General features: G+C 42.3%; 1 protein-coding gene across 1 annotated transcript; it reads left to right on the top strand.

Annotated features, from left to right (window-relative positions):
* Positions 1 to 88112: 88112 nt before the first annotated feature.
* LOC308165098 (F-box only protein 47-like) lies at positions 88113 to 91776 on the top strand (the record flags this gene model as incomplete). The annotated part of the gene is made up of 10 exons (XM_080539196.1): positions 88113 to 88287; positions 88491 to 88643; positions 88902 to 88978; positions 89144 to 89221; positions 89307 to 89415; positions 89584 to 89757; positions 89955 to 90095; positions 91036 to 91178; positions 91332 to 91491; positions 91670 to 91776. 10 exons carry the CDS (start codon positions 88113 to 88115, stop codon positions 91774 to 91776), a joined length of 1317 nt encoding a protein of 438 aa, XP_080395322.1.
* Positions 91777 to 144179: the final 52403 nt, after the last annotated feature.

Here is a 144179-nt window from a genome sequence, read left to right as displayed (position 1 = left end):
CGTGTTTCTTTAACGGTGAGGGGATTGCAGTTATGCAATCGTGGGTTACATTGAAAGTAGCTCTCGGCACAGTCATGGGTTTCTAGACCACTATTTTATTATCCTCTCTTTCCTGTAGTCTGCATTTCCTCGAGATAGCATGGCCTGGATTTGCTTTTTAGTGCATCTCTGTTTTGAAATTTGTTTTAGAGAAAAAGTCTAATCTTATTCTTCTTTAATCTGCAGCTAAGCAAATCTGCACAGCAGGTGGAGCGATAGAGAGCACGAAAAGGCTGACAGGAAGGATTGAGGTACTGTATTAATAACACAAGGTATTGAGGCAAGGGGGATAACAAAAAAAAAGTGTTTCATTGTTTAGCATGAAATGTTTTCAAATTGGCAAAACGCCCTTGGTAGGACCTGGATTAAGAAACATATGCAGGGTGCCTGCCTGGAAATTTGCCATACATCCCTTTGCAAACATCTCAGATACGCTCTGGACTAATCGGGTTACCCCTGGTAAAAATAAATATTCTCTCAGGGTAGGACATGGTTCGCTGAACATGCGCACAACGTCAGAATTAGCTGGTATATGCACATTGTATTCCCATCCTTGCATTCTCCTTCATTCACGAGTTCCCTTCATTCACTTTAATCCCGTTGACTCCTCTTTTCACATCAGGAGAGGCCTTGGAAAAAGATGAAAATGCAAAACACCCCTATTTACAATGGAGCACTGCCTTGAATGAAGGCAAGCACACTCATTCCCATTTGACTGAGATGGTCTTACCTAAGGAGGACAAGGTAATGGCTGACCCAACCTTCTACCCATCAACTGAGAAATGATAGATGTGTGCACCCTATGGTAAGACTAGGACTAAAATGTCCTCCCAAACAATCCCAGCTTCAGGAGCTAGTTATAGAGACTAGCTAGCATTTCCTCTCTTCGTTTTCATGCGGTGAGCTTTAGAGTTATCCCAAGCTTTTCTACTATTGGCTGCCATCCTGGATATTAAGTTGACGACACGGCAATGTTGACCTGGGGTATAGTTTAGCAGTTAATGCTGAGGGATCTTGCAGATACTTCAGTTGTATCTGTGGCTTAATATGTACAGCCTCAATTGCTATAGTCAAACGTTGCCCAAACATATATTGTTTAAAAGACATATCTCATGATGGTTACGAGTATCAGTATAGCTATAATTAGAAGGGTAATGATACAGTATTACTTTACTCTTCATCTTTTTTACCAACTTTGGAATCAACGTGTCATCACTGAGTCCTATATTGATATTGCTATCTGTTATTCAGATGTGTCACTCATCCTGGGAACTGACCAGAAAGAGAGCAAATATTTGTGGGCACAGGCTGCTCTGCGTGCTTGGGTGGTCAGATGAGTGGTGTGAGCCAGGAGAGCTGAGCTTGGAGGCCGCTGCTACACTACGGCTGGTACAGGTGCCTGCCTGTGTCTGCAGCCATCGTGCCCCACTGAAAAGCTGCAGGCACAAGCTGTTCTCAAGGCTGGCGAGCAGCAGGGAGGCCTATCTGTGTCACGCAGTGTTAGTGGTGTAGGGGACACACAGGGGACGCACTCTGAAACACCCTTGCCTATCCTAACGTTTCAGCAAAGTAAATGAGCCAGAACCAGAGGGGGGAAACATCATGAAAAGGACGACACTCTAATAAACAGAAAGAATCACTCGAATAGAAATTATGACAGTTAATTATGTATCCTGTTCTACCACGGGAGCCTTTGGTTGTGTTTAACCCTCTACGCCCCATAGCGTCCTTCCGCGCCTTGCAGATGGCCTTGATTTTCTAACCGTATTAAATGTATCAAGAACTGAAAACTAGCTAACAATAGTACATTGGACACACAAGGTTGTCACTGTACAATTGGAACCAGAAAATGTTCCTGTTGTCATTAGACCTTTTGTAGTTTGTCCTCAGTTGTACCAGTGTAGTACTGAAATGTCTGTGCCGAAGCATCCTGGTCTGGTTCAGCTTGGAGGAGGCAGCCAGACTGAGAGTGAGACTGATTCTGCCTCTTTCCCCATGGAAAGTGATGATGACATTGTGCGTGAATGTGGATGGATAGGCAGCCTAAGCCTCAGTTTGATCTCTTAGCAACCCTGAGGGGGTCTTTCCCTATCTAGCAGGACCGGTCTCTTCATCATACCTGAAGAGGGATAACTGTTATGGGGGGGGGGGACGTTTCAGCGATTTCTCATCATATAGTTTTGACAAGGAAGTTACCTCAACTTGTCTTGGTGACTGTGTGACTTGAAATGTTTTGGGATGGACGACTTTCAAATTTCGCTATCAATAGCAAGACCTGTCTCTTCATCATACCTGAAGAGGGATAACTTTTATGGGGGAGGCAAAGATCACCAAGCACCTTAGTGGTCATATGAAAGTTATAAGCTCTCAAGTTGCAACGATTTCTCATCATATAGTTTTGACAAGGAAGTTACCTCAACTTGTCTTTGTGACTGTGTGACTTGAAATGTTTTGGGATGGACGACTTTCAAACGACTTTTCGCTATCAATAGCAAGACTTGTCTCGTCATCATAGCCGGAAAGAGAGCACTGCTTTTGGGGACGGGGAGCACAGCAGTCAGGCTCGCATATGAGGGCCATAGTCTCGAGAAATTACTTTATTTTTTTAAAATAACTTTTTATTACTATTTATTTAGGAAAAACAACCTCGCTAAAAGAGAGAGAGCTCAACCTTTGTGCTGAGATTATGTACGTGTCACTCAACGACTCCTCCCCTCTGTGTCACTTACCATAACCATGTCATATGTCTACTCATTATTTATGTCTGATGCATTCAATCTGTAAACATTCACATTTCAAGTGTGTGATTGAGTTAATGGATATAAATAATAGTACTAAGACACACACACACACACACACACACACACACACACACACATATACACTATCGGTCAACGGTTTTTAGAACGCCTCCATTTTTAAATGTTATTTAGCTAAATGCAAGAATGTAATCAACAATTCACTCAATAACTTTAATTGAGTCCATCTTAATGCAAGGATAATAGTTTATGTAATTCTGGAATAAATATTGTTGTTTTTATAGTGTCTCTGATTTGCAAAGGAATCAATTACACACTGTGTGGATCAGGTTGTCATTACAAATTGAGCAAATGGAGAGGAGCAAAACCCCTCAGGAGAGCGACCCTGAAGCCTGGGGAGACTTATAAACATCTACAAAGTTGAATGGCGGAGAGGAAAAAAGCACAGTCGATGGGGCAACATCTCAGTCATTCTCCAAAATTGGTCTATAACGAAGTGGGCAAAGATAATCCCTTTTCTGCACCCAGTCGCTGCACCATGTGTGAAGAATAGTGGTAGCTGCATCAAGTTATGGGTATATTTGTCACTTGTTGGTGTTGGTAGTGACATCCTAATCTACATAGTGTGTAATTGGTTCCTATGCATATCAGAGACCCTATAAAAACAAATATATTAATTCCAAAATGACATAAACTATTATCCTTGCATTAAGATGGACTCAATTCAATGTCAGTCTTGACCACCAGGAGTGGCATAAGGTCATACAGCTCTAGATTTTTTTTTTTTTTTAAAGAGACCATAACTATTTCATGCATGGTAGCCATTCCCTTCCAGTGTCTGTTGAATTCCGACACAGGACACCTCATTCTACTTAGTGAGGTACTGATTAGGTGATCGCCTAAACCGAATCTTATTTAACAAGGAAAAGTATCAAAACAACTGCTGTGGTCATCACCATCCTCTTGCAATAGGCAAAAACAGTGCTAGTAGTACTTCAAAAATAATTGGAATTAAAAAAATATATATATTGACAATGCCTTTAAGAGTTGAAAAGAAAATGTTTGAGTGAGGAAAAGAAGGGTTAAATCCTGGCATACAGTGAGCGTCAGGTTGCTTTCGTCCTTAACATTTCAAAGACGTCGGTTCGTAAGAACAAGATCAAGCAGCAGACATCGGGGACAACAAAGCTACAGACCGGCCGAGGGCGAAAACGCCTCTCCACTGACCGGGATGACCGCCAACTCATTCAAATGTCACTCAACAACCATAGGATGACATCAAGTGACCTACAAAAATAACGACCAAACTGCAGCGGGGGTGAAGTGCACAGCGAGGAACGGTTTGAAACAGGCTCCTTTCGGGCAGGGCTGAAGTCGTGCAAAGCTCGAAAAAAAAGCCCTTCGTCAATGAAGAGCAAAGAAGAGCCAGGCTGAGTTTTGCAAAAGACCATGAGGATTGGAGCGTAGAGGACTGGAGTAAGGTCACCTTCTCTTATGAGTCCAATGTTCAGCTTTGCCCAACACCTGGTACTCTGGTAATGTTTGACAGAGACCTGGAGAGGCCTACAAGCCACAATGTCTCGCACCCACTGAAATTTGGTGGAGGATCGGTGATAATCTGGAGGTGCTTCAGTAAGGCTGGAATCGTACTGATTTGTCTTTGTGAAGGACGCATGAATCGTCAAGACCTCCGACTTCCACCTCCACCAAAATTAGACACTGCCTCTCCCCCGCTGCTGAATCCCTCATCCACGCCTTCATCTCTTCCCGCCTTGACTACTGCAACTCCCTACTCACCGGCATCACCTCACGCTAACCTCCATAGACTTCAGATGGTTCAAAACTCCAACTTGCGTGGATTTCATCACGATTACTCATCATGAGCCAGTAGCGTGTATGGCCCCCACGTGCCTGTGTACACTCCCGACAACATCTGGGTATGCTCCTGATGAGACGGCGGATGGTGTCCTGGGGGATCTCCTCCGCGTCAGTGAGCTCCTGGACAGTCTGTGGTGCTATTTGGTGGCGCCGGGTGCAACATTACATAACATCCCAGAGGTGCTCAATTAGATTCAGGTCTGGGGAACGTGAGGGCCAGTCAATGGCATCAATGGCAGCAATGCCTTCGTCATCTAGGAACTGGCTCAAACTCTGGCCACATAAGGCCGGGCATTGTCCTGCTGCACCAGGAAGAACCCAGGGTCCACTGCACCAGTGTAAGGTCTGACAATGGGTATGAGGATTTCATACCGGCACCTAACAGCAGTGAGGGTACTGTTGGCTAGCACGTGGAGGTTTGTGCGACCCTTAAAAGGATATGCCTCCCCCCAGACCATCACTGACTCACCGCCAAACCGGTCATGCTGGATGATGTTGCAGGCAGCATAACGTTCGCAACAGCGTCTCCAGACTCGTTCACATCTGTCACACGTGCTCAGTGTGACCCCTGCTCTCATCTGTGAAGAGAATGTCGTGTCATTGCTAGCCGTTAGCTGTTAGCAGCGATTGTTGCTGTGGTTTCATTAGTCACTTTTCTCCCATTTTGTGTTTGAGGTGTACCAACATTCAAATACGCGTATTGTCTTCAATCTTTATTCCAATTTCAATGTATGCTACATCATTTGAAATCTTACATTCTGTAGTTTCAGAATATATACAGTAGGCCTATATATATATATATATATTATTATTATTTTATTTTTTTATTTTTATTACTTAAACAAACTAAAACTAAACAAACTTTAATCGTACATCTTTCTTTGTTTTATAGCTACACACCTATTTGTTTCGAATATTCTAAGACCAACCCGTTTAGCAATTTTTACTGGAAATTCGCAGTGGTCTACAGCAGCATTCTAGAATTATATTGAGGGCTTAGAAGGTTAAAAGCATAACAGACTATGACAAGAGCAAGCATTTTAGAGCTTCTTCTCACCTCCGGCCCAGGAGTGTGAGAGAGAGCCATGTCCTCTTCTCTCCTCCCCTGATCCTTTTTTTTGGCTTGACTTCAGGTCTTCTCATATACATCTCTCATCAGCCTGGCAAATAAGTGAAGTGGCGTGAGATGCCAAAGGAAAAACCCTGCGCTCCATCTCCAAGAACTATGGAGACTGCTGGGAACGTGTGTTAGAAGCAGAGACGCCTCTTCCCTCTCATTGATCAGACTCTCATGCCAGACAGAGGAAGACATGGTGGCAATGGATGCCACAGAGTTTAAGCCTGTGTGATCATCCCCACATAAACACTTCTGAGGGGGCTGAAACCCTGAGGGCCTCTTCGAAGTCCACCACGACTACCCCACCAAGCAGAGACCTCAAAGCAGTCAATGACAAACAGTGTTAATTTTAAAAAATGTGATCAAGTCAACATGTGTTTTCTTTATCTGTGCTGTGGGTCCCGCTTGTCAATTTTCATCAGCATAAGATTCAGTGTGTGCATGTCTTTTTTGTTTGTTTGTTTGTTCCCTTCCTTCCTTCCCTCCTTTCGTCGTGTGTGTGTGTGTGTGTGTGTGTGTGCGTGTGTGTGTGTGTGTGTGTGTGTGTCTACACTATCTGAGCAGGGGGAAGTGAAGCGAGGTGACAGGTCACAACTGGGACTAAACCATAGCACTTCTCCTCTTCCTGCCATGTGTGACAGTGGAAATAGAGCTGCTTTTGCCAACATGGTAACACAGCCAAACTGACGTACAATAGTAGCCAAATTACACAAGAGAGATGCACTGCTGTGTATACAGTATGGAACAATGGATTAGCTTTGCATAGTCTCTCTTCCATCCATCTTGGTGTATGTACTTTTATTCTGTATTCATTATTTGAAAGTACAATTATTTATAATAATTTAGGGGGGCAAGCAATAAGAGTTGCCAGAAACAAAGGGTTTGTTTAGCTTTTAAAGTGGTGCCACTTACTTTCTTTTTGTTCCAAAAAAACATTTGTGACATAAAATCACATAGAAATACATATATTTACTAACCCAAATTTACTAAGATTTTGCACCAGGTGGAATGTTTGACCCTTTTATTTTTCATAGAAGATACAACTAAAAACAAAAGTGAGCATAAAAAAACATTGGCAAATTAATGTGGGTCTTTTTCTCACTTAAGTACTAATGAAATGGTAAAAAAAAAAAGTAAATCAATAATGGAACAAAGTATTTAAGATAATCCAATTCTAGGCAACACAATGAGCCAACGACTTCTTTGAGAGGCAGATAAGCCTGCAACAAAAGGAGAGATGCCTTAATGCCACACGGTGGAGTTCTAGAACTGACCTTTTAGCCTCAGGGGATATTTTTACATTAGATGCGTTGGCAGGATGCTATTGAAATTGTGGAACAAAGAAAACTTCTACCCAACAGTTATATGTACCGGTACATAATACAGGCTTTCGAAACACATTTTAAAACCTTTAGACGACAAACAAAATAGACAATGTAGAATGATGGCAGTCACTGTATGGTCACTGACATGTTAATTGCTCAAGAGACACAGTAACCCATTGTAACGATAAGATCTCTTAGGGGATTCATTTAAAAAAAAAAAAAAAATCGTAATTCCACTGGCAATTTTCCACTGTTTCGAAATCACCACAATATTGTGAGTTACATTGTTCTTCACAATGTAACAAGGTAATGCCCACCTTCGGCAGTATTTAAAAAGACACTCAAATAATCTGTCTGTAATTCAAGAGAGAGTTGGAGTCTGCCTGTTGGCGGCAGGTGTGATCATTTTAGGCGAAGGATTTTCATGAGACATATGGCCCAGAATTCAACTGACACCTGATGGGAAATTTAAATGTTGTCAGAGGACACTCGGTGACACTTGAGGCAATACATAGAGACATGGGAGTATGGAGAATGTAGCGCTCCTCTCCTTCCCCTGACCCTGTGGCTAAGTGCCCGTGTTGTCCTGTTGTACGCTTAAAAGTCAAGCCGACCTGGGCCTCATTGACCCAGATGTCCCTCACTCGTTCGTCATCCCTCACTGTCTGGGACCCAAAGGTTAACATTTAGACTAATTTGTCCTCTTTTCTATTTCCGAGACTGTTCAAGTTCTTTAATATTTTCAGTAGCTGAGATCAGTGCCATTTCTCAATGCCACCCCTGCTATTTCAGCAGAGCTTTTGGCCTCTGTCTTCCTTCGGGAGGCTGTCAAGTTCACAGTGTCTAACAGCCACTCACCGGCTGTGTTAGAGTGCACGTTATTCCATAATGAACCTACAATCTAATTTAGGGAAGTGCTAAATTATTTAGTTACAGAGGTCCTATTTTTTGCAGATCTTTAATTATAACATATCTTGTGGTTTTGTGGTAAGGATGGTCCATTCTGTTTATTTTTTTGTTTTCATAACTTTTGTTTTCATAACTCATAACCTCTTTATATTACCATAATGCTCTTACAATTCTGGGCTAAAAGTGCTTTATAAATGCACATATTTGTTTCTGAGGAAGTGAACCAGCTCTGCATACATGAATAACAGAATAAAGGCCACAGGTCAGGGCCTGGTGATGGCGCTTTGACTGGGGCTTTCGGAGGAGAAAAGAGGGGAGAAAAAGGACGCTGAACTCTAATTGTGATGGGTCGTGGTTTACTTGACCTTTGCTTGACCTGATACCCCCATCCTCTGGTCAGATCTGAGCCTCGTTGAGTCCTCAAAACCCCAACCATTAGGCCTCAATATTCTCTAAATAAACGAGTGTAAGTTATCCTCCATGGCCTTTATTAGCTTAGGACAAACAGCCCATATGAAAGGCAGATATGTCTTTGGTGGTGGATGAGGAGGAGAGATGAAAGTGTTGAATGAAAGGAGCTATGCTGCTCTATGCTTGACACTGGACTGAAAGGGAATGACAATTTCAAGTCACACTCTTCTCTAGGTTTCAATGACACTGAAATCATACGTTTAACAGCAAGGAAAGTGAATGAAAAGCAATACGGTAAGAATGATGTAAAGATGTAAATATGCATCACATATACCTCTGTGAGCAAACTTACACCTATAAGGGAGACCGGGGGCAAATGTAATGTAATGTAATGTCAGTTGTTACAGCCTACTTTTCTCTAATCAGAAACAAGTTGGTTTTCTCCCTGCATGAAAATGTATATTTAAATTAATGTTTATATTTATATCTCACCATCTGCACTTTTTATTGCAAAGTAGTTTTTGAGCAGTACATTTAACTTTTTTCACTGATCTATGTTTTTTGTTGTTGACAGCTTTTGTTGTTAACTCATATGGTCTGAGTCTACCATCAGTTACAGTTTTGACCTAGAGACCATTAAAGAGCTGAACAACGCCTCTACACTCTTGACTGGAAACACGTAAACACGCTAAATGAGCTTATTTGGTGTATTATGTCGGTGTTACAATTGACCCTATCCAATGTTACAAGTGCCCCCAAGCACAGGGCCTAGATGTTTTCATTACAGTCAATACAGTGATCAAACCGTCATCTATAGAGACCTATAAATGGTATGAATCATTTGTACTGAAGGATGTTTCTTATAAAATAAAATACCAGCCTTAGTCGAGTAGTAGTAGTCTCTGAGTAAATACAGTTAATTCCAAACATTGGTACAACTGGCCCTATTGTAATGATGTAGTGCATTGTGCTTCACACCACATTTATCGACGTCTCCATTGAAGGCTGAAAGGCTGTTAACATTCACTATTCCTATTATCAATGACATAGACAGGCAGCCATTAGAGCTAGGTAGTGGCCCTACGTGAGGTCCATGGCTCCGTTAATTACCATCCGGCAAAGCTGTGTTTGTTTAAGATTAACTTAAACCCAGACACCATCTGAGCGTCTCCATCAAGCAAAGCCTGGGTACAGATGAATTCTCCCTGAAGCCTCATTTGTAAATGGACGCCCCCCCCCCCCCCCCCACACACACACACACACCCTCAGTTTTCATCTGTGAAACAGGTTGTTCACCACGTTTGATCGTATCGGATTACAGGGTTGGCATAAGCCCTCCTTGCTGCGCAAAGGCCTTGCTACCGGACCGCCGACAGTGGCGGCGCCCTTCTACACAGTGGCGTTCCAGCCAGGGGGAGCCTGTGAGACGCCACGGTGGCACCCAATCCAACACAGCTAACTGGGGGCGTCGCAACATGGGTATGAGCAACCTGTTGCGCACAGCTGAGTGGAGCACTGTGTTAATCAAGACAGCAACCATGATGGGAATTCCTACCAGCTTATCATGACATCAAGATACACAGACATGTTCGTTCAATACATCCACAAATACATTGAATAGCAGTATGTCAAAAGTCCCCAGATCTTGCTTCTTCCATGCACAGTTAATTGAATGGTTGAGAAATGCAGAGCAACTTCAAAAACATTTCGAACTCCCACTACAGTTCCTGCTGTATCTGGCTTTTGTGTTTAAGCGCCATTTAAACAGGGTATCCGCGGTGTCTTGAAAAGTATTAAAAGTTGATAAATCAATTTTGGGAAAATCAAGACCCTTAATAAGTATTAAAAAGTCTTATCACGATTTTATGAGGTCTTGAATTTTTTGGGTATTTTTCTGAATTAGACTGTCCAAAGAGTTTGAGTCCTAAAAACTTTTAGTAAAAGTTTGTGAATTTATTAGTTTTATTTAAAAAACAAAGATGAACCAGCAATTCTGTTGTATGATAGTGGTCTAGTCTATTGCAAACTAAAACTGTTAAGTTAAAGGTGTCACTGTTGTAAACGGTTACAGCTCGAAGTGGCGGTGAGGTCTGTAAAAATATTGACAAGGTCTTTAAAAAGTCTTAGAAAGGTATTGAAATGAACCTCAAGATTCCTGTATATACCCTGTTAAAGGCAAAGCATAATGGGCGAGTGTCAGTTTCTTGTTAAGCAACGTGATGCCGCGCTGCTTAGCTCTGAGGGCTTTAAATCTGATTGACATTTCCCATGCACCTAAGGTATCAGTGCCATGCATACCTTACCAGTCTTATCGTGTGACATACTATACATTTCTCAGTAATCCTCAAGGCTCATGTAACCACCTCTGCTGCCTGATGAATGCACATGATCTAATCATTCAGTGCTTCAATTCAACGCTCGACTATGTGAGTTGAACTACAGTGTGTAGCTGCATATCTCACATTCGGCAATTCACATGTGAATAAGGTCGAAAGAAAATTGCTTGATGAATGGTGTGCAATGGTCTGAGCTGTGTCTGAATTAAGTCTGTCAAACAAGTCTGTTGAAATTGAAACATTTGTATGCATTGTCTGGCCAGTTTCTCCCCCCCCCCCCCCCCCCACAGGGCACATCTACCCATCAACCGTGTGCCTTTCTTAATATATTTATTCAGCATTTAGAGAGAGAGAGAGAAGAAGAAAAAAAATTCCCTTTGAAAAACTATTTAAGAAATATGTATATTTAATTAAGGGTGAGATTGAACCCATTTTCCCCAGTGTGAGTTTGCCTGGCTGGGCACGGCAGGTCAGTATGAGCTCTCCACAGGGCGTGTTTACCAACCTCCTATTCTGCCTGACAGCTCTGCCCAGCCCCCCCGAGCCTTCCATTCAAGACTTCAGCAAGTAGTTCAATTGCCCATCTGTTTAATGTCTGCTAAAGTAAATCCTCCCTCTCCCTTCCCTATATTCGTTGTTAAACAATCCTCCTTGCTCTTCAATCACATTTATTTTTTGCTGTTAGTTTTACAGATCAGTCAAGGCTGGATAGCTGACGACTGTGTCTATGACCGGGCCAACTGGTGGGCAGGTCCCAAGCATTAACCTCCAAGCCCTGGGGTCATGTGTATGATGTGACATCTGTAAACTACACAAGATAGTAAAAGTCACAGTCAGATGAACACTCAAGAGGAACGAAAGGGTATTTGTTCCTCATTTGGGTATCCAGAGTCAATGGAGTGCCTATTATTCCACACTTTTTTTACATTTGTATTAAGTTATTTTTTTCTGGGTAGGGCAGTCCCACTCATATTTTTCATTTTATAGGACAGATATAGTGAAGACAGACAGGAAAGTAAGGAGAAGAAGGGAGAGAGGGCATGTCAGCAGGGCATGGGCCAGATTCGAACACATGCCGACATGGGCATAATGTGTGCACTTTAAACCGCGATGCTAGACCACTGGACCACACCAGGCCACCACACTTCATTTCTACTGAGCTCAAATAACAGACCAATAGGTGTGCTCAAATCACAGGTAAACAGTTTATTGAAGAAAGTTGGAGACTGAAGCTTCACAATAAATCTAATGCAGTCATCCAAACGAAGACTCTTGAAGTAAGAATTTGCCATCTGTTATATAATAAAAAATATTATAATTATAATAATGATGATGATGATTATTATTATTTATTTTTAAAAATACTCACCATTAACAAAACTATTTGTGTCATCTCGGTCAGAATAAATCATATTTATGAATTGTTTAACAATCCAAAAACATGCAAAAACCCATTTGCAAGGCCACATTGTAATTACCAGAATCAATCAGAATCAGAATCAGAATGATTCGATTTGGTCAAGTATATACAGGAAATGTACTTAAGAATATACATCATCCAACATTTACAGGTTAGCTTTTTTTGCTTTACACAATCAAGTCTCATAAAGTAAATAATGGCAGTAGTCTCTTATGGCGCTTTTCCACTATCGGCCCGGCTCGGCTCGGGTCGGCTCGCTTCGGCACGCTTCAGCACGCTTTTGAACAGTTCTGGTTTTCCACTATACACAAGAGACCAGGAACGAGTAGGAGGAGTAGGCGATAGTAGGCGGAGTTACGCGTCATAAAAGCGCGCCATGGTGGTGACGTATATTTTCACGAGACACAACACAGCCACAACAATAGCAACATGGAGGAACTTGAAGCTATCGTATGCCTTTCCCTCGGCATGTGGTATATTATTAACCGTGGTTTTTTGGAGAGAAAGAGAAAGAGAGAGAGGAAGCTATGTACACATAATAAAGTCATGTTTTTTGAACCCTTAAAACCACTGCCTTCCAGTGGCGGCTGGTGCTAAACATTTTGGGTGGGGCACAGGTTATGGGGGCATGCTCCACGGGGAAGAATATCAACTTTAAAATCTGGATTTACAGTCGATTTTAGCATGAGAATAGCTCTACCCCCCTGTACAGACCTCGCCATCCCCTCTACCCCCCTGTACAGACCTCTTCATCCCCTCTACCCACCTCTACAGACCTCTTCATCCCCTCTACCCCCCTGTACAGACCTCTTCATCCCCTCTACCCACCTCTACAGACCTCTTCATCACCTCTACCCACCTCTACATCTCCTCTACCCACCTCTACAGACCTCTCCATCCCCTCTACCCCCTGTACAGACCTCTCCATCCCCTCTACCCCCCTGTACATACCTCCTCATCCCCCCTACCCCCCTGTACAGACCTCTTCATCCCCTCTACCCCCCTGTACATACCTCCTCATCCCCCCTACCCCCCTGTACAGACCTCTTCATCCCCTCTACCCCCCTGTACATACCTCCTCATCCCCCCTACCCCCCTGTACAGACCTCTCCATCCCCTCTACCCCCTCTGTACAGACCTCTTCATCCCCTCTACCCCCCTGTACAGACCTCTTCATCCCCTCTACCCCCCTGTACATACCTCCTCATCCCCCCTACCCCCCTGTACAGACCTCTCCATCCCCTCTACCCCCCTGTACAGACCTCTTCATCCCCTCTACCCCCCTGTACAGACCTCTTCATCCCCTCTACCCCCCTGTACAGACCTCTTCATCCCCCCTACCCACCTCTACAGACCTCTTCATCCCCCCTACCCACCTCTACAGACCTCTTCATCCCCCCTACCCACCTCTACATACCTCCTCATCCCCCCTACCCCCCTGTACAGACCTCTCCATCCCCTCTACCCCCCCTGTACAGACCTCTCCATCCCCTCTACCCCCCTGTACAGACCTCTTCATCCCCTCTACCCCCCTGTACAGACCTCTTTATCCCCTCTACCCCCCTGTACAGACCTCTTCATCCCCCCTACCCCCCTGTACAGACCTCTTCATCCCCTCTAGTGAGTGTGTGAGTGTGAGTGTGTGTGTGTGTGTGTGTGTGTGTGTGTGTGTGTGTGTGTGTGTGTGTGTGTGTGTGCGTGTGCGTGTGTGCGTGTGTGCGTGTGTGTGTGTGTGTGTGTGTGCGTGTGCTGAATACATAAACAAACAAGCTAAAAGACGACAATAGAAAACGTACCATGCTGACGATATTACTAAATGTTTGAAGTAGCTTTTATCTTAGCTGACTCTCTTACCTTCAGGTCGAGTTTGTGTATTCTGGCTTCGCAAAACACCAACAGTAGCAGCCTAACAGCCGCGGAGATTGCGCGGAGATTGCGCGGAGATTGCGACCCCAAACGAAGTTTGACTTCGGTAATAGGTCCAGTTGTAATATCCTCAAGCAGGGAAGGCTGGCTCCCCACCAAAGGGAGAAGAGAGAGATTTTTTTTCTATGACTTCTAGACAGTGTTGCTTCTGAATATCATAGTCCAATCAGCTAGTGTTCTGTGGCGTATATCATAGTCCAATCAGCTAGTGTTCTGTGGAGTATGTTCCAATCAGCTTCAAGTCCCGCCCCTTTCGGTGCATGTCCCAAAACCCCATAGACAATTGACCGAATGGCCTGAAGTTACCAAAATAGATTTTACATGCAAGTCTACGAGAACAGCCTAGTGCAACTTCGAGTAGACTGAAAGTTGCCCCGAAAGGGGCGGGACTTGAAGCTGATTGGAACATACTCCACAGAACACTAGCTGATTGGACTATGATATACTCCACAGAACACTAGCTGATTGGACTATGATATTCAGAAGCAACACTGTCTAGAAGTCATAGAAAAAAAATCTCTCTCTTCTCCCTTTGGTGGGGCATTGCCCAATTGCACCTAATGAACCAGCCTCCCCTGCTGCCTTCACTTGTCTGCTTTATGAACTGTAGTATCATTGTGTGCCGTGTTATTCACGGACAAACACGGTGCCCGGAGGCACCCTTTGCGGGTTAATAACTGTGATTTACCGTGGGTTAGGATAACAATTCAAACGTGTCCGGATAGGGGAGAGGACAGGGAATCCAAAACCATTTGAATGGTGTCGATACTACACTCCTATCACGGTCGACACAGCGCGGAGCGAATTCCCTGTTAAAACTTTTCTCTCGCCCCGCTGTCAACAGGAGTTTCATCCAGCAGCAAGCGGTGCTGCGAGCAGCAGCGGGTGAACTCCCGGTTCATTGAGTTTACGGTTAAAAGCATAACTTCTCGGGGTGTAAAGCACTCTCTCTATTTCGGGCTAAACTGTGCAGTGTAGCCGGCGTCCTGGTTCCTCCAGCAACCGGACACTTCCATAAATAACAACAAATATGTAATATGTAAATATGTATAATACCACGTTCATTGATAAAATGACGCCAGGGATGGAAAGGGGTGATGGCAGTTTTAGAAGGGGGATGATGAAGCGCTGGACTATGGAACGGCACAGCACAGCACAACGGGGGAAATGCGATAATAATTATGTCAAAATGCAGCACTATCATGCACAGATCAGCCTTAAAACATGTAACGTTATATATCGTTATACAGGGAGCGATGTATTTCTACGGAAAAGCTGATAGATTGTAGAATCTTCTTGTCGGTAAAACGATGGAATCAATCTATTGAGGATTGTGATCTTAAATGCGTTGTGTCATCTCAGGATAGATTAGGTGCACAGCATACACGATTTGACAGGGAAATAGGATGTTCAACACGGGTCGGAATCTCTGTACTTGATTTATTAAGACAGTCAGCGAATGGTCCATCAGCACAGTATCTCAGCATCGGCATTCAATGACCATTCCACGACATTCAACGACATCATTATGACATACAGACAGGCTGATAGATACGAGTGCAGCGCTGTCTTGCTGGTAGTCAAATATATTTATTTATACAGCATATGGATGTTACGTGCCTGTTAGCCTACTTGCCGCTTTCAGTTCTAGTAGATTTGTATTTTAGATCTCGCAACCAGGGATTGGGAAGCGATGTATTTCTACGAAAAGGCTGACTGACGCGGGGCTCATACAATCTCCGCGTTTATAGAGTGCTCCGGTGTCTTGCTGGTAGTCAAATATATTTATTTATATATACAGCATATGGATGTTACGTGCCTGTTACCTGCCGCTTTCAGTTCTAGTAGTTTAGATCTCGCAACCAGGATAACGCCGACAAGACGCGAATCTACCGGCATTTGACTCATGAGTGAACGGCGAAAATGCCTGGACGGCACAGCTTGGGATTCCATTGAAGTTACAGGGAACTATGTGTGAAAGAGGCTTAAATGTTGAAATAACATTAATACAATGTTCATTGATAAAATGACATAAGGGATGGAAAGGGGAGATGGCAGTTTTAGAAGGGGGATGATGAAGCTCTGGACTGAGGAACAGCATAGGCACAGCACATCGCCATAATAGCGATTTTTTGGTTATGCTTGTTGTAAATAAAAGTTCTATGATGCATTGAAATGACATTAAACTAAGATAATACGATGGTTATCATATTTTTTCTAATCTTTATTAATACGTTATTACAGAAACAGTAAGTGACATTTTCCTAGAGCGAAATCTGTTGTGGTATTTAAAAATGGCGGTTAGTGATGAAATCTATGAACATGGGATGACGATTTCCATTGACCAATCAACGGTGTGCAGCGTCACACGTCACACGCAGCCTGGCAAAAAGGTTCCGGGTCTCAAAAAGGTTCCTGCCCTCGAAGGGTAGCTAAAGAAGCGTGCCGTACCGCGCCGTGCTGATCCAGGCCGACAAATGGAAAAGCGCCAAAGAAGCAGGCCAGCCTGGGCTGACCCGGGTCAGCCCTCTAGTGGAAAAGCCCCATTATGCCATTGTCTCGATGAGATCCCCCTACTCATTTGCATAAAGTGATGAAGGGGAAGGGGGTCGGGAGGTGTGACTGGAGGGGTCAAGGTTACCGTCCGGTGCCAGGTGGGCGGGGGTGGTGGGAGACTGGGAGAGCCAGACTGGTCTGAGCAGTCCTATACCCTGCAGTAAATCCCCTGCCAGGTCCTGCCAACATAGAGCAGACAGTGAGCTCTCTATCCTAAAGTGACCTTGGTCTCATCCATCATTCATAAGACAGCCTGACAGAATGGCAGAGGAAGGAGGGCAAGCCATTCTCTAAATCATTAATCAGCTCCAATCAAGGCGTTTTTTTTTATCACTGTCCCCGTAGTCCTGGCGTCCCCAACTAATCCACAGACTTGTATGTTTTCACTAGTTAAGTGGTGTTGTATTTCTATGCGGTGACGATATCAAAGTAAAGCCTACAATGATAGCATTGTGTGGATTGTGTGCGACAGTGTGTGTGTGTGTGTGTGTGTGTGCACACGCACATTCGTGTGTGTGTGTGTGTGTGTGTGTGTGTGTGTGCATGTGTATGTGTTTATATCCATAAAAAGCCTTTAACGTGCCTTTGATGCTGTTGTACCTACACATCCTGTTTACCACACCTAATGTACATCACACTGTTCGATGTGACGTGAGAATCAGTGGCACCTGCCAAACAACACCCACAATGCCATGAATGTATATTAACATTTCAAACGCAGAGCAAAACATATGGATTAGGTCGAGTTAATGCGACTGCTAGTGGAAGTTAGTGAGAGAGGGAGGGAGAGCAAAGAGAGAGAGAGCAACGGGGTTGGACAGGGAAATGTTGAGGACACCCACGCTGCAGGTCTTTGCTGAGCGGAAGCTGTCAACCAGGGATTAGCAGAATGAGCAAGAAGCCCTACAATAGGCAGCAGCTTATATACTTTCGAAGACAGGATTTCAGTTTTAATCCACTGTAAATGAGAAAAAAGCAGAAAATACAATCACTAGCTAGTAGTAGACCTTACTGTTTCTCTCTCCTGCAGAGAGCTTACATTAAAAAAGAGAAAGCTAATGTACTAGAAAGGAGAGACGGAAGCGGGAACCTGGATTTAGGTATTCTAATTTCAGGGAGAACGGTAATGACAGGTATACAGTGAAGGTGGCTGTGAATGCACAGCATGCAGCTGCGGATAATGTGTATTTTTTCATCACATGGGGTATCCAGCTCCTCCCTTTACAGAGCGCACACAGGTGTGGGTGTACATTTGAATACTTTATTTGGTTCCACAAATTATATTATACAAACAGGGAATCAAATATTTCGGGGCTAAGCAGCACTGAACACTTAAGGGTACACATAACACCTCCTTCTCCACACGGCCAAGCTGCCAATAATAGCTGAGACAGAGCAAAATTTGGCAACCTGTTTGGCCTTTCTTTTAGACATTGCAGCAGCACACACACACACACACACACAATACTCACATACTAAGCACATGTTTGGTTCACACTCACAGCTGTGAACTGTTGCGTACGCACGCTTCATGGTGGTACGTCAGCTTTAGAAATGAGACCCCAGATGTTGACTGGTACTCCCCTCCTCCTTCCCCTCCACACTTCAGGCTAATCTATCAACAGGTTTTCAGGCTGAAGAGCACATTGCTCCAAGGAGTCTTTGCTCGGGGAGAAGGGCTGTGAAGGTTCTGAGTACTCTGGGGTCCAGGATGTCCTTGCAGTCAGACTGCCTGTCATCCAGTACATCCCACTAGCCACCCTGCTGGCTGCAGAACCACCGAGCTGTGCAAAGTGATGAGTCAGGAACTCCCCCTGAACACTAGCCAGAGATTAAAGACGAGAGGGGATGTGAAATTAAAAGCATAAATCTTTTTTAACACTCTCAAACACCTGCAACACTTTTCCCTTTTGATTGTAAAGAGAAGAACAAGCATTCCCCCCACCATCTCCCCCCACTCCTCTTCTTCATCTTTTTTTTCAGTTTGGCAATAGAATCAATTAGCCTTTTGTTCCTAAATCATAACCTTCTACCACAGCCATCTGCTTCCAGTCACTGCGCTGGGCATTTCATGGAGAGTGGATACGATGCCAAGAAAACCCTTGTTATGGCGCGTGCAGGAATGGAGGGAGGGAGTGTGAGAGAGGAAGAGAGGGACAGAGGAGGGGGACACGGTCTGCCCTGAAGAGTCCACACCCACAGAGGCTAAACACAAAGACAAATATTTGCGATGGCGACACAAAAGCTTCATGGGAAATCTCCTGATGGATGTGCTTTTCATTGGAACAAATGAGCCAAATCAAATGCAGTGCAAAGTGATTAGGAGGGAAGCTCTGCTCTGCACTCAACCCACAGGGACCAGGAAGTGACCTCAAAACTGAAGATGAAAAATGAGAGGGAAAAAAAAGTATGAAAGGATGGTTTGCATAAAGGTATGCCGTAAAGGTTGGACTTAAATCGTATAGCAAAAGCCATACCGATTGATTAATTAGATATCCTATTGCTGTGTAATGTTGTGTAATGTAGTGCACAATAGTCCAATGGTCAGCTTCTGGAAGCTAGCAATGGAAAAATGAAATGATGATAACATTTCGGAAAATTTGATTGCTTGACGGATAGCCCCAAAAAACAGCCAATGTCTGCCAGCCTGTCTCTAATGGATGAGTATCATTTTGGGTCTGCAGGGTTCACTTAATGTCATAGCATCCCAGAAGACAAAAACAGAATAAACGGGCCCATTTCTCAGTAGACTCTTTGAAAACGATCAATACATACACGCAAAACCTGCAGGAGAAAGTGCCCTGCTGCTAGTCTTCAGGCATAATGGGCCCTGAACACCGATGTGCTAACATCCTTTATAAACCATCTCTTATTAGTGGTAAGTGGGGCCTTCTCTACATTTCAATAAAGCACCGTTGATCAATAAATGTCAGCAACGCTGGCTGCATCTTATATTAAAATAGATCTTCCAGTGCCAGCGGGAATAAGTCTCCCGTCAGCAAAGCGCATACATGCATTTTTTTTTCCAGCCCTCTCTCTCTCTCTCTCTATTGTCGGAATATATGAAACACAAAATACAGTATGTTACGGTTTGCTTCTCAGAGTATTTTTCTTTGGCAGACTTAAAACTATCTAGGTATTATTTCTTAAAGAAAATGTTGGTTCCCTACCTAGACACATCTTGACTGGATAGATATCAAGGGTTCCCCTGGGTATCGATTTTGATTGGCTTTAGATTACATTCCTGAAATGAATGTGTTGAATGAACCTTTTCATCTCATATTTTGTTCTTTGGACACTTCTTCGGACTTCTCATCTCATGATTACAGTACATTTCATTTTTTATAAGTTATTTTTTCTGAGTGGGGCAGTCCCACTCATCTTTTTATTTTTTATTGTGATAGAGACAGTAGAGATTTGACAGGAAGGATGGGTGAGAGAGAGAAGGGATGACATGCAGGATATGTCCACGGCCGGAATCTAACCGGGAACCCTGCGGTTATGTGGTCAACGCTTAGTCCGCTACGCCACCTAAGCGCCCCTGTCTTACAATATTTTGGGGGGATTTCTGGTGTATCACACCATGTTTTCCTACTCTGATTACCTCACCTAAATGCAGGATGGCACTGCTGTATCAATCAGCCACAGCTTTTAGGTTTATATTGACTTGTAATAGGCCTATGTTTATACATTTCTAATAAAAGGGAATAACAGAACCTAATTGCTCATATGTGGGAGACTTTACACACACAGCCTACCATGCTGTATATAAGTGAAGCACCATACCGTACATTACAACCTGATACAGATATTACCCAATACAGACAGATGTGCAGATATGACTGCACCTCTCACTTTCACTTTCTCTCTTTGATGTTTTCCTTTACTTTAAGATGAAGGCCCCTTTTACCACCACCTTTAACACCGTAAAGCACTTCCTGTCAAGCAGCTAATAGTGTGGCATCGACAAACGCCAAAGCCTTCGCAGTGACAAGAAAAACACTGAAAAAAATCTGAAATTGGCCAGTTGACGTATGATATATTTTAAGCATGCACACGATGGCTTTCTCAGCAAGGACATCCACATCAGGAACCATTAATGTCACTCTCATTGCTAAACCACTTTCTGGAGTCACTAAAAGCATCACTTGTCTATTTGCTGTGGAAATGTTTCAAATGCTTATGCCTGCCAAAAAAATGTTACTTTTTTGAGCATTCTCATATGATTCTATGATTTCTTAGTCAACTTTTTTCACAGTGCTTTTTATGTTTTTGTGTCCACCAAATCAGAATTTGGAATTTGTTCCCTTCTGAAATTCATATGGTGTATGATTTCAGGTACATCAATGTGATTTGCATCATTCTTTACCATCTGGCGTGGACCACACACACACACTAGTTCCTTACTTCTTCAGTGGGAAGCACAACAAACACATTTGCTACACAGTGCCCCTTTGCATGCATTCATTTCTGGATATCTCTCTCTGGAGGCCCTGTATCCCTTGTCGATAGGGAAGGTAAATATTGCAGTGTGGTGGGGAGCAGTTCATCTCTGAGGTGAAATGCAGAGTGTCCAGAGGGGATGGCGAGGATCAATGTCCCTCATCAGTGTGGATTATCAGCATGTGTCCCGTTTTTCTGGCACACGTCTAAACGCACCGTGGGGAAACCTCCCTGCCTCCCTCTGACAGCTTTACTAACAGGAAACCAGATTGAGCAAAGGGTCATACAGTATGAGATGTGTGTGTGTGTGTGTGTGTGTGTGTGTGTGTGTGTTAGACTCGCAATACACATGATTAGTCTATTAGTCCTGATTTATCTGTTCCACTATGAGTGTATTGGTAACATTACGCTTCGCAAATACAATTAAGCTCACAAATGTATGCATGGCAGAGAGGTTATTGGATTGGTGTCATTTTAACATATGCATGTAGCAAACCATTCTTGGCACTAACATGACCTTTGTTATATAAAATATGGCGCTTTTCTGGCAACACAGGCCAGAGAAAATCATTACGGACACATGATTTAGCCAATATCTTTACTGTGCAGTAATTGAGTTGCCAGGGCTCTTCTGTGGGGTAATCGGTTTGAGCCCTCAGTGGCCTTTGGCTTTCACAGAGGGGGAACTGCTTGCCACGGGAGGGCAATCAATGCTCAAATCTCCCTCCAGAATGTTCTACAGTGGAGAGGTAGGGTTCCTGGCTTAGGACCTTACTCTGTCCTTGACTAAAGATGACTCAAAGATGAGTTCATGTAAACACAATGGACACAAACTGTATAACCCTATTTGGTATGGAGCAGTAGTGTTCATTTCATTAACGAAAATATATGCATCAACGACCATTTCCATGACGAAGATCTTAGGAAAAAAAACTAAAGACTAAAACTGTTTTATTTTTCGTTAATGAGATGAGACTAAAATGTTAGTGGTGTAGGTGCTAAAAAAGTAAACAAATCTACTGCATTGCCATAGATTTAGCGCATCACCGTAAATGTAGTGCAAGCCCCCACCCCTCAACCAAAAACTCTAAAATAGCTGCCGAAATTAACACTGGTATGGAACCTAAATTAGATTAGATTAGATTCAACTTCATTGTCATCGCCGAGTACAAGTACTATACAACGAAATGCAGTTTAGCATCCTACCAGAAGTGCAAATAGTGATATAAGTGACATAAATAGACCAAGAATGGTAGTGATAGGTGACAATGGAATATACAGTATGTGCAGATTTAGTATTGTAAACATCAGTTTAGTTTAGAGATATACACAGTTATGGGCTATATACAGTTATGAGCTATGTACAGTTAGGTAGCTAGTACAGTGAGGTCGTTTATGTACAGTATCTAATGTGCAGATGTACAAAAGAGTGGGGCAATAGTTCAGCGGGGTGTGTGGAAGGGGGGATTGTTTATCAGAGTGATAGCTTTGCAGCCTGCTGGTATGGGACCTGAGGATCCTGTACTTCCTGAGATCTCTCCTGAGATTCTCTTAGAAGGTAGGGGGTTAAACAGTCCGTGGTTGGGGGGTGAGGCTTGATGATGTTTGCCACCCTCCGTCGACACCGGGTTGCCTGGAGGGACTCGATGGAAGGGAGTTTGGCCATACCACACTGTGATGCAGTTGGTGAGGATGCATGCTCTCAATGGTGCAGCAGTAGAAGTTGGTCAGAATCCTGGTAGACAGCTGTGCTTGCTTCAGTCTCCTTAGGAAGTATAGGCGCTGCTGTGCCTTTTTGACCAAGGAAGGTGTTCAATGTCCAAAAGAGGTCCTTGGAGATGTGGACCCCCAGAAACTTAAAGCTCTGAACACGCTCCACCTCCATCTCGTTGATGTCCACAAGTCCACAATGATCTCCTTGGTCTTACTGGTGTTGAGGGCCAGGTTGTTGTCAGCGCACCACTGCGCCAGGTGTTGAACCTCCTCCCTGTAGGCTGACTCGTCGTCGTTGCTTATCAGGCCTATCACCGGGGTGTCGTCTGCGAACTTGATGATGGAGTTCAATCCGTGCATCGGTACGCAGTCGTGGGTGAAGAGGGAGTAGAGAAGGGGGCTCAGCACGCAGCCTTGAGGCACACCGGTGTTCAGGATGGGTCAGGGTGGGGGAGGAGCGGGTTGTCCAACTTGACGAGCTGGGGTCTGTTGGTAAGGAAGTCTAGGATCCAGTTGCAGAGGGAGGTGCTGAAACCAAGGTCTCTGAGTTTGGTGACCAGCTTGGAGGGGAGGATGGTGTTGAATGCTGAGCTGAGGTCAGTGAACAGCATCCTGGCGTAGGTGTTGCTTGTGCCGAGGTGGGTCAGGGTGGAGTGAAGCACCGTGGAGATGGCGTCCTCCGTAGACCTGTTCTTGCGGTAAGCGTACTGCTGGGGGTCTAGTCTGGGGGACAAGCTGGGCTTTTACGCGGCCCAGAAGCGCCTTCTCAAAGACCTTCATGGTGCCGGATGTGAGCGCAACGGGGTCGGAAGTAGGGGTGGGCATCGACGATCGATAATTGATCGATAAGGATCTTGGTCGATCACAAAATAAAACATTTGGTCGATCACAAAAAAAAAAAAAAAAATTTTGGCACCGGTATGATGGTTTGGGGACCACACAGGTTGAAACATGTCAGTGTAGACTGGGGTCAGTGGACTAGTGCCCATCCTGAGCACCCAGCCAGGAATGTCGTCAGGGCCCGCAGCTTTTCGAACATTTAAGTTGCTCAGCTGGTGAAAGACCTCCTCCTCGGAGAGCGTGAGTGGCTGGTCATCTTGGGGGGGGGGGCTCGGCTTTGGTGGCTGTTTATTTGTTGTCCCGGTCGAAGCGAGAGTAGAAGTGGTTTTGCTAATCGCGTGGGAACGCTGTGCTGATGGGGGCTGCGTTTTGGGGTTTATAGTGTCAGTGATTGACTGGATGCCTTGCCACATAAGACGGGGGTCTGAGGTGCTCTGAAAGTGCTCCTCAATCCGCAGCTTGTGATTGAGCTTGGCATCCTTGATGCCCCTCTTCAGACTAGCCCTGGCTGAGCTGTAAGGCCTCTGTGTCGCCTGCTTTGAAGGCGGTGTTGCTAAACATGGCTAAACAATAATAAACTACTCTGAAACTACTGTAGTGCGATGGTTAACAAAGACATGAAAGCAGCAGATAATAGTGCTTCAGACCTGGGTCACACAAGACAACCTGTCCGCAGGATGAGGTGAAACCCTGGACAGTTTGGCCAGAATAGGAACCGGGGACAGTATTATAATAAACCGTTGAGACGAAGGAAGGAGAGGGAAGGTTAATTCCTATTTAACCGAGGGAGAAGACAACACATATTACTAGGGGGTACTTGGAGTGCAGAGGAGACAAATTGGATTCAAGCTCACATCTTTCAATAAGTCACTCGCCTGGTCCTTTCAGGGGCAACATCAATTGGCTGTGAACGTCGGTAGTGAGAGGGGTTGAGAGAGCCTTTATCAGCCTGCCTGCAAGAAAAACAAGTGCAGTGCGCAAAGTTAATAATAAGAAGCCTATAGATCTTTCAAGTTCTAATGACACTTCAATGTGCAGGGTGTAGTTTTGCACTTTGCTGCCCTCTGTGGCTTTACCCACGTTTTAATACATAAATATGTAGCATTTTTTTTTTTATAACAGCATGTGCATGTCCTATACAAACAAAATACAATACAAATGGTAGGTAAAGTAAACACTCGGGTGGTGTTTATAAATCTGAGACCGTATTTTGAAATGTTATAGATCAAAAACGACTTGTCCCACCAAATCTCCTTCAGTAATTGCTACAGATATATCTAGCCTCATCAACCATGTTAGCAATATTAAGTAATGTCCGAGAGACGTAAAGGTGTTTTCAGTTGACTCGGTTCGACCCCTTACTATGACATGACCTCTGTGTACCTATTTGCTGAAACTCTATTCAATCACACCTCTACAGGCTGATGACACATGCAGGCACGTAGCCACTGTGTTGAATTGGCCCCCAACCCTAGCAGCCATAACAATCCTTATGTGTTAGCTAGCTGGTGTAGTTGAATCCAAAAGAGACCCCATTCAAAAGACCCCTGGAGCCCAGAGTTATCAGTTGCGATACAGATCTTTATTGATTACAAAGACTGTAGAGCAACTTCATACAAAATACAATCATACATAGTGTTAAATACATTTTCATTGAGGAGGGTTACTGTACCCACTGTCACTTAGGTGCCACTCCTTTTAATCAGTTATTCATTTATATCATATATCAAGCAAATGACCGGTGAACTGTGTTTGTGCTGAGATAGATGGACAATAAATTGATACATGTTTCATCACTTACATGAAGAGAATTGACAGAAGTTAAATGAACAGACATGGGGGTTTTGGCAACAATTCTTCTATTCAATTGTGACCTCAGTCATGTACATTTCTAGCCAACAGAACAGTTGTCATAAACATAAGTTATGATTCATAGACATGAAACCTTAAAACAGCAGATACAAAATACTATAGAGAAAAAAATGAGTTTCTACATGGAGAAAAGCAGGGTGTTACAATTGACCTGTTAGATGTGTCCCCGTTCTCCCCTGTTGACAATGAGGAGAGAGGCAGGTGAGATGTGAGACAGGATTTTAGTAGGTAGAAAGGGTGGTCTACTTGGAGCACAGTACCAATAATTAGCCACCCACTGGCAGTATCATTACAGCTAACAACGGTGTTACAGCAACCGTCTTGACAAAGCTAAACATCCCTTCATCAAGAATTTGCAGAACCAATACCAGTCTTAGAATTGAAGTCCCTTGCCATCTCAGCACCACATTTCAATCTATCCCAATTCCCTCAAAAGAGATCCATTATCAAGACAGGCTCCCCAAGGAGCCCATGGGGACATTATCGAGCTACTCATAGTACAGTTGAGGTCTCTCAGGGTAATAACCATAGCACACAGGAGTCAGATCATTGATATGGGGAAGCAGTGTTCTTGCTGCTCCTAACAGATCTGACTTCCATTTTAACCCTTGCATGGCATCACATAATTAGGAAGGACTGGAGGAGGGAGGCAGTATCAATAGCTATTGTTTTTCAGCTAACACCTTTGTAGTGGTTTTATATCATGTTATACTGAGAAATGTAAGTCTCTCTACAGTTTGGTGAATCTAGCACTCAAGGAAGGCCCATTTCCTTCCTGTAAGGGATGGGCCAAGATCTGTGGCGCAGTGAATATTTCTGACTATGGACAGGGCCATAACTTGTGTAATTACAGATTTGTATAATATGATTGGTTCCCAAGAATAGTGACCTCATGACCAAGGACAGGTCTATAAATATGAGTCACACCCATCTTTGGGGGTTTCCTGCTTGCTTCTTGCTTTTGGGCTATTGCTTCTTTTGGGCTATTGCTTCTTGCTTATTGGTCTGCTCATTTCTCTCTGCGTTCATGTAACTTGGCTTAATAAAAGGCCTCTTTGGAGACAATCTAAGCTCTTTGTGCTTTGTAAGTTCTACTAAATCTATTAAGAATCAATTATATCCACGACACCTTCCACAGGAAGGTCTAATCTGTTACCTAAATTCTCTTTCAGTCGACTTTTAGACGATCTATCATGCACTCGGTTTGCCCCTGACGACTCTAGGGTTACGATATGTCATGAGAGCATTTTCATTCCTGAAGCCATTTTCATGACGTACGGTAGTCGCGGTACTGAACTGTTTCACTTCCATCCCAGCCGCTTCTTCTCTGGAGGATAGGTGCCTGAACACTGTCTGCCCAGTGTGCCCACTACGCATTTACAAGGACATACAGTATCTGTGGCATTGAGGGGGTGTGAGCAACTGTTTGTGGGTTTCGTATGGGGTGTAAGGATACACGTATTTGTACCGAACATCTTTGGTACAGGTCCTTCGGTTCGGTACGTGTCTGCACCGAACGAATACACTTGTTTTACAGCTGCAGAACTTTTTTGTGTGTTTAAGTAGTCTCCAGTCAGTATGCATGTCACACACACACGCCACAGAGAGATTGTCTGTAGTTTAGCTTAGCTTAGTTTAAACTAGAGCTCGAAGCATACCTGTCAACCCTCCCGTTTTTCCCGGGATTCTCCCGTATTTTACCTTTCTTTCCCGCTGTGCTCCCGTTTAAATATTTTCCCGTAAATCTCCCGTATTTTTAACCTATAATACAATATAATTTAACACTTAATTGTTAGACGTTAGACGCATGCGCACAATCGTTATATCCATGTCAGAGTTGACTTGTCTCCTCTCGTTTCTTGGGCTGCGTTCGTAATTTTGCTCTGAGAGTGCCGGAACGCACACTAGGTGCAACGTCATAAAGGGACCAAGTAATTTGATTGGATAAGAGGCATTCCATGAGTGGTGATCAGACTTCCAGAGCGTTTTTTTACGAACACAGCCTCGATTATCGCTGTTTTGAAATGATCGCTGGTAGCATTGCGCCACTCTTTTCCCATTGACATCATGGTGTCAAGTAATGTATAAATAATGTGCTGAATTTAGATGCCCTTTTGTGTTTTCATGCAGGGATGTTTTACTTTCAAGGGATTTTACTTTCAACCAGGTATCTGATTCTGACCACCTGTAGTCACTTACTTAATGTAGGAACTACTTAATTCTTGTTGCACTGAAGCAGGTGGTTGATTGATTGTGTATAGCTTTGTCTAAATGTAAGAGGTATCCTATGGTTGTCTAGTGGTGATGTTAGGATTGACTGTGTGTACAGTCTAAATGTAAGGGATATCCTATGGTTGTCTAGTGGTGATGTTAGGATTGACTGTGTGTACAGTCTAAATGTAAGGGATATCCTATGGTTGTCTAGTGGTGTTGTTAGGATTGACTGTGTGTACAGTCTAAAAATGTAAGGGGTATGGTTTGTGGATGGTGGGGGGGGGGGGGGGGGAGTGGATGACCCGGGGGTGCGCAGGGGGGATATCCCTTATTTTCCTTTATTTTTTGGAAAATATCCCTTATTTTCAAATCCCAATGTTGACAGGTATGGCTCGAAGTTCCTCCAGCATCCTTTAAGTCTCATGTTTGGGAAAATGACGGTTTCTCAGTTACCTACAATGACGATGGACAAAGACAGGTGGATCGGACCAAAGCTATATGCCGGTCACGTGCCACATATTCACTCCCTGCATATACTCACTCCCCTCTATGCTTATGCGTTCGCTTCGTTTACTTCCTTTCAATACAGCTTATTTCATTTAGTTAAAATGAGTTCTAATGGGCTGCATCTCGGGGGGGGACGAGGCGGCGTACAGGGATGAGGTAGAGCAGCTGAGCAAGCTGTGCAAGGTTAACAACCTGCTGCTGAACCAGTCAAAGACCCAGGAAATCATCGTGGACTTCAGGAGGAAAAAATCTGAGGTCCAGCCCCTGCTCATCGACGGAGAGAGCGTGGAGAGAGTCTCAACCCTCCGATTCCTGGGGGTGCACATACAGGATGACCTGTCCTGGAAGAACAACACAGCAGCCACCATCAAGAAGGCACAACAGCGGCTCTACTTCCTGAGAGTCCTCAGGAAGGCACACATCAAGCAGGAGATAATGGTGGCCTTCTACCGCGGCGCAGTGGAGAGCATCCTCACCTACTGCATCTGCAACTGGTTCTCCAGCTGCACAACCGCAGAGAGAAATGCGCTACAGAGAGTCGTGAGAACAGCCCAGAAGATCACCGGCGCCCCCCTCCCCTCTCTGGAAGAGCTGTACAACACACGCTGTCTCAGGAAGGCCTCCAAGATCTCCAGAGACCCATCCCACCCTGGGTACGAACACTTTGCCCGGCTGCCCTCGAAAAGGCGGTACAGGACCATGGCCGCAAGGACAAACAGACTGAAGCTCAGCTTCTACCCCAGGGCCATCCAGGCCCTGAACACAGCAAAGACCTAGGTTCTGGGCCCTGGACAGTCTGGACGGATTGATGGCAGTTGCTGGATTGAAAAAATCAGGTGCTGAGGCACAAATGTGTACATTTCAAGCCTGCAAACTGCGACACTTTAAATGAATGTGCAATAACACTATGTGCAATATGACAACCCTAGTCGTTTTATCTGTACAGTATAGTATAGTGGATAGTGTACATAGCCTTTATTTATGTAAACTAGCTCCTTTCCCTTCTTGTTTTTTTAGTTTTTTTTTCTTTCTTTTTTTCTCTTTCCTAGCACCAGGGGAGCCACCCCTCCCAAATGTCGTTGTTTGGTACCTGTACTGTAGCAATGACAATAAAGACCATTCATTCATTCATTCATTCTAATACCATACCACCATACCAGAACATCACAGCAGAGGAAAAAAAAAGCGATTGTATATTACATATGTATTACTGTAAACTATTACGTATTTAAGTGCTGTTGTGGATGTTATCGCCTATCACTAGTGACATTCTGAGGTTAACATTGCGAACATTGAGTTCGTCGTAACGTGTACAACCTAAAACATACTATCGCTTTTTTTGGGATAAGTTGCTCCTCTTGTGATGTTCAGCAGAGGTGGAGGAGCGGAGTGAACGGGCAGGTGTATGGAGGCTGATCATTGCTTGTATGTAGCAAGCGGCAGTTTCCTTTGCTGCCGGGTAGGCGAACACAAGGGTCTTAAACCTAATGCAAGCTGCTATCGGGAGCCGATGAAAGGCGAGGAGGAGAGGGGAAATTTGGGGAGGTTGAACACTAGGCGGCCGGTACAATTCTGGATGAGCTCCAGGGGTCATTTGATAAGTAAGTAAGTAAGTAAGGTAGCTAGCTATGGTTGGAAACAAATGAGTATACAGTTATGGAATTCATCACCACTTTGGCTAATGCAATGTGGCTTTGTTTGGTTAGTTAACTAGCCAACTCTGTAACATTACCGTAGCGAATTACTCAAAATTAGCCTGCTAGCAGCTGTTTTAATATAAAATGGCCATGCCAAGATGTTGAAAGTAATTGAGCCTCGTATATATATCTATATATATATATATAGATAGATATATACTATAATATATGTATATATAATTGTTACCCTGCTGTACCGAAAACGTTCCGAACCGTGACTTCAAAACCACGATACGTAGCGAACCGAAATTATTGTGTAGGCCTACCGTTACACCCCTAGTGTTTTGCCAACCTCGTACAGGGTAGGACACTATTCAAACAGCGCTTTCACATTGTATAGTGGAGGCATACAGTTCTAAAAGCCTGCAGCCCCTGTTGGGAGTCTGGGCACATTCCACTGGAGGAATTGCTATGTCTTGGGCTCTGTTCAAGGGCATCTCTGTGTGCTGCAGCCAGTTAGCCTTCCCCTCACACATTTTGTGAGATTATTCTATGTCACTGCACCTTCTTTCGCTCATTGGTGATGGAACTGAATAGGGTGAACTGGGTAAATTGTTATGCATTAACTCTGTACAGCTTTTGGACATTAGGGGTGTTGTGCACATATCCCATAGAGAGGTGTCAAACCTAGCTGACTGAAAGAAAACTTTGGGTTATGATATGTCACTCAGGTCCTCTGAAGGAGATCTCACCAAATTGCCTCTCTTTGACAGGCTCATTAAGAGGTAGTTTGCTTGTAATGGTTATGCTGTGCATGATCTTTTTTTAAATGATCATTGGTTGGATTTGCATCGCTGGGATTAGCTATGCAAAGCATTCCTGGTCTGTTCCAGGGATGAATCAACAGGGTTTCCAGCAACTAGGGTACTCACGTGTGCATATCCCATAGTGAGATGTCTCCCTCGTCTCATTCAGATAATCGTGGACACATACCCAAAGATGTGCTTGTGCTCTGCGGGAGAGCAACAGCATGACTATTGACTAGCCTTGTCCTCAAACAGCAGCTGGATCGGATTTCATTTACTCATAGATCTATTCTCAGTCAACTCAAATAGAGATGTTAGCTTTTGTATACTAAGTTTGAGTACAAACAATTATAACAATATTTCTGAATATAGAAAGGAACACAATACAACACAATATCCGTACGTATATAGAATGTATTATTGCAGACATACAGTAATGCAGCACTTTTAACCATGCAGAGCCTCATCTTTCTCTGAGTCTGATACTACTATCTCTCAATCGCAATCTCTAACTCACTCTGTCAGTCTGTCAGGTCATCCAACCCCACCAATGCCCCCATGAGTCTCATCAAGGACATTATGGACAAACAATCATTTGTATGCAATCTTACTGTACTGCATTTTAGTATTTTTTTTCATGAGAGAAGCTTTTACAATGTACATTAATTTGTATCTGGAATGATTTCTTCCAATATCAATGTTTACTTGACCCATCTCGCTGTTTTATCCTCAACATTTATAATTGTATTGCCTCCACTGACAGTATCAGAACGACCAATCACATCTACACCTGACATCAATCTTTCTCCATATCTTGGGGCAAAATGATTTAACTGGGACAATATTAAACTACAGTTAAAATCACTGTAGTGTGTCAGCCACAGACTTAGCTAAAAGGAATATAATGCAGTGAGAGGTGGCATATTTCCTAGGAAAAATATGTTGGTTATTAAAATATCTTCTCTTTGAAGTACTAATTACACCCGACTCTCATCTGTGTTAATCTCCAAAGCCAGATTTTCTTGCTTCAATCCCAGAGTGAAGGGCACAGCTTTATATGTTTTGTTTTCCTGGGGCCCTCGCTTTTCTATTAGGCATCTCTTTTAATGATAACGTTGTTATGCTCAAAGGGGTACGGCAGCTTTTACCATAGGAAAATAAAGACAACTTCAACTTAATGAGATCTTAATAACACTGGGCTGCATTAGTCATGTAAAGCTGCAAGTCTTACACCTTGAATTTAACTGCAGGAATCAAATGGCATTGTGGGTCTAAGTGATAATATAGCTCCAAATGTGACAGGGTCTGGTGAAAAAGTCCTCAAGTCGGGCAAGGTAAATTTGAAGAAAATATGCTTATTTGACTATTGGTACACCTCAAACCTAATACCAGAGAAACTGGCTCTGAATCAAAACAGACGTGATTGCTACCATCGTGTCGGTAACTAGCTAGCAGCCAAGAAGGCACTGGAACATCACCTCTCTAAGCGAGACTGTCACTCTACTCTACCCCCTCTTTGAACTGTATTGCGGAATTTGTTAAACTGATTCTCACTTGTATTTATTTATTCTTTTCAAGACTCCTGGTTTCTTCAACAAAGGGGAGTGGCCATGGGAAGTCGATTCACTCCCTCCTTTGCTAATCTTTATATGGCCCTTTTTGAAGAGTTGTTCATTTACAACAATAATATCTTTACATCTAACATATTTATCTGGAAAAAGATATATAGATTATATCTTTGTGTTATGGAGGGGCAATATTGAACAGTTACAATCATTGTTTGCTTATTTAAACAATTGCTCACAATACCTTACATTTACTATTTAGATGTTACTACCTGCAGCTCATCCAGAACGCTGCTGCACGTCTGGTATTCAAACTCCCCAAACACTCTCATGTCACCCCTCTCCTTCGCACCCTGCACTGGCTCCCGATAGCTGCTCGCATCAGATTCAAGACCCTGATGCTTGCATATCAGGCAGCTAAAGGGACAGCCCCTGCCTACCTGAAGGAAATGGTAACCCCCCAAACTCCAGCCCGCTCACTCCGCTCCTCCACCTCGGCTGGCCGACTGGCCCCACCACCTCTGCACAGCAGTCGTGCTGCCCGATCACGTCTCTTCACAACTCTGGCTCCCCGCTGGTGGAATGAGCTCCCCACGGCTGTCAGAACGGCAGAGTCACTACCCATCTTCCGTCGTAGACTGAAGACCCACCTCTTCAGGTTACACCTTAACTGCTCCTCCTGAGACATCTTCTGCCCTCAGCACTTTGTCTCCTAAAGACGTCCGCTTTCCCCTCTACTGTGTCCCTAAGAACTTATATCGTCCCCCTTGTACTGTCTCTCTGTTCCTCCAGTATTCCCCCCCCCCCCCCAAAAAAAAAAAAAAAAAAAAAGTTTAGAAGAAGGTGGTAGAAGAAGGTTTCTCCTTCTATCAATGGCCCCGGGCCTGAGCTAGATTACTCTTCCTGCCACGAATGGTGGACTGATGATTCACATGCTTAGTATTCAAATGTATTGATTGTAAGTCGCTTTGGAATAAGGCGTCTGCTAAATGCCAAAAATTTAAAATGTACTATGGACTTTGATTGCAATCGTTTTAGTTTTCTTGATCTGTGGGTTATACGTGAGAACAAAACTTTATTTTCCGATCTGTTCACCAAGCCCACTGCACTCCCACTGTCTCCTTAGAGCAGATTCCTGTCATCCTCTTCCACTCAAAAACAGCCTTCCTTACAGTCAATTTTGTAGAGTTGAGAGAATTTGTAGCAGGGAGTCAGACTTTGAGAGAAAAATTAGTGCCATGAAGCACAAGTTCAGCGCAAGAGTTTATAAACAGACTCAAATGAATACAGCTGCTACACGAATTAACGATACACCTAGGTCACACTTTTTTCAGTCCAAAATCCATCCATTATCTTCTCTACCCAGTATTCTAAACGCTCTGAACAGATAAGAGGCATCATTAATAATCACTGGCATATACTTAAATCTGATACCAGTCTGCACAATACGTTTAAGGATTCCCCCCTCACTGTATTTAGGCAGGGTAGTAACTTGAGTGATCGACTAGTTAATTCCGATCTACCTCCCACCCGTGTTGAACCTAGTCAATTGCTTCTTACACCTACCCCAGATGGTAACCGACGCTGTGGAGCCTGCCCAGTGTAACTCCCAGTGTAACTACACTCACCATTGCAGCTCCTTTAAGCACCCGCATACTGGGAAGACCATCCCTATCAAAGGGGTGATTACCTGTAACACTAAATCAGTCATCTACTTGATCACCTGTCCCTGCGGGAAGTCCTATGTAGGGAGAACTAGCAGACAATTAAAAACCTGCATAGGAACATCGTAGTACCATCAGGTGTAAGAATCTCAATTATCCTGTAGCAGCGCATTTTTCAGAACAAAACCACCCTATAGCCTCTCTGAGATATATATATATATATATATATATATATATATATATATATATATATATATAATATATTATAGGTAATGAAAAGGTCTCCCTCCCCAGACGTGGTGGAGACCTTGACAACCTGCTATCTCGGAGGGAGAATTTTTATATCCATTATCTGAATACTTATCCTGAATATTTGTCTCCTGTGGTTTGACCGTTGAGTTTGAATTGAAATGTTTCCTCTAACTTTATTGATCGATAGAGGCTTCGATGTCATTAGAGTTACTTGTTACACCAGCTTATGACGTCCTTGATGATCCACCTGTACTGTGTACACTCTGTTATTTTAGAGTTGGTCAGGTTGTATTTCCCACTCAGGTTTTCCCCTCCCCCCCCCATGTCTCTAATTATTGTATGATCCTTTTATTTTATTTAAAAAGGAGAAAAGAAAGAACCAAAGAGTACACATTGTCATCAGTTACACATCAAAGAGTTATCAAGAAGAATCAAGAATCAAACAATGTATTGCAGGAGATAGTCCTTGCAAGACTTCATCCGGATGTGACAATGTGTGGGATAGCCAGAGAGTGATACTTTAGGCAGGCCTCCTGTTGTTCCCCCTCCGCTGAGAGGGTTCGACACCACTGCTCAGCCCCCCTTCATTAGAGCAGGCTGTTAGTCTCGGGGGGGTTGTCTCCAGGGGTATTCCCCCTCCTGCTAATGCCACTGCCACCTCATTACACAGGGGGGTCCTTGGAGGAATCCGCTGAGGAGCAAATCTCTGGCAGAGCCAGCCAAGCCTTGCAAGTTTACAGTAGCACAACTGATGCAAGGTTTATGCATGGGAAAAATACTTGCAAACGTTTTTTGGGACATCTTATAGACAGGGCCCAGCCAGGACAAAACTGGCATTTCGCCCAGTCAATGTTTTCTCAGTGGATAATGCTTGTTTAGCCCACTACACTTTGGCTTTTTGGCCAAAAATTCAATGTGGCTGTCATAAAACCATTGGATGGAGGTTTAATCACCTACAAATGTAAAACAAAATGTTTTAAGAGTTGTGTTATATATCTGTGTCCATACAGACTATTGTTGTGATTACTGGGAATCCGATATGGCCACCATAATGAGCTGTGATACATTTTGCCTGAGTACAAATTGTCTTTGTGTGTTGTTCAAGACCGGATTCTCATTTCCTAAAACATTTGCTAAATGCTTTTTGTGCCGATTTGGAGTAGACTTTATTAGTAAAAAGGTATTTTGGATTGATTGTTCGCCTCTAACGGCCTAACCTACATTATTGTTAGCCCTCCCATTTGATCTGTCCTTGATAAGCCACCCTAACCCTGAGAGTTATAGCTACTGGTCCACGCGTATATCGGCGATTGCCTCATATGCGTGGACACCATGATGCAGGCTGCAGAGCACACGACAATGCTGGTGGAGCATGTCAGGCCTAGGCTTCCAGATCAATTATACCAAAAGCTCCCTCACGTCGACCCACTCATCGGAATCCATAGGTATGTATTTGAACTTGGTCGTGGGAATGGCTGCTCTCCCCCACAGCGAGACAACGGTCTATGGCTATGGTCCAGTTGTTTTTCACAGACGTGCTGCCTGGTCTTGTACAACTTGTGTCTTCCATTACTCAGACTAATGACGTCCTTGATCCAAGGGGGTTTCACTCTGCCTCCTCCTCATGAGAGACTTATGGCTCTGGGTGTTGTCATTCCATGTTGAACCCTCTCTTCGTCGGCATAGACGCGTGCCAGTGTTCAACGAGTGACTGACCGCCTTGATCAAGGGGGTTTCACTCTGCCTCGTCCTCATGAGAGACTTATGGCTCTGGGTGTTGTCATTCCATGTTGAACCCTCTCTTCGTCGGCACAGACGCGTGCCAGTGTTCAACGAGTGACTGACCGCACACACATGTTCCTCCCTGCTGAGTCGAGGGTGCCCCATAGGGAGGGTCACCTCACGCAAAGTGGTGATGACAGATGCCATATGTGTCACTCCAAGGATAAGGGGTGTACAGGACAGATGCTCTGAGGCAGAGGACCTTGGTCGGTCGGGGTCTGTTACACTCGTTCACATGAACCTCCAAGTCCTTGCTGTATTTCTAGCCCTTCGGCACTCCTGTCCGTTTCTGTGTGTGGGTGTTTTTGGGGTCCTGCCATTACAGATGACGTATCACAGTATGATTGGCTGTGATGACGTAACACATTATGATTGGCTGATGACGTAAGACGCTGTTTGTCTGAAAAGTGTTGATTGCTCGCTTGCTCACTAGATCAACCTTAGCTAGCTAGCTAGGGGGTCATCCCTATTTTCCCCGGGTCCTATGTTCCCCGGGTTCTATGTTCCCCGGTACCTTTGCTCCCTCCCGAAAAAGGGTCCTATGTTCCCTACTCCCTAAGGTTTGTAGGATTGTTTTTTCCAGTAGGTCAATGCTACATGCCACACAGCCAGGTCAATCAAGGTGTACAGTAGATGAAGAACCACCAAATTAAGACCCTGTTACGGCCATCTCCAGACCTGAAAACCTCTGGTTTGTAATCAAGAGGAATGGATGGTCACAAGCCATCAAATAAATGGTAAATGGACTGCACTTTTATAGCGCCTTATTCCAAAGTGCTTTACAATGGCCTCTCATGCACCCATTCACACACCAATGTCATCAAGTTACCATGCCAGATGCCGGCCCGCTCATTAGGAGCAACTTAGGGTTCAGTGTCTTGCCCCAGGACACCTTTGACCAGCTGGGGATCGAACTGCCAAACTGCCAACCTTGCGATCATTAGACAAAGTCACCCAACAGCAATTTGAAAGATGGGTGGAGAGCATGCCAAGATGCAAGAAAGCTATGATTAGGGTTATATCATCAAATATTGATTTCTGAACTCTTCCTAAGTTAAAACATTAGTATTGTGTTGTTTAAAAAATAATATTAACTTTGCACTATTCGAGGTCTGAAAACGCTAAACCTTTTTTTGTTATTTTGACCAGTTGTCTGTATTTTATAGAATAAAACAAAAATCTTCATTTTACTCAAACACATACTTAAATAGTCAAACCAGAGAACATTATAATTGTGTAATGGTCTCTTAATTTTTTCCATTGCTGTATGTCACAACTTTGAAAGTGGTATTTTGTCTTTTTTTTTACATTTGTAGATGATTAAACCTCCATCCAATGGCATGATGGCTATTACATTATATCATCTCACAGATGTCTTAGGGATATGCAAACACAATCTTGAACTATTTTCATAGTTTAACTTGATTCATTGCAACCTGATGTAGGTATTTACGTATTATTGGTCTTGTTATGCATAATACAGACTCAGAAAGCAACACTCATCAGTAGTTCAATTGAAAGTGTAGGAATCAAGATGAAGCAAGATGTGAACAATTATGTTCTGGTATCATGGACTGCATTGCTCAGATCATATTGCTAATTTTCTCCAGGATAGGAGCTAAAGTATATGTCCTTTAGGGAATGATTTTCTGCATTTCTCACATTCAATTATAGAATACAGACACAGTTAACATTTGCTACCAGTGACTTAACAGTAATCACACATTGCCATGGGCATCTTTAAATGTCAACATAAAAGCTTCAAAGGTGGAGGACATAATTTATAAGTCTAGGGGGGATGGGGGGGGTGGGATGATAGTGTTTTGATGCTGACAATTATCTCTCTGCGTGGACCACCATCTCTGCCTGCCCTCCAGGCCCAGACCAGCCCAGCCTGCTCTTTTGTCTCTATCCCTGCCCTGATGATTGATGTGAGAGTAAGACACTCTGGAGAGTAGCCGACCTTTAGCGTTGTGGCAAAACCTTCATTACCGTCTTCAGTGAAAACAGTCCCACGGAGTGCCCTGAGCAGATCGCCCTAAAAACACAAAACCCCCTCCAGGAAATTGTGTTCTATTGAACAGACGCTACGCTAACAAGGGAGCGGCGGTGACAATTACAATTTGGATTCTCCACAGGAGGCTTACTTCAAAAAGCTTCACATTGGCCTGCGAGGTGATTCAATTTCGGGAAAGAAGGGTGGGGTATACACAACATTCTGTCTGTCTTAAATCAAAAAGGTGGTTGATACTAAATGTATTGCGTTAAGGGATGTTTCATCAGAAATCTATTTCGATTACTACATCAGATCAACTATTTTTGTATTCTCAAAGAGTTTGTACATTAAAGTTTGAAATCATACTGTAGGTTTGAATGTGATCCCCTTGGTTTATCTGCAGATGGTTTCCACACACACACACACACACACACACACACACACACACACTCCAGGCTAGTCACATCTGTGTAGGATACATGTGTCTGCACACAAGTAGTAGCAGGCTAAGCTTCATTGTGCATGTATCAGGAAATAGCAACAGGTAGAGTGGTACAGTGCTACAAAAGGAATATGGGCTTGCTTGGTTGCAAGGTTGGTAGGTTGGTAGGTTGGTGTTGACGAGCTTGTGTATAACTAAGTAGGCCGAAGTTTAGAATTTGTCCACCGGTGTGACAATGTTGCAGGCACGAAGGCCCTAGTGAGTCTCATTTCAGGTCATTCACCTCTGCAAAACAAGCAGCCATGTGCAATGATGAGAATAAAACGAAATATAGTATATCTGTTTTACACTGGATCCAACAAGTAATTTGTAGTTGCCTACTGTCCAGGGATGTAAGAAGTATATTTTATTTTTTTTGGGGGGGGGGGCGGGTTGATGATGTTGCATATCACCTGTTAAACAAGAAATTCTGGTGACTTTTGATGAGAATAATATAGTGGCTAGTATGAGTGAAATGCAGGAAACTATCAGGTCTCAGTTCAGTGCACTGCTTTATGTTACTACCACATTTTCTAGGGTCCTCTCATTGTAAACAATGTTTTTTTATTTTGTTCTTGTGGTGCAAAACATTTCCAAAACAACAACAACAAACAATTGTTCCACAATGTTTCAATGAAAACGGCTCAATGAAAACTTCATCATCATTCTGAAAATTGGCCTATAATTTAGTCTGTCATCATCACTCTCGAGTACAGTGCCAAAACGCTTTGGAAAAATATTCCTATTCAGTAATGGTGGAGAAATTATGCGAGGCAAAACAACCTTTTATAATGCAATGTTGTCCAAGGCACTCAACACATACTCGGATAATATGTCAACATCATCATAGTGCAACTAGATTTGTGAATCATGTAAAACTGCTAAAAGTACTTAAACATTTTACATACAACAAAAACAATTTTCCTAACTCTCTCTGTGGAACATCAGAATATAGCTCAATACTGTACATATTTCTATGTTAACAATGGATGCTTATGCATTCCTTGGCATCATTTATTCATGTTGGTGATATAATGTACAGTACATGTCTTCAGGGTGACAGGTGTCTTTTTTTGTAAGTGCCCTGGTTCAGGATGTGAAAACCGCTCATCAGTTAGCATAAATTAGCATACATTATCTCTGGGGCTGTGCATCAGGTAGAGGATCTGTGAACAAACAGGTTCAAAGGCAGGAGGCCAGAGGACGGATTAAAAAAAAACACTATTAGACTGATGATCAGAGTGCCAGTGGTGGGGTTTCCTACGAGGTGAAGGACGACAGAGTGAGGCCTTCTAGCATCAGCTTTATTGTAAGAGAAGCGGAAAGATGAAAAGGGAGACAAACTGCAAACACACACAAAGTGATTAGGGGAAAATGCAGGCGAAGCACAAGCATGTGCCATTATTGCTCTTTGAGGGAAAGCTTGAACTCAGACAGTACTACTAGCACAACCCAAGCCTCTTTGGCGTGAAATGAGAAAAAGACAAGATGACACAAAGTTAGAGGGAAAGCAGGGAAACAACTAGCTCACTTATTTATTTTCAAAGGGCCCTAGGGTTCTTAACACTAGAACATCCGTGCCTTGTTTACCTACTATAAGAGACGCCTCAGGGGGGTCAAATGACCACAGTCTTTACAATGGGAAGCTGCTATTTACACACAACGACCACTAGTTGGCCGACTTAAACATGTGCCTGCCTCCTACACAGAAAAATTGCAAAATAGCTTTATACTAGCTTATCCTGATGTGATTTAGAAAATGTAAGGATACTGGGTGGTAGAACGCACATATCAAGGAAAAGTCATGAAAGGAGGGTCCTGAAATTTCATCGAGTGCAAAGATATAAAAAGATGTTTACTCTCAGGGTCAAATTACCCCACCCATGGCTGTTCTAGTGTTAAAGGCCGATGGACAAAAGTCCCTGATCTTGACCTGCCGTGGCCTTGTGTGGTCTGCGGGGGAAGCGTCTCCCTGTCAGAAAGATGAGTGCTTTCAACTTTGATTGGGTTACTGTTACATCTCACTCTCTTTCTTTTCAGCCCTTTGACATTTCTTATGGCTTGTCTGATGCCAGTGTGGTGAAGACCACAAGCAGAACATATATTTCTCTAACATGTAAAAAAAGAGAGATGAAACCAAACATGAACATGCTAAATGAATATCAATACCATGCGATTGCAGAGCTGCAGTGGCCATTGAATAATACTGAGTAATACTGTGAGGACTGGGCAGTTTGCTTTGGTATGTATGAATTGGAAGACTCGATCACTGGTGGGCTGAGACTATGTTGCCAGAACTACCACCATCACATTAAAAATGAATGCACAAAGCACGACGGACAGATACTTTGTAATAATCATTCCCATTCATCAAAATTACCCCCGGATAGATCACAAGTTAATGATAATATAACATATTAAGCATCATAATGACATAATTGAACAGTAATTCTCTTGGATTGAGGGCCAGTGAAAGTAGTGGCAGGTTATGTGGCTGACGAGAGCCTTGAAACACAACGGGCATTTCCAGATATGTCACTGACAACCGAGCTGGAAGATAGATAGAATGCATTGGCTGGTGACATGATTCAAAAAGTGTATGACCATTATAATGTCCTCCCTCGAAGACACAACTGTCTTCGATGGTATGTGGTATGTGATTGTGTTACTGTAAGGAGTGACATGGTTGAATCTTGATGAGAAAAAAAACATGAAGGCCTGAAGGTTTATTTGATGGATTTACTGAAATACTGTACTTTTGAAATGTGTGGGCAGTTTTAACTAAGTACTGTATATCTGACAATAAACTGAGGAAAAAAGAAAAAAAAAGATTTACAGAAGCAAGAAGCTACAGCTCGAGTTCATATAAAGAGATTCTACAGGATGTGGGTAGAATGTCAGCCAGCAGTTCCAAAATGAGTGATCACAAGCCAAAAACTGGTCCCCTAAGTAGACAGAAATATTGTCAAGAACTGTACATTCTCAATGTGAAAAATACATTATTATCATCATAATAATATTATTGTGATGATCATGTAATGTCTTTTATTGAGTCTATTTTTATATTGATGATTAAGAAATGAGATGATACATTTTTGTATGATGATTTCAAAATGACACGCTGACTTTAAATAACTGAGGGCCATCATGGCATATTCAAATGAAATCAGAGTTGTATGTGTACTGTATTGTGGCTAACATAATCGCTGTATTTCATGATTTCAAATTGACAAATATAATTCACTTTCGTAATTATAGAGGAGGACATTATTGAGGCTTTTTTTTATTTTACAAGATAAAAGTTATTCAGATTCTTGATAATTATCAAACATTATGAGAAACCATATCCAGTCAGCGTACATGTGCGGGCAAGATGTACATTCAGCAGACACCTTTATCCAAAGCGACTTTCAACAAATGCATTTGTCTAAGTAAGTGAATCATCTATCCATCAGTCATCATAATAAAAATAATCTATGCTACGACCAGGGCCGTCCCGATGCTAAAGGAAGGAAGAATTACTGCGGCAGCGTTCTGGATGAGCTGCAGAGGTTTGATGGTGGGAGGTGGGGGAACCCGGCCAAGAGTGCGTTGTAGTAGTTAGTACATATTGCAAACACAGCATAGATAGCTTCGACTGAAAAGGTGGCAATTACATATCAGAATGCAAAATAAAAATATCCCCCAGAGGTACATCAGAGGCTGCTGATGTCATGGCCAAATCCTTTATGATAACAGATCTGGATAATTCAGCCCTCTCAGGCTGGCCTAGCCTACAATATTGCTGTTTAGGGGCTGCCAAGGAACTCATGTCTGCCACGGGAGCCCGAATTGAAATTCCAGCCACACTCCGCGCTTGCGGCTAGTACATCATTAGGGCTGGGGGGAGAAATAGAAGGCCTTTGTCTGATAAGTGGCAGAAGGGAGCGAGCTAGCCGTTGTGAACAAGGGGAGAGAATTGAAGGCTGGGGATGTGGGATGTGGGATGTGGGTGGGATGCAGCAAGGCTGTGAGGTCACGTAGTTTTTTTCCTCCGGCCGGTACACAATCAAGCCCGTTTTTTTTCCCACACTCCTCAGCGGTGACCCCTCCCTCCACCTCCCTGATCTCAATCAGACCCCGGCACTGATGATTAATCAATTGATTTGCGGGGAGCAACGCTGATTGATTTATGCTGACCGTGAAAGCTAGCACTCGCGGCGGGTAAGCAAAGCAGTGTAGAAGAAGCAGATCTATTGTCTGACCCGATCTCTCCCCCCCATCCCCATCCTTGCTCAAAAAAGACAGAACATTCTCTGCTATACGGTACCGTTGTAAGTCACCTTCCCTTCCCTTCTCTCTATCCCTCCTCCTCCCGTTTCCTACTTCCACCCCCACATGCACCACTTCAGAATAACTCAGTGGTAGTGTACGTACAGCAGCTGGCAGTGCTGCAGAAATATGTCAAACAGTCCCCTGCGTCTTGCAGCTTCTCTCTCAGCAACAAGTGAAAACACTGCTTTAAAAAATAAAAATCCATCTGAAACAGGATGCATTAATGTTTGATGAGGTTTTGCATATGGGATGCTGCTGCTGCCGCTGATGTATTTGCATACCCATTTTCTAAATAAATTGCCGTCGAGATACAGCACACACACTGCGGTGTTTGCGGTGCTCTGATTTAAGCTCAAGATAGAAATACCCTACCTTTAAATAGACAATTGTTGTTACTGTAGGGATGAGAAGAAATAATAATTCTTAAAATAAAGATTCTCAAGCATAATAACTGAAATAACAGACTTATTTGAACTGAGCAGACTTTATTATTATTTGACTGTACAGTTGAATATCATCATGTCATTCAAGGTCTCGTGTCCCTTTTCTAAATTGGACAACCTAGGTTTGGTTCTCATATTTGAAAGCAGATACAGTAGGCCTATCCCCTTTCATCTTAGATAAACAATGGGGTTCCCGTGCAGTTTCAGGCATGTGTTCTTTACGTTCTTGGTCTAGCTGTCCACCATCCTTCCACATATTACATATGTTTATATGTTTATAAAAGTACACAGTTACATGCTAACTCCCCCCTGTCTATATGTCTTAGCACTGTGTTTGTTTGTTAGCACCTAGGGTTTGCATTTGAATTTCGTTGTACCTGTTACAATGACAATAAAGATCATTCATTCATTCATTCCATAGAAATTGATTTGCGCTAATGTACTGTACCACACTTGGTCAGTACAATAATGATGCTATATCACACAGGGCTACTTTCTTCCACAGTGGGGGCCAGGAAGCTGTAGTCTATTGAGTTACCTGTTGGCTACTAAAATGAAGAATAGTTCTTGAGCAGTTTAAGACTATTTATTCAAACAAGGCAGATACACAGCATACGTTCGTCTGGTCTGGCTGGTCAGCTGGGGGGTCGCAGGAAGTAGAGACAGAGAGAGAGAGAGAGAGAGAGAGAGAGAGAGAGAGAGAGAGAGAGAGAGAGAGAGAGAGAGAGAGAGAGAGAGAGAGAGAGAGAGAGACAGAGAGGAGCTGCTTGGTCAAGCTGAGAGGGGTGCTGGAATCAGAGAGACCTTCCCTTGGGCCCCACACCCTTATTTATAAACAATAGTATGCAAATACAGTCACAGACAATGGCCTATCACCTTCACTGTAGAGATGGTCAAGATGTGAAAAGGGGAGAGCCCAATATGATGTCACCTGGCCAGGCTAGGGCAGATTCACAGATGACCATATAAGGACAGTACCGTCAGTGTCCTGAGCATTATGGCCGTCATAAAACCCCCATCTTCAGTAGAACAGGCCCACACCACAAACCATGCATGTGTGTGTGCAATCAAGTAACAATATCAAGTAAAAATATACTACAAAGCACAATGTTCTACTCGTAATGCAAATGGAGCCCAACATCAAGGATCCCCATGGATATCTGTAAGTCTTCTCTGTCTGCCCATCATGATATCGACATATTTGTTAGTGGAAGCTGATAGGTAGTTGGTCTTCTGACGAGCGGGGCAAACTGAATGATATCATGTTCTTGTACAGTACGTGACACAACCAAAGGAGAATGCACAGTGTAAACCTGCTTCTCATACTGTATTCACTTTCTTCAGGTGACATACCATCACACGCTATGCAGGTGATCTAATAGCTTTTTTTGTATCTAACAAATGAAATTGCTCAACAACTGTGGCCAACCTCGTTGTCCCCTCACCTTGATTATCCTCAAAGATAGACATACAGTACAACAATGTTGTTGTCATGATAGACGTTAATGTAGTAGCTAGGTAGTAGTGTGTTACTTAGGCCTAAAACCATGGGCCAACAGCAGTGTTAAAAAATGTTCAATCCTCTTGTACTGGCCTTACAGTACTTCACTCATCGGTTATCTTTCAATTGTAGGAACATCTGTGAATATGTTTCTTCTTGTCTCCTTTGGATTTAGGCTCGTGAAAATCTCCACCATCTTTGGTAACAATGGACAGGAGATGATTCAGCTTGGGGTCGTTACTAAAGAGGTGTTGAGAAAGTACAGTCACTTACTTTGGAGCTGAACTTCATTTGGAGAGGACAGCACTTTAAGGCTCTGTGCTTCGGCTAATCTCTCCCCCCCCCCCCCCCCCCCCCCAATCTCAAGAACAAGCCCAACAAAACAGGTGTATACAGATACGCTTTATGAGAACGGTGGACTGTCTAGCCGAAGGACGGCATCTACATTACCACGAGCACAAAATCCAATTCCAGAGACATTGTTGGAAGTGGAAGAAATCAATCACAGGTAGTATTAACCAGGAGCGATGTCATTATTGCCTCTCTGACACTGCTTTCACACCTGTGCCTTGTTGCCTGGGCCAGCAGCTAATACACAAAAGAACTCAGGCTCAAGTTAGGGCCAAAATGATCTATATGTGTAAACTGGAAATATTAAACTTGATTCTATCATTTCTAAAGAAACCTAGCTTGCATGCTAACATTATTTACCAGCTCGTAGGGGTTTCACAAAAACTGCTTTTTACAGGTTATCAGGTTTGTAAAAAAATACAAACCTTTGTAAAAATAACTTCACTAATTGTTGTTTATCTTATTATGTATAAAGCATAACAGAGGCATTCTGGGCAACAATAACAATGGTGTTTTCAAAATAACTTCAATGTAAGCAGACAACCACAAGACTATGCACTCACAATATAGGTCTAATAAAGCTTACATATCATGACATTATTTTATTGTCTGATATTATGGAATTCAGCACTTGCAGCATCGTACGGTGCATAGTAACAACAATGTCTTCAGAAAAAAGACAGCAGAGAATAGGCTACTGTAGGATGAAATAGCAGAAAATAGCGTGAGATTAAATGCATGCACACTATTGATTACCGAATTCGATGGCATTTGAGACACAGGCCCAGTGCCAGAACATATTATTCAACAGGGGGGCATTGGATTTACATGGGGGGGCATTACTCTTTGACAACTTATACCACAATATATCTAATTGTGGATAGGGATTATTAGGTATGCAACTGATAACTACGAGCTTCAGTGCCTATTAGCTCAGACAAAATAGTACTCGATTTAAGATCCTTCGGCATTCAATTATAGTCCTTTTGTGGGCAGGCAGGAGTGGTGCGGTAACATAAGCTGAGATCTAGCCTGGCCTGGCCTGCTTCAGTTCTTTTATTTTTTTTTAAAGTTATTTTTCATCTTATTGACAGATATAGTAGAGATTTAGACAGGAAGGATGGGTGAGAGAGAGAGGAGGGATGACACGCAGGATATGTCCCCGGCCGGAATCGAACCGGAGACCCTGCAGTTACATGGTCAACGCTTAACCCGCTATGCCACCTAAGCACCCCCTCTGCTTCAGTTCTTGAATGATGGTGCTGCATTCTTCGAAATCTTCAAGAGCGATGCAGATCGCCACCACGGCACCAATGCATGCGAAATTCAACAACACTTTCCCACCAAAGAGTGCCACCTGTACCTGGCGAGTTGAGGAACTTGAGGAACTTGAAATCGGTCTTGTAGGCCCAGCAGTCGCTGTTCATCAATCTGATGACCATAAGCAAGGCTGCGGCAGAGACATCGATCCGAGCCGGTCACCTCTTGGTGAAAAACAAAAACCGACTTCAAAAACACTACAATATCAAGTCTGCAATTAAGAGTGTGCCTCATGGCCTTGCTACAGCGACAGGAAGGTCCTTGAGAAAGGCAGGTATTTGTCTCAACAAATGCTCAAATGTTTTGTGAATGTTTTTCGCTACAGTTCAGATATGACGGACACTGCACAGCTGAATGTTCGTATGCCGTTCAATGATTTGACTACAAAGGAGGGCTTTCTCACCCTTTTAGCTCTAAAAAAGAGAGCAAGAAGTATCTACAAAAACTTCAAAACGTATGTGCATGATAATACTATTCCCATGCATAAACTGGTAACAATCACTACAGATGGGGCACTGGCAATGTGTGGTGTGAGAGCGGGATTTATTGCACTGTGCCTTAATGACCCTGATTCCCCAGAGTTTATGAATTATCACTGTGTGATTCATCAGAAAGGATTGGTCGGTAAAGTAGTGGACACGTCCCATGTAATTACTTTTTAATTTGATTGCAAAAGCACTGCAGCACGGCATATTGAAGTCCATTATTGGACGAGATTCATTCTGCATAATATAGTGACTTGATTCAACACGCTAATGTGTGGTGGAGTTGTGGCAAAGTGTTGCAGAGATTTGTTGACTTGCTGCTACTGATCAGATAATGTGTAGGAGATGAGGAACGGGGAGCGTGAGGGGCTGTCAGATGATGCAAAGTAAGTAAGTAAAACTTTATTTCTATAGCGCCCTTAACAGCACGAATGCACAGGGTGCTTTACATAAAAAATAAGAAAAGTGCAATCAAACATCGTCAAGAGGGATTACAAACTAAAACGGAGGAACACCCCAAACAACATAAACAGAACATAAACAGGAACATAAGATGGCTATAGGTGACTAACGGCCTGCCTAAACAGGTGAGTCTTTAATCGCCGTTTAAAAATGAGTTCTGAGGGAGCGGCTCTCAGGTCAGCAAAGCTGTTGGACCTGGGATTCCGCACAGGAAACGGAATGAGCTCAACCAGCAGCTGCAGGGAAACGACAGACATGGCACACATGACCAGTGCTGTCAATGCATTCAAGGCCATGCTGGACGTGTGGACCTCCCAGCTGAGGAATGGGAGGCTGACACAGTTCCCAAACCTGGAGAAGGAAGATGTCACAAAACATTGGAGATAAAACTGTGTTTTTTTGTCAGACTTTTGTGCCCAAACTGGCAGCAGAATTCAAAATGCTTTTTCAGGAGGTACACAAGACCGAGGAGTTTGCATTTGTCCTCAAACCCTTGAGATTCAGGAGGTGTCCACCAAATGTCAGCAGGGATTTGCTTTACTAAATGGAGTTGACATTATAGAATATGAAAATAAAACAATGAAGAATAGATGATGAGTCAAACATAAGACATACATTTATTCCCAAGAACAACTTCTAACAGTTATGGACATGATTGTACAAACTCAACACACATTAACTTTATGTTATATCTGACTCCAAAATATATTTATTGGAAAATAATGCCTGATAATGCTTAGCTAATCTCGGTGTGACAGACGACAAAAATCATGAGGAGTTTTACACATGATCAAGACTGATGACTCGAGTCTACGTGTTGCTAACTATGCATGTGAACTTAAAACATTAATGGTAACCTCTGTGATAACGTGGTCACCAAACGTGGATACCAAAGAAAGCATTTGTTCTGGGAGAAGTGATGCATTATCTGACAGAAATGCAGGGGTGCCAATATGTATCTTTGTGATATGGCTTTTTCCACAGATGAAAATAGTTCAAGCACAGAACTTACCTAACGGATGTGAGCCAGTCACTTGTTGATAAAATGCAATCACAGCCATCACATTAAATGAGTACTGCCACAGTTGTGAGTCACAGACAGTTAAATCGCCTGTAAAAGCTAACTATAGCATTGTATGCCTCCTGTGCATTGTTTTCAAAATGATTCATATCTCACATAGAACTACAGAGGTAGCCTATTGTATTTCTGCTATAAATGGTCTCTTGCACAAAGTGAAATGTAATACATGGGGATGTGTACATTGTGCACTGTTTTGAAAAGGAGGTATATCTCACATAGAACTGTAGCCTACTCTGCTATAAATTGTCTCTGGCACAGTTGTTTTGTCTCTTGTGCAATGTTTTCAGAAGGATGCATAGCCTAGAACTTTATACAGTTATGCTTAACGTGGCACGTTGCTTTTTAAGGGGAACATGACATTTCATTATACCTATGTGACTTATTACCATTGGAAATTAATTAAACCCCCCCCAAAAAAACATTAATCAAAAAGGCTTATGCAAACTTCATTGTGGGCTTGTTATTTCTCAACTTGCATGAGAGGTAAATCTTGGCTTACATTTGGACTTCAATAGTGATCTTGGGCTTGAAAAGGTTGGTGACCAATGCCATATACCATCATCTTCATATCATGAATACACTTGGGTTGCATCTCCACTGCCTACACTGCTCACTTTAGTATCTGACATGGTCTCTGGGTGGTTCTGTTCGGGGACAGGTTGAGGAGGCTCACTGCCTGAGATGTTAGGTCTCACTACACATCTACTCTGGGCTTCACATCTACTCTGCTTAGGCTTTGTGGACATTTGACACTGTTTGAGTTGTCTGTTACCTGCCTTTCTCAACTCTCACTGGTGGCTGTCCAGCATGTCCTGAACCTCTGATTTGGACCATTTCTCCAGTTGCAGTCAGTGACTAGCTCCATTGCCTTGTTTATTCTGAGCTATTAGTCAACATTGCTCTTTCATCTTGGCGGGGTAAGGTTGCATGGGGACTGGGGAGATAGCCTCACCAACGTTTTGCTTTTGGACATTAAACACTGCCTTGGGGTCATACCCAAGGTTATTGGGACTATTCCTCACTAAGACCTAGGTTATGGGCCCTGGACAGTCTGGCCGGATTGATGGCAGCTGCTGGACTGAAAAAATCAGGTGTAGTGCTGAGGCACAAACATGTACATTTCAAGCCTGCAAACTGCGACACTTTAAATAAATGTGAAATAACACTATTGTGCAATATGACAACCCTAGTCGTCTATCTGTACAGTATAGTATAGTGGATAGTGTACATAGCCTTTATTTATGTAAACCAGCTCCTTCCCTTCTTGTGATTTTTTTTTAAAAGTGTTTTTTCTTTTTTTTCCTTTCCTAACACCAGGGGAGCCACCCCTCCTAAATTTCGTTGTTTGGTTCGTTGTTTTGTAGCAATGACAATAAAGACCATTCATTCATTCACTACAATCTCCTTTGCTCTGCCAATTATCTTCATTATCTCATTGAAATCAATGCAAACCACTAGTTAGCCTCCAAAACATTGTGGCCAGCAGAGCCTGCAGAGTTCTGAAAATAGGTCTTGTGTACAGATGAGAAAAAGACAAACATGTACCAGAGTGATGCCCAATAATCACAGCATACCACCTCATCTGTGAAACATGGTGGAGGAGTGTTATGGCTTGTGTATATATGGCTTCCACTGGAACTAGCTCACTCTTCATTGGTGATGTAACTGCTGTCTGCAGCAGCAGGAGGAATTCTGAAGTGTACAGAAACATCTTGTCAGCCCAAGTACAGGCAAACTCATTTGACGGCGTTACATCATACAGCATGACAATGAGCCAAAACACACTGCCATAGCAGCTTGGGATTATTTCAGGACCAAAATGTAGAAAGTTATTGACTGGCCAAGTCAATCTCCAGATTTAAAGGATATTGAACATCCATTTAATTTGCTAAAGAGGAGCCTTAGAACAAGATGGCGGCAGTACAGGCCTGGCATTGCATCAACAGAGAAGATATCCAGCATCTGGTGCCAGTCAATGGTTCACAGAACCATGCAGTTATTGCATGCAAAGGATTGTTAATTGTTAATTGTTAATTTTATTTATAATGCGCCCCCCATCCAACTTTTACATCGGCCCGGGGCGCAGCCCGGGTAAAGGAACAGATAAAGACAAAGACAAGGAACACAGAAAGCAATCAGACACAGACGACTTAAACGTAAATCTCAGGCATACAATTCACAACAAATAGGGAGTAGACTTAGGGAATATCATTTAGGAAGAGGTGGGTTTTTAACTTGGCTCTAAAGGAGTCCAGAGTGGGGGCAAACTTATGGCAGAAGGGAGCGCGTTCCACAGGGTCGGTGCTATCACCGCAAAGGCACGGTCACCCTTCCTCTTGAGGTTGGTACGTGCGACCCTCAGGCTGAGTTGGGCGTCGGACCTGAGCCTGGGTCTAGGCCGGTCCAGGAGGTCCTTGATGTAGGGTGGGGCGAGACTGTTGAGAGCTTTAAAAACAAAGGTGCAGATTTTGAACTTCACTCTCTTCTTCACTGGGAGCCTGACACCAGCCTGGCAGCGGCCTTTTGGACTAGCTGCAGGCGGTAGATGGTCTTATCAGGATTGCTGACCAAATACTGAACATTAATTAATTTATACATTTGACAAATCTGTCCCATTATGTTAGGTTTCCCTAAAATAGGTGGACTATGCTAAAAAGTGATGTCTGCATTTCTGCATGGTGAAACCAATTATGTACACATATACCATCAAATAAAATCTTTACTTTAACCTTGTTAACTGATTTCAAATCCAAATGTTTGATCTGTAGAACCAAAAGAAGAAAAAAAGACCTCACTCTCCATTACTCCAAAAAGTCACTGACAAATTTGACATGGTCTGGTGAAAAATCCCCCAAGTAGGGGTAAAGGTCATTTTTCAGTGTTTACAGATTATGCAAGTGCAGATTGTAAGATTTCAAATGATACTTTACATACTTTGAAATGTATCTGAACATAGTTGAAGAAGATATGCTTATTTGAATTTTGTTACACCTCAAACCAATTACCGGAGGAAATCGCTCTGAATCAAAACAGATGCCTTTGCTACCATTGCGTTGGTAGCTAGGTAGCAGCTAAGAAAGAACATCGCTATGAGCATCTAACTGCATGTTTAGCACATCACAACATGCTGATAGAGCGTCAACATGCTAACAACACATAACTACATATAATTAGTGCCACAGTCAGCACAGAGAGTGCGCCGGCCATCACCGCGGCAACCATGCGCAGACAGCTCAGGCGTGTCAACATCCGCAAAGCGCCTGGGCCAGATGGCATCCCAAGCTGGGTGTTCAAACTGTACGCGCCACAGCTTGCTGGTGTGTTCACACACATACTCAATCTCTCCCTCTCCACATGTCGAGTTCCCTCCAGCTTCATCATTGTCCCTGTGCCGAAAAAGAACAAGGTAACATGCCTAAATGACTATAGACTACAGTTCAGCAGGTCAGCATTCAACTGAACATTGTCCCCTCCAGGCTCGTCACCAACCTCAGAGACCTAGGCCTTAACCCTGGCCTATGAGACTAGATCTTGGACTTCCTGTCAGACCGACACCAGGTGGAGAGAATGCTCTCTAAGATCTCCACATATTTGATCTGTTCCACCACCAGCACACCTGATTCAACTAGTCAAGTACAAAGCAATTATGATTTGTCCATGGTCACATTTCTTACTTTTCTCAGGAAAGGCTCCATCAGTTTCATCATCGCTTACCTGCTGGGCCACTGCATGAAGCACATTTTAGTTGGAAACAATTCCCCATTAATAGTAATGTTGTCCTGACTTATAACAAGCAATCAAGTTATGCACAAAAGTGTTCCAAATATCTGTAAATGTGTCGGTCTCCTTGCCCGTGGGTCTCATGTCCTTATCATCAAAGCGCAGGAATCACATGATTTTACCAAAGCGGTTCTGTGACATAGTCTCTGCGAAGACATGCATGCACACGTCTTCAATTCTCCAAAGGTTCTCCATAAAACAAGTTCACCATGAAGGCAACAGTAGAAACAATACCCCATTACGCCGATCTAACATACTGTACAGTTTATTCCATGGTGTCTACCTACTACTATGACAACGTTTGGTGGACTATTATTACATTGACTGCCAAGATCTAAGCTACCTAAACTTGCGTATTAAGGCATGACCTGAGCAAAGTAAGAGAGTTTGGTTACAGTATGTGTGCTAAAATGTGTCATAATAATGATGTGTTGTAAAGATCGAAGAGCAGGACCTTTTTATGTCAACATAAGCCAGTTTATCTGAAGTATACTTAAATCACCATAAATCATTATAACTGGTGTAAGTCACACACACAATGGAGAAAAGGCAGTAGTATTGAAGCATGAACTGAAATTGCCCAGGAGAATGTAGCAATGAGACAAATGGATACATTGATGTATGGTATTGATAGGCTCAAGGTTGAGCAAATCAATACAACCACTTCATGACAATGGTGGGGTGAGAAGGGGGCTTATGTTATTCAGGGGGATTAGAGTAGAGGACTCATGTTTCATTTAGCTGACCTTGACTGCTGAGTCCCCCGTACACTGCTATACATCATGTTTCTCGCAAATGCATTTCCCCCTCTTGCAACAGTTCCTCCTTAGACCCCCAGATTGACCCAGGATACAGTGTTACTTAACACAATGGGGAGTTGTTTCCACTGCTTCCATCTTTGTTAAATATAAATGCAGTGGTGCTGACCTCCAGCCACAGCCCGGCTGGGTATCTAAACCTATTTTCCTGTTTGAAATAATACTACACTTCTTGGAAATGTTTATTTTATTTATTTGACCTTTATTTTACCAGATAAAAATCAATTGAGAACACATTCTCGTTTACAATGAGAATACAAGGGCCAAGAGGCCCCAGCAAGAATAAAAACAAACATATAAACAGAAATACACCGGGTCGATACAAAACAATACATAAAATACATGAGAACGGTGAAGATAAAATAAATAAAAACAAAGTCAACTACCCTATGTGTGAAAAGAGAAGGGGGGGGGGGGGGGGCAATCAGCAGGAACAACAAGTCAACTATGACCTGTTGAAGTTTATTTTTGAAAATGGGAAGTGATGAGTGTGTTCTGCAAAGTGGTCCAATCGTTTGCTGCAGCAAAACTGAAGGAGTTACGGCCCGAAAACAGTGCAGGTTTTTGGGATGGTGAGCCTGATGAGATCCCTAGAACTTGAGTGGTAACTATTGTGAGAGAAGTGCAGGAGAGATGAGAGGTAGAGAGGTGTTTTTTCCCAGGATTGTTTTAGAAATGAATTGAAGCCAGTGAAGAAGCCGCCTGGTATGGAGGGAGGGCCAGTCCACCAGTTTGTAGAGATCGCAGTGGTGAGTAGTGAAGGGTGCAGAGCATCAGTGGCAAGGCGAATGGCTGAGTGGTGGAGTGTGCCTTGTTACGAGGTTATTGAAAGACTGCTCGATAGAGGTGAGACTGAGTCGGAGAATGGATGCCGCAGAGTGAAGGGCCAGCTGAGTATAAGATGGTGTTGTCAGCATACAGATGTATCCGGGAACTGCCAACAGCCTTGGCTGCATCATTGATGTAGATGGAGAACAAGGTTGGGCCCAAGATGGAGCCTTGAGGCACCCCTTCAAAGATGGTAAGTGGTTCTGACACAATGTTTTCAGTCTTCACCTACTGAACACGGTTAGTAAGGTAGCTGGCAAACCAATTGCAACAAGTAGTGTCTCCTTCTTTGTTATGACATAAAAATGTCTCACAGGCGGAAACTAAATCCCGAACGACAGTTCCGTCAAGTGTTTTTTTTGGAAATATTAGTTCCCACCTTTTACAAGATAGATAGATAATTTGATATTTTGATAGATAGTGTGCTAGATAGATAGATAAAAATATGTAAAATAATTATATAAGGTCTATCAACAAAAATACGAACTTGCATCAATAATATCACAGTGGTGTGTTTGGCGCAGGGGTTAAGGCAACCAGCTTGATGTCCGAAGGTTGCTGGTCGATCCTTGATTTAATAAAATAAAATAAAAAATTTACATTTAACCGAAGCCTTCATGCAAATCGATTTACAATATATACATCTGTCTAAGTAAGTGAATCATCTATCCATCAGTAATCATAAGAAATTATAATCTATGCCAAATCCAGGGTCCAGTTACAATGCAAGAAGGACATCATTTACTAGTCAGAAAGGCTTCAAACACCATTGGATTCGTGTCAGTTCTCGTAAATTAGCCTACACCATCATTTTATACATACATTTTAAAATTAGATTAAATGTTATTGTTATTTCAGAGTACAAGCATCAGACAACGAAATGCAGTAAAAAGTGTGTCAGAAGCGTGATTTGAACCCCCATCTTAAAAATACATTTTGATAATACGACAGTGGTTAATACTACTATGCCATCATGATGATCTGACAGTATATAGCCTGCTGCTGATATCACCACAGTAGTGAATATTCATTTATTAAAATATGAACACAAAACAATAAGTAGGGGCTAGTATGACCTACGCATTTAATCGGTCAGCAATTTCTTGCCAAACCATTTCCCTCGCCTTGTTAATTGTGGCAGCATTGCACTTTTTTTACATCTTATTTTTCGTCTTCATAAAGATCAATAAGTAGTAACGCTGCACCGTCACTTTCCAGTCTAGTATCTTCTTTTCAACAATCGGCTCTTCTGGGCTCGTTCTCACTGCGGGCATGCGCCCAAATCGAGAATTTCCAAACCAGACTTCTGTGAACATTGATGACACAAGCCTGATTCTCATTCGAGGAACCACTTGAGGCTTGAATCCCAATCGAGAGTTGCCTGAACGAGGCTTTCCTTTAAATCTAATATACTGATCAATGTACGTGGAATACCCCCCTGGTCAGTTTTGTGTTACCCATACAGGTAAATGCAAAACACACCATGCCGAGAGGAAAGGAGATCTCAGAGGACATCAGGAAGAGGTTAGTGAGAGCACATCAGTCTGCGGAAGGCTATATAAGATTTTAACTCCATTAATCCACTGTGTGTCAAATCATTTACAAAGGGAGAGCATTTAACATGACAGCTAGGAGGTGGCTGAAGCACTCTGAGCTGAGCTGCTGAATCTAAAGAACACAATCTGCCTTAAATCTCCTCGATCAGCATATTTTTTTTCCGTCAAACTTCATGGGTGACTTTCTGTGTCCCTTCAGCAACAGAATTCAGTGAAATTGTGACGAAATAGGAATTGAGCAGACCAAACTTTTCCTGAGGTAGGCTCGCAGCCTACAACCAAATCAAATCAAATCAAATTGTATTAGTATAGCGCATTTCTTACAAGATGCAACTCAATGCGCTTCACATAATGAACATTCTCAGTCAATCAATCAATCAATCAATCAATACTGACAGAGCCGCAAGCAGTCAAAAGTAAAAAACCTGTACACTATGTAGCCAGGAAAATTCCCTTGCAGCCCTCTACACATAGAGCGACTACTAGCCAGTTTGCCTACCAGCACCCAGCGGTGGGCCCCCACCCCCCCCCCCCCCCCGGGGAGCCCCCACCACCCCACACACCCAGCCCGCCCCACCACCAGCACACCCAGCCCAGCCAAGCAAGCACAGACCACAAAGGCCCCGCACAAGGACGGCCAAGCAGGTGCCCCGGCGGCGGAACAGACCAGGCACACGGGGCAGCCGGGGGCCCCCAAGGGGAGGCCCAAGGACCACCGCCGCAAAGCAAGCAAGCAAGGGCGAAAAACCTGTACACCATGTATCCAGGAAAAGTTCCTTTCATATTATCGGCGTACACACTGTCCATAAATGTAGTGTTATATCTGCATCGTTCTGCATCCAGCATGGGCACAGGTCCTGCCAAAAGAGAATCTTAAGCACAGTTATGATGCAACAACACAATAAAGATGACAGCAATACAACCTGATGGTGGTCCAGGTACATCCTTGTACCGGTTCCAGTACTGCTCTAGGTGCTACTGGGAGCTGACAGTGCCTCATCAGCACCCAGGTCCTTTTTCCTGTCAACACAAATCTCGAAACACGAGTATGGTGTAATGGCCTAGTGATCCTAGTTCTATAATGTCCAATGTCTCCCTTAGTAGCAAAAGGCGACATTGAATAAGTAGGTTTTGAGGTCTCGCTTAAACATTTCTTGAGTTTTAGCCAACCTCAGGCCCTCAGGTAGGGTGTTCCACAATCTAGGAGCATATATGCTAAAAACCAAAGGAGGAAAGGACAAAGATACAGATAAAGACAATGCACAGTACATATCACAGGTACAAGTGTGTGAAGGTATAATTAATTGACAACTAGCTAGATTTGCAAGCTAGCCCAGAATAACAATTCAGATAATTAGTAAATTCATGGGATATCCTTGAGTATTTCCCATGTGGGGGGAACAAACAAAAGCACACTACATTTGTGTGTCAATGCATATTTTTCCTATCAATTAACAGACACCAGAGATTATATATATAAGCCATTATATCCAATTATATCCGACGACAACATAGCAATCTAATGCATTTAAAATTAGCTCCAGTGCTAATCAAGTGGCAATCAGAAAGCTCTACATCAGTTTCACTTGTGAGTGGGACCGAATCAGCTCACTTTTAATTAGTTTTAGTGAACAAGCGAGAGAGAGGATTTTCTAGATGTAGTTTTTCTGCCTAAAACATCCAATTATTCACTCTATGAAGCCCCTGTTAGAATCATTCCAGTGCCATCATTCCAGACCCCTTTATCGACCAGGACACTGGACTGCTCTTAATTAAGTTGGATAGCTATTTCCATCCACATTCACTCAAGAGCCCCACAATCATTTTCTAGTCACACAGTCCCTGAATAAATCTGGGATAATGAAGTCCGGACATGTGAAAAGGACAGTGTTGGAGACGCTTATCTGCCTATGTGTCTTCATGTAAAATGATAATGGACAAAAGAGTAGGAAGCTCGCCTGGTCCCACTATCCTATTAAGAATGAATGCAGACACAGAATAGAGTAGAACGAGGCTCCATCCACAAACAGGTTTAATACGCTACAGTATGTGTTTTCAGTTGCTTTGTCAATATGTCTACTTATTTTTACAGTTGTATGACCAGAAATAAATGACCCTTGTTATATAATATATGCCATTTAGCTGTCGCTTTTATCCAACGTGACTTACACAGTGAGTGGACCGATTTTTTCAGTGAATATGGTCAAACGTATTCAACAAATAAGGTCAAAATAGTCAAGTCTAAGCAAAATAGGCCTTCAATAGGCCTTCCTTCAAGCCAAGGAATTTGTTTCGTATTCGTTGGCTCCAGATGAGAGTACGAACAGCACGGACACTGCCCACCTTTCCATATTCTTCCGGGGATGGATGCTCAGTTTTCCGTCACCGAGGAACTTTTGGATATAAAAGCGATTCACAGGACAACGACTGGACAGGACATTTTCACACAAGTGGAGCGGTACATCAACGAAACGGTCCATATCCATATTTGCATAATGCTCATGCTTCGTTTCGAAATGCCTCCAAAGGTTTTACTCTTTGAAAATTGCCAATGACTCTTGACAAATGAGACACATTGGCCTCTACCCGTTTTCCTCTGTTTTATTCTGTTTCCCATCTTTCTTGAAATTGTCGATATTCATTCACTTTTCTTTGGCCATTGTTTATGCTAGCTACTTTTGGAAAGGTAGATTCATTTACATTGTTTATATGGTGGCCTAGGTAGTCCATTTGGCCTTCATTCATTCTCTGATAAAAGCGTGAGAGTGGAGCGTGGTATCGCATCCTGCGTTTCGATGTTGTATTGTCACGGATGTAAATGTAAACACCACTGCATGGGCCACATTAAAATGTTTGTCGGATTTATTGGCGGGCCGGGTTAAGAGTCGTCACGGGCCGTGTCTGGCCCACGGGCCTTGTAATTGATATGTGTGACCTAAGCATTGTTAGCATCATACTCTATCGACTGAGCCATCGAGGACCATAAGTATTATTCATTAGTTTGCATGTGCCAAAGTTATCTGCAAATTAATTACCTGCAATGTATAGGACTGCCCTGCTTTGACAAAAAAAGGACTAGGACAATAACCAGAAACAAAAAAAAACAACCATTAGGTGAACACAATCACAAACAAGTTTTTGACAACAACTCTATTGTGGATTCCGTAGCTGTCCAGAGAAAGACAATCATGAATTGACTAGAGTGACTTGAGCCATCCAAGTTGTACAAGAAAACCTTATAGGTTCTGGTGCCTTTGATGTGGAAGTTAAAGGTGTCTAGTTAAATAAACATGAAAGGACAGCTGGCAAAAATAATCCCTTTTTTTTCACAAAGGATTATGTGGGTGATTATCAGACAATAAATCGAAGTCGCATCATATTAAGTTGGTACTGCCACCTGAGGCTCTCCTCTCTTTCTCTCTCCTCCCCTTTTTCTCTCTCCTCCCCTCTTTCTCTCTCCTCTCTGCCCACAATTACATGATGGAGGGTTGATGCCATCAATTATACATCCTTGAGTAGCTTAAAGAGAGTGTTTGTGAACAGAGTGCACGTCACATCTTCCACGAGGCAAGAGAGCCCTCCCTTACCTTTTCAATCTTGTCAGCATAGACAAGCATAGTTCTTATGAATGATGGCATTGTTCCCTGTATGTGGCCTCACTCCCTCCCCATTGCTTATGCACAAGATTAATAACTGTCAGTGGGACTGAGAAACACCTGCTAACTATTCATCAAATCAACCCTGATTTGGCAAACCTCTCCTTTAAACTTTTATGCTGTAAAACTTTTTTTTTCCCATATAGGGAATTAGAATACCATCCATCTGTTGATACCTTAGTCAACAATGTATCATCATGCACTGCCTTTACTAATGCACATTACAGCAAGTACATACACACAGTATATTCCATAGGCTGCATATTAGTGTGTATTTAATTATCAGGCAAGACTATTCACACTTACTTGACACACACATTTGAGCCAGATACTGTATAAACTGTACTGTACATCATGTCTGCTACATGGCCTAAATAATACATAGAAACAGCAACAATGGGGACATATTTCACTTTATATTTGAGAGAGAGAACTGACAGAAGGGGAACTGAATGAGCGGTCATCCTGGGCACATATAGTAGGTTAAAAGTGCAGATTTTCTAGTGAGCAATCCCATCTGGCCGTCAGCCAAACAAATTCATATCAAACCTACAAACCTGGGGGGTATTCCATCAAAGTCGCTAAAGGAAAATCTAGGCTTATTTCGTTAAGTCTCGCGAGACTCTTAAAAAGATCCAGGCATATCTTGATAGATCTCGCGAGACTTGTCAAAATAAGCCTAGATTTTCCTTTAGCGACGTTGATGGAATACCCCCCTGGATGATTGCCTTGTCTTGCTGTCATATCCTGCCCAGGCCAATCATGTTAACAGGAAGAGCCCCGAGGCTACGAGTTAAACTATTTGCCTCTGTTTTTTGATAAAAAAAAACAACAACATCAACATCTCCCTTAAAAGCCCTGTGAGGATAATGTGTCTCATGGCCAAGGGAGGTGAACGAGGAGGACCCAAATTTGTAGAAACATATTACTTGAATTTATTGTAAAAACAGGTTTGCAGGAAACATGGCTTATGTTGGTTCAGTCAAATCCACAGCAAAAAACATTCAGTATACAAAAATGAATGAATGGTCTTTATTGTCATTAATACATTAATGACATTAATACAGTACATTAATACAGTACAGGTACCATACAACGAAAAAGACAAGTCCCTCTCAACAGGGTTCTAACTGTAGCTAAGACTGGTGCGAAGACCCCTTAACCCGACCAGCATGAAACAGAGCCAACTCTCTCCCTACGGGTCTACAGTCATAAAGAGAGTATACAAGGTGTGGGAACCTGCTCGCTTGACCAGAGTAAAAGTACACACACAGAGCTAGAGAGAAGAGGAGACGAAGGTCACTTTTAGGCGCATCGCCATATGTCACGACCAGAGGGCGGAACCCAGAAGCAGACACCAGAGAACAGGTAGTTTCAGAAATAACACACCAGTGACACCATATTTATTCCTATCTTAGGATGTGTCGGGGCACTGCCCACTCAGGAGGACGGCGTAGCCGTGACTAAAAGTTAATATTCAACACTTTAAGGTCCACTCAGGAATCAGTAGTCAATGAATAGGGGGAAGGGGCGATGTCTCACTCGTCAGGGGCAAAAGGATAATTCATTCAATTTAAAGGCTAAAAAAGGGTAAGGTGGGGGTCCCTCTACTGGAGGGGGGCTGTCGCTTTACAATTGCTCTCTCATTCACCCATTCACACACACATTCACACACCAATGGCGGCAAGCTACCATGCAAGGCGCCAGCCCGCTCATTGGGAGCAATTTGGGGTTCAGTGTCTTGCCCAAGGACACTTCGACATGTGGTCAGCCGGGGCTCGAACCGCCGATCTGCCAACCTTGCAATCATTAGACGTCGGTTCTACCTCTTACGCCACAGCCACCCCAAAATATTAGATTAGATTAAATCCAACTTTATTGTCATTGCAGAGTACAAGTACAAATAGTGATATAAGAACATGATATTAAAAAAAACATGACAATGATACAGGTACAGAGTAAGGCATATACGGTAGTTTAGAGGCATGGGGTTCATACAGTTCAGAAAACTTAGTTTAGTTAAAAATAACAAATAAAATGACAATGAATTATATGCCCATACAAAATCAATATGATGCTTCGAATGTACAACAATTGCATCACCCGACTCCAATAGATCACCTTTCGGATGTGGTAGAACAGGAGATTCACAGCTTGAAAGTGCACCTGAAAAATCTGATGCAATCATGTCATCATGGACCAGAATCTCAAAGTAATGTTTCCAACATCTTGTAGAATCAATGCCACAAATAATTGTTTTGAGAACAAAGAGTGGCCCTATCCAGTATTAATATAATGTTCCTAATAAAGTAATATTGATTAAAGATAGCACTAGAGGTAAGTCAAACATCAACATGTAGGTGTATATTTTGTTGTACCTTTAATAAGCATATCATTAGTCATTATAATTTATAACACATTCTGTAAATAGTTTTCTCCTAGCCTATGCTGGTCCTTCTTCCCTACCTGTGATGTGCCTGCCAAGCATAGCTAATGGAAGGTAATCAGCCTGATAGCACATAACACGCAGTCCCTCTGTGTGGTGTTGAAAAGACAGCATAACCTATTCTTATTGCCTGACAGCAGATGTAAACATGTAAATACAGTACGACTGAGATGCCGTGGCTCAACTCAGTCTGACACAACATAATATACTGAGCTTGATGTTCATACTGTACCTCTGCAATCATATCTCTGCTTGGCCAGCAGCCAGGAACAACACACACACACACACACACACACACACACACACACACACTCCCTGTTGGGCAAGCATACAGAGGATAGAGAGGATATTAAAAAGTGGATGCTGCTCAAAGATGGGAGGGTGGAATGTCAACCATTGGAGAGGTGTTGCTAAACGGTGTCCATCCTTCAAAACAGCAGGAGGTAGGCACACCGTTTAACCCCAGGGTGGCTGTAATCACAGAGGAAAACCTTGATGCCTTGTATCATTACAAATGTAAAGAAGTATTCAAACAGGATTGTGACATTATGTTGTTGGGCCACTGGAGAGACACCCATTCTTTGAAAAGGCCCTTGTAGGCCTCACTGTAGCCCTTGAAGTACTAATTACTATGATATAATAAAAGTCATACTGTGTCTGTCTTCCTGTTGCAATTATAAGATCAATATTAGCCGTGTCACATCCAATAATGTCATACGTGGGTGATTACTCAAACAATTAGGCTTTCACTCAATTGCCTCTGCTGCCTCTCTCCCTCTTTGGTATGGACCGTGTGCAAATGTACTGATGTGCGTTGTACTGTAGTGAAACCTCATTAGCTAGTTGAACAAACAGAAGTGTCCACAGACACATGCACGCGACACAAACAGGGCTTTTATTTCATTTATGTCCAGGACAACAACAACAAAAAAAGGTTGTTTATTTGAAGGAACAATATTTAACACTATGGACTTGTAGTAAAACAGAGTATTATGTGACAGGGTCTGTTTAAAAAGTCCTCAAGTAGGGTCATGGTAATTTTTCAGTTGTTTTATGAAAGTGCGGATTGACTGTTTAAATTCCACGGCTAATAAATAACTTTATTATTGGATTTATTACAGGATTGTAACAGTCTCCAACACTGATTTACATGACAAGAACCATGAGAATCACATATGTAGGTAAATGTATAAAAAGAGAAGACAATTAATACAATTATTTAAAAAAAATAATTAATTAAAAATTAAGAAGACTAAAACACACAATTACTTAACCAGGTCGCTAGTAGGGGTATACCATTCCCTCACCAAACATAGCTATAGACCAGCATCTCTCACCTAAACAATGGGAGAATTAGGGAAGGCTGAAAATTACTGGAGGTAATGGAAGTTTGATAAGAAACGCCATGGCTTGCTGACTGTTATGGTAGTGGATGTTAGTTCAAGATAGTTTGGTTGATTCGATGGTCGGTTGTGTCACAGGATGGACTCAAGTTATTTTGTATTTGTGTGATGTGTCTTAATTTGCTTTGAATCATATTACAGTTACAGTGATACATCTCTTTATCGTGTGCTTTGTTGTGATTCCGTTATTGTGTTTTCTTGTTATGATTTCATTATTGTTGACAGCTGTGCTCCTTCATTCCTGCTCCCCTATTATTACTCATAAACTCTGAGTGACAGTGCAATCAGCCTATGGGAGGCATGGGTGCTGCCCCACCGGACCTATCAGAGTGGGGCAGCGCCCAGGCGCGGGACTGTATAGGATTTGGACATTTTAAAGACTAAGACATTTTAGCATTAGGACGTTTTAGGAACTATTTATTTAATAAAGTGTATTTTCTATGTTCTAAACTGCTCCAGCCTCTGCTTCCTCTTAGTATTTCACACACTGCTCCTCCCTCCGAAAACAAACTTGTTGTGCCTCTAATTATAAGAATAACTGAGCTCCTAGGTGCTACAACCTAGGTGGTGTTGTCGAGCAACTCGTCCGCCTGACAGTTGGTTGGATGATAAATGGATGAGAAGGTAGGTATAGATAGATAGATACAATTAAGTGGTTAATCAGTTAATTGGTGTTATGCTAAGTGAAGCAGATAAAAAGAAGAAACGTTGATGGTTAGATAGCTAGACGTCTCGTCTGCAAGGATCAGAATTGGAAAAACAAGGACACCATTTAACATCTTAACACTAGAACAGCCGTGCCTTTTTACCTACTAAAAAAGCCGCCCTCTTTACATCGCTCAAGCTGCTATTTACACACAACGACCACTAGTTGGCCGCTTGTAAATTAGCCTGCTTCCTACACAGAAAAACAGCAAAATAGCTTTATATTAGCTTATCTTGGTGTGATTTTGAAAATGTAAGCATACTGGGTGGTAGGACGCACATATCTAGGAAAATCTATGAAAGGAGGGTCCTGAAATTTGAAATTTTCCAAAGATCTAACATTTTTCTTTACTCACAGGGGTCACTGTTCTAGTGTTAAACAAAAAAACCTATCACTCGAGACCAAACTACAAATCTTCAACTCAAATGTCAAAGGCTCTGCTTTACAGGTCTGAAACTTGGAAGACAACCACCAACATCCTCAACAAACTACATACTGCTGCCTCCTGGGAATCTACTGGCCCAACAGCAACCTGTGGGAACTCACCAAACAAGAAATAATAGAAATCCAAATTAGGAGGAGAAAATGGAACTGGATAGGCCACACACACTCAGAAGACCAAACAAATCAATCACAAAGCTGGCTCTAACATGGAACCCACAAGGCAGAAGGGAGAGAGGAAGGTCCTAAAACCACCTGGAGAAGATCCACAGAAGATGAGATGAAGGCGGAAGCGCTGTCATGGCAACGACTGGAGAGGATGGAGGGGTTTCATCGATGGCCTATGTTCCCTAGGGAATTTAAAGGCCTAAGTAAGTGAGTATACTCATCCATCCCAAATGCATTAATTCTATATTGGAGCCAGTTAACAAGTTGTTATCACTTAATAGGTGTACAATAGTTGGGCTTTTTAAAACTTAAATCACAATGACAGGCCTATCATGAGTAAGCAAAAAGAAAAATCTGGAAAACGAATTACTGAACAGGAGTGATGGCCTTTGGAGTCAATAGTGCAATTACAGCTGGATCCTGAATGATCCTGATAGCAGCTCTGTGACCATTTGAGAAGTTAAACCATGACTTAATGGTGAAATACTATAGAGGGAGGTAGAGAGAGAGAGAGAGGAGAAGGGCAGACAAGCTCAGCACTATCCTCCCTGTGGTTTGACATCTCTGAAGTACAGGATCAAAAATCCACTTGTGCTCCTCACTTATATATTTGTGTTTAAAGATCCCTTTTTCTCTGCATTGACGACCTTGCTCAAATGTAACGGTAGGGTTGGCTCAACTGGAAGAGAATATTTATAGTGCAAGGCAAACAAAACAGAAATAAAACAAACTACAAGACGTTGAATATAGGGTACGCCCTTATACCTTGGGCCCCCTTCTTATAGAACAATCTCCACGGTCTGCCCAGAGCAGCTCTACACCAGCTCTGTTGTAGCTGTAGCTCCTAGACAAACCAACCATTTTTATTTCCATTTTTATTTAACCTTTATTTTAGCAGGGAGTCACATTGAATATAAGATGTATTTTAGAAGAGAGCTCTGAATACCCATTGTTTACAATAATACACATACATAATCAATCATAACCAAGGAAAACAAACACATTTTTCAATAAAGAGGTCCTTAATCAAAACGTTAAACTGCCCTAGAAGGACCAGAGCAATGTTCTCTGTAGATTGTTTCAGCAGTGAGGTGCATCACAACTAAAAGCGGATTTACCCAATTCTGACACAAAGAAACACAAAGAAAGAACAAGTTGGGTAATTTATGTTTTTGAATTTCAATAATACGGTTAGGTAATCTGAGAGTTTATGCAGAAAAGCTTTAGACACAAAATGGAAGTAATAGATAATAAACAAGGTCCAACCAAATGTTTGATAAAGTATCCAATGATGAGTATTAAACTGTCACCTATGATAAAACGAAGGGCGCTATGGTAGATGGTATCCAAAGGTTTAATGCTGGAAAAAATAAAATGTATCTGATTTATGCATATGTACAGTACTTTAGGTGGTGCCCCCAATGAGCATGTCATTGCTTATAAATACCTGGGCATTTGGTTTGACAAAAACGTGTGCCTTTCCCGGAACAGCAGACCATGGATTGTGCAATCAAACTTCATACCAGTGCTTGATTATGGTGAAGTCATCTTTCGAATTGCAGCAGCCACTACTCTTAAATTAACCTGTTGTGGGCCGGATGTGGCCTGTGGGCTGCCTATTGGGGACCACTGGTGTACAGGGACTAAATAAATAAAATAAAACTATTTCACCCGGTGAAAATCTGCACGACGAACATGTGATAGCAATATGTGGGTACGGTCAGAACGGCAGAGTCACTACCCATCTTCCGTCGTAGACTGAAGACCCATCTCTTCAGGTTACATCTTAACTGCTCCTCCTGAGACATATTCTGACCCTCACCACTACGCCTCCTAAAGACACCCGCTTTCCCCTCTACTGTGTCCCTAAGAACTTCTATTGCCCCCCTTGTACTGTTTCTCAGTTTCTCCAGTAATAAAAAAATAAAAAAATAAAAAACGTTTTAGTAGAAGGCGATAATAGGGAGAAGGTTTTTCCTTCTATCAGTGGCCCCGGGCCCGAGCTAGAGCTACTCTTCCTACAACGAATGGTGGACTGCTGATTCACATGCTTAGTATTCAAATGTATTGATTGTAAGTCGCTTTGGAATAAGGCGTCTGCTAAATGCCAAAAATGTAAATGTAAAAATATGTGACGGCAGCTGGTGAACGTGCAAACTCACTCGAAGGGGTCGAAAAGTGAAAATGAACAAGCCGCACGTTTTGACACCTCTTGTGTCTACCTAGTGCCAAAACTGTGGGACGAGTAGCCAGGCCAAATGTTTCTATAATAATAAATAAATGTAGAATACTAATATTATTATTTATTTATTTTTAATTATAACATTGTAGCTGGTAACACACAAGCTAGTCTGAAGTTGTCAGAATGAATGTCAGTCTATTACCTTAAAATTACTTTGTGTTTTTTTATCATACAAAATAGTGTATATTTATTTCACATACTGTAGTTCATAATAACTATCCATGGGATTATGCGATGTAACAACATCACAGACACTAACAAGAATGAACAACATGAAATCTTGTGCCAGCAAAATGTTAAAAGATGCATGACTCGTGCATATATAGGGGGCACTTGATAGGACACAGCTTAACCGTGATGGTAACATCTGGAGGTTTGCTCCAAATACCAGAGGGGGCAGCTGTGAGAGAGTAAGTGGCTTAACAACATGTGACATGGGAGAGTGCTATTAAAGGGATGCGTCCAGGAGATGGACCACAAGATGAGGGGTTGTGGCTTGTGTCGGACTGAAATCGATACACACCGGGGTAATAAATGGGCAGGGAAGGTTGGCCATACTGAGTGGGTGGCAACAGACCACAGGCTCATTAAAGTTAAGAGACACATTAGAGAGTGCAGATTATATGAAATATAAAGCCGCCGCCCCTCTGTACATATTGTAGTGAAAGGCTGTCCCCAGCCACATAGAACATGGGAGTTGAGGGTCCGTTGCTGTGATGTGGGTGGGGTTAGGCATTTGTTTGAATAATAAAAAATAAAGAATAACTGAATAATAAAAAAACTCTTGCTCATCTGCAGATGTCACAGACTGTTTGATGAACACCAGTACACAGAGCTCTCACCATACAGAGCATGGCTAAGCAATGAGAGAAGCACTGTACTACAGCTGAGGCTTTTTGTTTTCAAAAAAGTAGAAGAGAAAAAGAAATTCTGAGAATCTATTGTGCATTAATGTATTGACATGATGAAATGCTTTCCAGTTCTCCAAAAAACAATGTGCAATGAGAGTTATACATATCCGTTATCTTAGCCAAGCATAATGCAGATGCCACCACCTGTAAAACATTTTTATCCCAGTTATTTGTGGCTGTGCTTTTTCGGAAGCAAGGGATTATGGTACAGCATTTTTTGAAGCTGTGACCTTCCAGTGTCAGGGTTGATGTCACAATCGTTATGCTAGTGCATTACCCGCATTACTCTTCCCAATATTAACATGTTAGCATTTTGCTTTCCTCTTGACAGCATTCCTGTTACTTGAAAGGCAGTTTCTGAAAACTGATTACAGGGGTCAATGTGCAAATAGTTGGATTTCCACTAAAGCCACGGTTTTCTATGATCATTATGGCCTACAGGGTTGGGCCAGGTGGGGCTTTGTGCCTGAGCCTGGTTTCTGCCACTCATTTGAGTGTGTGTGTGCCTGCTTGTGTAACTACGCTTCTTCAGTTACTGGGCCATCTTTGATCTGTGTGGTTGGCCGGTACTGGTGAAAGTTGACATTTTGCTCATGGGCCAGTCCTGAGATGCGCTATCTGGCCCTGATACCTTCCTATCAATATTGGGCTATGTTTGGTTTGAAATGTGGGGGACCTGTACTGGGTTCCAACTGACAGTTGGAACTGTTACGGTCAGAGCTAAGGAACCTAAGCGTAGGACACAGAGACAAGACATTATATATATAATATATATAATATATATATATATATATATATATATATATATATATATATATATATATATATATATATATATATATATTATGCAGATAAAACTGTAGAGGGTTTTCAAGACAGACTGATTTGTATACTCGGTTGTAGTAATGATGACATTTGTTGGTTACATTGGTTACATTCATGTACATATGTTTAAACGTGAATCACTCTCTATGCTTGGGAGTCAAAGGAATCGCCTGACCCATCTGATACGACTTGACAAGTGTTCTAGGTCCTTTGTGTCACAAATGAATGAGCGCACCTAGCAGACATCCCGTCTGCGATCAAATCGACACACACCTTTTGTCCTGATAGTATGGTTGAATTAATACTTCATACGTTTCTTTGGACCAGCAATATCCTATAGTTTAGACTGGGACAGCGACACTAGCTTCAATAACAACGGAGGCGCCGAACTAACAGTAGAAGTTGGTGAATAATTGATGAATGGAGTAGAGGACTAGCTAGCTAGCCCTGAGTTAGGTTCAAAAGACAGACAGTGTTCTGAGAAACTGCCAGCTGTCCTACCCACTACGGTGGTTAGGTCCAGAACAAGGGCCTCATTTATAAAGCTGGCATGAAAAGCTTTGCCATGCTATGCCAAGCAAGTTTATTAAAGTTGTTAGTTAATTAAGTTAATTAATATCATCAAAGTATTTAGGTCGTGGGGGTAATGGTAGCATGGCAAACAGGAAGTTGATCCTTGGCAAAACATTCATCTTGATTATCGTGACTCTACCCTGAAGAGATATTTTGAGGCTATCCCATCTTTGAATATCCGTTTTGATCTTGTTCAAGGTTACATCAAAGTTATCTTTAATTATCTGTGGTATGGTTGGGTGTATAGTGATGCCAAGGTAAGTACATTTATCTTTCACTGGAATATATGTAGTAAGACAGGAGGTTCTCACTGAAGGACTAAGGGGCATTATAATTGACTTCATCCAATTAATCTTATAGCCTGACAATCTACCAACATCTTCAAACATTTCTAACACATGGTTACAGAAGTATCAATAATATCTAAAAAAATAATTAAATGTCATCAGCTTATAATGAGATGTGGTGACTATGACCTAGAGTTGAAATAGGGGAGATGGAAGGGAATCTGTCTGATGGCCTGGGCTAAGGGCTCAAGAGAGAGAGACTAAACAAAGTTGGGGATAATGGACAGCCCTGCCTCGCTGAGCGCTCCAGTTAGATTGGAGGGGAAATAACATTACCTGTTAGAACAGATGCAGTATACAAAGTCTAGCAGTGGCATGGCGATGAAATCAACCCCAAAACCAAGATGTTCTAAAACAGCCCACATGTAGCCCTATTCAAACCGATCAAAAGCCTTCTCAGTGTCAAGCAAAAATTCTGCACAGGGGCTGAGAGAGCTATCGGTTAAATTGATGATATGAAGTAGTCTGCACATGTTGTCAGACGCAAGGCATGAACCCTCATGACCTTCATGAACCCCATCTGATCTTCACTGTCTGTAACAGCCTCCAGTCGTGTAGCCAAAACCTTAGCATACAGTTTCTGGTCACAATAAATTAGGGAGGCCTGTAACTAGAACACTCCAAAGAGTCTTTCCCCTTTTTTAACAAAAGAGAGATACGGGCAACTTTCGTCATTAAAGGTATCCATAATAATAGGATCTATCAAATCCCAAAGTACAGAATACAGCTCTGGCGGAAGGCCATCTAAGCCAGGCGATTTTCCTTTTTGTAAAGATCGAAGGGTATTGTGTAGCTCCTTTAAGTCAAGAGGACAGTCAAGCCCTTTCAGTCTGTGATCTTAGGTAAATTGAGGCCATCAAGGAATGCCTTGCAGTGAGATGCATAATAATCTATGTCAGACTGGTACAGGCAGGAGTATAATGTTTGATGTTCACAGCTTGGGGAGCGATATGAACAGTGCCAGCACAATCTCTAATAGCACTTATAGAGGCTTTGCTTTCATTCTCTTTCAGTATAAGTGCCAATAAGTGACTGGCTCTTTCAGCATCAAAAATAATATCTCTGTCTCATTCTATGAAAGATAAATTCAGCCTTCGAGAGTGATATAGCATTATATTCTCCTTTAAGAGAAGTGAGCCGTGTGGCTTGATCATCCGTAAAATGTTGTTTTTTGTAAATTTTCTAGCGTTTTTTTATTTCCTTCTCTAGCTCATTAAAATGCCAAAATGTGAGGATTGTCAGACTGTGCTCTGTTTATAGCAAGTTCAGCTTTGAGAGAGATCGAAAAGAGTCGAAAAGGGTTTGTCAGGGTTTGTCCGTTGGGACAAAAAGTGAAGAGAAAAATACAATATACAAAAAAGGTAGCAAGCCGTGAAGGTAACCTACAGGCTTGCCAAAACATAAACATTCTCTGAGACGTGACTCAGTCTATTGCAACGCTGTAGCCCACAAATCGGCTCAATACACCACCTGCTAGTCTCATTTCATCAGATATGAGTGCGCAGTTTCATATATTGTTATCAGGTGTTCATTCAGAACTGTTGTGCCGAATTTCACTGGTTATTTGCCTCCATTTCTGTCATGCAGTCAGTATGGACCTGACCATTTATAGGCAAGTATGGGCGTTAAAAGGGTGGGAGAAAAAGCTTGTCCACGTGCGCAACATTTTGAGTCAGTGAGAGGCACGGGGGGGGCCCTCTGCCATGGGGAAGAAACTGTTCAGGTTGCACAAAGTTTTGATCTTGGAACCTTTGGAACCTTTTTCCAGACGGAAGTCTTTGGAAGAGGTGGTGACCGGGATGGGAAGGATCAGGGATGATCTTATATACGCACATTGAGTATTGTTTTATGACGGTATTGAAGCGGACACTGTTGCTATTTTCAAATACCCCGGTATGCCGTATTACTGCCCTACCCTATTAGCAGGATATCTGTACCCTAGCCTCTCTCCCCCGTCGATGTGATGCTGCTGTACTGTCCTCACTACTACTAAGCTAAGGATATTGCAGAGATACTAGTGTGGAATGTTGCTTTACTCAAAGTCAAGAAATGAAGCATTCTGCCTAATTGAAAGTAAAGTATGCCCTCATATTGGTTCTCTTTTTTTTTTTTTACAGAGCACAACTGTTGTTGAAGCCATCATCTTAATCACTCGCTAATTTGGTGCTCTTGCTTTCAGGTGTGTGTTTATCGTCTGTGAGGGATGGAAGGCTAGGGCCCGGGCAGCCTTCAACCAATGACAAGGATGCATTGCTTTGCTTAGATTTTGCAAAAGACGGTAGATGCATGCACAATTGGAAAAGATTATGAATAAAAGAATACATTAATTTCAATGTCCGTTAGTCCACCTACACTACTAACATTTGAGTGTCGTCTAGTTAACTAAAATGAAAATAGATTTAGTGGCAGTTTTTATTATCAAGGATCCTCGTCTTGTCAACGTCTTGTCTTCATCATGGAAAAAGTGTTGCTGACGCATATATTTCTCACAATTTTCGTTAATGAAACAAAAAAAAAGACAGGCTCTATTGTTGTTAATGCCATTTTGATGTGAATCTAAAACATTTCCCCTGTTTTATTGAAAGGGGCTGAAAGGTGGGCATATGGCTGTAGAGACTGACTTTTATTTGCCAGTTGTGGAGGAAGCTGTGGGTTATTTTCTGTATAGGGTGGGGAACATTGTATCTCTTGTCTTGTAGCCTGTACCTTGGACCATAATGCCACATTTGATCAAATCCTTTCTCAATGTCGAAAAAAAACAAACGCCACGGTAAGTTGCGGTGTTGATCTAGATTTTCGGAAGCCCACCTCGTGGATTCCCAGCAAACCCCTCTGCATGGCTGCTCAGTCTGGTGGTTAACATGCTCAAAGAGCTTTCCCAGGTGTCTGCGGAGGCTGATTGGTCTGTAGCTAGCTGTTAATCTTTGCCTGGTTTATGGATCATGGTGATTATTGATTTTCTAAGGCTGTGGGAAGTGGCCGGTGGTGAAGAGTGGACAGTAGGCCGCTGAGGTATTCATCAGCTGCCTCTTTGATCATTATACTGTCAATGTTGTCCTACCACGGGTGCTTTTATTTTTATTTTCTTTAGCTGGCTCTTTATTTCTGTAATGCTGGCAGTTCCCGTGAGAGAGTGTCTGCAGTACACGAGAAGGTAAGTACGGTTTGAGAGGTAAGTATTGGGTGGGAAGGAGAGCTGAAGTGGCTGCACTGTGCATGAGCTTTTAAAACATTTTTGAATAATGCTTAACTATAGAAAAAAAATATTCTGAGGAGAAGCCAGAGAAGGAGGGGGGAGGAGGCTTTCACAGAGGCAATGTTATACATCAAATAATCGTCGAAACACACATTGACGCTTGTCGTTTTAAGGTGATAACGTGATAACGGCACTGACTGTCTAGTCTTTTTTTTATTTACCCTATGGCTGATTGCTTATGGCATCTAGTCTGTAGTCTCCATACAGTAACATGTAATCCATTGTGATTGTTGTGGTGGCAGTAACCCTTCCCCCCACTTTATTGTTGCAGCTACAGTGGGGTGCAAAGACGTGGCCACCCCTAGTCAAAATGCCTTTACAATTAATATCTAAGTGAAAAGAAGCAAACCTGCATCGACAAATAAACAGACTGGCACAAAACATTGAGATTAACCATTTTTGTCCAACAGAAATACTTTACTAGTAGTAGCCTTCCATGTTGCATCTTGCAAACTGTTCTGTCTTGTCCTTTTGTATCTTTTGTGTTAAGTATGGGTTTGTTTGTTCTGTTTGAGCTTGCTCTAGTTTGCGATTATTGTATGGTAATTGTCTGCTGTTAGTTTTTGTGTCCAGGTTTGGTCATTTGTTTTTGTTTTTGGGAAGTCATTTTTGTTATCTGTCTTCTGAGTTATTTGCTATCTTCTATACTTGGTAGCATATGTATGTATTTTAATCATTTGAGATTTTAAATTGCCTCTTAAAATCTGGCCAGGGACAGCAGACGAAAACTAGCCCGCTAGGCTAATCTGGCTCATTTACAACATGTCTGTTCAATCAATGTGCATTGTCCCTACTTTAAATAAATCATACATTTAAGTTTACGAAGGTTCAGGCAAGGCACTTTAGGGATGAGCAGCTGATGGCAGCTGGCCGTCAGGGACGAAACATGTCACATGTTCATGGGACAGGCTTTAAAAGCTGAGTTATGCAGCACTCCACTATAAGTGAGCTGTTGTTCGCCACGGCCTATGCAAGTACGTTTTGGGCATCCCGCCCACCACCCCAGCTTCCACCTGCATGTTCGCTCTGTGTTTTTCTTACCTAATGGACATTTAATGAAATTCCAAGGACACTCTCCACTCGCTCTGTCCAGTTCAATCCAACTCAGATTTGCTCATTTGTTTGATGGAGGTTTTCCATACTGTATGAAATACTGTGTATGGGATAATGGTGTAAGGATGACATAATACAGTGTGTTTATTAATGGTCTTATTGTTCTTCCTCATACTTAATATGACTTAATATTAGTGGGATTGCTTCATCATGTACAACTATCGTTCTTGCTCATACTTACTGTATTATTGTGCTTGTGGGCCACATTCCACATTCCTCATACCAGGGCTGGCCCCACACAGTCAGACCAGATCTGGCCCATTATAACTTGCATTTTCAGCCATATTATGTGCCACCACAAGACTAGGAGCCTCGTTTACAAAACTGTGCTTAGGATTGATGGGGAAATGTTGTGTACAGACGAAGCACTGTATGTGCCCAACTGAGGAAAACATATTTAAAATGTAAATTATGAAAATTATTTGCGAAAATACATTTCATAACATGCAAGTATTGTTTAATAATTACAGATCCAATTAAATGATTCGCTATTAAACTGTACAACATATTTGAGGTGTTTTGCAAAAACAGATCTCTGTTTATATTATATATATATATATATATATGCTAATTCATGTTTTTTTTGTGTGCACTCCAGGGAACTCTTCATATACGTTCATTCATAATACGGAGAGATAATATTTCAATTTATTTTACACAATGGTATCAATTGGATCTGCCATCACAGTCGCAGTTGCTAATTTCTTCAGTTTATGTGCGTACGCACATTCTCCCTCCAAGTTTGTTTTGTATAAATCACAAAGTTTACTTAGAAGGTGGTGTACACCTTTGTTTGTGCAATGTTTATAAATGAGGCCCCAGATCTGACCCACAATACTACACATACTTAACTGCTTCTAACAGCATATATTCCACACATGCAAGACTAGTCATGTCTCATGTGGAAACGCGTCTCTTCCTTTCAATGCTTATTGAAATGCACAAGTACCCCTGTTGAGAGTACAGGCAAGCAGACATCCACAATCACGTGTCTCTCCTCAGAGGGAGGGCTGGGCTCAGGGCTGGGCTCAGGGAGTGGGTAATTTGCGCGCATTTAGGTGCCCTAGGCGAGAGTATGATTTGATGCCCCCTCCCCCATTCGGTGCCCCCCAGGCATTTGGCGCCCCCCCAGGCGACCGCCTAGTTTGTCTATGCCTAGGACCGGCCCTGGCTGGGCTAAAAGATGTAAGTTCAGCAGGAAAGCAAACAACATTAGGAATAAAATGCCGATAAAAAAAAGTTGGAAATCAATCATGGTGGTCTTCACGGTACCTGGGGTGAATAATGTTGTGTTGACCAGGGTGCCATGGGAAAGACAAACACATTGGATTGCAATTAAAACACTATTGATCTGGGTTCCAATGTGGCTGGATGGAAAGTCAACCGATAACGGCTCTTGGCTCTTATTGGCCAAAGGCAAATCAAACTCCACCAACTCAAACCCACAAATGTAATGGCAATGCATTTGTTGGCCATGCCTGCTCTCTTCACCACCAGCATGGACGTGTTGTAATGATTTTTTATTTAGACCCTTGACTACAGTCTCTGGGTGTTCTTGATATACAGTGCCCTCCATAAGTATTGGAAAGAGGAAACATTTTGTCTTTGTCTAGATCTATACAGGCATAAGAGAGCAGTCAATGTCTAGTATTTGTTCTCGACTTTGCCTTTGCCTGGAGTCTGCTGTATGTGTCTGTCAACATGAGGTCAATGAAGCCGTTATGTAGCTGAAATATGTATGAATCAGAAACATAGCCAAAACCTTAGACTTACCAAAGGCAACAGTTTGTAACATTAAAAAAGACAGAAAGCACTGGTGAGCTCAGCAATCAAAAACTGGGCTGGTAGCCCAAGAAAGACTTTTACAGGGGATGACCGAAGAAAGCTCACCACAACTTTTTTTTACTCATGTTATTTTTTTCTGAGTGGGGCAGTCCCACTCATATTTTACATGTTTATTGACAGATACGTACAGTAGAGATTTAGACAGGAAGGATGGGTGAGAGAGAGGAGGGATGACATGCAGGATATGTCCCCGGCCAGAATCGAACCGGGGACCCTGCGGTTACATGGTCGACGCTTAACCCGCTACGCCACCGAAGCGCCCAAAAGCTCACCATAACTAAGAAAATAAAACACCAGCCAAACGACAGAAGCTTCACTGCAAGATACAAACCGCTAGTTACTCTTAAAATAGGATGGTCAGGTTACAGTTTGCTAAAAAGTACCTAAAAGTCCTGCACAGGTCTGGAAAAAGGCCTAGTGGACAGATAACACAAATATTATGTGTGTATTGTACAGTACCAGAGTGACTGCAAAAGGAAAAAAAAAAGAAAAGAAGATCTGCCCAAGATTTACAGCATACCATCTACTAATCTGTCAAACATGGTAGAGGGGTGCTGTGGTTTGGGTATGTATAATGTATCTTGTTTCCACAAGAACCGGTTAACTTAACAGCAACAGCAGAATGTATTCTGAAGTGTTACGGATGGGGGTCGCACTCCCCAATGCGGTTCCTAGGTGTCTCCCTCGAGCCGTTCACTGTGCCGCCTCAATCACAGACGTATCCCCTGCACCTGCTTTATGTACCCTCACTTCATTTCACTCCCTGCTTAGTCTTCTCTGCCAAAATGATTATTTTTCTGTTTGTATGATCTTATATACTTAGTATATATATATATATATATATATATATATATATATATATATATATATATATATATATATATATATATATATATAGTTTGAGTCAACCCCATCTAGTGGCCAGAGTGGGGTTTAAATAGGCAGGTGATTCACCTGGAGGGTGTGGCCGGAGCAGGAAGACAGAGTCTTTGACCTCACTTCCTTTTACCAATAGGCTATAGAGAATGCTCCTGTTTTGAGACAGTTCTTCTTTAATTATCTTTGCAATCCTTATTTTTATTTTACATCTACGTTTTGTATTCATATATTAGTTGTAATAAATATTGCTTTATTTTTGTGGAACCACTGTGGACTTGGATTATTTTTGAGGAGAAGGAGAGTCAGACATGTTTGCTCCGCCACCATAGTGGCTATCCATAGGAAAGTAATTAACCATTACGTTCACCATGTGTTCACCGTTTGTTGGTCGTTTCAAGAACGTAAGCTAATTGAATATACAAGCACTGTTTTTGGAGGCTGTGTTCCCCCCATTTGATTTTAAGTCTGTGTTTTGTATCCTGTTGTGTCCGTACTTCATTAACACACATTTCAGGACCCTCCTTTCATGACTTTTCCTAGATATGTGCGTTCTACCACCCAGTATCCTTACATTTTCAAAATCACATCAGGATAATTTACTATAAAGCTATTTTGCAGTTTCCCTGTGTAGGAAGCAGGCTAATTTACAAGCGGACAACTAGTGGTTGTTGTGTGTAAATAGCAGCTTCTCATTGTAAAGAGGGGGTCCCCCCAGGCGGCTCTTTTAGTAGGTACGGCTGTTCTAGTGTTATGTAAAGATCCTTTTGTTTGGTACCGCTAACTACTCGTCTGCCTCCCTTTATCTGCACTGCACCTGGGTCCACTTGCTATACCAAAACGTTACACTGAAGTAGACAGAAACATGACTGCACGAGGACAAGCAAATGCCTCCAAATTAATAGGATGGCACTTCATCATAGAGTATGACAATGACCCCAAATATACTACCATAGCAACTAGGGGGTTTTCAGGGCCAAAAAGCTGAATGTTCTAGACTGGATTCTTGACTTTTGATCTGAAGTCAATCTTCAGATTCAAATCCAATTAAACATGCATTCAATTTCCTGATGATTATGATTGTAGGCAAAAGGCCTCAAAACAAACTGAAAGTGACTGAATTCCACTGGCCCGGAGAAATACATACAAAAAATAATTCATCCCAACTGCAACCACCGCCCTGAACATTTTAAAATAGAAACCGCATTGTTTTTCTTTTCAAACATTTTAGCTTTTTAAACCATAACACTGTTTTTTATTATTATTTTTAAATGACTGGACTTTTTAAATAGGCACTACATTTTATAAACACTGCTATGTCTGTCTGTTTTTATTGTATGTATTAATGTATGTGACCTATGTGTGTTTTTAATGTGGAAATGTATTCTTGAGCTGCACTTCTGCCTGCCGAAGGAGAATTTCTGTCACTGTGTGACAGACAATAAAGCTATCTTGAATCTTGACTGCAGTACAGGTCAGACAAGAGCAATGACACATTGAAGTTGAGATTATATATTGATCAATACATCAAACCATATCCACTTTCTCACCACTAAAACTGCTGTAATTGAAACATCCCCATAATAATAATTACCTTTGGACACGATTCACAGTATGACCATTTTAAAGCACGAGGTGATCCCAGAAATGTGCCAATGGCTTGTTCTGCATATGTCACTCATTGGAATGTAATGAAGATGACTACAAGTAATACATTTAGAGTGTAGATTTAACAGGTGGCGAAGAGTGGGTCCCCAATCATGTGAGTGTACTGTGGCCTATCCTCACTTGAACACAAAGCACGCCTGAGCACACACCACCAGCACAGCCTTCACACGAAGACACACAAATACTCAAATCCGACTTTTACTAGATCAACCCCGACGCATTATGACATCTCATACTAGAGGAAAAACCCAATTGTTTTATCTTACTGAAAATCTCACAGCTCATGTCACATTACATTTGTAAACACGTTGTCAAATCATTGGATAAAACAAAGAGTTTAAGACCCAGAGTCTTCTACAAAGTATCTTTGAAGACAGAAATACACAGAGAAGCCTTGACCTCAGACTTCACTCTCTGCTGGAACACAACAACTTCAGTTAATCTTATATTAAACTCATTTTGTCATTACACCCCTGAACTTCAAAAAAAAAAAAAAAAAAAACGTTCCTCTATTGGGTACCAGAAAAAAACTAAGTAGAATCTGCTTGGAAAATAACTTTAAATTCAATAGTTTTGAAGCTGGTGTTTTGTGTAAAGATGACTATTTTGTGTACTTTGTTTGTGCCTTGCCAGACAGATCGCAGTGACATCAGATGTCAGTGGAAGTCCTTTCGAAGTCCCCAATGTTTTATTCATGACTGAAAGGATGAACAAGTCAGGACATGATTCTCCAGTGATGATCCTGCCCCCTGGAATTTGAGTGATAAGTCGTTACAGAAAAGGTCACAAAGTCTCTCTTTTTCACCCAGTGTATCCCCAAAGAGGCGAGAGGGCAAACCGTGAACAGGGATTGCTTGGGGGAGGTGAAACAAAAAGTTTGCTTTGGATTGTTATGGCCACCGTCGTTTGAGAATAGCCTCCCTTTTGTTTCCCTATTAATGGTGTCCTGCTGAGAGATGGCTGGGAGAAGCCTGGGTTAGCATTTAGCCCCTGCACCCACAGCATGAAGGAGGAATTTTATGTACCAAATGGTTTGTCTTTGAGTAAGAGGAGCTGACATTTAGCACAATATTAAAAATCTCATAAAATGTACCCTGTGTCTTAAATCCTGATTTTAATGGCATTTTAGAACGGCTGCAGGGCGATAAAAATATGAAGCCTCTATTCCAAAATGTCTTTGGCAGATTCCGTAATGCAACTTCACCTGACTTTTTATGTATCACATTGATAGATGCATCAAATTTCCTTTTAGAGGCCTCAGGATAGAGAGCACTGAGAACAGACACAGTATATTACCGTAGGTCTACCTAAATGATATACCATGCAACACTAGCAGAAAACAATTGAGTGTGAGTAGAGTGGAACAAGACAAATCTCACTAATTATTTGAGTAATTGAACTTCAGTAATTGAACTCAGTTAACAACAGAAAGGCATTGCTTCATGTCTTTCAGTAAGCCTACATTGACATTGGCCTTACAAACCATGCACACATCTTCTGCAAAAAAAAGTATTTATCACACAGAGACTGAATTAACTATTTAGGGACGCATGTAAATTCATCCTTGTGTCTTGAAGAGTGAAAAAGTGTCCCCAAAGTAGCCATTATCTCAATCTCTCCTACAGAGGAACTGTTATATACCACAGGTTCCCACATTGAACCACACACAGGGTGACTTTGAGCTGAAGGATGGTAACATGGTCTGATGTTAGCTGGAAGGATAGCAGGTGAAATGTTATAATTAGCGCTGAGATACTCTACTGTTTCCAATGGTTTTGAACTCACAACATAGTCTAGTCATAAAAACTCAAATGAGGGGGACAAATATGCACACACATATGCTGGCGGGAAAGCTGAACACCTTCTACGCCCGGTTCGACGAGGGGCGAACGGAGGTAACCGCAACACAAACACCACTCTCCCCAGCTCTCAGCAGCCTCACCCTCACAGAGCATGAAGTGAGACGCGTACTGAAGGCGGTGGACCCCAGGAAAGCCTCGGGGCCGGATGGCGTCCTGGGACGGGTGCTGAGAGACTGCGCCGACCAGCTGGCCGGGGTTTTCACCAACATCTTTAACCAGTCCCTGTCCCAGGCCACCGTCCCACCCTGCCTGAAAACCTCAACTATCATCCCAGTCCCGAAGAAAAGCACGGTGAGCTGCCTAAACGACTACCGCCCGGTGGCACTCACACCAATCATCATGAAGTGCTTCGAGAAACTAGTCCGGGCCCACATACTCACACGCCTCCCGCCCAACCTGGATCCATACCAGTTCGCCTACAGAGCCCACAGGTCCACAGAGGACGCCATCGCGACGACTCTCCACGCCACTCTATCCCACCTGGAGAGGGGAAACAGCTACGCGAGACTGCTCTTCGTGGACTTCAGCTCCACCTTCAACACCATCCTTCCAGACAGGCTAGTGACCAAACTACTAGACCTGGGTCTATCACACTCTATATGTGCGTGGATCAAGGACTTCCTGACCGACCGCCCCCAGAGGGTGCGGGTGGGCCCCCACACCTCCACAGCCCTCAGACTCAGCACTGGGTCCCCCCAGGGCTGCGTGCTAAGCCCCATCCTCTACAACCTCTACACCTACGACTTCACCCCCGTCCATCCCAGCAACTCCATCGTAAAGTTTGCAGACGACACCACCGTGGTGGGATGTATCTCGGGGGGGGACGAGGCGGCGTACAGGGATGAGGTAGAGCAACTGAGCAAGCTGTGCAAGGTTAACAACCTGCTGCTGAACAAGTCAAAGACCCAGGAAATCATCGTAGACTTCAGGAGGAAAAAGTCAGAGATCCAGCCCCTGCTCATCGACGGAGAGAGCGTGGAGAGAGTCTCAACCATCCGATTCCTGGGGAACCACATGCGGGATGACCTGACCTGGAAGGACAACACAAAAGGCACCATCAAGAGGGCACAACAGCGGCTATACACTCTGAGATGCCTCAGGAAGGAGCACAGCAAGCAGGAGATACTGGTGACCTTTTACCGCGGCGCAGTGGAGAGCATCCTCACCTACGGCCAGGGTGCGAAATAAGGGGGAGCTCGGGGAGCTATAGCTCCCCTAGTGGTGACATGAGCTCCCCTGGAAACATGGTTTGTGAAATTTTGGGGGAGCTCTAAAATATTCCAAATTGCGATGGATTTATTCCAAGTTGTGATGGATTTTACCTGGTGTAATATGATTTGTAGAGGCATACAATCTATTTTGATGTTGGTATTAGGTATATGATATATTATAGCCTACATATAGGCCTTTATTGGCTACAACTATGCCTGACAGTAACAGAGCGGGGTGCACTGACGCTGAACCCCTCATAGTGATAAGTAGGTGGACAACGCGTGGTGCTGAAATAGCCGACATGCGGTGTGTGGTTTGAAAAAAGTAACGCCAGCTCAGTAAATAATTCAAACTTAATGTTTACTTATAGGCTATGTGACTGCACCACACATGTGAACAGTAACAAAGCAAATGCAGTTTAATTTTATGAAAAACATTGACAACTAAATCGGCGCAAAAAAAAAAAAAAGCTGAATCCGCTTAGCCTATATGCTCTTGAAATGACAGAGCAAACACGCTACATTACTAGGGATAATAATTACAATGAGCCATTCATTAAAAATAGAAAAAATAATATTAGGCTGTTAAATCTCACTTAATGAGAAAACTGGCATCTCCCATCGGTCACTATTTGTTGGCTATCTGGTGATATGGACGTCTTTGAGTGTCTAGAAAAGCGCTATAAGTCTAATGTATTATTATTATTTATTATTATTATGGACGTCACTTTAACGTCCGGCAGTTATTATGGACGTCCGGCAGTTCTCAAGGTTGTTATGCACCAATCAATTCCTCTCGTGCGTCTTTATCACATTCATTGACGAAAAGGACAACTCGCATGGTGGAAGGGAACATTCATTGTGAGCACGGAAAATGTGAGTCTCACAACGGCTTTGCATTGATGAAACCAGGTAGGATGAACGCATAGTTCGCTGTCCATTCCTCTTTAAATGCCCTGTTTTCACCGTCAACTTTCCTCTTTAGACCTTTGGAGAGTGACATTATGTTTCTCTTGCTAGCTAGCAGGTTAAATGTTTAGCTAACTTCACCCGGCACGCAAACAACCAATCCAATAATAATGTGACCATGTAAGTCTGGGAGGAGGGGGAATAATTATCAGAATGAAACTATGTTAAATAATTATTAGAATAAGTTAGGCTGCGCTACATCGTCAGTCCACACATTTATTATTCAAAACTATGGAAAAGGGTGAAACTACGTTTCAACGTTGTTGAGAATCACAACACAAACTCGCTAGTCAAGCCAAAATACAGCAGCGAAATGGATTAGACTGCTACCTAGTTAACTATAACACTACTTTACATTGTTACCTAGTTAACTAGAACACTACTTTACATTGTTAGCAGGCTCACAAAACAAGCCGTGTTAGTTGACTAGCGATGTGTCATTGATTTTCGACAACGCGGAAATGTGTTCACATTTTTCGAAAGAAAAGTCAAAGCAATAGAACGTAGAACGGAAAATCGCACGCGCGCTTTGCACACGGAAAGCCACCGGCCCCGATTTGGCCTGATTTTTTTTTTCCGTCAGGAGATTTTTTGTTTGTTGCTTTAATCCCTGGGCTCCCCCGCACACCGTGATTTAATTCGCACACTGCCTACGGCATCTGCAACTGGTTCTCCAGCTGCACAACAGCGGAGAGAAATGCGCTACAGAGAGTCGTGAGAACAGCACAGAAGATCACCGGCGCCCCCCTCCCCTCTCTGGAAGAGCTGTACAACACACTCTGTCTCAGGAAGGCCTCCAAGATCTCCAGGGACCCGACCCACCCTGGGTACGTACACTTTACCAGGCTGCCCTCGAAAAGGCGGTTCAGGACCCTGGCCGCTAAGACTAACAGACTGAAGAACAGCTTCTACCACAGGGCCGTCCAGGCCCTAAACACAGCAAAGACCTAAGTTCTGGGCCCTGGACAGTCTGGACGGATTGTATGGCAGCTGCTGGACTGAAAAAATCAGGTGTAGTGCTGAGGCACAAACATGTACATTTCAAGCCTGCAAACTGTGACACTTTAAATAACGTGAAACAATACTATTGTGCAATATGACAACCCTAGTCGTCTATCTGTACAGTATAGTACAGTGGATTGTGTACATAGCCTTTATTTATGTAAACCAGCTCCTTCCCTTCTTTTTTTATTTATTTTTTTTTATTTTTTTCCTTTTCCTAACACCAGGGGAGCCACCCCTCCTAAATTTCGTTGTTTGGTACCTGTACTGTAGCAATGACAATAAAGTCCATTCATTCATTCACATACAGTAGTACACAGATGAACAGATAGACAGAGAGGGAGAATTATAGCGTAGCCTACAGAATTGTGGCAATTCAGGACTATTACGGTTCAAGTGCTTTATTCCAAAAAGAGATTCCCATCATTCACATCAGGTACAGTATATCAGCACAGTTAAACATATGTATATGGGATTCCTTTTAGTGAAAGTAAGCCTGAATGAACACAAGACAAAACCAGTTAGAGAAAGGTTAAATGAAAACAAAAACACATTGCACTCAATAGAGTACAGTTCACCTGGCACTAACATGGTCTGCAAGAGATAAAAGAGAAAGGCTGTTAGCTAGAGAGATTAATTACCAGTTACAATAGGCAGCAAGCTGTGACGATACTCCACATCACCTCAGTCGCAGGCAGCAAACTCTCTTGTTAATATATCTTAAAATTACTGTTCGAACAAAAATATATCTTTTTAAAGTAATTTTTTTCTGAGTGGGGCACTCCCACTCATATTTGTACATTTGAATGATGAATGAATGAATGAATGGTCTTTATTGTCATTGCTATAGTACAGGTACCAAACAACGAAATGTGGGAGGGGTGGCTCCCCTGGTGCTAGGAAATAAAAAATAAAAAATAAAAACAAGAAGGGAAAGGAGCTGGTTTACATAAATAAAGAATCAGAATCAGAATCAGAATCAGAAGACTTTTATTGCCATGACATGTAAACATGTTAGGAATTTGGTTTGGAACAATGGAGCACGGTTTACAGCAGGACAGGTGCAAGACAGGACAAGACAGTGCAAACCAACATCAAAGTGCAAGAGTCATAATTAATATAAATATAAAGTGCAGAGATCAAGTGTTCAAGTGTTCATATCCAGACAGTCCAAAGCTCTCTGGGTGGGGGTGGACGGAGGGTAGATAGGGGGGGGGCAGCGGCATTTAGGAGCCGGATGGCTGTGGGGAAAAAGCTGTGTGTATGTCGGGCCTTCACAGTTTTTAGGGACCGCACCCTCCTGGGGGAGCGGGGCGAAGAGACCGTGTCCTGGGTGTGCGGGGTCAGCCATGATCTTCCTGGCCCTCCCCAAAGCCCTACTTTTAAACAGGGCCTCAAGGGGGGGCAAAGGGCAGCCAATCACCCTCTCCGCCGAGCGTATCACCCGCTGCAGCTTGGCCTTGTCCTTGGCTGCTGCAGCGGGGAACCAGATGATGATGGTGGAGGTGACGATGGACTCAATGATGGCCGTGTAGAAGGCTATGTACACTATCCACTATACTATACTGTACAGATAAAACACTGTGCTGTATCGGACAGATACAGTGGACACAGACAGGAAAGTAAGGAGACGAAGGGAGAGAGGGCATGGGCCGGATTCAAACCGATGCCGACATGGGCATATGTGTGCGCTGTAGACCGCAGTGTTAGACCACTGGACCACCGACCAAAGAAATATTGAGTGCAAGTCAAACACACACGAGGAGGCATGATTTATCTTGATTAATACATGCTCTGCATTATTGAACTTCTGAGTCTCGAGGTGAACTTCAAATCAGCAGCTGTTGTGCTTGTGCAGTCACAAATTAGTATAATTATTGTGTGGAAGCTTAAATTGCATTGTTTGGCTATGTCAGTCAAAATAATGCCTATCATCTACCTCAACATAGATGGTCTGGCAGGCAATATGTGCAATAAAAGACAGATTTAAGTGAGATTTAAAATGAGTGAAATAGGAAACCAGCTTTTTCCAGATCTTGCCTGAAACCACTGTATATTGATTAGTCCATGATATTCAATTACTGCAATTTCTGAGAGGGAGAACACCTTTGATTGATTGATTGAAAACTTTATTAGAAGATTTGCAGAAGTAGGTACATGAAAGTACATATTACATACAAGGTAAACTAAAAGGATAAAAACCCAAGAAAGCCACTGGCTTATTTCAATTGGGGTCCTTGATCAGGACTTGATTGGTCCTGGACCAACATTATGTATTATGTACACGTTGTGTAATCACAAGTGATTATTCGTAGAGCAGCTACTTTGAAATGTTGTGTTTTTGTGTTTTCTGAAGGTAGCAATTGATGAGGGAAAAAACGTTTTCCCATCTACTGGACAACATGATAGTTAGCAAACAACCTGACAAACAGTAGTCATAGAAACATGTTTTTTCTTCAAATTGAGACCAACATGGACAAGCATGGACTAACCTGTATGTCAAGGTTCAAGAGTACAGGATTTAAGAGTTTGATTTATGACCTGTCCTTCTGCTAATACACTCAGACATATGATTATCCTACAGGGCTTGGGATTTCATTTACTCATTATGACCACAAGCTCCACATTTTAATTCAATTAGCTGCCTGATGAAATCACATCAAACTTTAAGAAGAGCTAGACTCAGTAAGTGCAGAGGGGTAATTGCATAGCCTCAGACATGAATAAATGACGCAACATGTTCCTGCAGTTCAGTAGGTCATCATCATCATCATATTTGTACTTTTTAATTTGTACTATATATTTTAACATTTTTCTTAAAATACATGTTGGTTAACAGGTGAAGTGTCTTGCTTGTTTGTACCCCACCATCAATAGTAACGTCACATTGCAGAGTCTCCAGGGGGGTATTCCATGAACGCCGCTAAACGAAAATCCAGACTTATTTTGATGAATTGCTCTGATCTGTGACAAATGTGTGACAAAGCATGAATTTACGTTTTACTTAAATTCCAAAGAACGTATTACTGAAAATAAAAAGTTTAGAAAATGACCACATTCACTGTCAAAAGCCAATAGATAGAGAAAGAGTTGTAGATTGATAGGTATGTGTATCAGCTTGCATCATTAATAGCAGAGTGGTAATTAGTAATCTATGCCAAATCCAGGGGCATTTCCCTTCCCAATTGCGGCAGTATTACCCTTTTTGGTGATTACTTATTTTTCGTCTTTATAAAGCTCCCTCAGCAGGACATGTTCCCGTGCTGCAAGGGACACAGCGCTGCGCTCTCATTTTCCAGTCATAGTATCTTCTTTTCGACAATCGGCTCTTCTGGGCTGCGTATCATTGAGCGAGGCTGAACAGAGTTAAGGCTACAGCATTAATTTACATTAAACTATTGTCAGAAGTTGACGAAATGACTTCAGTTGTGAATGAGATTCAACAGCAAATAAAGAGTCGAATATTATTATTATTAGTGATGTTTACTTTTGGCGCGAGATGATGCGGCGCGAGCTGATCGTATTTCGCGGTAGTGCTCCTTGGGTGCGTTCGTAAATTTGCTCTGAGAGCGCCGGAACGCACACTGGGTTCAACGTCATAAACGGACCAAGTAATTTGATTGGACAACAGGCATTCCATGAGTGCTGATCAGATTTCCAAAGTGTATTTACGAACGCACCCCTTGTTGTTCAGCGAGTGTCCTCGCGAGGGAGCAGGAACTGTGCAGCACACAACCGCAATAGCGGCTCGCTGGCTGAGGTAAAACTGTTTGTGACTTTAGTTTAGACAGTGGCGGGCGGTGCATTTCACACCTAGGCCTTCAGTGATGTCCGACACATTCCTACCTGAATTATTCTACCTCTTAATACCATCGTTATGACGCCATGGCTCTAGAAACTAGACAGAAACACAGTATAACCGGGCGTTGCATCACCTTAACATAGTCAGACAAGTACAACAGAGTTATATTAATATTTCCGAAGCATTTTTAATCAATAAATCCGCATTTACAATGAAGAGTGTTAAACTAACATCTTTAAGATCGCTACATTACCCACGTCTGTCGTCTCGTCCACCATAATAGCGACAAAGGGTGCCTTTTTAATCTCCATTTTGATCTCTTCTTCCATCACTTCAGCAATAGCAAAAATCAGGTCGTTTTGTATTTTGCCTGACGTCCCAGTAAACACTTTGTTTGTGGACAGGTGGTAATGTAAATCTGGGTTGTTTTCAGCCAGAAAAGAAAGAAGCTCAACGTAGTTTCCTCTGTTTGTGGACTTGGCGCTTTCATTGTGTCCCCTAAATGAAAGTTATTGTTTACCCAAAAACAGGACACAATCGATCAGTATTATCGATCAGTCAACGAAAGCTTTCGTTGTGAGGCTCTGTTTCCCTGCGCACTTTCAAAAGTTTCACATCTACCGGCATAGTTCCGCATCTCAATAGTGAATATCAATAGTGCGTATCAATAGTGCGTAGCAATAGTGCGTATCCAATCAAAAGACGTGCTGGGTGCTGACATCATTGAGCCTTACAGCAGGCGCCGTTGTTGCTTTTGCTCGCATCTACGTAGGTTTACTAGGTACGCCACAGGTTTTCTCGTTCCAATGTTAAGTTACAGGTCGAATCCGCAGCACCGTTTAATGTGAAGGCGGGCAGATTTTTGAGCCCCCTAGCAACACATTTTGATTGGATAAAAGCTCTAACATAAAGGCCAGCCCTCCAAATCTCAATCGGAGACTGGAAGCAGCGCAACCAAGAGGAAAGCTATGAAATGAAGAGAATAGACTATGGGGAATCATTAATACATATTTGTGGAAAATATATATTAAAATAAAATGTATATTCTGATGATGTTTAGGCCAGCAGAGAAGGCCTTGCTGGCCCTGACGGCACACCACTGAGTTTAGATAATATTATAGTATATATATTATATTGTCTCATGTCAGTGGTGTCAATATTTACCAGAACACATAACAGCATGTGAAGGAGCATTTAAAGCTCAGTAAGGCAACAATTTCAAAGGTTTATTGACAAGTGCCATTTCCTCAGCTATAGGTAAGGCTCTAGCTAGAGTTCATGCAGCTATCCTAGCCAGCAACTTCTCTGTTTGTGGCTAACCACCAAATTTAACTAACTAGCTATTTCCTTTCGCTTCTAGATTATCTGTGGGACAATAAAGGCTTGACAGTATTCCAGTTATTATGGCGAAAGTGACAAGGAAATTCGCGGTGACCCACAAGTATCACCGCAGACGCCGGCCGTATCCTGTCAGGACCATGACCACCCGCAGTCAGGTTCGTCAGGTTCGGGCCAGCGACTGTTTCTTTGAGCGGCTGGCCCCCGAGGTCTTTGAAATGATCCTGGACAGACTCTCTGGTGGGTTCTGTTTGCTTTGGACATTTTTCAGGATGGGTGAATTATGATTATTTAGATGAGACATATCTATGAGGCTTAACTATTCTGATTGAAGCCGTTACCAGGGGCAGGGTACTAAATGGTCTTACATATGTATAGCTCCAATGACGTGCATCTGAATTAATGAGATGTTTCTCCCTGCCTCGTTGTTTGTTGTGGTAAAGTGTTGCAGATCAGTGTGTTGAGCATGGTGTCCAAGGCCATCAGTCGCCACATCATGGGCTATGTCTCCACTCAGACCTGGAGGAAGAGGACCATCGTACAGGGGTGTCATCACTCCACCGAGGTGTCCTCACTAGAACACTACACATCGCTGGGTGAGAGGCTCCTCAACAGCTTTATTTGATTAATTTACCTTTATTTTACTTAGTTGGTTGGCCAAGAACACACATGTTTATTATAATAAACTAATATTCAGAGACACATTATTTCTGCTGTAATTCTTTATCAGGTAGATAGACCAAAGTATTATTTCTATCTCCTTTCATAGGGGGTCCGATGAGGAAAGCAAGTGGTCCTGGTTGGCAAATATAGTCACTATGTTACATTCTTGTGGTTTTTGCTCATCGTTTCAGGTTTATTGCTCAAGAGATGTACCCTCTTGCTGCCAACAAAGGATAGGCTAACGTTCATATATAGCAAGTTTTCACAGGTAAGACAGAGAGGTGAAGGAGGACAGATGAGGCAATGTTTAGCTGTTTGTGCTCTACAAACATTCTCACATTTCTAAACAAACCAAACAGTTGACAACATTGAATAGATTGTTATTTTCTAGTTAACCTTACTTTGACTAACACAGTTGTTACCTCCCACTCAGGTTCCTTGCTTCATGATGGAAGAGTGCATTAAATCAGTGCAATGCCAAGGCTTCTCCAGCTATGGAGCGTTTCTACAGGTGAGAGCCTAGTTACAAAGAACATCAGACAATTTAATATCAAAGGCTGAATCCTGTATTGAGATGGTTAATGTTTGACTGACAGACATTGATAGCCGGCTGGGAGGAGCTGGAGCGTCACAGAGTTTTCAACTTCCTGTGCGACTTCACAAATCTACCCCAGAAAATCATGTCAGTGGTCACAGGAAAGCCAGGTGAGTGTCTGTCCCTATAAGAGAGAGAGAGAGAGAGAGAGAGAGAGAGAGAGAGAGAGAGAGAGAGAGAGAGAGAGAGAGAGAGAGAGAGAGAGAAAAACAAACAAAAAGGCTAATTGAAAGAGTGTGAGAGACGTGAGTGATCCGTATGTCTTTTTTCTCCCTCAGGTTCATGTCAGCTGTTGGAGCAACAGATCCGTCTGTTCTGCAGACAGGTTCTGTTGGACCCCTGGAAGAACAGCAAGGACACTCTGTTCTGGCTGACCCGCATCCTGAAACCCTGGCCCATTGTCAGCCAAGCCCGGCTGCTGTTCATCCTCTACGGACCACTGCTACCAGACGGTGAGAGGGACAACATGGGCCTTCTCGGTTTCTACCTTAAAAAAACTGGTTGCACTTTTGTACAGTATATAAATCACTTGTTAGTAATTACATGGTGAAATTCTAATGTTAATAATAACAAATGAAATGCTTGTTTTTTGGTTGGCCAGAGTTGCAAGGCAAAGTGTATGTGTAGTGTAAGGGAATGTTCTTTCCAGGTTCGCTAGGCTGGCAGGAGCAACTGCGTGCTGGGGTGGCCCAGTCCGACCTGGCCAAGGCTCTCATCCTGCTACACAGCGACCTGGAAGCCAAAGATTGGACCAGCGACACCATAATGGCCATCCTGGAGGAGCTCATAGGTAACTGCAGTAGCCCAGAGGACTTGGCAACTTTGAATGATTATATTTTACACACCCAGGAATGGTAGACAAACCTTTTACACTCTTTTGTCTGTATACTGTATATACTGTATGTCTGGTCAGTCCACACGTACAGTATGTACCATTACCATAGGATTATAGATTTCACTAAGCAAATGGTGAGTGCACCATCATGTGCGATGATGACTGATGTATAGATGATTCACTTACCTTAAGCCTGGTACACATATAAGGATTTTCTGATTATCTGAGAGAGACCCCACACATGAAGATAAAAAATCATGGATTGAACAGTCTTGATCGTATTGTGTGTGGTGTGCTCCAATATACAACCACATGCATAAAGATCTGTCCTCCGACAGTCTGGAGTCTCGCGTGAACAGGGTAGTAGTACCCTGACTGACCTGTAGAGGCAGCCATGTGCTACAGGGAAAATAAAGTGCAGAACAACGAAAAGAAGAAGACGCGTCAGTCAGCTGGCTTCTTGATTGGCTACATTCCATTCCACGTCACAATCGGACTTGGGAGTTGTCAGTTTTGACCACAGACAAGAAGACTTTTGGTCATAAATATTGAACACGTCTAATATTTACGATCGTCGGCCCCGACCATTTTCCGAGCAGATTGTCGGGAGAAATTGACTCTTAACACACCTCACACCACAGGATAATCTTGTAGGATAATCTTTAGAGCCATCCGATAATCGGGCGTTTGCTGTCCTTGGTCGGAAGGGGGGAAATTGGGCCAAAATCGGCCAGATTATCTTTATGTGTGTACCGGGCTGCGATAAATGTACTGCGCTTGTAAGTCGCTTTGGATAAAGGCGTCTGCTAAATGTCAAAAATGTTAATGTAAAGTGTGAATGCTGTGTGTATGAATGACAGTTGTTTTGTTTTGTGCTGGTTCTGTTGGCCTCCAGTCCTTCCCCAGGCATGGCACATGGAGAATGTGGCTCGTCTGTTGTTGCTGTGTGGGAACAGCGTGTGCTACAGCGTGCTGGCCAGCAAGGCCCTCAATGGACGCCTGTTTGAGAGCTCACGACTCTTTGTGTACCTCACACTGGTCAGTCACTGCTGCTAAATAACTTTATTATCTGCTCTAGGGTTCCGGTATCTTTTAACCTAAGAGACACATTTCCCCCATTTTGTGCCCACTTAACGGAAGGTACTGCCTGAACCGGCCTGAGCTACTGACATTTCTGGTTACCCCTCTCAGGTGTGTGAGAAGGACGGGTACTGCATGAACTGGTCCGTCAGGATGGTGCAGCAGGTGTGTGAGGTGTTCTCCTCCTCTGCTGACAAGTGGTCCTTCATCCAGGCCGTGGAAAACATGTTCTCAGACGTTGCCATGGAGATGTACGAGATGATAGTGGCTGGTGAGTTGTTATAGGCACTTAGACTATCGTATCAGATCAGGGTCCAGATTCCTTCAAGCTTTGTGGCACTAAAATAATCTTAAAGTTAAGGGCATATTATTTGGGAACACATTAATAGAAAAACAGTTAAAATAAGTAGACATATGCGGATTTCTAACTGTCAACGATCTTGTCACAGATAACGATCAAGAAGACTTGGAGATCTTCCAGAGCCTCTGCTGCCTCCTCAACGCCAGTGCTCACCTCCACTCTGTGATTCTCTACATGCTCCTCACAAAAGAGTGAGATCGAGGAGAGGAGTAGTGTATATTATATATAATTATTATTATTATTACTACCTTCTCTTGACTTTATAGCTAGATTTATCCCTAACACTCTAAAGCACGTGGCAAACTCTCGGCCCGGCAGCTCATTTGATGCGGCCCGTGAGAGCTTGCAAATCGTTAGCCTCATAGTATGGCCTAAGTCATGCTTCACTTGTGGTTAGCCGAGCCATCTTTGTATGTAGTGTCAAAAATGCCTATGTCAAAGAGATGACTTGGGCTGATAGTGATTTTGGAACGTAACAAGCATTCTAATGGCATAGGCAATAATGCACAGTGAATCAGCAGTGCTAGGAGAGTAGAGTTAGGCAGATATCTAAATTTGGCCAAAATATGACTTAGGCAATTATGTTATGAGGCTAACATAATCCCTGTGTTCTGTGAATGGTAATATAATGTGTGTGTACTACCGAGGTCTTTAGATATTTGCACACCTAGGTATTTAAAACCCTCTGGTCTCCATTTAAACTGAGACATCAAGTCATGTAGTTCTGGTAAGGTGCAGGGACCAAGGGGCATGACTTTTCCCATAATTCAGTTTATAGCCGGATAGCTCGTTATATTCTGGTAATATCTGACACAGTGCTATATTCTGGTAATATCTGACACAGACTTGTTAGGTTCAGATATGTAGATTAGCAAATCATCTGCATAAAGAGATAGCTTGGATTCTATTTCTCCTATTCGGATTCCACTGATATTGGGGTTTGAGTGAATGGCTGCCGCTAGAGGTTCGATCGCAAGAGCAAACACCATGGAGGATAATGGGCATCCCTGCCTCGTGCCTTTTTTGAGGTTAAATAGACCTGATAGAAAACCATTTGAGGCTATTTGGCCTTTGGGAGCTCTGTATATTGTTTTAACGTAGTTTATGAAAGTATCTCCCAAGTTAATTTCCTTCATTGTCTGAAATAGAAAGGGCCGTTCGATTCTGTCTAATGCCTTTTCGGGAACCATAGAAAAGACAAGTCTAGCCTCAGTGCTGTTTGAGGAGTCATGGATTAGACGGAACAGTTTTCATAAATGATCAGAACCCTGCCTACCTTTAATAAAGCCTGTCTTGTCAGCATGGATTATACTGGTGATGACTGCCTCAAGTCTAGGAGCAGCAGCTTTGAGAACACTTTAAATGACACATTGAGCATGGAGAGGGGTCTATATGAGCTACACAGTTATTCGTCCTTATCTTGTTTAAAAAAGATATTGATTGTTGGAAGACACGGATTGAGGCAGTTTACCCCCCTTGAGCGTCTCACCCAGCATCTCCGTAAGTGGGTATATCAGTACAGGCAGGAACTTTTTGAAAAAGTCAACTGGGAACCCATCAGGTTCTGTCGCTTTCGCTGATTGTAGTTTATCTACGGCTTGCATAACTTCCTCCTTCGTAATTTCTGCATCCAGTTCCATACTCTTTTCGTTATTTAGCTTAGCTAATGGGCTGTTCTCAAAGAAATCCTTAACCAAAAGAGGGTCTATTTCGCCTTGAGATGCATAGAGATTATGATAAAATTCTTCAAAGCATTTATTTATACCTATAGGATCCGAGACCACTTCCCCCTCTTTATTTTTTATGTTATGAATTAGTCTAGAATTCTCTTTTCTTATTTGCCAGCTATGTATTTTCCATGTTTTCTCTCCCTTCTCATAGTAATGGTATCTTGTTCTTGCCATATCGGCCTCTGCCTTGTTTGTGCACATATTAAAATATTATAATCTCTTTTGTTTGAGTATATGGCTTATTTCAGATTTTTTTGGTCTGTGCATGCTCTCTCTCCAGCGTATGAACGTCCTGCTCCAGTGTTGTGAGTGCAATATGTTTCTCTTTTTCTTTTTCTGGACGTATAGGAGATAATCATTCCTCTAAGATATGCTATTAACGCTTCCCATATAGCGCTGGCCGAGGCAGTGTTTCTATTGCACTCCAAAATACGTCAATCTCTTCTTGTATGTGTTTGTTGAAGTCAGTATCATTCAAAATAAAAGGCTTCCATCTAAAGGGAGTAGGGGGGCTGGAGCAGTTTTCAATATGCGTTATGAGGGGGCAGTGGTCAGATGAAGTTGAACTTAGATAAGTGCATGCTACAGAGTGTTCTAGGTACCAGCAACATGTCAATCCGAGAGTAGGAATCATGGACGCTTGAGTAGAAGGAGAAGTCCTTCTCACCAGGGTTGATAGTTCCATACATCAACTAGGGACAGCTCTGTCATACCTTCTTTCAAAGTTGAGGCTGCAGAGGTTAAGGAGTATATGGTCTTAGTAGATCGATCAGTCAAAGGGTCTAGTACCAGATTGAAGTGTCCGCCCAATATACATTGACCGTGTGTCTGGGTTAGATCAAAAAATTATTTTCGGAAGATATATTCTTACCAAGGTGTAAGGGTTTCTATTAATATAACATTTTACTTTAATCACACGGCCCATATAATCTTTTGCAAGATGAGGTGTCTATTGAATACAATACTTTACCACACCTTAATTTCAGAATCAGTCACGTGAGTTTCTTATAGGAAGGCAATATCACATTTATGGCTTTTGAGATAGTTTAAAATCTTCTTCTGCTTTTTTTGGTTGTTTATCGCCTTAATATTAAATGTAATCATGATACGTTTGTTCATTAAGCCTTTATTTGGACGTTGAGTATCAATGGTCCCGTTGGGACATAGTTACTAATCATTGTCTCCTCACCTAAACAGTAAATGGATAAGAATATAACCTTAGGTAGACCCTCATTCACTTTCTGGATTCCCACCCCACATTACACAAAACATATAACACAGAACAATGTCATTCTCTATGCCCGCTCATCATACAGCAGTGTCAAATACATCAAACATACACACATTACACATGACTATCACAATGGACAATGTACACACATAACCAGACAAAATCATAGTCAATATTTACAACTATAAAGTGCAGTACATCTGGCAGAGTTAGTGCAGTGAGTCAGGTGTTGAGAGTCCATATAGCAGAGGGGAAAAAACTTTTTTTGAAACTGGATGTTTTGGTGACCAGGGATTGGTAGCGCCGTCCAGAGGGCAACAGTTGAAACAGGTGGTGAGCAGGGTGGGAGGGGTCAGAGATCATTTTATTTGCTCTACTGGTAGTGCATTTGAGATATAATGATTCAAATGATGGGAGAGGGGTGCCAGTGATCTTTGATGATTTTTTGACTATTCGCTGTAGTTTTTTCTGGGATTTACTGTCCGTGCTGCCGTACCAAACTGTGATGGATGTGGTGAGTATGCACTCAATGATGGCTGTGTAGAACTGAAGGAGGAGGTTTTGTTTCACTTTGAATTTTTTGAGCTGTCTGAGAAAGAACAGTCGTTGGTGGGCTTTTTTGGTGACGTAGTCTGTGTTGGTGTTCCATTTGAGTGAGTGATTACTGATGTGTGCCAAGAAATGTTAAAGAATCCGTTATAGTTATGGGTTCTCCAAAGATGTTAATAGGGTTTTTTGAGGGGGGGCTGAGCCTGAAGTCTATGATGAGTTCTTGTGTCTTTGCTGAGTTGAGTTGGAGGTTGTTATTGAGGCACCAAGTGACTGCTTGGGCTACCTGCTTGCGATAACGGTCTTCATTGTTGTTGGTTATGAGTCCAATTATGGATGTATCATCTGCATATTTGAGAATGGTGACTGAGCTGTGGGGGGATATCTGGTAGTTAGTGTAGAGGCAGAAAAGCCAGCGTGAGAGGACGCAGCCCTGGGGGGCGCCTGTGCTGAAGGTCAAGATGAAAGGCTGTTCAACTTGGATCAGTTCAGCTCTCGGCCTGTATCAGACATTCTCTCTAGGAATCCTATCACCCTCTTCATCCTATTTCCTAACACCCTTGCTAAAATCTTATAATCTGTGTTCAACATTGAGAGAGGTTTATAATTCTCTAACTTCCCCCTACTCCCTTTATTCTTATACACCATTCTCACCACCCCCATTGCCATAATAGCTGGCATTTCTCCTCGTTCCTCCGCCCATGTGAACACTTTCAATAATATTGGCCGCAGCAACTCTCTAAACTCCTCATAGAACTCACTCACCAACCCATCTAACCCCGGACTCTTATTATTTTTTCACTCCCTTTATTGCTTCCTCTATCTCTCCCATCCCTATTTCCCTATCACAGATTTCCTTATATTCCTTTTCTATCTTCATCCTAACTCTTCCTAACACCTCTTCACCCATCTCCCTTCTGCCCCTCTAACTCTACTATACAGTTCCTACTCTGTTTCACCTTCTCTAACCCTAAAAGAAACCCTGTACATTTCTCCCCACCCAAAGCATACCTTGCCCTACTTCTAACAGTCGTCCCTTTGCATTTCTTCTACTCAAACTCCTTCAACTCTTCCCTAGCCTTAACATACCTCCCCACATCATATCCTACCTCCTCCTCTAATATATCTGCCTCCCTCCTCAATTCCTCTCTCTATTCCATTCCTATTCCTACCATATCTCATACTAATCTTCCTAATCTCCCCCTTTAAATGTTAATGTAAAAAAATTAAAAAAATCCCACCATCTCTTTATATCCTCCTCATACACACTCCTCTCCTTCTCCCTCATCACACACCTTTCCACCTCCCTCCTATATTTCTCCTCCTTTACAAAATCTGCATTCAAGCAACACCTTCCTCCCCCCCTCCTTTCAACGCCCACACCCAACACACACTCTAACACTGCATGATCACTCAGAACCGCATGATCACTCAGAATTATTCATCCTGTACCTCACCTGGCTGAAGCCTGCCCTCATCCCTTTTGAGATCCACATTAAATCAATCCTGCCTCTGTTTCAGGATGCCTCCCACCACCTGCCTCCAAGGGAAGTCCCTTCCAGCAGGATTCCTCTCCCTCCAAATGTCAATCATGCCCATCTCACTCATTACACCTAATAGCACCCCCCTAGAGGAATCACTCCTAAACATACAGCTCTTAGAAGCGTCCAGCTGTCTGCACCACAGATTTAAATCTCCCACCACCATACAGTTCTGCCCCCACTTCCCTCTCAACCCTTAAAAAAAAAAAATATCTTCCTATCCTCATTTGGTGCATATACATTCACCACCCTGTAACTCTTCCCCAAACATTCAAACTCAATCGTCACTTCCTAAAACAGGCCCCTCATCCTTTTCATCCTCCCCCCCTGCTTTACCTTGTCTGTACCCCTTCTCTCCTTCCATTGTCTCTCTCCAGCTCTGCTCCTCCTCTGTTGCTCAAGTCTGTTTTCACACTGTCCAGTCTCTGCCAACAGGTGTCTCCTCCACCACCACTTCCTCCTCACCCTCTTCCTCCATCTCTTCTCCCACCTCCATCTCCTAGTTCACCTCCTCCACGTCCACCGTCTCTCTGTCCGCCGGCTCCTCATCCACCTTCTCCTCGCCCACCTCTCCTTCCTCCCTCTCCTCCTCTCCGCCCTGGTCATCACTCCTCCGCTGCTCCCTTCTCTCCTCACACTCCCTCACATAATGCCCCTGTTTCCCAGATCTGTGGCACTTGAATTCAGGGCACTTGCCTATCATGGACCACTTTAAAAAACATCTCTGCTCCATCTGCCGTCTCAAACTTAGTGGAATATGGCAAAGATGTTACTATGCCATTGAATTTTACCTTAAAAAAATGTCGTCCCATCAGCCACATCCATTCCAGGCCACATTCGTCTCTTTATTGGGGATACAGCTGTCAGTCCCCAACCATCGAGTTGATTCCATATCTCCTCATCCGTCACATAAGCTGACAGGTTGACAATGGATACCACCAGCTCATAATGTATGAGGTATTTTGCTCTGACTCTACACCCCCTTAATTCTGAAGCCATCCATTATTTAGTTTATTTTGCTGTAACCGACCCCGTCGTCATTTCATATGTGTTTTTACCCTCCACGCTTCCACACACCATGTTGGTTGTTCGCAATAACTCCATCAAAGTAACTTCCACTTCTCCCTCCACCTTCACAATCACCGTCAATGCCTTTGTTCCCCGGGCCAGAAGTGGGCCCGGCTCTGGCTGCCATTCTTGGGTCCTATCTTCGCCCTGAAAAGTCCAAACCTTGGCCAGACTGCCACCAACTGTATACCTCTATACTCATTGTCTCTTGTCTCTCTTGTTCCTGTCTGAGCAGATCATTGCATATCTTCACTCCTAACCCCTGCCCTGCACTCCTCCACTGTTGCTGTCATAGAAATGACAAGCCAGGGACCTCTGTCATATGACTGCCCAGGGGTACCATAGGTGTGCTACAGACTTACAGGTTATAACAAAATGTGATGGCACTGTTGTTACTGTTACTACAACTTCTTCTCTAACATCTATTGTACTACATCTTGAACACGGAACCCAAAATATAAGCTTGATTTACTCCATTCTTTATAATTAATCTTATTGTAAATAAACACTGTATAGCTTCAAGCATGACTATCGTATTTATCTCATCGACAGTCACTTCATGCATGTCTCCAGCCCCATCCCTGGGCTGTTTACCAAAAAAAAGTAAGGGTTTGACCGCTTTGTTGTTCTTTGAATCCCATATTGCCCTTTTAACATCTCCATTATCATCTAGATACATGTGACAACAATATAGGTTTATTCAATTATTTTCAGTGTTATCTGTGGTATCTCCAGATCTAGTGGAAAGAAAGGCACAGGAATATAATTAATGAAGAACTCTGAAACGCTAGTGGTGCGAGTTGCCATGTCAACCAAGACAAAGACAAGTGTTTAGTCTTTACACCAAATCTGTGTGAGGTTCAGTGGGTAGGCCTACAGACATCTTGTGTTGAAGAGTTATGTTACGACAAATTGGAAGCTGCTGAAATCAAGACATTCAACAAAACCAGGTTCATCTAAGTATAGCGTGAACAGATGCTTTATTGTTGCTATTGGCCAAATTTGAATAAGCCCCTTGCTGAGGTTGGAAACCATAACAAATTAATTCAGTGCACTGATCACACAAGATAATTTCTTAGCACTGTGCACAGTGCTGTGCATCTTACTTTTATGGTGGCTTGGACATTGACGTGATATAATTCTAATTGGTTAATGCAACTGGAAAAATTGTTCAGCTTCTTAAAACTGTGCCCTCAGCACTAACCAATGCCTGATTAAAGTGTTTTGGCCTCGTTATTGCACCTGTGTAATTATTAAATTAGTCAAATACCATAGTGTTTAGTTAGAACAAAAACATATTAATTATTATTATTATTACACTTCTGGAATGCTTTACCATTACATATACGCAATAGTAAAACGTATAACAGGTTCAAGCACAATCTTAAAGACTGGCTTATTGCTAATCAGTTGTGTGAGCACTAATTAAAATGTTATTCTCAATGTTCCATGAAAATCCTGGTACTGTTTAATACTTGTTCCTTTTGCTCTGCATTTGTTATATAGATGCCCTGTATCTCTTAGACTTATGCAGGGTACACACATAAGGATTTTTTGGGCGGTTTTGGCCCGATTTTCGGATGTCTGAAAACGACAGAAAACGCCCGATTATCAGATGGTTCTTAACATTTTCCTATAACAAAATCCTGTGGTGTGAGGTGTGTTAAGAGTCAATTCTCTTCAATTGTGCAATCAACTCTCCCGACAACCTGCTCGGAAAATGGGCGTGGCCGGCAATCGTAAATGTGAAATGTGTTCAATAATTACGAGCAGAAATCATAGGGTTGCCAGATTGTTTGGTGGAATTAGCGGTTTTAGACTGTGGTTAGGGTGGAAAATGTCATTTCCATCTGGCAACCCTGCTCGCGAGTCCAACTATAACGTAGCCAATCAAGAAGCGAGCTGACTTCTTCTTTTCGTTCTTCTGCACTTTATTTGCCCTGTCGCACATGGTTGTCTCGTACAGGTCAGTCAGGGTACTACGTTAGATAATAATAATAATAATAACTTTATTTGTATAGCGCTTTTCCTGCAAACGTTGCGGCTCAAAGTGCTTTAATCATTACATAATCTTAATTTAATTATTTTGTAATTTAGTTTATTTTATTTATTTAGCACACAAGAGATTGTGCAAGGAGGGAACGAAGCCCAGAAGGCTTGTACATAGTTCCACTCCCGTCAATATTTATGTTTCAAATAAACATCAAGGAACACTTAATGCATGTCAATAAGAGAAAATAAACCACAAACAAAATCATATCCATAAAGGCAATATTAAAAGGATGGGTTCACGCGAGATTTCTGGCTTGGGGAACGAGACTCTAGAGAGTTTGGAGTCTGTCGTAACGAAAAACGTTATGTCTGTGGGGTGCTGAAATGGGGAAATTGGCGCACACCACACACAACACGATCAAGGCTGTTCAATCCAAGATTTTGTTTCTTCATGTGTGGGGTCTGTCTCAGATAAGATTTCGGTTAAGATTTTGAAAATCCTTATGTGTGTACCCCGCTTTAAGCCTGGTACACATATAAGGATTTTCTAAATCTTAACAGATTTTTTACCTGATCATGGATTGAACAGCTTTGATCGTAGTGTGTGTGGTGTGCTCCGATATACGACCGCATGCATAAAGATCTGTTCTCCAACAGTCTGGAGTCTCGTCCCCCAAGCCAGAAATCTCGCGTGATCAGGGTAGTAGTACCCTGACTGACCTGTAGAGGCAGCCATGTGTGACAGGAGAAATAAAGTGCCGAAAAGAAGAAGACGCGTCAGTCAGCTCGCTTCTTGATTGGCTACCATTCCACGGCACAATCGGACTCGAGCGTTGTCAATTTCACCCACACACATGAGGATTTTTGTCGGCCCAACCATTTTCCGAGCAGATTGTCGGGAGAAATGGACTCTTAACACACCTCACACCACAGGATAATCTTTTAGGAAAATCTTTAGAGCCATCCGATAATCGGGCATTTGCTGTTCTTGGTTGGAAGGGGGAAAATCGGGCCAAAATCGGCCAGACTATCTTTATGTGTGTCTTTATGGAGCTTTAGAGGTAGTTAATTGTTGTGATGTATGTCTTACATGCTTTTACATGCTTTTTCTGAAAATAATATTAGTATATAATGTCTAGTAGGCCTAGTTAGTTAATGAGAGCCTATTGCTATACTGCTCTGATAAATTTGCTTGTATACAATGTTTTTTTATTTAGACATTATGACATCTGGCCACAGGGACAACAGTTGAAAAGTAGCCATTTGGCTAACACTGACTGATTTACCAACTGGTTTATTAATGTGTACTGTCCCTGGTCAATATTTGTTTTTATATAAAAAATAAATAAATAATAATAACATTTTGTATTTTGAAGGGCATACATAGTGATAACATCAACAGTTTATTACAGACAACATTCATGTGCCTTTACAGACACACACACACACACACACACACACACACACACACACACACACACACACACACACACACACACACACACACACGAGCAGTTAGGTAATAAAACACCATATCACGCATTTTGGAGTTGGCATTGGTTATAAAATAATTATAAAATGCTTCCAGATTATTTTCTTAGTGTGATTTTGAAACACTAAAAAACTATTATTCAGAAAAAGGATGTTTATTTTTTTTACAGCAGCAAAGTTATTTATATTATAAAATCACACAAAATATGTGAAAACTTGTAGTGTTAACAAATGACATGTCTTTACCAGTCTCTTCTGCTGTGCCACGCACTGACTAATGAGAGCCCACCTTAGGGCAGCCCGTCTCCAAGGCAGCCAAGAGAACACCTCAAACTTTGACCTCTTCCTCTATCGTAGTGTGTGCACGGCAACAGGCAGACCCGTCTCTGTAACTAATTACATTTTTGTCATCTTTTATTTACTCGTTCATTCTCCCTAATGATGCCTTTGCTGTGTCTTGCTCTGTGCCCTCCTCATGGTCTCTACCCATGTAATTAGCAGCCATTACCAACTCTTACTTGCCTCCGTCATCTCCCTCTTTCTCTCCCTTTCTCTCTTAGTCGCTCTCTTCCTCTCCCAGCACTCTCTTTATTAGAGACATCGTTTGAAGGATGTTTAAACAATCCTAGCACATTTGCAGCAGTGCATGAACAGCATTATGTGATTTGCATCATGACTGAATCGATAAAGCTATGAATGTTGTACCGGTGCCAAGTACAGCAGAAACCCACAAACATTTTCATGAATGTTGTTTTTTTTACCAGTTTAAGGTGGCTGAAACATCAGCTGAAATCATGCCTCACAGTAGCCTCTGCTAACCAGGGCACATTTTTGTAGGAGGAAAATGGAGCAGAGCAGTCTCCCAATGGAGCCTCTCTCATCTTCCTGGTTCCCCGGAGAGCTCACCCCCGAGCATGCTGGATTAAGCTCACAACCACTCCGAGATGAGACATGCTCGAAGGACCCCACTCACTACTATTGGGTCTCCCTCCTAACTGGGGAACTCACTGTCTCTGTACAGTAACTGTAGAATATGTAACCCTGGTGGTGGTGGTTCACCCAGATGATGGTGGAACGGTGACCATGACCGTGGAATGATCTCTACACTTCATCATCTGTTTGGATATGCAGGGAGGGCATAGTGCAAACATCAGTCATCTCATAGTAACCTGCAAAACCACATGTTGCCATCAAGCTGATTGATGCTGATTGATTCACTGACCAAGGGATGTAAACAACATTTTACAAACCTTGTGTCGGGAAAAATAAATCAGGATATGTCCACAGAAAGACCACTGAATAAAGGCTGGTGCGGAACAGTTTTAGAGGATTTTATTGAGGGCAAATTGAGACATCATGTATGAATGGGTTATGAAAAGAGAGAATATGGTGGAACTGTGCTGGAAGCTGGTAATATCAAATGGCTGGTTGTGTTGATGTCAGATAGTCAAATGTCTCCAAGTATGTCCGCCATCTGTACACACATAATAGCAGTCACATGACGCTTTTGGGATCAGAGGTTTTACTTCTGAGAACAGCCCAGAAGATCACCGGCGCCCCCCTCCCCTCTCTGGAAGAGCTGTACAACACACGCTGTCTCAGGAAGGCCTCCAAGATCTCCAGGGACCCAACCCACCCTGGGTACGAACACTTTACCCGGCTGCCCTGGAAAAGGCGGTTCAGGACCATGGCCGCAAGGACAAACAGACTGAAGAACAGCTTCTACCCCAGGGCCGTCCAGGCCCTGAACACAGCAAAGACCTAGGTTCTGGGCCCTGGACAGTCTGGACGGATTGATGGCAGCTGCTGGACTGAAAAAAATCAGGTGTAGTGCTGAGGCACAAATATGTACATTTCAAGCCTGCAAACTGCGACACTTTAAATAAATGTGCAATAACACTATGTGAAATATGATAACCCTAGTCGTCTATCTGTACAGTATAGTATAGTGGATAGTGTACAAAGCCTTTATTTATGTAAACCAGCTCCTTCCCTTCTTGTGTTATTTTTAAAGTGTTTTTTTAAAGGTTTTTTTCTTTCCTAACACCAGGGGAGCCACCCCTCCTAAATTTCGTTGTTTGGTACCTGTACTGTAGCAATGAAAATAAAGACCATTCATTCATTCATTCATTCATTCATTCATTCATTCATTCATTCATTCATTCATTCTGCTTCCTCCCTGTGGTGAAAAACTGGTACTTTCTGACTTATTATTCTTCATAAACCAGCAGAGACACGCACATAGTGCACATCCCAACAGTGGCAGCAAACAAACAACAACACATATACTGCAAGACAAGTGTTTGTACACACACACCGCTGCCTGCAACCCTAATAATCGTCTCTTCCCTGGTCTGTGTGGGCAAGCTGTGGATGCGGAATCGACCGGCACACAGTGCTCTGTGTTTGTGTTCCCCTGGAAACAGTGGGAGAGGGATACACTGCTTGGCATGCAGAGCATTACGCATGCTCAGCGCCCCTCTCTCTCTTTTTCTTTCTACCTCTCCCTCCCTCCTAATACCTCCTCCCCCCCTACACACACACACCCTCTCTGTCTCTCCCCTTCTCCTTTCCTCTCTCTCCTGTAGCCTCTTGTTGTCTACATTCACTGTTTTCTCACATACCCTCTCCTTCATTAATCTCTTCCATATCCCTCCTTTCCCCTTCTTTTCACCCTCTTCATCTGTCTTGCGATTTCCCGCTCTACAGTTGCTCGATCCCTCTCTACCGCTCCTTCTCTCTCTCTCTCTCTCTCTCTCTCTCTCTCTCTCTCTCTCTCTCTCTCTCTCTCTCTCTCTCTCTCTCTCTCTAGGCCATGACCTACACTTTCCAGGAAAATGCTCAGAAAAGCCTGCTCTTCCATTCGCTTGTTCCTAGTTTAATTTACTTGAGGTTGAGGGGTTTTAATGTGTTGTTCAGATGAAATCACAAAGCTCTCTGCCTTCCTCTTTTTTCCCTTTCCCTAAACGTTGACTTGTATTTCACGATATAGAGAGATATGTACTTTATTTCGGTTACACCAGGCTATATAATTATGTTCACTTAATACAGAATTGAACATGGCATAACACCGAGTATATAAGTGTGGAATGTGCAAATGTGACAATAAAAAATGCTGTGCTCAGAATTGCTTGATTCTTTAATTTCTTTATTCTGTATTTTCATTAAAAGAGATACCTGATCTCGTAACTTTTCTTTTTCAACAGGAGAACATTGATACGTTTCATTAGCGCGGCAACATTGCCTGTCGTCTGTTTAGAACATGACGAATGGAATCAATGATAGCGAGGCTAGATAAAGGTGTCCGAGACGCCATAGTGTTTTAACCACTTTCTGATTGAACGGCAGATAGGATGGTGTGCGGCCAGTATCTGTTTTCACTTGGCCGATGCCAATTTAACCTCAACTGCGAACAAATCAAGATGATGGATACCAAAAGAGGTTTTTTTTCCAGGAACACTCAACACACAAATATACACAAGACAAAACATGCTTGACACACATACCAGAAAACATACACACGCACATACTGCTCTCAAACACATGCAAATCCACAAATCAATGACTTATTCAGCATAATTATCCATAAGCAGTACCTGGGGAACCCTGCCTATACAGAAACAGGTCAGATGGAAAGAACAAAGGAACATTAAATCCACAATGACATTTCAATTAGTGAAGACTGCTCAGGTACGTTGATAATGTAGACCTTCGTCCCCATCATAATAACAGCTTGCCTTGCAACTCGCAAGCTGCTGGTTCGAATTGCACTAGGCCAACAACATTGGGTAATTATTGTTGCTAATGTTAATACCTTCCCCTGACAACTTACCACTCAGGATTAATACCTAATGCTACCTAACCACCATGCAATTAAAGTTAATCAAGGTTAATAGGTTAATAAAGATTAACTTCTTACCTAGGTCATGCAAATTACGTATTCTCACGTACTGCATCTTCCTTTTTTGACATACAGTATCATCCAAAAATCTCTCTAATTCGTCAATCAGGACATGCATTGGGAATGCATGCTGTCGGGCATAGGCACCTGATATCATTAGGAGACTGTGTTACATTATGTAGCTGACTCAATCACAATAAGAGACTCCTCTAGGGAAAATTGCTAACCTGCAACCATAAGATGGGCTGTGTGATGGTGGCAAGGGCTGGATGGGGTTAATGGATGGGCATGGTGATGGTAGGGGAAATATGTTGCTGGCTTGATCTGATACAAGAGGCTGCTCTCTCCTTGCTGACACAATGGCCCTCCTCTGTTCAGTACCCTGTGTGCAGACTTCCGTGCTTGAAGCGGGGAGTGTATAGGACAGACAGACAATGCACACTGTGAGAGTAAGGTATGATTTCGGCAAAGGGTAAGAGATATTTGTATCAGATTTCTCTTGCTTAGTCAATGCAAAGGAGACGGCCTCACAAACATCTACTGCATTATAATGGCTGTTTGAGCCTCCAATATGCCAGCTGGGAAACATGAAGAAAGGTAGATCAACCTTGCTCACTGTAGTCATGTTCTATTAAGTCAGAATCCAAGACATGGTCCCACATTTTGGCCCCGGTTCCCTCTATTATGCATCATAGATGAAATAACTAGAATTGTGTTCTCGTTTTTTTTTCTCCAATTCTATTAAGGAGTTCAAGAAGAGACTGAGCAATACCCCCATCTGGTTAAAGAATCAATCTCATGAGAGAGAACCATCTTCCCAGCTGCCTGATAATGATTCCATTCATAGAGCAAGGTGACCTAAAACTTTATCTTGTCAAACTGGAGAAGAGGGGGGAAAAAACCGGAGAGAGAAGAGGCAGAAAGAGAAAATAAATGAAGTGACTTAACTTCAGCCCGTATTGTTCGGCAGTAAAGCCTTGGTACGATGGAGGGTGATGGGCTTTTTATTTTCAAGGAGGCTATGCACAGTGCATGAGTAAATAATGACGTCACGTCCACTGGCTGACACCCTGTCATGTCTTCTCAATTGAACACTGTGGTTGTCTTAAAGGCGTGGAAAAATAAATGCAGTACTAATGATTGCGGAGAGGGAATGGCATTCTCAAATGTAGAGTTACTGTAGTATAGTAATAACCTTGTTAAGACCAGGCTTTCCTAGTTTGGAAGTCCAATTTGTCCTAGTGTGGAAGTCCTAAATATACAAACAATATTATTTCTTTCATTTTCCGATGTTTAACATAATAACGCACATAACAACAGGCAACCATACTATGAGCATGTGGGGGGAGGCTTCATGGAATGTAACATCCAGTGACAACAATCATACAAAAAGCACAACACCAAATTTGCATGAAATCTTACAACCCGGTTGATATGAAAAGCTATGAGTTACATGAGTTACGACTTGAGTGACTGTTAGGCAGTATTAGGCATTGACTTGCGTGGCAGTTATGCAGTATCGGGCATTGAATTCATGTGGTTAAGGTTAGGCTCACCAAACCTCCAAAAGAGGCAATTTGATTGTACCGGTTTGTTAAGTTATTCTTGCAGCAAAATATGTGTTTCAAATTGTAATGCGTCTATTAATGTGAAATCTAGTATGGATACTAGACTATACAGAATCTCTGAGTATGTGTTCGACCCATGCTATTCCTACTCAAAATCCCCAAATCTCCCCAAAATGCATTGCACATTTTGGGAATATACATGGTTACTTTCTCGCCTGAAAACATATTAAAACGTCATAAAATGACATGTTAACACTTACACACATGCCATTACACATGACATGCCAACATTACAGCTTTTAGCCCATGGAGGATTAAAATGGAGGATTTAAAATCCCCACTGCCAGCCGGTGCAAAATGCATTCTGGGATACTGAGATGCGTACTGCAGTGTGAACGGTCGGCTGGTATTGGCATACTTATTATGAATGTAGTAGGCAGTATATTGTTGTAGTTTTATATCAAATATGCTGAGAATTGAAGTCTATCTCTACATTCTGGGAAATCGAGCACTAAGGAAGGCCTTCCCTTCCTGTAGGAGATGTGCCAATTCTATGGCGCTGTGAACAATTCTGACTGTGGACAGTGCCAATAACTTGTGCAATCACAGATTTGTATAATATGATTGGTTCCCAAGAATGGTGATTATGTGGCCCCTGAACTAAAATGAGTTTGACACCCCTGGTGTAGAAAGTACCTTCTGTGGCCTGGGGTGGTCCAGTGGTCTAGCACTGCGGTCTAAAGTGCACACACATGGGTTCGAATCTGGCCCATGCCCTCTCTCCCTTCTTCTCCTTACTTTCCTGTCTGTTTTCACTATGTCTGTCCAATAAAATGAAAAATATGAGTACACTCAGAAAACATAACTTGAAAAAGAAAGTAACTTCTTCATACCTTAATAATGATGGAGTCATTATTAGTGACTAAACAGTCAGCTTCTACCCCAGGGCCATCCAGGCCCTGAACACAGCAAAGACCTAGGTTCTGGGCCCTGGACAGTCTGGACGGATTGATGGCAGCTGCTGGATTGAAAATCAGGTGTAGTGCTGAGGCACAAATGTGTACATTTCAAGCCTGCAAACTGCGACACTTTAAATGAATGTGCAATAACACTATGTGCAATATGACAACCCTAGGGTACCGTACATAAGGTTGCAGAGAATAGGAAATGTTAGAATAGGTATAGCATAGCATAGAGTACAGCCATAGGTTAGAATAGGTATAGCATAGCATAGAGTACAGCACAGTGTTTTATTTGTACAGTATAGCATAGTGGATAGTGTACATAGCCTTTATTTGTGTAAACCAGCTCCTTTCCCTTCTTGTTTTTTTTCTTTCCTTGCACCAGGGGAGCCCCCCCTCCCAAATTTCGTTGTTTGGTACCTGTACTATATCAATGACAAATAAAGACCATTCATTCATTCATTCATAGTGGTCTACAATCAGAAAAAAAGAACAAAGTCTTTATTTCCTCTGCTTACAGATCTACAAGAGAGAGTACAATGAGCCAACCACAGTCAAATGTGCCTATTCTCTTTCGGAGTTAGGAAGGCCTTGCACTTACAAGGTCATCTGAAATATTTACATACTATACATGTATCGTACATTTGGTATTTCAAACATTTGATGCCTTACTGAGTTCATCAAACAGTAATGACATGCACAAGTACATTCATATCCAATCCTACAATACCGTAGCAGATATTTCCATGTAGCGAGGAAAATTGCTCAGGTGAGGGGAAAAAGCTGGAATAATTGATAGTCATACAGAGTAAATGGGTCATTGCTTCAAATGGATGATCAATGACTTGAAATAGAGGCCATCTGTTCCTGTCAGGTGGAGATTAAACATATTGAGGAAAGGCTAAATCAGATTCATAAATATTTGAAATCCCTCACTCTGTAGGCTGATCCCTCCACTCTGTACCCTGACCTTAGGGGAAAACACTATTCAGCCTGCAGGTCAGACAGCGGTGAACATGTGGGAGGTCAGCTAGAACACAAACTTGAACAGGTACTGCTGGGAGCCAAATATTGAGCAGATAGAGGCAGTGACATGTTTTAGGCGGAATTCAATGAGGCAAAGCCTAACACCACGCTTGAGGGCAAGAAGCAATTCAGTGTTATCTAGAGTTTTTTTTTTTTATCAATATTTTGGATTTCATTTTGTTTTTAAATTCAATTATATCACCTAGAGTGTATATTGCACTTCCCGTGGTACATGCAATCTGTAATTCAAACAAACATAAAGCGGGCTCGATCCCCACCACGTTTTTGGTTCAGACCATGAGTGATGGGGCTGGAGAAATGTAACCACTCTCTATTTCATAGACAGAGCTATGGATGCAAGGATTGACCATCCATGAGATAAAAGTTCGAGTTTTAACCATGTTTTGAAGCTATACAGTTTGTTTACAGTTGCATTTTTTACAATCAGTAGCTTATATTGTGGGTTCTGATGGGGTAAGGGAGTTGATCTAAGCTCATAAGGCATTTAGTTATATTATTTGAAAAATCTGTGGTTATGTATCATTCATTTACAAGTAAAATAAAGTATAAAGTAGACCAATTACACCAATTACAGACTGTCCTTTTAAACATACTGAATTATGATAACATAACACTGTACTTACAGTAGCATTGTCATTTCAGGAATTAACTAGTTCAATCCAGGACGGCGTAAACATAGATTAGATTAGAACTAGATTTTAGGATATAAATAAGATGGATTGTTACCCCATTTGGTGGTGGGAGTCTTGAGTGAATTACATTTCCTTCCATTGAGTCACTCCACACTGAGTCATTTGGCTATTTCATTTTGGAATCAGTGCAGAAAGAGGGAGAGGAAGTGAGAGAGGGAAACATAAAAAAGATTGATGTCTGGTATAAAACCTCTCTCCTCTGTGACTTTGAGGCGGCGGTGACTTGTCTGGTAATATCTGCAAAGAAGCAAAACAAATAGTCTCTAGTGGTGAATGAAATACAAGTCATTCATATAGGAGGTAAACAAAAAATTGCGAGTCATGTTAAAGTACATTGTCCTGTTGAGTATTGGTAGAGAGAGAGAGAGAGAGAGAAAGAGAAAGAGAGAGAACAGACTTACAGACAACCTGCAATAGTAACTGTTTGAACGGTTTGAACTTGAAGAACCATAATCTCCAGTTTTTCTGCAAAATGTTTGAGACTGGCTTACCTGTACATCAATCAAGTGGCAAATGCCATAGTGAGGATGGATGATAGGCTAACCTTTATTTTTAATTTAATTTAATTTTTCTCAATGCCGTTTTTTTCCAATGCCATGCGATCTACCCACACTACCTTTGCGATCGACCGGTTTAAAAAAAAAAAAAGAACTAAAATGTCATGCTTTTATGAACTTTTCATACCGGCCATACCGGTTCCGCGGCCCGTGTGCGTGACAAAAGACAGTTCCTCAAGTGTCTTTTGGGAAATATTAAGTCCCACCTTTTACGAGATAGATAGATAGATCATTTGATATTTTGATAGATAGTTTGATAGTGAGCTAGATAGGTAGATAAAACAGTGTAAAAAGATAGGTAGCCTATGCGTATCAGCTTGCATCGAAAATGGAGTGGTGTGTCTGTTGCAGGGGTAAAGGCAGCCAGCTATCAATCAGAAGGTTGCTGGTTTGATCCTTGCCTCAGGAGAGAGTGGTTGACTTTAATTTAATGTTTATGTGTTCGACATTTAACAGAAGCCTTCATGCAAATCGATTTACACATTTAGCACCGCTGGACTGGCCATACAATCCAGGTGGGCCGCGCTAGTTTTGGGCCGGTCGGGCCCCCCCCCCCCCGACCCCAAAATAGCGCGGCCCAAAATAGCGCGGCATCAACTAGCGCTGAATCGAGCGGCGGCCCCCGTTTATACTAACACATGGGCTGGCCCAATCACATGCTTAGGCCCTGCTGTCCATCGGCCCCCTCCCCCACTCTGATCCCTCGGCCGACAACCCAAGTGCAGTGTCATGTTCGTAGATAAGATAGTGAAAGGGGGTGCCCAGAAAATTAGGGCGAAAAAAAGTAAGAAGCTAGCAGAGGATGCCGCAAAATGTCAGAAACTGACAGATATGTTCTCTGGCTCGACTGTGGGGGCTAGGCCTACTACAGATACAGCAGCCATGTCTCATCACCGTGGAGTACGTCAACAGTGAGTGAGTACACTGGTTCACACTTGCATTGGTATACTTGCTGTCCATGTCACTTACTCCGCTCTATAGTTTTTTTTTTACAAATGGTATATTCAACAGACTGCCAGCATGTTGATCGGCGGTGTCGGACCGATTGTGTTGGGCCGGTCTGAGCCACATGGCAGGGCCTAATTTTTGTCCCAGTCCAGCCCTGCACCACAGTAGTGAATGTTAATTTATAAAACAAAAATGTTTTACATCAGACAATAAGTAGGGTAGGTATGACATATGCATTTAATCTGTCTGTCTGCTTTTTCTTGCCAAACCATGTCCCTCTCCTTGTTAATTGCGGCAGTATTGCCCTTTTTTACTTCTTATTTTTCGACTTCTCAGTAGTGAGGCATACAGTATATGTAGTATACACTGAGCTGTACCAGACATGTTCATAGAATAATACCACGCCATCGATCTGCTATCTGCCACCTTGCAAGTCTTTTCCTTTTGTTTTTGTTTTTGCATTTATTTACAGATCATTTGGGTGCAGTGGATCCAGTGTTTGTTATGTCTATCTGTTTTGTCTGCCCTGTTTTTCAAAAGCTTACTCTGAGGGAACAGCACCTGAATCGATTCAGATTTGTCAAGAGGATAAACAGAGCTTTTTTCGAATTGAGAGAGGGGCTAAAAAAAAACTTTGTTACAATGGCTCGTTCCTCATACAATATGGAGCTGGGAGAAGAAAAAAAAGAACAATAAGGATAGCAGAGTAAATGTTCTAGCCTGGCACAGATTTTAAATGACCAGTTAATGCAGTAATGCTGTATCACTCTTAAGAGTGTTCTCTGCAAACAGCTTTGGGTAAATTGTGTTTAGAAATTATGTAAGTGCTCTCTCCATCATTTTCCCACAGCAGTCTCAATTTGTGAATGCATTTCAAGGCATTTCAAGACAAGACAATCATTATCTCCTGTTCAAGATGTACTATTCTACAGGAATTTTAAACGGAGGCTGTCTGGGGACCCCGTTCAATACCTAATGATGATAAATTACGAGTCTAAAGTCTAACTTTAAATAGTTAGCCTTGTTCTATTGTTGAGCCAATGCAAACAATAAGATGGCGGTGTGGCAGGTGACCCCCCCCCCCCCCCCACACACACACACACACACACTCACCCACCCCTCCCCACCAACAACATAAATAGTGCGTTCTGGTCTACGCAGCTTCATACAATATTAACTGACAGGGTGTTTTTGCAAGTCTAACACCAAACAACTATTTGTTGATATTTTGTCATCCCGGTAAGCTAACGCTGCCTGTTGCTTTGTCAGCACAGGAAAAGCTCCATGCTTGAATAACTTGGAGATAGTGGCATCTACTGATGTGTATGTAAGCAGTCTAATCCTTCACTAAGCTGTACTCAGCAAGCTTGCGCTGACACATACTGTGTATCTTTCTGGCCTGATCTACAGATCATTAAAGCATTTAATTTATCTACAGTCATTAAGTAGTGATGACACATGTTGCATGTACGACCACGTGCCTCCATGTCAGTCCGTCCCCTGCCATCTGTGATTTCACACACCATCAAATATAGTGTCATATGACTAAGATATGCATCAATCTGAAGATCTTATGGGTCGACTATGAAGTGAGCAGTTTGGAACATTCTGATCAGTCATGAGCTGCCTCTCAAACCCAAGTAATGAAAAACAGCAACGTTTGTCTATCAATATTTTTGAAAGAGACTCCTTGCACTCCAATTGACTGTTGAAGATAATGTCACTGTCAAATGTCGGGATGAAAGACTAAACGAGTGCATAAAGTGCTCCGCTGTCACATTATACGGTGGACATGCAGTGTCTTTGGCATTAACGGCAGATGTCAAAATCCAGATCCTATTACTGAACATTAAAACAGGTTAAATTCCTCCTCCGGGCACCATCGAGCAGCTAACATATTGGATTTATTTAGCCCCAAATGCAACTTGACAGGCTTACTTACCAGCCACGCTGTGTTGTAAAACACAAAGCCAACTGCAACTAGCAGCTGCACATTTGAAGGTCAGGCCTTAAGAGGCAAAATCCTCATAACCGTGCCAATTCATTAATCTAAGGTGCAATGCAGCTACAAAATATATCTGGATGATGAATGTCCACATCAAAGGCTTATGCATCCCCAAAGGCATAGAAATAAAATCGAAGGAACCCTCCCACTAAGCTAATCCGTTTGAACTTGATTCTCAGAGAGACAAAAGGCATGGCTGCTTAAACTTTAATAACTAACTCTATAGGGTTAATTGTGTGAGTCTATTGACTATGGTTCTGACTCCCACTGTTTGAAGTTAATTTGGACATTTTACTGTTGAATCAATCCCACAATGCACCTCTAGATCCTCATCAGTGATGTTTTTTTTTTATTGTAGGTGGCTAACATGCTTGACCAGTGCTCATTATGTCTCATAACCTTTAGGACCGGTCCGACCGTCCAACTTCTGTTATCGTTGTCTGAGTGTGACCGGTGGTCACTTAGATCTGGGGAGTGCCTTGTAAATACCGCCAGTCAATTGTCATGTCGTCATCACTGCTTTGTTCTCATGGCATAGTGATTAAATGACATGCATGTAATGGCATTTGGCTTGATGCATGTACATATGAGCCCAGGACATGATTTGCATAATGTCTAACGACAGCTCATGCCTTTTTCTTCTTTCTTTATTAAATGTTTGTTGCTACCATCTGGGTGCAATGTATGCATGCATATCACAGCCATTATAGTGTGAAATGTTTCCTGAACAGATCACAGAAACATGAATGCCATACATTTGCCAAGTTGTATAATCTTTTATAAAACAGCATATTTGAAGAAAAAAAAACACCCATTTTGTGACATAGTATATAGTATTTCGCTCTCTCTGATCACTATGTTTGCAAGATCAACCGTTTCATGACAACATCTATCTACTTAGCTCTCAATATGATCCCTCCACTCGGGGCCTTCCCAAATTAATGCAAGGCTAATGTGTCATGAGTAAAGGCATAGATGAATGCATGCAGTTCGATCATTTGTACATCCTGAGTTTGATGATCTTCAGGGGTTATTGATCTGTCAGGGAAGGAGGACAGGGGTTGTAAAGCTTCTGCAAGCAGTTCTGCAAGCAGTTTCGATAACACACAAATATAAACACAGAAATCTATTCCACGTACGGCACTTTAGAGGAGTGAGTCATTTCACAATGTGTATTGCACACCTTTTTTTAAACCTGTGAGCAAACTCGTCAGATGTTATTCTTCAGATACATAGTATCAGGTAATGCATGACTCACAATGCAGCCTTTGAGATGTCTCCATTGTAATTAAGAAAATGTTGGCTCACATTATGACGTAAGCAACCTCCCTACCTCACGAGAATGTTAGAATGTAACTTTGGTCCTTATCCTACATGTGCAAATGACTTACTTGGGCTTCCTGTCCCCCAAGTACATTCTACCCTTGGAAAGACTGCCTTTAGCTGTAGTGCTCCTAGCTCTTGGAATGATCTGCAACACACTTTAAAGATTGATGTGCTTCCAAACTTTGCACAGTTGCAAGGTTTTGATCTATAATCACTGCACTTCAGTTTGTAATTGTTTTAGCTGATCTTTTGAATCTTTTATTCTTTGTTTTTATTCTCTTAACCTTGTTTTTTATTCTTGATTTTATTATGTGCATGTTTGATTTATGTTTTACTTGTTTTACCTACTATGTTATTTTATCTACTATGTTATTTTATCTTGTCACTTGTCGTCTCTGTAAATGAGGGGAACCTCCGTGGACTTTTGAGTTTAAATAAAGGTTGAATGAATGACGCAGGTTTAACCATAACAAAAAACATAAGTGGGGAGAATGTGTCCGGAGTCCGGACCCCACTGGAAATTAAGGGTGGCCCATTGACATTAATACTAATATAACAACACTAGTGTAGGGTAATAGGTAGGTAAATGCTATTCATGGTATCAACAACAAATTTACACTTTTTACAATTTAGACAGTTTGTGTGTTGATACACCCACTACATCCCTGACTACTGAACATGATCATATGAGATCCCACTCATTAATAATTGCAAAGGTTAACATGGATGCCATAAACCCTCTCAAAACTGTTGCTTTTTATGACTTTAGAAATGTGCGCTCTCATTAAAAAATCTTAAAACTGGGGTCAGCATCAGCAAGTTGAGTAAATAAAATAAAAAACACATCATAATGTAATAAGAGAACTTGCGATACATGATTGAAAAGCTGATCAAGGACATGAATAAAATAATGACACCATTTAAAAGCCATCAGAAGGTCTCTAATGTTATGACATTGAGCTGTGGTAAGGGAAATTCAATATGGTAGTCTGCATATAAAACCTTGAGAGCATTGAATGTAAAGGCAGAGGTACAAGTTGTCATAAAACTGTCACACATGAATTAACTTAATTGGAGTATAGTGTCTGAGCTGATCCAGTGCCAGCTGAAAAGTGCTCAAGTTTATCTAAATAATGCCATTAGGAAGAGGTCATAGCATCACTAAGTACAGCTTGAGGCGTGACAAGCATGTTTAGGAGGTAGGTTTCACATTGCCCCAAACACAAAGCAGATACTGCGTTCACTGCCTTGGAGTAAAGTAAATTAAACACGGGAGGCTATTCCTCTTTTGTAGATTTCAAGGTAATTCAAAGTAATTTAGCACTGCATCTATTGATGGGAGATCAGATAACCACTCTAAGTTGTATATAACATTGGTTAGTTGTGGAGTGGAGGTCAACGTTTCATGATCATTGTTTGGCCAACCTAAATCCAACTCTGAAAGTGAGAAAGATAAAGTTTAGAATAGGAGGGGCTTGTCAATTGAAGAGTATCACAGCTGCATGGGAATAATCGAGGAAGTGTTGTTTTGTAGCCAGAGTAGACCCATCGGAGCTCCCCTCTGAATTCCATGAGAGAGTCACTAGAGAGAGAGATAGGGCCCGGGATTTAGTTTTATCAATAAATGAAATTGCTTACTCGCGGTCACACAACGCCGCTCACTCTCACAGGACACCCTCTCAGCTTCACATCGAGGTCACATTTCAAGAGGAAATGACTCAGAAGCACATTGTGTATGGTACAAAACACTTGTCGCTGCCTCGTCCTGTGAGACTAGGCTAAATAGAAGAGGAGACCGAGGCTAGTCTTTTAAGCACTGCTGGTAGAGAAACATTTAGCTTCCAGTTAAATTCATATGAAGAAAAAAAAGGAGCAGAGTGAGAGTCACTGTAACCTTCAAAAGAGTGGCTGTGTGATTTGTTGGAAAATGTGTAGCAGTGCATTAAAGGGAGAGTGGGAGGGAATGGAAAGTTGCCATGAGTCATTTGTGTTTGTGTGTGTCTATGCGCGTGTGTGCGTGAGTTTGTGTGTATCTGTGTCTGTGTGTTTGACACTCCTATCAATTCCCCAAAGTGGGAATCAGACTCTATTAATCATTGCCCAGTTTAATCATAGTGTCATCCAGAGGTGTACAGAAGGTATCATCATTAGACTAGTGATGTGTATGACTTCAGGCCTAACCAGCTAGATGCCGCATCACCCATGATCCTGCCAGTCTCATCTTGGCATTGTCACTAGAGTTGGGTTGTTGTTGTACATTTACTACATAAATCATTGCTGCCGGATGCATCTCTTCTCTCCATCGCTCTCTGAATGGAACGTTTTAATTTCTCCTCCTTCAACCCACAATGCTAACGCTGTTCATGGATGCACATTGCAGTCAGCCATCTGCTTGCGTTCGCGTCTTTGCCTAAGGCATCACTCATTCAAGCTCCACCGTGAAATGTCAACTGTATCTCTCCATTTGTCTTTTCTCTATGCCTAACGATCCCCCCCGTTGCACACCAGGAGAATTTCTCCTTCTCCCAAGTCTGATCCTCCCGGGAGGTCCATGATAGAGGGGGAGCAGAAGTCAGTTTTCCCCTGGAGGAGTCCTGTACCTGGAGGACGTTCACATGCTAATATGAGTATAACGGCTCTGCTGTTCCCTCTCCCGGGAGAGGCTGCTGGACGTCTGGGCTGATTAGGGCTCTGCCTCTCAGGCATGTTCCCTCATTCATGGTGCTGCAGTGTTGCTTTAGCACATCACCCAAAGGCCTGTGCTTTAAAACCTCCCTGACAATACAACCCTGGAGGAGAGGCCCTTTCCCTTTCGCTAAGGGACATTTCCACATGCTAATGCTTTACAACACAACAAATGGAAGGCCAACTGTTCACTTTTTAGAATCACCCCCGTTTATCTCCCTATTTGTTGCATGTATATAGGTCTTCGTTATTAAAATGTAGACTGGGTTGTGTAGGGTCCTTTTAGTTTAAAAGTAAATTTCTCTGTATATTCATTTCACACAGCTTGTTTGGCTGTTCATGATCAAACATAATTTGAATGTAAATTTGGCCAAATTCTTTAGCTGCAATATAGATGACATGAGCTAATATAAGTGGCTGTACAATATAATTTTGCTCTGAAAAGTACATGAATCAGTAATGAATCTCAGTTCTGCCCATGAGATCATACCCATTAACACAATATCTGCCTCCCACACCCATAGGAAAAAAAACAAACATTCATTATTTTAATGTTTTGCCATCTCAATCTTTTATTAACATTCAACCTTAGAGGCCATTATACATTTTCTAATCAGTTTCCCCCCTCAGCTACTGTATCTAAAGCATTTTCTCCAACTGGGCACTCATATTAGTTAGAATATTATATTTCTAAAACATATCAATGTAGCTCTTAGATATAATACATTCAAACTGGATACATATACAGCACTATCAGCAATGCTTACCACACAGTTCACCGACTGCCTGGCTAACACTGAATGGGGCATGTTTACATTGTGGACTTAGCCACAAGTGCACTCACCTCTTTCCAGCCTGAGTAAGTCAATTGAATCGAGTTTAATCTTGTGTTACTGGCAGTGTGTAGTGTGATAGCTGTCTTGTGTTAAAAAAACTGAAAACCCCTGAAAAGCAACTAGACCCGACAGTGTCTCCCCCTCGACATTGAAGCACTGTGCAGATCAGCTATCTCCAGTGTACACAGACGGATTGTATGGCAGCTGCTGGACTGAAAAAATCAGGTGTAGTGCTGAGGCACAAACATGTACATTTCAAGCCTGCAAACTGTGACACTTTAAATAACGTGAAACAATACTATTGTGCAATATGACAACCCTAGTCGTCTATCTGTACAGTATAGTACAGTGGATTGTGTACATAGCCTTTATTTATGTAAACCAGCTCCTTCCCTTCTTGTGATTTTTTTAAAAGTTTTTTTTTTTTTCCTTTTCCTAACACCAGGGGAGCCACCCCTCCTAAATCTCGTTGTTTGGTACCTGTACTGTAGCAATGACAATAAAGTCCATTCATTCATTCAAATGTAACCGGTAGAAAAACAATTCCATTCATTCATTCAACATATGCAACACCTCACTGGCTGAATGCAAGGTACCTGCCTGCTTCAAAACATCCACAATCATCCCTGTTCCCAAAAAGCCGAGGATCACAGGCCTAAAAGACTACAGACCAGTTGCCCTGACCTCTGCGATCATGAAGACCTTTCAGCGCCTCATGCTGATCTACCTCAAGGCCATCGTTGACTCCCTCCTTGACCCACTGCACTTTGCCTACAGAGCCAACCGGTTCGTAGACGACGCAGTCAAAATGGGCCTCCACTTCCTCGTCCAGCACCTGGACTCCCGGCACCTATGCCAGGATCCTGTTTGTGGACTTCAGTTCTGCATTCAATACCGTCATCCCAGCTCTTTTCCAGGACAAGCTGTCCCAGCTGTCTCGGGGGTCCCAGACCATCAACACTGGAGCCCCACAAGGCTGTGTGCTCTCTCCTATACTCTTCTTGCTCTAAACCAACAGCTGCACCTCTAGCCACCCTTTTGTCAAACTCCTGAAGTTCGCGGATGACGGACACAACCGTCATTGGATGAATTTCCAACAGAGATGAGTCCACCTACGGTAGGGAAGTTGGACAGCCTGGCCTCATGGTGCAGCCAGAACAACCTGGAGCTCTAAAAAACTGTAGAGATGGTAGTGGACAGGAGGAGCCCAGCCCCAACCACCCCCCTTATCATGAGTGACTCCCCAGTAAATAGTGTGGAGTCATTCAGATTCCTGGGGACAATCATTTCACAAGACCTCAGGTGGGAGGTCCACCTCCTCCACCATCAAGAAGGCCCAGCAGAGGATGTTCTTCCTGCGGCAGCTGAAGAAAGTCAATATGCAGCAGCGATGGTCGGGTTGCGTCCTAACGATTCCCACCCGAGTTGGGGTAGACCACGCCCCGAGTTGGGGTAGACCACGCCAACTTCTGGAATATGTAGGGGTGTTCTCTGTATCTTGTTCTTCCGCCCCGCAGGCTGCATCCCTATGGAAACGGCATACATTTTCGCGGACTGCGTGGCTATTTTAATCCAACCCCATTGGATTTTAGCTTGTGACGTAACACGGGGTGCACGATTAGATATAGGTTACCCATCTCTGTATGCAACTCGGCGGCGTGGCCCTGTGGGCCCTGGAACGCGCGCCTATTCTTAGTGTCAGTGATTGTGTTTGTGTTTGAGAAAAAGAAGAAAAAAAAACACCCCTACATATTCCAGAAGTTGGCGTGGTCTACCCCAACTCGGGTGGGAATAGTTAGGACGCGGTCGGGTTCTACACGTCCATCATCGAGTCCATTCTCAGCTCATCGATCACCGTCTGGTTCATTGCCTCCACTGCCAAGGACAGAGGCAGATTACAGCGCATCATTGGGTCAGCCAAGAAGGTCATTGGTTGCAACCTGCCATCTGTCCTGGACCTCCCGGACCACTCCAGGACCATTAAGAGAGCAGGAAAGATCATCGCTGATCCCTCCCACCCCGGTCACTCACCACCTCTTCCAAAGTCTCCCATCTGGAAAAAGGTTCTGGTCTATCAAGACCAAAACCTCACGCTACCTGAACAGTTTCTTCCCCATGGCAGTGGGCCTCACAAACAAGCCCCCTGCCTCTCATTGACACAACTACGGTAATTGACTCTGGGACTTCCACCCCCCCACCTGTCTCACACACACACACACACACACACATACACACACACTCACATGCACGCACACACAAACACACACACATACAACTGACAATGTTATCGATATTAGTTTTACACATTATCAATTACAGCCTACATAATTACTGTTCTACTGCCCCTTTCTGTCATTGTCTTTTAACTATTGTTGCTTATATAGTGTTGTTTATTACATTTTTTTTTTTTTATGATATTGTTGTTAGTATCTTTATATCTATATTTATATTTAAAATATACATATATTTATCTAATGCACCAACCACACCAAGTCAATTTCTTGTATATACAAATATACGTCTGATTCTGATACTGATATAATAGTAGTAGAAACAAAACTAAGTTGTGGTTTCATAATGCCTGCACAAGCCTCCTTAAGCAGGCGCACTGAGGATATACTGACTATAAAATGTATATTTATATAACATTTAATATTGCTTTCCCTAGTGGTTAAAGTCAAAGGCCAAGATGACTCACATAAATGTAGGGTCAGAATGTTGAGAGCTTCGGTTTTCCAGCCTCAATAGGGGAGGAGGAGGTGGGTTTATATTGGGAATAATGTTTGACACCCTCTGAGCAGACAGGCAAGGCCTAATCATTAAGCCTTTACTGCATCATCCCATGCTTCTGTGATGATACAGGCATATTTCATGTCCGAGACATGTCTCAAAAATAGAAAGATGTGCAGGACAGGTCCAACACCTCAGCATTGGCATATTGCTCATTGCAAGAGCTGCCCTTGAGATGACAAACATTTCCTTTTAGCTGTTCAATTAAAGTACCTACTCATTAAATATATCTTGCCCTTTGTCCTCACCTACTAGTACCCTATCCTTACTGCATCCTTCCCTATCCTTACTGCAAATGTTCATAAATGTTCATCTTCAGGTGTAAAAAGTGCAATAGAAATGTGCAATAGTTCTATTCTAAGTGCCTATTTATACATGTATATATTTTTACAGTATTATTACAGTATTATAACGCCACTGACCTCATGTCTTTTAGCTTGCTTTATAGTTGTTTTTATTTGCACTTATAACACCACGGACCTCATTGTCTCTTAGCTTGTTTTATAGCATTTTCGCTTTTTAATTTGTCTAGTGTGAAATATTTGTCGTTTTTCTTTCTTTGCACCTTCAGAAGAACCACCACAATTTCATTGTATAGGCAACTGTACAAGGACAATAAAGTATATTCTATTCTATCTATTCTATCTGTCTCATTGTACCTAGTCTGTAGACACCTAATAGCCTAGCAGATTCGGCAGAGTATTTGTTTACATGGACGTGAAGTGTAGTTCACTTCAGTTCATAGTCAGATGGTTTCTTACCCTGAAAGTAGTCCATGGTAGGATAGATTGTAAAATGTAAAGAGTTGAGAGTTGTTATATGCCCACTGCTAACTTTTGCTACTGTAACTTGAGAACTGACCCCACTGACAACAAATCAATGGGAGTGAACGGGAGCAGTAGACAAAGTTCAACACTGCATGGCAGTAACTTTCTGACTTGGTTGGTAGTTACAGTACTTTGAGGTGATTTGGCCACACATGTGAACTATCCATTTAATATTTACAGGTCAACATGTCTTCTACTGCTAATCTAAATCTAAGAAGTGGGATTTGAGAATCTGCCAAAGATTTGTGGTGGTATACAATGGACCTATAGCTAAGCCACGCCCCCTTTGAAAACTCTGACAAACAAACAACGCTTCACTGACAGTGACTGACTGACCGACCGTGACTGAATGACATTCAATGACTTACAATGGCGGGGTTGGCAAATTTCTGATTTCTGATTTACCACAGCAAGTAATAGACATGATGACAAGAATATTGCGTCTAGAAGCTTTTCACCATCAGATATTAGCGAGTTGTTTTTCCGAGTTGTCTGCCTGTCGTGACTTGCTGTGATATGATTGGACAACTTCTATTTTGGGGCATGGCTTAGCGATGGGTCCATTGAGCTCCTTGGGGGAATGAAATTCTCCAGTGTCGACCCATCCCATTGGCCCATGCCAGATGTCAACAGAAACCATAGGCATGGTGCCACAGGTGCTGCCCTCTGTCTAATAGGGAGACCATTGGCGTAAAGAGCTCTCTGTTGTTGATATGTAGAGAGCTGATGACAGTAACATTCCTTGGATAGTCTAGACAAGAGTAGGGTCCCTATACTCTGTTTTCATCTATTGTATTTTCCAGTGGTGTGCCGTCAGGGCCAGCAAGGCCTTCTCTGCTGGCCTAAACATCATCAGAATATACATTTTATTTTAATATATTTTTTCCACAAATATGTATTAATGATTCCCCATAGTCTATTCTCTTCATTTCATAGCTTTCCTCTTGGTTGCGCTGCTTCCAGTCTTCGATTGAGATTTGGAGGGCTGGCCTTTATGTTAGAGCTTTTATCCAATCAAAATGTGTTGCTAGGGGGCTCCAAAATCTGCCCAGCCTGCACGCTAAACGGTGCCGCGGATACGACCTGTAACTTAACGTTGGAACGAGAAAACCTGTGGCGTACCTAGTAAACCTACGTAGATGCGAGCAAAAGCAACAACGGCGCCTGCTGTAAGGCTCAATGATGTCAGCACCCAGCACGTCTTTTGATTGGATACGCACTATTGATACGCACTATTGATACGCACTATTGATATTCACTATTGAGATGCGTAACTATGCCGGTAGATGTGAAACTTTTGAAAGTGCGCAGGGAAACGGAGGTCCACAACGAAAGCTTTCGTTGACTGATCGATAATACTGATCGATTGTGTCCTGTTTTTGGGTAAACAATAACTTTCATTTAGGGGACACGATAAAAGCGCCAAGTCCACAAACAGAGGAAACTACGTTGAGCTTCTTTCTTTTCTGGCTGAAAACAACCCAGATTTACATTACCACCTGTCCACAAACAAAGTGTTTACTGGGACGTCAGGCAAAATACAAAACGACCTGATTTTTGCTATTGCTGAAGTGATGGAAGAAGAGATCAAAATGGAGATTAAAAAGGCACCCTTTGTCGCTATTATGGTGGACGAGACGACAGAGTGGGTAATGTAGCGATCTTAAAGATGTTAGTTTAACACTCTTCATTGTAAATGCGGATTTATTGATTAAAAATGCTTCGGAAATATTAATATAACTCTGTTGTACTTGTCTGACTATGTTAAGGTGATGCAACGCCCGGTTATACTGTGTTTCTGTCTAGTTTCTAGAGCCATGGCGTCATAACGATGGTATTAAGAGGTAGAATAATTCAGGTAGGAATGTGTCGGACATCACTGAAGGCCTAGGTGTGAAATGCACCGCCCGCCACTGGTATTTTCACACCTCTCATCCATTCATTCAGCTATCCATCAGTGATAGGAATTCAAGAAAGAGAATAAGGAAAGGAGCATGTAGATAGAAACATAGATTAAGGATTGTATTGAGTGAACACATTTAACACTAGAACAGCCGTGCGTTTTTACCTACCATAAGAGCCGCCTCGGTGAAATGACCCCCTCTTTAGAATGGGAATGAATGAATGAATGAATGAATGAATGGACTTTATTGTCATTGCTACAGTACAGGTACCAAACAACGAAATTTAGGAGGGGGAATCTGCTACTTACACACAACGGCCACTAGTTGGCCGCTTGTAAATTAGCCTGCTTCCTACACAAAAAAACTGTCTAACCGTATAAATAGCTTTATACTAGCTTATCTTGATGTGATTTTGAAAACGTAAGGATACTGGGTGGTAGAACGCACATATCTAGGAAAAGTCAAGGAGGGTCCTGAAATTTTATCGAGTGCAAAGATTACATTTTCTTTACTCACTGCTGTTCTAGGGTAAAGGATGCTTGGACAGCCCAAAACGATGTGTTGTGTGTGTTGGGAAGGGAGAGCATGCTGCATGCTGGGAGCCGAGACTCATGCATTGTCCAAGGAAAAACTAATTAGCTGATGCATTCCATTCTATCAGGATCTGGGGACCGATCCATCACACTCAGTAGGGACAAACAAAATACAGTACTCATGTAAATTAAACCCCAGAGCGCCTCTGGCTCAGGATAGATCATTTTCGTTCACTTATAAATTTATTTCCTCGCCACTCTTTATCGGCAAGATCTCCTCCTCAGACGGCTGGAGCGTAATAAGCTGGAGGGGGAAGTGCTGAGACAATAGGTCTGACTGAAGAATAGAGTGCAATGCCATTAATGCCGCAATGCTGTGTTGCCGAGAAAGCACCATGACACATACTGTGGCCCTAATGTTGAGTGTTTCTAGGCTTGTTTGATTGACATTTCCAATATGGTGTGGTTGGTTGTGCGTGGTTATAATCAACCATAACCTATGTACCTCCTCATGAAAGACGTTCACCATCAGACAAGATGCTGTTTTGTCTGTTATCTTGAAAATGTATCAACTATCCATAATTGATGATTTAAAAGGCCCTTTCTCTGTCTGCCTAGTTCATTTTGTGGAAGACACAACACATTATTTTTCTTGGAGTACAGTCTCAGACGGTTTCCTACGCACTAGTAGCAAAACATTTAATCTGTTTCTGCTTACATGATCCTCACTTCAGCTTTATTGTTTCTTCAAGCAATCAGGAAAACAGGATTTACATGTTTTGGGGTGAAGAGAGGAAAATCGGGATTAAATAGAGTTAAGCTCGTTAAAGGATGGGAGCTGGAGATTTGTAATCAGATTGAGCCGCTGCCTGCCTCTTTATGGGCCTCCTCCCAGGGTTTTCAAAGTTAACCTCCACAAGATACAGCGGATGATTAGTAACACAATGTGTGTACCTAACCTCACAGAACATCTAGGCACCAAATTAAAATCCCACTGCAGTCAAAAAGAGTGATTAGCTGCTGAAGCTCAACCTGTTGGCCCGTCACCAAGAATAGGTGTTTCTATGCATTGACTCTCTGAAGTGAAAAATATCTTAAGGATAACAAGGTTTTTTTTTTTTTTACCAAAGAACACATTAGTCATGTTGAAGTTGTTTAGCTGATATATGTGACACGGCAATTCTGAAGTGACCAAAAAGCCTTCCTTTAAAAAAGCATTTTCCATTTTCTTTTTGCATATTACGACATAATAATAATAATAATAATAATAATAGCATATATTGATATAACGCCTATCAGGGGATTCAAAGTCGCTTAGAAACAGAAAAGAACAAAAACAGTCAGACAAACAGGCAGGCAGAAAAAACAGGACAGAACTAGTTGCCGAAGGCCTTGCCAAACAGGTGGGATTTGAGGCTGTTTTGAAGGTGTCCAGGATGGGGGTGTTGCGGATTGCCGAAGGGAGAGAGTTACAGAGGGTGGAGGCTGCCACACTAAAGCTCTTCAGACTCTGACAAGCAGAGTAATGTAATGTAAGGGACGTTGATGACGAGAAAGGTGAGTGATCAACCCAGAACTACTGTACACAGGAAGAGCTTGTTAATGATCTCAAGGCAGCTGGGACCACAGTCACCAAGATGACCATTGGTAACACACTACGCCGTAATGGATTGAAATCTTGTAGCGCCCACAAGGTCCCCCTGCTCAAGAAGGCACAGAAGGTACAGGCCCGTCTGAAGTTTGCCAATGAGCACCTGAATGATTCAGAGGAGGCTTGGGAGAAAGTGCTGTGGTCAGATGACCAAAATCGGCGAAAATCGAGCTCTTTGGCATCAACTTTGGCATACTGGGGGTAGTGGTGGTCTAGTGGATAGTGAGTTGGACTTGTGATCGGAAGGTTGTGAGTTCAAATCCCGCCTGAAACCACACCACTACTAGTGTGCCCTTGAGTAAGGCACTTAGCCCTCAGTTACTCCAGGGGGAATGTCCCTGTAATTCGTAATTGTAAGTCGCTTTGGATAAAGGCGTCTGCTAAATGGCAAAATTATTTAATTAAATCAACTCGAACTCGCCGTATTTGGAGGAGGAAAAATACTGACTTTGACTCCCAAGAACACCATCCCCACCGTCAAGCATGGCGGTGGAAACATTATGCTTTGGGGCTGTTTCTCTGTTAAGGGGTCAGGACGACTTGACCGCATCGAGGGGAGGATGAACAGGGCCATGTACCGTGAAATCTTGGGTGAGAACCTCCTTCCCTCAGCCACGACACTGAAAACAGTTCGTGGATGGGTGTTCTAGCATGACAATGACCCAAAACATACAGCTAAGGTAACAAAGGAGTGGCACATTAAGGTCATGGAGTCTTGGCCTAGTCAGTCTCCGGACCTTAATCCCATAGAAAATCTGTGAAGGGAGCTGAAGCGTCGAGTTGCCAAGCGACAACCTCCAAACCTTAAGGATTTGGAGAGGATCTGCAGAGAGGAGTGGGCCAAAATCCCTCCTGGGATTTGAGCAAACTTGGTGACCAACTACAAGAAACGTCTGACCGCTGTGCTTTGCTTGCTAACAAGGGTTTCTCCACCAAGTACTGAGTCATGTTTTGCTAGGGGGTGAAATACTTACTAAATAGAACACAAATATTTTTTTAAAATAACTCATATAATGGGAGTTTCTAGGATTTTTGGTATATTCTGTCTCTCACTGTTAAAATGAACCTACCATTAAAAGTATATACTGTTCATTTCTTTGTAAGGGGGTAAACCCACAAAATCAGCAGGGGGTGAAATACTTATTTTCCCCACTGTATATGAATATGAAGTTTAATATTGCACATTAACCTTACTCATATGTGCGCATTGAATCGATTTGAGATTACACATACAGTATGAATAATTCCTTATGTTAATAATGAAATGACTCCTCTGCTAATGCTGCATTCTTGCACTAAGCACTCTGTCATCTCACCTACAGGTCACTTAGCCTCTGCATTTATTATGTATGCCATCTAAATAATGCAGGTGCGTGGAGCAAGAAGAAGAATGGTAGAATGGCGGGAGCAGGGAGCGCCTGACAGAGAGCATGCTAGTCCAGAAGAGACATGGCCGTTGGGAACAGCATGCTGAGAAACACAATGTAGGCTAAATAAACACGCCGTATTGCTGTGACAACATGTCAAAAATGGGTCCAACTACTAAAACAATACTAGTGAACATTTAGTTGGTTTTGATATGGTATTATTATGATATTTATATGGTTTTGATTTGGTCTTTGAATATATTTGAATGATGTTAGGTAATCACCTACCTCACAACATGCCATAGTCAAGCTACATTGTGTACATACTAATGGTAACATCATTGCCGTTTATAATTGTAAGACATTTTAGTTTGAACTATACATTTCTATTTGAATTCCTCTTTTTGGCACTACACCGTTATGAGCTATTGGCCAATTGGTCTCAATAGCCTTCAAGCTAATTTGACTATGAATTCATTTTTAAAAATCTCCAAAACTGCTGATGTCGGTTGCCATGTAATCCCATAATGTTGCTACATGTTTGATTGTAGAAGGGGACATGCCACTTGAGTGTGCTTCAGTCCAACCGTAAAGTGTTTAAATGTTTGTTTTTTTACCCAAACCCACCTCATTAATTAAGTATAATTCTCAAGTGTGTGTTATTTATTTTGGTCCCTCCTGAGGAAAAGAGGGGAGGGTATTCTTGTCTCAGAAGAATAAACTAGAGCTTGAAATGAGAGTACTGCAAGTGAATAAAAGGCACTCTGGGACTAGATCAAAGCAGACAAACACAGCGCCTTGTCTAATAAAGATAATGAATAGGTGTTAAGATCATAGTCTCATGTACCTCTGGTACCATCCTCAACGCTGAGATACTGTAAGTGTGTAGAATTGAATACAAAGGTGTTCTGATCAGTGTCCTTGTAGTGGTGTTAGAGATAACGTGAGGATTAATAGGGCTGTTGGTTGAACCAAGTAACTAACACCTTTATTTGCTTTACCTTATTTTGCACTTGAAAACACATGGATGGAAATAATAGAGATTGCAAATGAGTGAGGCCTGGTTTCAAACAGCACTTCAAACTTCTAACAATACACCATAATGCATGTGTGTGTCGTAAATAAAACTATTGTAAGGGGAAACTATTTAGTTTTAATAAAGACGTTTCGTCATAAGTGTAGTGCGAAGAAATTTTTCAGTTCTCTGTCTGGGTGGAATTAACATTTGACGGCCCCAGTCGAATAGACAGTGATGTTTCCTCTGCTCAGGATTCTACATTTGCCCAACAACAGATACAATTGCCCTTTTGTGTTCAATGGCTGTCTATACAACTACAATAGCGAAACACAACAGGGGGGTTGCTCAGCTTTTGTTCACCATGGTGCACTCCTTTCCTACCTTTGTCATATTGTAAGGTAGGAAAGGTTCTACCCACATCACCTTCCTCCCTCTTCCTCACCTATGACCTCTGCCCAATTTGATTGGTTGACCTCACCTAAGGGCGAATCTGAAGAAAGCAGGCTTTTCACAGAGACTTACTGAAACGCTGAATAAACCATTAATCCTAATGAAATAAGATAGTGAAACATAAGAGTTCCAAAACAAATGTTTACATTTCCTAACGTTTATTCCATTTCCTTCAGAAAAATGACATGCAAACTTAGTGTACATGGCTAGGTAGTGCTGTAAAACTAAATATCTAATGTGTGTCAATCCCAACTACCACCACCACTGGAAACGTAAACAAAAATAAATAAATAAATAAATAATAAACACTCAAATGACAAACTGACATGAAGTTGATGATATGCCAGGTATTTGTAATGACAAGCCGTGGGGCTTATTATGTGCGTGTTTATTTCATTTCTTTCTGTCACCCCTATTGACAGGCAGGGCTCCACTCATCAGGAGACTTCCTTGTGTCCATCTCAACTAATCAACTAAAACCATCTTGCTTGCTGGCCCTCTCCAGCAACCCGTCCTCTTGGCAGGCAGACAGACAGCTCACATTTCCAAAACGGAGATATAATTTGTGTATACAAATGTCAAAATGTCAATGGATGTAATCCTTTCAAAAGGTGATTGGGGTTATTCGTCGATGTTTCAGCCAGTTTTCGTAATCTAATACCTGCGGAGTGCTTTTTACAAGACACTGTCTGGTGGTGGTAGTGTTGAAGTGTGTCTGCGTGTGTGTGTGTGTGTGTGTGTGTGTGTGTGTGTGTGTGTGTGTGTGTGTGTGTGTGTGTGTGTGTGTGTGTGTGTGTGGGGGGGCAGTTGTGTTGAAAAAAAAAACCTGTCTGGATTCTCCGATGGGATTGCCTGCCCTCTCTGAATTGATGGCCTAAGCAGCATTGGTATCACTGGAAGTGGCCATTGACTTTCAGTGGTGTCTTTGTGAAGCTGTTATGGTTTATGATCCATAACAATGTTGAAGACTGAAAATGAAATGGTTACGCTACCTTATAAGTTGCTATTTAGACATTTATTTCCCATTCATTTCTATGACTTTATAAAATGTTCTTGGTCACCTTCGGATATTTTTGTAGGAATGACTTTCGTTGGGAGCATCTTTGGGGAAACTACTAACCATCCACCATTTGCAGTAACACTTAAGAGAATCATTCACTTTAGCTTATTGAATCTCCTCCAAAGGCCACAACTTTGTCCAATACCTCATATGAGCATTCTTAGGTAAAGTCTGAGTACCACATTCCTTTTTTTATTTGTCACATCTGTTGCAGAATTTGCACCATGGATACCATACTGCTAATTCATGGTTAATGCACAGCACAATCAGAAAACAAACATTGATGCACAAGACAATATATTACGTGACAGTGTTACATGACACATACATTCTGAATGTCATCAACATCAATTAGCACTGTAAATTGTCTGTATGACCACTGATTTACTCACTTCAGAGGAATCAGAATACCTCATTTAGAAATGTTTTCATGTTTAGACATTAGAATAATACTACACATGATGGAGCCTTATCATTATGAGCATGTGGTATACTGTACATCGAGGAAGTGAAAATAATTCCACCCACCTTGACAGACTGGCGAATGCATGTGTAGGAGGGAAGGAAGTTCCAGGCTGCAAGATATTTTTGCTAATGTGCAATGTGCAAGTATTCTTCTCAAATAAGTATTATTTTAGTGTGTGTGTGTGTGCGTGTAAATATTGTGTGTGTGTGTGTGTGTGTGTGTGTGTGTGTGTGTGTGTGTGTGTGTGTGTGTGTGTGTGTGTGTGTGTGTGTGTGTGTGTGTGTAAAGGAGCATGTATGAGGTCGGAGAGGTGGTGCAATCAGCCCACTTCTACTTTCTCAGAACCATTCTTGTGAAGTGGATGTTCTTTGCAAATGTCTGCATCTGTCTAATCAGATTTATAGTGGGGATAATTCATTCATAGTCCTGCATGGAGAAATTAAGTGTGGTGATTACTCCAAATAGATGGTAACCCGATAAATTCATGTTGGTTTCTGAAAGTGCTCAAGTGTATGAATAATAACATTTAATCAGTGCAGACATTGTAGGCCCGTTGTGTTTAATGGGAGTTTGTGACAGGGAGGGCATGACTAGAATGTAATGTAAAGGTTTAAGTGAAGAACTCGGTTTAAGCATGGAAGATGTTAGAATGGGTGTGATCTTTGTCTCTGTTCCAAAGGCAAGAGACAATACACAATTTTTACATTTTACATTTTTGGCATTTAGCAGACGCCTTATTCCAAAGCGACTTACAATCAATACATTTGACTAAGCAAGTGAATCATCAATCCACCAGTCGTATCAGGAAGAGTAATCTAGCTCAGGCCAGGGGCCATTGGCAGTCTCAGTGATTTTTTTTTACATTTATTTTTTATATAGACACTGGAGAACAGAGACAGTACAAGGGGGGCAGTAGAAGTCATAGGGGACACAGTAAAGGAGAAAAGCGGGTGTCTCAGGAGTCGCAGTGCTGGGGGGTAGTGGATGTCTCAGAAGGAGCAGTTAAGGTGTAACCTGAAGAGATGGGTCTTCAGTCTCTGACGGACAGCCGTAGGAAGCTCATTCCACCAGCGGGGAGCCAGTGTAGTGAAGAGACATGATCGGGCAGTGCGACTGCCATGTAGGTGTAGAGGTGGTGGTATACTCATGAGTGTATTCATGAATTGGCTCTGCCAATCAATGCTTTAACAAATGTTCATACAAACTGCCTCCCTCCCTCCCTACCCCTCTCTCTTTCACTTACTCTCACACACACACTTACTTGCTAATGGCAGTCCGTCGCTAGGGAAGATGACGCAGCTTCCTTGTGTTGTGATGAATGTTTGTCAGTGGCTATCGTTGCTGGCGACGATGCCACTGCAGATGACTATGAAGCCCGATTCTAGAACCACATATCCTGCCACAGTTGGGACATGTGAGGCCTGGGTCAGGAGGCTGAGATGGTGCTGGATCAGCAGGACGGTGTCTTCGCTGGTACCGTACCATCCGTTGTCGGGTGCGATGCTCCTCAGCGTGTGTGACCCTAGTGCGGCACAAGGAGCGCAAGAGTGGACGATTTGCTGCGGCTGACTCAAGGTCATCGGGTTGATGTTGTACCTTTTTAGTATCCCTTTCAGCTGATCTTTATATCGCAGCTTCTGACCACCAGCCTTTCTGCTGGCTGTCCATAAAGCACCTGACGGGGCAAACGGCAGCCAGGCATCCGGATGATATGGCCGACCCACCGGAGTTGCCTCAATTCTAGAGGAGCTAGTGCACTGGAGGATGTCGGTATGGGGAACACGGCCCTGCCAGGTGATGCCAAGGATGCGTTGGAGGCATCTGGTGTCAAACGCACCGAGGTGTCTGATATGATGCCCATAGGCTGTCCAGGCTTCTCATAGATTGAGTAAAACTTATAAAGCACAGAGCTTAAATCAATTGTCTCCAAAGAGGCCTTTTATTAAGCAAAGTCACATGAGCGCAGAGAGAAAATAGCAGACAAAAAGCTCCTTCCTGTCAGAGGGGCAAACATTATATAGCAGTTTCCTGCCTAATGAAGTCACTATTCTTGCTTGACCAATCATAATCTTCTGCGCCACAGTTCTTGGCCCATCTCCTCTCACAGGAAGGGAAGGCCTTCCTCCAGTGCCAGATTCCCCAGCATGCAGAAAGACCTCAATTCTCAGTATTAAATGATATAAAACTACCACACAGTGTTGACACACACACTGCCCTGTAGACTGCGACTTTTGTTGGAGTTCTTACATAGTTGTTTTCAAAGACATGAGAGCGCAGCCTACCAAAGGCAGAGGAGGCTAGGTTGGTGCGGGCCTGAATGATTAGACGTGGGTGTTAACACTAGAACAGCCATGTGAGTAAAGAAAAATGTCATATCTTTGCACTCGATCAAATTTCAGGACCCTCCTTTCTCCTTTTGCCAGATGTTGCGAATGAAGTCCATCAGGGCCAGGGCTCTTGTTGTTCTTAAGACTTCTGATTGCTAAGAGGAACTCGGGAGTTCATCAAGGGAGGCAACAGATGGGTCGGAGGGGTTTATTTTGCATTTTATTTATTTATTTAAAGCATTTTGACTAGGGGTGCCGACATGTTGGCACCCCACTGTAGTTTGTCCGTAAGGCGACGCTGGCCAGGGTGATGTGATGAAGTCAGATATTGCTTTTCTGCTAGTGTTGCGTAGCCATGCCTTCTAATCACATTGTTCTCAGGCCTCTTTTCTCAAGAATATTCTGGAGAATTCTCTGGAAGAATCGGACATTTTTACAACCTATCCTGTTCTGGACCGGGTATAAAATGTATAAAAATGTATTTTTATTTTAGCTCTGCCCAAGCAAGGTATTTGATTGGTTTAACTTGCTGCAAGGCATCAAACAGGAAAGGCTGATCACACACTGGGTTACTTCTCTGCTAAATCAATATCACAGCAATTATAAAGTGCAAAAGACCCTCAAATGTCAAAGTTAGTGAATGGAATGTGGTTAGAATCACCATACGTGTGGTTGATTTTAACCTTCACAATGTTGTGGTGGATATGTGTTATTTACAAAAGGTAGAACACTCTGTAGAAGATATTTAATATCTAATCATTTATGAATTATTCATATTGAACTTACTTATGATTAATGTGCTTCTTTTCAAATCAAATCAATAATTATAAAGGTGGGCACCACTAAAGATTTAATAAGAGATTGGACTTAGAAGAAGAACTTTATTTTAAAGACACCTGAGACATCTTCTGACCCTCACCACTACGTCTCCTAAAGAAACCCGCTTTCCCCTCTACTGTGTCCCTAAGAACTTCTATTGCCCCCCTTGTACTGTTTCTCAGTTTCTCCCCCAAAAAAAAAAAAAAAGTTTTAGTAGAAGGCGATAGGGAGAAGGTTTTTTCTTCTATCAGTGGCCCCGGGCCCGAGCTAGATTACTCTTCCTGCAACGAATGGTGGACTGATGATTCACATGCTTGGTATTCAAATGTATTGATTGTAAGTCGCTTTGGAATAAGGCGTCTGCTAAATGCCAAACATGTAAATGTAAATTTTAGTAAGAATTATTCTTACATTTTACTTTTACCAATGACCTCACCAACAGAAATGTTGAAGACTTGCTGACAACTTCCCATCTGTCAATAATTAGTGATTTGATTTGAAAAGAAGCACATTAATAATAAGTTCAATATGAATAGTCAACTTGTTTTGGGTGCGGTTGTGTTTGTTCTGTCTAGTCGTATATTCTTTGTGTAAAATCAGATACACACTTGTACTTAGGAACACTTACAGTAGAACTTTTTATTGTTGTTAACGTGTCCTGTCTTGTTCATTTGCCTTACATTGAACATCATGGATTTTGAGTTCATTTGTTTCGTCACACACATACGCCATAGGAAACAAGTGAGAAGGTGAGATACCCTTGGATATACATTTGCATCACGTTAGGATCTACCTCTGTTATTTCATTAGGCAAAGGAGCGGATGCCGGATGTATTTATTATATTATTATTATTATATATTATTATTATTATTATTTATTAGGTTGTATATATATATAGGCCTATGCACTAGATTCGGATTGCACTTTATTTGGGATTTCCCTGAGTTGACACCGCTCATAGTCTACCTGTTGTCCTTTGGCAAGTGTATTGTAAACTCACCACTATTATTGTAAATACATTCGTGCACTTGGTTTGAGACTTGTTATTAGCTCCCTACATCGAGCATGGTATACACATTTAGTTTGTATTCCATTTGCATGTTCAACTGACTGCCTTTCATTCCTGTTTATCAGTCCTTCTTTGTGCGACGGCCTTAGAGTGAGATATTACACATGAGCGTGTCATAAGTGACAAATCAGCGAGAGAAAACAAATCCAAAATGATGATTACTTTGACCTTTTATAACGCTAGCTCACTTCCTGTTTGCTTAATCCACATATATTGATTGGGTAAAGAGTGCTGAACAAGAGTGCATTCTAATGCAGGGACTCAAACCCCCTCTGTGGTACAGTAGACACAGCTAAGCGCAGCTAAGCAACTGTGTCTATCTGCAAACTTTACTCTTTACTTTACTAATTCAGCAGGGAATCATTCAAGTCACATTGTGCACACATAACTAGGTGCTTCATATAATATATTATATGATATTATTTTCTGTCAGATGTGCAGTTGGGGAGGAGTTGGACAAAAACAAGGGCATGTCACCAGTACTCAGGTTGTAAAAGAAAATCAGGGGGGATGGTGGATTTGATCATATGGGGACAATTTGAGCATCCCCACAGCGTCAGTGACTTCAGTGTCAGTGACTTGGTGAAAATGTCATTGCATGTGTGCGTGCCCACAGTATTTTACTCAATATGCGCAAAAACGAAATGTTGAAATAGCAGTAATACCACGTTCGTTGATAAAATGACATAACGGATGGAAAGGGGGGATGGCAGTTTTAGAAGGGGGATGATTTTTGATCCCCCCTCATCCCCCCTCAACTCGAGTGCTGCATGTCACAGTGATATGTCAGATGAGCGCATCCTTAATCTGGTTTTACCCACCATTTCTCCCAACCACACTAGTTCATGTGAGAAGGTGGAATAATATTGTACAATGAGAGTCTAAAATAATGATGACCACAACTACAGTATAGGAAAAACATATGAATATAGAAATAACAACATAGATCTATGTTTAAAGGAATGCATACTTGTTTAAACATGGATCAGCCTTTTCTCTTGTGAATATAGGCCTATGCATGAATGAATGAATGAATGAATGGTCTTTATTGTCATTAATACAGTACAGGTACCATACAACGAAATTTAGGAGGGGGGGCTCCCCTGGTGCTTGGAAAAAAGACTAAAAAACAAGAGGTCCAAGGGTAAAATAAAAAAGGGAAAAGAGCTGGTTTACATAAATAAAGGCTATGTACACTATCTACTATACTATACTACTATACAGTACTATACAATAAAACACTGTGCTGTACTCTATGCTACTTTATGCTATGCTATAAATATCCTAACGTTTTCCTGTATCTGAACCTTATGTACACAAGGGTTGTCATATTGCACATAGTATTATTGCACATTCATTTAAAGTGTCGCAGTTAGCAGGTTTGAAATGTTCACAGTTGTATTTCAATATTGCACTTATGTTTACAATCTAGTAGCTGCCATCAAATTGTCTAGATTGTCCAGGGCCTAGAACCTAGGTCTTTGCTGTGTTCAGGGCCTGAATGGCCCTAGGGTAGAAGCTGAGCTTCAGTCTATTTGTCCGTGCGAACATGGTCCTGAACCGCCTGCCTGAGCGCAGCCGAACAAAGTGTTCGTTCCCAGGGTGGGATGGGTCCCTGGAGATCTTGGAGGCCTTCCTGAGGCAGCGTGTGTTGTACAGCTCTTCCAGAGAGGGGAGGGGGGCGCCGATGATCTTCTGGGACGATCTCACGACTCTCTGTAGCGCTTTCCTCTCTGCGGCTGTGCAGCTGGAGAACCACACGCAAATGCAGTAGGTGAGGATGCTCTCCACTGTGCAGCGGTAGAAGGTCACAAGCAGCTCCTGTCTGAGGTGGTATTTCCTGAGGACTCTCAGGAAGTAGAGCCGCTGTTGTGCCTTCTTGATGATGGCTGCTGCGTTGGTCCTCCAGGACAGGTCCTCCTGTATGTGCACCCCCGGTAGCTACCTGCAGTTGGTAGCTACCTGCAGTCTCAGTTCGTCCATCTTGTTAGCTAGGGATCTTACGTTAGAGAGGAATATACTCGGCAAAGCTGGCTTGTCCGGGCACCTCCTCAGCCTAGCTAGCAGGCCTCCCCTGCGGCCCCGGCGTTGCTTGCGGTCCCTACGCCGACGTTTGCGCCTCAGGGTCGGGACTGTGTACCATTCTTCCCCCGGTGATCTGGCGATATCGTGAGGAATTCTTTGTTGTTTCAGGAACTCCGCTGTTACTGTCCTCTCGTTTTGCGCACCAACTTCTAGTAAGTCGTGCCTGCTGTAGGTACTATTTACACAACAGTTCCCTATAAGTACTGAAAGCTGGTTTACATAAATAAAGGCTATGTACACTATCCACTATACTATACTATACAAATAAAACACTGTGCTGTACTCTATGCTATGCTATACCTATTCTAACATTTCCTATTAAAAGCACACAAGCTGCTGAGGTTGCTTACTCTCGCTGACTAACAATTCTGACACTTCCTTCAGCTCCCTTTAACACTAGAACAGCCATCTGTGAGTACATTTGTTTTTATATCTTCACACTCGATCAAATTTCAGGACCCTCCTTTCATGTCTTTCCCTAGATACGTGCGTTCTACCACCCAGTATCCTTACATTTTCAAAATCACACCAAGATAAGCTAGTATAAAGCTATTTTGCCGTTTTTCTGTGTAGGAAGCAGGGTAATTTACAAGCAGCCAACTAGTGGTCGTTGTGTGTAAATAGCAGCTTAGCATTGTCATTTGACAATAAAAGGTACAAAAGGCATGGCTAAACAGATAAGATGACCATTGGATGGACAATATCTGGCCCTTCACCTGCAGAGTACAGCATACTCAGAACTACACATCCGTAACCTTTTGGTGAATGACCGTGCAGAGTAGAACCTAGTGCAACATGACAGACACCATTCAAACTAAATGATTTGGTACTTTGCCGATAATGGTATGCAGATGGAAAAAAAAGACAACCAAAGCTCTCCCAAGCTTGTGATTTTCCAGACATCACAACACTGACATGCTGTCACTAGCCAGTGAATTAGAGTTTGGCTCACCTCACAACTTCCCTTATTTCCACGTTTTGCTTCTGTCGGATGTATGCAGTCCCCAGCACAGCGCCGCAGTCCAGATGTCTAACTACCGCTAAACAAACACTGAGGATGTTACTGCTTCATAAGGAGTGCTCCGTAGGGGGCTTATCTGCCCCGGACCAGGTGGTGGGGAGAAACCAGAGAGAGACATGGCCTGGCACTAGGGTGAGGAGAGAGTGGAGACCTGTTCATGTCAGCCATCATGGCAGAGGCTGACTACCACCCTGGGGAGCATAGGAAGTGTCAAGGCCGAAAAAGGCAGTAATATCCATCCATGTTTAAATTCATACACGTATCAACAACAACACACACACACACACACACACACACACACACACCACAAACACATAGAAGTAGAAGAACACATGATTGTACATTAATCATAATCATGTATAGTCATTTGCTGTGCCAGGTCAAGGATCAACATTACCATTTTTGCTTACACCCATAGTCGATTTCTCTGCTAGACATCATCCAACTTTTCTGGTACAGCTGTATGATATTTTAGGCCAGCTGTTCTTGCTTCAACAAGCAGATGCTGTATGTCCTTCCATTCATTATATATTTCCTGCTTTAGCTATGGTAGCAAGCTATGCTATAAAAATAAGTGATTCCTCAGTGATTTTACTTGGTTTTATTTAACTATTTCATAAATGGATTGGAATTAATTAGTGCATGCTAATATCTTTACAAAATGAATCGTTGGATTGATTGGCAGTTTGCATTATGCGGTCATAGGAAGGATGTAGACAATATAAAACATTGAATGGAAGTACTTTCTTGGCTTTACTTCCAGTTCCAGGAAAATGTAATACTGCTTACTTTAAAACTACTTAATAGCAGTATGCAGTAATTGCTCCATTCTGACTTTTGTTTTCAATTCTTAACTTAACTGGGGCAACTGGCTCAGGAAGTGTCGCTGGCATTTAAGGATCGCAAGGTCGGTTGTTTGATCCCTGGCTCCTCCTGTCCATGTGTCGAGGCGTCCTTGGGCAAGACACTGAACCTCAAATTGCTACCAATGCCCTGAATGGTAGCTTGCCGCCATTGGTGTGTGAATGGGTGAATGAGAGGCCATTGTAAAGCGATGTGGAGGTGCTATATAAGTGCAGTCCATTTAACTTGTGGCCTTGAAAGACTAAGCAGACATACTGTAATACTTGTCTGGTTTTACCTGAATCCCGTTCTTAATTAAATATGAACAAACACTTCAGGCTGAGATCGGATACCCACTGAGATATACAGTAACTATATATCTATGGATATACTCTACCAATTAAATTGTATATCCTTGATATTGATGCACGTTGATTCATATTGTTTGAGTACTGCACGACATATCAACCCTTTTTGTTCACACTATGTTGTGCATAGATCATAATCCATATGGATACATCATACAGGGATGATATCCATATATATATAATTATTCACATAGAAAATGTGTTGAATTAAACTATATTAACAGTATGTTCGTGTATTACACATGGACCAGTTGGACATGGGTACAAGCAATGTGAGAAAAAATTAGGAATAATGTTCTCAGTTGGTTGGTTCCACTTGGCTAGGATCTTTGCTGGAGCTAGTCATGGTCATTGAACTCTTCTGTATCTCCTCTTTCATCTACGCCACTGTCTCACTTCCTTAAAACAATTACTTTTCCTGCCCCTAGAGGATAGGCCAAATGCTGTGAAGTGGAGGGAGAGGAGATATGGATGAAATACTGCTGTTCAGACATATCCCCACGGATTCAGAGTCTAGGCGCTGTTTTCCTCTGTAGGAAGTGAATCTGTTTGTGGCCATACTTGCCTGGTACAGTATCTTCAAGTTCTCTTCCTCATTGGCACGATCAGTTCCTCTGTCTCTATCAATATAACAATAATAATAATAATAATAATAATAATAATAATACACTAGACTTATATAGCGCTATTCTAGAAACCCAAAGACGCTTCACAAACTGAAAAGATCGATCGGCCTAATTAAGGTAGTGCTGGGGACACATGGGAAGGGGAGAGGGTTAACTGGTGAAGGCGAGCTTGAAGAGGTGGGTTTTGAGGGCCTGTTTAAATGTTGGGAGGGTGTTGGCCTGTCTGATGTGGTTGGGGAGGGTATTCCAGAGCGACGGGGCTGCGGTTGAAAAGCCCCTATCACCCCAGGTCCGGAGCTTGGTCCTGGTGGTCTTGAGGGTGGTTTGGTCGTCAAACGTGAGGCAACGGGAGGGGGTGTGGAGGGGGACGAGGTCGGCAAGGTAGGAGGGGGCCAGATTGTTGATGGCTTTGTAAGCCAGTGTAGGTTTTGGAGGACAGGGGTGATGTGGTCACGGCAGCGAGTGGAGGTGAGCAGACAGGCAGGAGAGTTCTGGACATATTGGAGTTTGTTTAGGATGTTATTAGGTAAACCGTAGAGGATGCTGTTGCAATAGTCGAGTCGAGAATATGTATTGCTAAATGATTAGGTCTACGGACACCTTAGGTAATGTACAAAGGATATTTCAGTTTTTAATGTCCTTGAACATGTAATTAAATGTTCATAATAAAGAACATTTATCACGTTCCTCATCCACCATAGTTTTCTCTATGCTTAAGTGAGGAAACACAACCAGGTTGGTGGAATCAACCTACCACATCAACCAGAGAATGCTAGAACAAAATGCTACACTTGGGCTTAGAATCACCTCCACATTCTCTAACATTCAGATATACTGTAGTTTCCTGGATCCAACGGGAATACATACCGGGAATAAAAGTTCTTGGAACACAAAATCAAAAGACTCATTGAAGATTGAATTTCACCAGTAAGAAACATGAGGGAATGTCTGCTTCTCTACATCACCACAAAGCCAGGCCAGCTACCTCAGAGTGCCCGTGTCAAGGCCAAATAAGGCAGTAATATCCATCAACGCTCAAATGCATACTCATACGTATGCACAACACACACACAAACAGACACACACAGACAAACAGACACACACACACACACACACACACGCTCACTTCTGGACATGGTAGCATGTCCAGAAGTGAGTGAGTGTGTTTGTGTGTGTGTCCGTATGTGCGTGTGTGTCTGTTTGTCTGTGTGTGTGTGTGTGTGTGTGTGTGTTGTGCATACGTATGAGTATGCATTTTACAGCATGTTACCATGAGGGCAGGGAACAAAGGATGGTGGGGTATAATTCTGCTCTATTACGATGGAAAATGAAATAAAACCAAAGTAAAACTATTATGGAGGTGGCTCACCACTCAGAAATTAGATACAGTACATTTCTAGGATTAATCAGTCATTGGAAAAAACAGGTGGGATTTAAGAGGCATATTTTGTATTTGCAAAATGAGCACATCTATCAATGTCATCAGTCTCTGTGCCAGCTTGATTTCACCCCAACTTTATATGGATTACTTTGCTAAAAAAATGTCAGTGGCTGACATAAACAATTCATCAAAATAGCCTGATATTGTCCTGTTACAGTACCATGCACTATGGAGACATGGAAAGAACAACATTTCAGAAATCGAAATACAGTTCTGCTCCTCAGATTTGCCCATTTGCAGTAAAGTTGGACTTCTTTGTTCATAAAGCATGCTAATCGTGTAATTTCTCAATAACAGCAGTACAGTATCAAAACATGATAAGTTATCCATGTGATACCAGTAATACATCTACCGGAGTTAGTACATAACCTTGTTGAGTAAGTAGTTGTGATCCCTTGAGTTTGAGAGGAGCCTCTTGCCATGCAATCATGAATGAATGGTCTTTATTGTCATTGCTAGTACAGGTACCAAACAACGACATTTGGGAGGGGTGGCTCCCCTGGTGTTAGGAAAGAAAAAAAACTAAAAAAAACAAGAAGGGAAAGGAGCTGGTTTACATAAATAAAGGCTATGTACACTATCCACTATACTATACTGTACAGATAAAACGACTAGGGTTGTCATATTGCACATAGTGTTATTGCACATTCATTTAAAGTGTCGCAGTTTGCAGGCTTGAAATGTACACATTTGTGCCTCAGCACTACACCTGATTTTTCAATCCAGCAGCTGCCATCAATCATTAGTAGAACCTATACAATACATTCAAGGTATCAGTGTACTACTATAGTGAAAACTACTGTATATTTGCCTGTCATTTTTCTTAAGCTAAAAGTCATCTAGTTAGCATAAGTGTTCAGGGGTTAGAGAGAGTATGGGCCTGTATTATTTGTCTTTTGACTCTGCATAGTTCTGTAAAGATTCTCCTGGCTAGGGGATTTTACGATCCTTTGTTCTTTAAGCCCATATGGTCATTTCAAAAAGGAACCTGAGTGACTGACCCCCTTTTTCACACCTTGATCCTCTCTAAGTAATGTGATAGGCTATTATTTGAAACTGTATTTGCACATGACTGTTTGCAAATAGGGGGACACCTCTGAAAATCGGCCTCTTGCCTACTCCAGCTTGCTCTCCACCCCAGCAAGCAGCACCAGCGGCAACTTTTTCTGTATCTCTGTAAACTGTAATTCTGTTTAATAAATAGTCTTGGAATTCTTCGAAAGTTTTACTCGTGATCTATTTCATACAAGTTATTTAAGACAAGAAGCAACATCATCTAGTTAACATAAGTGTTCAGGGGTTAGAGAGAGTGCTAGCGATGCCCAGCAGCTAAGCTAATTGCAGAGTAGTCTGAAAACCCAAATTTCATGCCAGGACAACTATGTTGATGGACAGACAGGGACGACTTGATTCTGCTTAAAGGGAACAAAGAGACTTGTCATATTTACAGTTACTACCCCATGGGCATTGTATATTGTGTCCCAATAATTAACCAAACTGATGTTGTACAATGGTTGTGAGAGCAACAATTTAAAGTTGTTGAAATCAAAATGCAAATGTTGGATCTCTGTAGCTTGTTGGATTGCAATGTTGGATTTACAGTATATTGTGTTTTGAGGGTTGGAATTGAGTTTATTACACATTGTTAAACTAGTACCGTGAACGTTATTGTGGATCCTGCAGCATGTAATGCCAACTTTCTAGAAAATTACTAATATATTACCTAGGCTGTTAGCGTTAGCTAGAGTTAAACGGCAAAAGAAATGCACAGCACAATTATATTTTTAAATACCTTCATTTAACACGTCTTTATTTTTTATCACGGACAAGTGATATTGATTACTCTTTCAGGAAAAGCCATTCATCAAAGCAACGTATCCGGGTATTTTGCCCTCGCGTCATGCCCCCGCCCCTTTTTGGGGGAAAACAGTCCCTTTAGTTTGACTGGCGGTAACTTCAAATTCGAGGTCTTAGCCAATTTAATAGCATAACATAAGTAAACAGTATTGCTTTTTAGCTATTAGGATGAGTGTCCTTTCAGTCTGCCTCCATCAAAGTGGACGAACGACCCGACCCAATGGCCTGATGCGTCATATCCTCCTGACACAACTACCTTATTGAATCTCCCGGTAATGTATTTCTAACATCTATCACTTTTTCTGTCGTTAAGACACTTTATTTTTCTGTGTTGGTAGTCTGTCCAATGTGACTAGCACACTTGCCCCCTTCCACCGGCCCTAGGTTTGGTTATAGCTTGCTGTTCATTATTTTGACGATAAATCATAGCTAGCTAGCTTTAAGAAAACAAATGAAGGGTTGTGGTGTGGGAGGGAGAGTAGGCTCTTCCGTGATATGCATGGTGACACTAGGCATTATGGTTTCCAGATTAATCGTGAGCGTTAACATTGACAGCCCTAATTATAATATTATATTCTTTATTATTAGTCTACCAATTACATCCATATATAATTTGTTTTAGCTCAGTGCTCACTCCTCGAATGTGAAAACACAGAAATTGTGTTGCAGAGCACTGGTGATTAATGTCTCATAGTGTCTTGTGATCTCCATCATTTGTATGTGGAAGGCAGTCATTCCTTTCTTTCAGACTGTTTACACATTTTCTCATTAATCTGTCGCTGTAAATCTTAATCTTCGGCTGCAGTGACAGCAGGTTCCGACACTGTGACAAAGTTCTTTATGAAGACATTTTCAAAACTTTTTGATAGCTTTGTTATTTGAATGGTGTATTTACCACCGAAAATACATTCTCTTAAATCTGTAAAAATATAGTCAGGGTACCATGGAAGTTTGTCAAAAATGTACATCAAATCTAAAACAGATATACAGTACAATATACACAATCTATACAGCGTGGGAGTGAGTAGAAACGAGGAGACGGTAGACAGGTTGTTGAGTCAGATGTTTTACTTCCCAACTTTGAATAACAGTGCAACAACAATGGTAACAACAACTTAGCGTAAAGACTCGTGTGTAAACAGGAACTCTAACGCCGGGTGCACACAGGGCCGTTGCGTTGCGTTGCGTTGCACCGGAAGTCATTCATCTCAATGGGGCCGTTGCGTTGATCAGTTGCGTTGCTCTGCATTGCGTTTCTTGACCGTCAGGGTGCGGCAATCAGTCAAAAAAATTCAGCTTTTTGCGTTGCGTTGGATCCGTCAAAACAACCGGAAGTAGTTTCTTGCCCAGAGCTCTCGCCTCATATTTTAAATCCTCAATTTTGGCCGCCATTGGCTAAAATCTGTAATTTGGCTCTACAAGTAACCATATATATTCACAAAATGTGTCCAGTTTATCAAAATAACCCGTTTATATATCTGATCTGACGTTTTTTTCCCCACTTCTGTGGGAAACTTCGCTAGCAACACGAGTCGAGCTTACCGTCTGCATCGCACGTTGAAGTACGTCAAGTCCATCCCACCAGGTTGCGCCAGACGACGCAAAGCAATGGCCCTGTGTGCACCCGGCGTAACTCTTCGTCTTAAAGGAGCCGTACCTCCTCCCATAGTGTCTAGGGAATGTCTATGTACAGTGGGTCACCACAACAGTATATTTGCCTAGTTTTTCATTCATCCTGGATAGTTTTCAATCAGCCACACTTCTTGTCCCACTTTTCACAGATCTATGTAACCCTATCTATTTAAAATGATTTTGTTGAGGGCGATTATTACCGGCAGTTGCATGTTCGGAGGGCAGACGAAGTGGAACAGAAACCTAAGACAACATAGCCCTGCAGGAGGGCTTGGGGGAGGTAAGGCGGGAGGGAGATAGAGAGAGAGAGGTGT

Source organism: Nansenia antarctica (genome assembly GCF_963989245.1).
Source record: "Nansenia antarctica genome assembly, chromosome: 9".
Classification (NCBI taxonomy): domain Eukaryota; kingdom Metazoa; phylum Chordata; class Actinopteri; order Argentiniformes; family Microstomatidae; genus Nansenia; species Nansenia antarctica.
Note: the sequence above shows the minus strand (reverse complement) of the source record. Positions and strands in the feature narration are given on the sequence as shown.